This window comes from Acanthochromis polyacanthus, chromosome 13 (genome assembly GCF_021347895.1).
Source record: "Acanthochromis polyacanthus isolate Apoly-LR-REF ecotype Palm Island chromosome 13, KAUST_Apoly_ChrSc, whole genome shotgun sequence".
NCBI lineage: Eukaryota > Metazoa > Chordata > Actinopteri > Pomacentridae > Acanthochromis > Acanthochromis polyacanthus.
The window spans coordinates 26,899,089-27,043,267 of NC_067125.1; the positions used below are offsets into that span (position 1 = coordinate 26,899,089).

Below are 144,179 nucleotides of genomic sequence, written 5' to 3' on the forward strand. Positions count from 1 at the left end.
GAGACACTGATCCTGTGCATCAGTGGCTGCAGCAGCCGCCACGGCAACCGCTTCACCGCAATTACAATTACACTCTCACCAGGAACGTATACACACACACACACACACACACACACATACACACACACACACACACACACACACACACACACACACACACACACACACACACACACACACGATACTTGCAAGATACTGCATGCATGTATTTAATTATTATTCCATTTCAACATAGATCTTGAGAAAAAGCATATGTATTGCATAAAGGGTTTATATGAAAAGCAATCTTGTTGACACTTTAGTACAAGAAAAAAACATCAGCGTTGTTTCTGTTGAGCCTTTTGAATTGACAATGGTGTTTAATTGAAATATATTACGTGCATGCATAGCTGCAGAGCCTTGTCTGCAACAGAAAATGTTGTCGTATATGATTGTTATACAATTTCAACATGCATCTTGAGTACAAACGTGCATTGCTTCAATATTTGTTTCATTTTTGCAACTTTTATATGAGAAGCAACCTGTGAGATACTTTAGCACAAGAACAAACACATCAGAACTCTTTCTGTAGAGTCTTTAGAGTTAATAATGTTTAATAATAATATACTCCATGCACGCACAGCTACAGAGCCTTGTCTGCACCAGAAAATATCATTAATATACAATTCCATCATGTATCTTGAGTACAAACATATGTATTACATAAAAAATGCTTTCATTTGTGCAAATTTAGTATGAAAAGCAACCTGTGTGATACTTTAGCATAAGGTCAAGCACATAAGAGCTCTTTCTGTTGAGCCTTTTGAATTGACAATGTTGTTTAATAGCAGTATACTACATGCATGCATAGCTGCAGAGCCTTGTCTGCACCAGAAAATGTCACTGTATATGAATATTATACAATTTCAACATAAATCTTGAGTAAAAACACGTGCACTGCATGAAAATACTTCCATTTATGCAAATTTAATATGAAAAGCAACCTGTGTGACACTTTAGCACTAGAAAAAAACACATCAGAGCTCTTTCTGTCGAGTCTTTTGAGCACATGCTGTTCTCAGATGTACTCTGTCTCCACTTTGAAAGAGATTGTAGGTGAGGGACTTGACTTCCTGCATTGCTACACACACAATGGCAGCGGTAGTGTTTGTCACCACGGAAACCATTAGTTTCTTGGCAACATTCATATCATCTCTGGCTGGCTCCAAAATCGAAATATCTAATGACGGGATTCCAGCAGTCGACTGAAACAAGAATGTTTTCGAGCAAAGCGCCGCAAAAAGTCTTTGCCGGAGCTAAAACGACACACAGGTGAGAGTGGAAAATGATAACGAGGAACAGAAAAGTTTTTCTTCGTCTGAAGGGTCTGCAGCTGTGGACAAGCGTGTTATGCAAAACCAGGCAATAAAAATTAATGGCAAGCATCAGCGTCTTCTTTAATGTCAACCTGTTAAAGTAAAATAACGTTCCTGGCATGCAGCAGCAGCCACAAGTTGTTTACCCATATTAGTAATTCACCCACTCAGGCTGACCTCTGCGCCTCCCAAACTGATGCCTTTTTTAATTAGTCATTTGTAAGTAACTGCTCAGCCTGAGGAGAGTGAACCTCCCAACCACTAGATGCTGAGTGCATCAAGTCTCTACATATAAACATGCACAGCCTTGTCATCATTATTACTATCATTTATCTTTCAAATCTCTTTATTTGCATGTAACGTTACGACAGGTTCTCCCTTAAATACATCTTCCTGCTTATTTTTCTCCGTAGCGCCATCGCATTCCCTAAGGGTAAACCAATTTACATTCTTGTTTTGCTCTTCAGATCCATGCCAGTTTCCATGACAACATAGTTTCACTTTCTCATCCTCTCTGTCTCACTCTATCTGTCTCTCTCCCCTTCTCTCTCCCCCTCTCTCATTTCCCACTGCTCCTTTTCTTATGTTCTCCTGACCTTCCCTCCAATGTTTCATTTTCTTTCTCTCCAAACACCAGGGTCCAGATTCCTCCTCTCCTCTCATTTCCTCGCCTAATTGAGCTCATTCCTCTGCTTGCCATATACCAGCGGAGGATAATGGAGTCAGATAAAGCAGATCTCAGAGGATGGGGGATGAAATTCAGAGCATCTTCTCTTTTTTTCCCATTATAATATACAAACACAGCTATTAAATATCTGTGGGCTGCTCTGTTTGGCCTCAGAAATGATGGAATCAAAAGCAACGTGCAGCAGATTGTTCCTTCTAACAATGAGGAGAACAAGATGCCTCTTTTAAATATATTCCCTCATCTGTTAATTTACTCATTTAAACAAACATTTAAAAAATAAAAGCCATCCTGGATCCAGCCCGAGCTCATTTCCATTCTGATTTGGCATATAATGACAGAATGATGTGGAGCGCGCACATCTCCACCAAATGGCATAATTAAAAACCTCAAAGCTATTTAATCACTCGGTGATTAAAAATGTCTGCTGCCAACAGGTGTGATGGGGGCTTCTCAGGCTGATTAATGTCGGTACTTTCTGTTCTTGTCTGGGAAGGAGAAGGTCAAGAAGAAGGCAGTCGGTCCACCGGCACAACATGGACTGGTCTGCAGAGATCTGGTCACCTCTTTCTTCTGTGGTGATTACTTTCCACCCTGATCCACTGCAGATTTGTGCTTTAACCCTTTTCTTTGAAGCTCTTTTATATGCTTTCTGTCCTAATATTAAACTAGTTGTCTCATGAGAAAGTCTTTATTCCTGAGGTAAAGAAGCAACCACTGCAGGTTTGCGGTTTATTAAGTCTTTCCTCAGGGGCTATATGTGACCTAATATTCAGCCGGTTGTTTTAGTAGCTAAGTTAGAGAGGCAACCACTGCAGGTGAATCTGTACAAGTGTTTCCCATGTTCTCTTAATTATAGCAGATCTGGGAAGGTTTGGGTGCTTAATACTGTATTTTTGTCTAAGATACAAGACATTGTTGGGAAAAAAAACTCAATTTGGAAAAAAATGCCTTCAGGTTCAACTGAGGGAAACCACTTCTGCTACCCAGACCACTAGAGGGAGCATTTAATCTGAAAAAACAAAATAGAGCAGGTTGAACAGTGCAACAACTGGATGTTCACTCTGAGGAACTTTATAATGGTTGAAAAAAATATAACATGAGTTTAATTGTGCAGATTGATTGAAATCACAGTGGTTTATTTGGTGCAATTACAGGTATGGTTTTTTAAAACATCAAAAAACGCTTAATTGGCTCTTTAATTGGTTGGATTTAATTCCAGGCTGCAGACATCATCTAGATGTAAAAATAGTAATAATTAGTAATATTTTTTATTTAAAAAAACAGCCAAATGTTCACTCTGAGGAACTTCATAATGGTTAAACCAAATATAAAGTGAATTTAATTGTGCAGACTGGTTGAAATCACAGTTGTTTATTTAGTCCAGGATGGCTTCAATTGGAGATGTGATTTTAAAAACATTAAAAAATATATTTAGTTGGCTGTTCAATTGATTTACTGATGGAATGGCTAATTGACTTTGTCAGATGAGTCTGATGAATTAAATTCTCGGCTGCTGACATCATCTGGACATGATAATAATAATAATTAGTCATGATAATAAAGAAACAGAGCAGGTTTAACAGTGCAACAACAGGATGTTCACTCTGAGGAACTTCATAATAGTTAGAGAAAATATAAAGTGAGTTTAATTGTGCAGGCTGGTTGAAATCACATGTGTTTATTTAGTGCAGGATGACTTCAATTAGAGGTGTGATTTTGAAAACATTAAAAAAACACTTAATTGGCTGTTTAATTGATTTTTTTAATTGAATGGTTGAAGGATGGATGTAATGCCAGGCTGCTGACATCATCTGGACACAAAATTAGTCATTATTAACAATAACAACTATTTAAAAAAAACAGCTGGATGTTCACTCTTAGTAACTTTATAATGGTTAAAAAGAATATAACACGAGTTTGATTGTGCAGACTGGTTGAAATCACAATTGTTTATTGAGTGCAGGATGACTTCAATTAGAAATGTGATTTTTTGAAGACATTATAAACACTTAATTGGCTATTTAATTGATTTATTGATTGAATGTCTAGTGGATGGTTTTAGTTCCAGGCTGCTGACATCATCTGTACATAAAAATAGTCATTATTGTTAATAATAATTATAAAAAACAGCTGTATGTTCACTATTAGGGACTTTATAAAGGCTGAAAAGAATATAAAGTGAGTTTGATTGTGCAGATAGATTAAAATCAGTCATTGATTTGAAAAAGAAACATTTAAAAACACTTAATTGGCTGTTTAATTGATTTATTGATTACATGGCTGATGGATGGATTGAATTCCAGGCTGCTGACATCATCTGGATATAAAAATTGTCATTTTTATTCATAATGGTAATATTTTATAAAAACAGCCTGGATGTTCACTCTTAGGAACTTTAAAATCGTTAAAAATAATATAAAATGAGTTTAATTGTGCAGATTGATTGAATTCACAGTTACTGATTTAAAAAAAACATTAAAAAACACTTAATTGGCTGTTTCATTGATTTGTTGGTGGAATGTCTGATGGACGGATTTAAATTCTAGGCTGCTATTATGATCTGTGCATATTATTTTCACAATAATAAAAAAACTCCAGTCCAGAAGTCCAGTGTGACATATCGGCACAGTGACATACGGATGCCCGTGTGGCCACACTAATTATTGTCAGCGGCAGGGAGTGATATGGACTCGAAGAGAAACGCAGCGTCCTGCCCTTCTACATCTTGAATAGTGGGAGTCATGAACCGCTGCAAGGTGACGCGTCCTCTGATTTCAAGCGAAACTTCCACCTAGACACGCCGCGTTATTTACCACCATCTGAAGCTCCGTCAAGCTGCTTTTTTCCTCCTTTCTCTCTCTACCCCCTCTTTCATCAAAAAACGACGGGACCATCTTGCGCAGCGCTACGGGAGAGAGGAGCAAGCGGTGGCGGCGGGCAGGCGGGCGACAGGCGGCGGGCAGCGGCGGCCACTCCGGGGAATGTCGACTGGCCGTCAGTCCTGACATCGGCCTCTTCTGATCTCCGCCAAATGGGGTAGAGTACCAAACACTGTCACTGCCCGGGAGCCTGCTAGCTGTGCGCACATTTTCCGAGCTCGTAACTTTCCCTTCCTTCCCCCCTTTTCCTTTTGTGTATTTTCATCTCGTCTTTTAGGAAGTCTGCGGGTCTCTAGCGAGCCGATAACAAAGTTCAAATCCCATTAGCTAGCATCGGCTCGCTTGCAGATGTGTTGCTGCTACGGCGACGTCAGCTTACAAGCTAGCGGAGACATGAATTAGCATGCTAAAGTTAGCCCCGGCTGGCGCAGCAAGTCTCCGCTCATGAGCGGCAGCCGGGGGTTCACATCAGGGGCATGTGTCCTTAAATCCTCCTAACAAGAATGCGGTGCTTTTTTCCCCCTCCCCCACCTCCTCTCAACTTTCACGGTTTCGCGTTGGATCCAGATGTGTGCAATATCGATATTAGCCCGTCAGCTAGCTAATCTGACACACGGAGCCAAAGCAGCCGTTGGAATGTTTTTTGTGCTAAACAGCTAAACCGTGTTTCAGGAGGTGACTGCTGCGTAACGATACCTGTCACTGAAACACACACTCAGTGTGGGGCATGTGGACACCTGCCGCTGTTTCACTATTACTACCAACATTCCACTTTCACGTTTATTATTGCTCATCTAAGCGTGTTTATGCTCTTTTAACATAGTTGATTGTGTGTCCTGCTGTGATTCACTTGTGCTGCATCACCGATAATTGCACTTATTATGATTGTATAGATTATTTCTAGTTTGCAGCTTTGTGCAAACTGCTGTGGGATAATTGTTTCGGTTTTGTTCTTGCACCCTGCTACTTCAGCCTGTTGAATATGGTGTGATAATGCTGCACTTAAACACATGCACACACAGTTAGATTGCAGCTTTTTTCTGCTTTAGGTACACAGTCTTTGTGTGTGTGTGTGTGTGTGTGTGTGTGTGTGTGTGTGTGTGTGTGTGTGTGTGTGTGTGTGTGTGTGTGTGTGTGTGTGTGTGTGTGTGTGTGTGTGTGTGTCTACAATGTCCTGTTGAGCTATATATAGCACCTAACAGAGTTTGCAACTTGATCCGAATTGTCTTTCAGGGCTACAGTAACACTGTGTGTTCCTTTCCACTGGAAGCGAAATGTCTTTCTCAGCTCCGAGCATCTTTTGCTTTCCACACTTGTTTCGAAGGACAACCTACCTGTAGTCCTGTGTTTTGTCCTTTGGGATCCTTCCTATAAATGAGCCTTTTGTGGTTAATGATGGAAACTTTGTGCAGGACTGTTAATCTAGTATTTTCATTCCCTTCTGACCTCTTGAGAAACTCTGTAGACAATTTAGTAAGTAATTGTGCACTTTTGGACACAAAACAGGTCGCAGATGTGGTGATGAAACAGTTTTTCTGTCACAATAAAAACAAAACCGCAACACATATGCATGCACATGTTGATTAACATATCTCAGGCATGAATTTAAAGTCTGTTTTCTGCCTCTTTTGTGCTTTCCAGGCTTGTTTCGAAGGATAACCTACCTGTAGGCCTGTGTTTTGTCCTTTGGGATCCTTCCTGTTAATGAAGCCATAATGGTTAATGATAGAAACTTTGTTTAAGACTATTAATCTAGTGTGTCAGATACTATTATTTTCATTCACTTCTGACCTCTTGAGATATTTTAGAAAGTAACTGTACACATTTTCGTACACAAAACGGGTCACCGAAGTGGTGATGAAGCAGTTTTCCTGTCACAATACGAGCAGCTTAATGTAATCAGGCATGTATTGATTAACATGTCACAGGCGTGAATGAAAAGTCTGTTTTCTGCCTCTTTTTTTTTTGCTTTCCAGACTTGTTTCAATGCACAGCCTACCTGAAGGCTTCATTTACACCTTTGAATGCGTTTTGTCCTCTGGGACGCCCCTTTTAAATAAGGCTGTTGTGGTTAGTGATGGAAATTTTTTTGCAGGACTGTTAATCTAGTTTGTCAGACATTATTTTCATTCACTGCTCAGCTCTTATTTTAGTAAGCACTGAGCACTATTTTACGCACTTTTGTACGCAAAACAGGTCAGACAAGTGGTAATGAAGCAAAGTCCCTGTAACCATAGGAAGTTTAATGTATCTATAATTCACAGCACATACATGTATTGATTGTTATATTCCCGGCATGGATGAAAAGTCTATTTTCTGTCCCTTTTTCTGGTTTGCCAGACTTGTGTTGAGGGACAACCTACCTGTAGGCCTCTGTTTAGTACTTTGGGAACCTTCCTGAAAATGAGGCTGTTGTGGTTAGTGATAGAAACTTTGTGCAGGACTGTTAATCTAGTTTGTCAAATAATATTATGTTCATTCACTTCTGACCTCTTGACAAACTCTGTAGATATTTTAGCAAATAATTGTGCACTTTTGTACACAAAACAGGTCACAGAAGTGGCGGTGAAGCAGTTTTCCTGTCACAATAAGAATAAAACAGCAAAATATATGCGTGCATGTGCTGACTGATGTATCATCCACGTGAATTTTCTGCCTCTTATTTGCTTTCCAGACTTGTCTCAAAGGACAAGTTATCTGTCTACCTGTAGGCCTGTGTTTTGTCCTTTGGGACCCTTCCTGTAAATTAGGTTGTTGTGATTAATGATGGAAACTTTGTGCATTACTATTAATCTAGTATGTCAGATATTACTTTGATGCATTTTTCAGCTCTTGCAAAACTCAGTGGACATTTAAGTGATTGTGCACTCTTTTGTACACCAAATGGGTCACAGAAGTGGTGGTGAAGCAAGCTTCCTGTAACAATAGGAAGGTTAATGTATCTGTAATTGTTCAACCCAGCCAAATGTAAGCATGCACGTATTGATCAACATCTTCCAGGCATGAATGAAAAGTCTATTTTTGGCTTTTTTTGCTTTCCAAACGCCTACATGTAGGCTTCCTGTACTCAATGAAGTGTTTTGTCATTAGGAACCCTTCTTGTAAATGAGGTTGTTTGACTAATGATGGAAACTTTGTGCAAACCACTAATCTAGCATGTCAGATATTGTTATCTTCATACACTAGTCAGCTTTTGATGAACTTACTGGATATTTTAGTAAGTCATGGTGCGACTTCTGTACACAAAGCAGGTCACAGAAGTGGTGATGAAGCACTTTCCTTTAACAATAAGAAGGTTAATGAATCTGTAACTCTACAGCACAGCAAAATGCACGTATTGACTGTCTTATTCCAGATGTGAATGAAAGGTCTATTTTCTGCCTGTTCTTTCATTTGGTTTGATTTGAATGGAGAAGCGTGCTGCACACAGGCAGTCAAGAGCAAGCAGACACAGATTTGGTGAGCTGCTGACAAAGCGTTTCTTATCTGGCTAGGTGATCTGAGAACTTTGGGGTGAGTTACAGGGAGCACAGCTAAGGTGAGCTATAAAAGAATAATGTGATATTGAGAACGTTTCCACACGGCAGAATATACTAAGACACTTAAGCGCTGGACTCTATAGGGCAAAGGAAGGAAAAAAAGAGCCAGATCTCAGTGTGATCTCTGAACAGAAAGTATTTTTATAACATCTGCGTTCGGCTCGTATTAATGTCCCGGTGTGGTAGTTTCTGTGCCTCTCTCGGGTTCTTATCTTTTGCATGTTTTGCATACAGGCCTGTCGGTGGAAAGTTGTCTGTCTGCTTGTCGTGAAAACTTTCAAATGACCTGAGTGCATGTATCGCACCAGGTAAGCTCTGAGCAGCACATTCAGCCTCTTTTAAGTTTGGTTTGCTCGCTCAGGTGGGAACAATGCCATCTGAACTATGCACAACATAACCACAGTGAGACCTGTGACACCGTGAGCACGCAGGTCTTGATCCTTTTCCACACAATCCAGGGTGCTGCTTGCTGGAAGTCAGAATGTAATTTGAACCAACCTACAGGTTCAAATACTGTACTTCGTTTTGGAAAGCAGATGTTCACATCTGTTTTCTTCTTGTTGCTGCACTTATGCAGACAAAACCAACTTTAGTGGGTGGTTATATTAATTTATTTTCTAATGTCAGGTGTATCATGCATAGCTATGATGACAGAGAACAAAGTCTAGATAGTTTTTGACTAAGTTAGTATCTGATGGACTTTTATTTACAAGTTTGAAACATGCCAACTTTCCAGTTACAAAACCAGCTGTAGGTGTGATCAGAGGATCCACAACTGCTGAGCTCATGTTCTTCCTTCGTCATGAGTCCTGAACTTGAATTTAGCAATCTGTATAAATTAGCCAGCAGAGTCCAAACGTATGCAAACCCTTGGATGAGGCTCTGGAGGTAATTTCACCACTTTGATTCCAGTATTTGGGAGCGTGCTTGTTTAATCCAGGTGGACTTTCCTCTTCGAATTCTTTCATCTCTGTGCCATCCTGGGTTTCGGTCAAGTTGCATCACTTCCTGCAGCACAGGACATTCACCTCTCTGCTTCTCCCACTGACATCACCTGCTGTCCAGTTATAACCAGCTAAAAGTCATAGTGACATCTTATTTGAGGTTTCTCTCTTTCCTTCTGCATGGCCAATGCTAGTGTAGATTCTTTTAATTAAGATCTAGTTCTGCTTTGGTTTAAGTTTTGATCACTTTTTAGGGTTACGAATCGCAGCTTCAAGCCATTTGGAAAGTACGTAACTGCATGATGAACCATTTTATTCAGTGCATTCTTGAGCCATTTTAATTATGATAACCTTTGGCCTGTGGGAGAAAAAACATTGTCTCTAGTTGCACAAACTGGTCATCCTGCCCTCAGCAGACTGGGAGATGTGTGCTCAGCTTGACTCTAAATGGCTTCTGTCCATCAGTCTTCTGTTTTCCAGCTGCTTCTGTGCCGTAACGCCTGCCTTCTGTCTGCACTGAGACTGCAGTTTAGTCTTTTTTTCCTTGCTCCAGTTGGCTTTCATCCCAGAATGTGTTGGAAAGGATACAACCCTTGACCCTCTGTACAAAATGAGCCCAGTACTTCCCTGTCCCCAAGCTGAGGCAAAACCATGAGTTAGGAGCCTGCGGGCTTCATGCTGCTTAATTTCCAAACTGTTGTGGAGGTGTCTTTATCACTGTTTGTCTGGAATAGGCAGCAAATTTTGCGTCAAATGGTCAGAATTTCTCAGTAAAATCCCCTAGTTCAGATCATATATGACTCAGGCGTGTGCAACATCCTCCCTGACTGCTGCTTTTATAAATCAGCGGTGGCGCCAATGAATCGGTTAATCTTTCAGCTGAAATATCTTCCCCCTCCTCTGCTTAACTCGCCACTTTTTGTATGGCTCATAATGCTTTACCTTGGTGCAAAATGAAAGGTACAACTGAGGTCATCTCTGCTGCCGTCACTGTTCCTTCAAAAGACGGCAGTGCTACATGCAGAGGTTGGCTATTGAATGTCGAAACGCATAAAACAGAGGGAAGCAAAGAACTACACGAACATGTGATAAAAACAGTTGAAGGCAGCAGATGAATGGCATTTGTGCAGTAAATCGCTGAACACAAAGCTCCAACTTCTGAACTTACTGAATAAGGAAATGGAATTTGATTTCTGTTAATTCAAATCAAAATATTTAGAAGAAAGAAGAAAAAGCTGGAAAGTTACTCACTACTTTCACATCCTGCAGTCTGAATGAGGGGAAATATTGAATTTGAGTCAATACGTTAACCGACAAATTGTCTGAAGAGTTGGGCGAATTGTCATTAGAAAGTTAAACTATAATAACTAGCTGAATTTGTCTTCTTTCTTATACAATGCTACTGCTTCATCTATCTTGATTGGAATTTTTTGCATGCATTTCCATACATTTGTGTATATGTATCTACACATATGTAGGCTACAATCTAAAATTACAAGAATAATGTTCTTTTTTTATACATTTAGATGTTCATAAACATCTTTTATTCCTTCTGTCTGTGGCCTTTCCCATGTTGCAGGCCCTTCTCTCCTCACATCCCCTACTGGTTAGCCTATATTTACTCAGCCCTGTGACATGTTTTGTTGCCATAGCAACTGGCCACAACCCTCCCTGAGTGTGCAGATTTATTTATTTTTTCCTGTGGCCGTCACCTGTGTACTGTCCCACAATGCACTGCAGCTTACCCTCCAACAAGTACTATGAGCAGAGCGAGATTTGTCAGCACAGTGAATTGACCATTAATGATTCCCAAAAGTAAATGTGTTGATCTTTTTTTCCCCCTTTAAACATGGAAGCTTTCAGTTTTGTTGGAATGCCTGCTTACCTGGAAAGTCCTGTAGACCGGCACATTCCCATGACATCTGGCTACACGAAAACAAACTGTTGTAGAAAAAAAGAACAAGTGTGTGATTGAAGGAAATTGAGGGGGGAAGAAAACATTATGGCAAGGGCTATAAAAGAGCAAGAAATAGATATGGCTATATGACTGAATGTGGTCAATAATCTACGAACTGGGCTTTCCCGCCTGTTAGCAGAGCCACTAGAGTGCTCTGACCAAAAATGCCAAACACAGTGTGCTCGCGTTCTCATTTTTGCCTCCTTCAAGACCTTTGAACATGTTCCAGTTGTGTCTTTTTCAGGCCTACAGCCCCTGACAGCAAACAAATATAGTCCTCTCTCCGCCTTAAAGATATGAGTTTTGAATCCGCTGCCTCTGCGCAGAAAGACACCAGATCATTTCTCCATCATGGGTAGGACTTTGTCAGTTGATGATATAGAATTAGTTGCTCTGTTAGCAGATAGGGACGGTTAGTGCTTCTCAATTAGATCTCCTGCCAATGATTAAGGAGAGACACGCTAGGGGAAAAATATATATTTTAAGTTGGTTTTGAAGGATTGCAACAGAAGCGTGCAAAATGTAAAGCTTCATTTGCCACAGAAAGTCCGAAGGCTCTAATTTATTGGGTGCTGACACCAATAATCACTCAAAATGTACTGATGGCTGTCACTTGGAAGCAGTTTCACATTATTGGTCTCACTTGGTTTTCCTTTGAGTGAAAGTTGGCAGGGGCTCGACGGCTGATTCAACATCTTTAAACCTAGCGGAGCTCGCTTGTCATCGTCCTTGTTGATTTTTCTAAAGTTGCTCTGCTGGCAAATCAATTCCACTCCTACAACCCAACGGTAGCTGACGGAGGCATTTTGTGTTTGCCTTAAAATTCGACTGTGTTTTTCTCTTTCAGAAAGGCAATGCGGTGATTTTGATTTAGTCAAAAACAGCTCAGTGTAGGTTTCTCAACTGGAGTATTGATTGTGATGTGTTAGCATATTTATATGTTCAGACAAAAAAATGTTTTTTGTTTCTGAAGCCATAACAGACAACTTTAACTTTTCCCTGCTTGCCTTTTCCATGTAGTTTCAAAGACCAAATTTCTTTCCGTTTTCCTCAGAGCTAGTCTGAGTTAAACACTTGGTTGTATTAATAAGTATTCAGATTTTGTTACCTCCTAATCCAGTAGAAATAACACCAATTGACTGTCAGTTTTAAGCCCTCTTGATCTCTCACCTTCAAATGAGTTATCGTCCGACTGTCAGTCCGGTTTTTCTTAGGTTTCTTCGCCTCCCCTAACAACAATTTTTTTTTTTTTTTTTTTTTGCCAGGCAGTGTTTAATTGTTATTCCAGTTGTTGTGTGCGGGTTTTAATTTTTCTGGGAGATATCCTATCCAATGGGAGACAGAAAATTAGGCTTATCCGAAACTAGTCTGACTTACCGAATGTTGACTGTGGGTTTAAGTCGGCCATTTTTGTCTTTTATTCCACACGGCATTCTCCTCCCCTTTAATTATCTGTGCACTCATTGAAGAAGGAAAGTTGTTTAGCACCTTCTAAGACAAATGTGATTGTTTTAATCCTTTGAGGAACAACATGGATCAAGAGCTATCCATTGAATATGGTTGACTTTTGACCCATGTGGTGCATCGAAGGTACAAAGACATGTAAACCAGCCAGACCGTTTTATTTTATGCTATAGAAACTGGGCCACTAACTGGTGGACTGCAGTGCAAGTCTGGACTCAGACACCTGGACCTATAATAAATAAATTATAAGGGGATTTTAAATTAGACGGGATACTTCTACTTCAGCCCGCGCAGCTTTTCTAGAGTTTACACCGTTGGTTTAGCAGATCAGGAAACACACAGACCTCCTTGCTTGTGTTGTATCTGCTCTCAGATATGTCACTTTGGATAGAAGCGTCTCTGACTGGACCTCTGAATTCTAGTTGAATACCCCTGCTATAGAAGACAGACTACAGGTGGAGTGGGACCATTCTGCATCGCTGACACTATGGATTAATGGAGAACCAGTGTCAACAAAGATAGTTTCATTATTCTAAAGACATTGTGCAATCCGCATTTACTTCCTGATCATGAGTTTGAGCAACAACTTCTGTACTGCCACCTGAAGAAGTGAAGTTTTTGTGTAAGTAATAGGATTTGAACAAGAGAGAGTGACAGTACTCTTCTGTATTTTGTCCAATCTGAAATAACTCCTTCTGCCACCAGTTGGCCCATCTTAGCTTTGTTTTCTGTGTTGCTGCAGACAAACTGAGATTTCTTTCCTCAGTTCAGCTGCGTCCTTGAGCTGGAAGTCATCTGAAGAGGGTTGTTTTAGCTGTAATGAACTGCAACTGTACGTTCAATTGTTGCTGTTCTTGTAGTTTCAAAAGCAACCTGCCAAACAGGTGGCTAAGGACACAGACTTGTGTCAGACAGGTGGGAGAAGCGACACCATCCTTTTTTCTTTTTTTTTTTCTTTTTTTTTTTTTTTTTCCCTTTTTCTGTTTTGATTACACCATCGCGCTCGTTATCACAAGTGAAACTGCTCGTTCACACCGGTTTCAGTGTGGTCGTGTCTGTATCGCAGCTTCCCCTGCATTCCAAAACAAGAGGCTGTCTGGTGTGCGTTCCATTTGGTAAAAGTTCGAAGCCCACAGAGGCTCCAAAATTTGCAACATGTCTCGGAGGGAAAGTCAGTGGTGATAAAGGTGACAATTTTGGGCTTGTTTGAAACCCTTTGTGTGTGGACATGAAAGGAGCTGCTTCACAAGCCACATAAGCCACATATGTAACACGTGTTGAACATAAAAGCAGGCGAGCAAGACAACATGAAACGTCTTTTTTTTGTTTTTATTCTTCATTTACAGGTGTTGCATTTAACAAGCACTAAAACGTACATTTTGTTTGAATCTTTGAAGAAGCAAAAAGAAATCTCGTTGCAGCTCGCGACTGAAGTGTGTAGATTGGAAACACAACTCACTTTGAAAGCAAAATGTGTAATATTTTCTGCACAGAATGTCCAGGCGCTGTTGTTTTTAAAAACGTATATTTGTTGGAAAATGCACACGTGTAGTCGTTTGGGAGGATGAAGACTAGACATTCAGATGAAGTGCGGAAATGTTTTGAACCTATTGATGACAAGGTTGAGTGGAAACTGTGCCTTAGGTGGTGAGACCTCATTTGCAGAGAAACCATGAAAACAGCATTTCAGGAAAACAGTGGTAAACTTGCCTGAAAATATTGTGACTGGGTTGGACTAGGCCTTTAAAAACACATTATTATGGTTATGTTACAGTATTGGAAGCCTCTCATCTGACACTAGTCCACTAGATTTATGGAAGAAAAATCATTGAAATGTTCTGACAAGTGATTTGAGCATTCTTTGGTCGCAGTTAGACAATTTCTTAAAGGTGAATATATTAATTTTAAAGGTGGAAACACTTTTTTAAACATCAACGTTAGTTTAATTTATTAAATATTTATGTAAAACCCTATTGCACTCGATATGCTCTAAAATTAATCGAGGACTCTTGCAGTTTGAAATGAAATTGTGAGTTTTACAACATGGTTTTGATATTGTCCTCAAGATTTTTTATTTTTTTTAAATGAAATCAAATTTAGAAAATCCAAATAATTACAGCTCTTCAGTATTACACTTAAATATTTGTTTTATGGCATTATTCCATCATGTTGACGGGTAATTTAATTATTTGTACATATTAACCTTTACGTTATACACTAAAAAGTAAAGAAATGCATAAGATCTAATGGAAAATTAAAGCCAGAGATTGTATTTTAATTATAGGTTATTTTACAATATTAATCTGTCCCCTCAGCTGTGAGCTAGAATATTATTTAAAAATTTAATAAAGAAAAAATGCACATGATCCGATAGACAATTAAATCCAGTGACTGTATTTTAATTAGATATGACTGTATTTGACTGTTTTTTTTTACATTTTATTTAATTGTTTTATTTTACAATATGAATCTGTCACCTCAACTGCGAGCTAGAGTATTAGTTAAATTTATTATTTAATATTTTATTTTAAAAATTATGAAAGACTAAAATACATGTGGTCAAATGGAAAATTAAAGCCAGAGACTTTATTTTAAATATGGAAAATGACTGTATTTAGCTTTATTTTGTTTACTTAGTTTATTACAATATTTTTTACAACATTAATCTGGCTCCTAAACTGTGAGCTAGAATATTATTTAAATCTGTTATTTATTTAATAAAGAAAAAAATCCACTTGATGTAATGGAAACTTAAAGCCAGAGACTGTATTTTAAGTATAGATAATGACTGTATTTGACTCAGTTTTTATTTTAGTGTTTTTCATTATTTTGCAATGTTAATCTGGCACCTCAGTCGTGAGCTAGATTATTTGAATTTATAATTTATTTAATAATTTATTTAAAATTTGGTAATATTTATTGTAGTGTTTTTGTCTCTGGTGAGCCCAAAATGGATATTTTTAGTGACTGTGCTGTTAGATCTCCTTTATTTAGGTACAAAAAAAAGCTGCAGAATAATTCAGTTCGTCATGCAAGGAAAGATTTCCACTTAAATGAGCCCCTCCTGGATGATTTATTCTGTTAACAGTCATACATGTTGTGTTAGCCGTGGTCTTGTCCTGAGTTGGAAGGGTCCAACACATTTAACTCATTTTCCTTCTCTTAGGACGCATTTCAACTGGCGCCAAGTGCAAATGCAGTTTGTTAGGAACCTAATGTCAAAGAACGTCTCAGTTCTGTGTCGGTGTGTTGCTGTATGAGCTCCTGCGTCACAACACATTATTCATTCATCAGCACTGTTAAACACTTTGGCCTCCGTGTTTACTTGTGTCGATCCACAGACCAGCACTGTGGCATCTGTGTTTCAGACTTGGCTTCATACTTTGTTCTCTCTGCTGGCCCTGACTTCCCAGGGCTCTCTGCATCTATTAATACCACCTCTGTGTGACCCACTGGGACTAAATAGGAGCTCAGCCCTTTACCGTATGCATACACTCGCCTCCCGCGCACACATGCAAACACACACACACACACACACATAGCAGTTATAAATTCTGACCTGTACTGGCTGTACAGCTCCCCTGAGTTTCACACTGAAACTTGGAAATCAAGTCATTATAGCAGGAGATTTTGTTACAGTACGACGACCTTGGTTGACCAGCTGAACAAAATACACATAATACCAGCATTTTCCACACTGAAAGGAAATACCTTTGGCAAATTAATTTAAATATTATCTCAAACCTCTACCCTTAACCGAGAGCAGGGATGCATGTTTCCACTTGTCATCGTGGCTGTAAATGAACTGGGTCTATACGTGAAGATCATGTGTTGCGCATTTTAAAACTCATTGAATTATTTGCCTAATTTGTTTGGAGTGGTGACTGGACACATCTGGATAAGATCCAATTTCCAAATTCAATTTGTTTCTCAAACCATTTGCGGAAATGTCAAATGAGGAATTGGGAGTCCGGAACATTTTTTTCTTAACCACATTTGTTAATTGGAAAAAGACCTTTTCTTTTAATAAACGTGTGCCCAGCTGACACCCGCTTTAAGACCAGCAGCAACATGTTCTAACTCTAAAAGTCTTCTAATAAGACAGTAAAGCAAAACGGTGTACATTGAGGCTCGAACACAATAATTCCAGTCCTCGTTTTTGTCTTCGTTGTCTGTGCTGGCTCTCTGTCTGATTGGCACAGATCGATTTGTTTTGAGTGCGTGAAAATAAATGGCAGGGAAACAGTCAGTTGGATTGTTTCTTTGAGCTATTTATAAAAGCTTTTGTAACTCCCCACTGCAGAGAGGAATGCTCGTAATGGACGACATGTTGATTTATCCACAAGACAGATAAACTTTTATGAACCGAAAACACACTGTTGAGCAGATTTTGCAAATAAGGCACGACTGAGCTTCTGCTGCAAGTCAACAGAGAGATGAGAAAGCTAACAGTGACTGATGATGGATGTGACCACATTACAAAACTATTCGAACAGATTTAGGGAGTGTAGAGCTGTGATAGAGACACTGCAGAGTGTGGATCTATGTGCTACTATCAAAGTGTTAATGCACATAATCAACAAACGCAGTTCTGGATTATCATAGTTGATACCTTTTTGGTACATTACTTAATATATTATGGACACCATTATATATTGTCTGGCATGCATGTCTCTGTTAAATAGCCTAAGTTTTCCATATTTGCAAGTGTATATTTTAGGGATTGATCGATATGGGTTTTCTGGGGCAGATGACGATTATTGATGCTAAAGACAGGCCGATAACCTAACTTTGGAACCGATTTACATTCAGTTTAGTGTTTTAACAGCATGTGATAGCAGAGAACCTGTCATTCATAACTAGACTTCTTCATTAATAATGTGTCTATAGCTGAATATGTACGATAGAAATAGTGATTATATTATCTCCTCTGTTTATGTTGGATCAACTGAGGTTGATCCATCTGCTGTTCTCTGTTTTTGTATTCTTTCACTGTTCTGTCACTTTTATTTCCCACTAAGCTCCATATCTTAAAGCTTTATTAATTATTGTTTTCCAGATCCCATTTTAGATTGATCTGTGGTTGCCTTCCAACTTGGCAGTTAGCTGTTAGCATAGCATCAGCCACTGTGAGAGAAGCTAATGTCCTGGTTTGTGGCAACGGCTTGTTTCTTGTTCAGTTTTTGCTGGTTTAGAGACATTTGACTACAGACAGAGAGAGATGTCTGTAGCAGACCTGAAGTGGTCCATTTAATTTATCAATAATCGGCTAATAAAAATACAGATACCAATAATCGGAGAAGTGGCAAATATCAGCTATGATAATTGGCCAGGCCGATAATCGGTCTATTTCTAGTATAATTTAGTTTTGGAGGTTTTGCTAGAATGTATTTACATGCTTATTTTTCTCATTCTGTACATTACTGCAGCATCTCCTCTCACAGTCTGTTGGAAATGCTGAAGTTTTGCTGCTGTTTCTTTAAGGCCCACTATCATAAAAGCCTATTCTGTGCTAATTGGTCAGCTAACATTGTTTATGTACTGTAACCTTAGATCTCTGAGCATAGTGAGTATCTACTGTGGATAAAATGGCTGAAAAAGCTTCCTCTTTGTTTGAGAGCCAAATTAGCTGCTAGCAGGTCTTGTGTAAATGTGTTACATGATGACATACACTACTGGTCAAAAGTTTTAGAACACCCCAATTTTTCCATTTTTTAAAAATTTATTTGAAATTATGCATGTTAATGTGTCATTGTACTGTAAAATAGAAGCATAGAACAAATAATAAATTAAGTTTGAAAAAATCAATTCAGAAACCAAAATGTATTTTAAACTTTTGACTCATCAAAGTAGCCACCTTCGACAGACATAACAGCTGAACACGGTCGTGTCATTCTTTCCACAATGGAAATCAAATATTCTTCAGAAACTCTGTTGCAGAAGTTCCCAACAATGTGTGGAACTTGTAGGTTGCTCTACTTTCACTCTTCTATCCAGTTCATCCCAAACCAGCTCTATGAGTTAAAATCTGGAGACTGTGCTGGCCGCTCCATGTTTTCAAGCTTACCATCATATTCTTTTTTCCTAAGGTAGTTCTGGCATAGCTTGGACTTACGTTTTGGGTCATTGTCTTGCTCCAGGATGAAGCCCTGACTGACTAGGAACATACCAGAGGGTACTACATGGTGCTGCAGAATGCTGTGGTAGATGTTTTGGTTCAGGGTTCCTCTCACTCTGTACAAGTCACCAAGCCTGGATCCAGCAGAACAGCCCCAGACCATCACGCTTCCTCCTCCATGTTTGACAGTTGATGTCACACACTGAGTTACCATCCTTTCATCTACTCGACAGTGTACAAAAATCCTGCGTGACGAACCAACGATTTCAAATTTTGATTCATCAGTCCATAATCCCTTCTTCAGTCTTCAGTAGTCCATTGACGGTGTTTCATGGCCCAGACAAGCCTCTTTTTCTTATTCTGACGTCTTGGCAATGGCTTTCTTGCTCCAGCTCGACCAGTCAAACCTGCAACTTTAAGACTTCTCTTCACAGATGAAACTAAGACCACTATGAAGCTGTGCTTGAAGCAGTTGTCGTGTGAGCTGCCTATCGCCAAGCTGTTGACTCTCTTGTCAAAACTTGTCTTCTAATTCTGTTGTGGCTTTGGGTCTTCCAGACCTCTTCCTTTCAGAGTGCCTTTTGATGGTGAAGAAAACTGTATTCAGTGACACTTTGAGTTTCTTCGCAATTTCTCTGCAGGAAAGACCTACATTTTTAGGTGTTATGATGGTCTGTCTCTCTTCTACTATTGATTGCCTTTTTCTCACCATTTTTATAGCAACACACTACTTTCTCAGTACAATACTGTTCAAATAATGCTCTGGAGTTTATGGTGCCACAGTGTGTTCTAACACTAATTTTAAGCAGACAGAGGGGGTTGTAAGTAATCAAGAAAAGTTGGGACAAATTTGGTAGCACCAACTTTCAAGACTTGATCAATCTCCATTACTGCAGAGCAGCTTTAAGTTGCTAACCCATTTCTTGTTCCCTGAAAAAGGCCTTTGTGTATAATTCTGAAATGTACATTATTTTTCAGTTTTGGGTAACCTTACCTTTTTTTTAACCTCTGGCAGTTCACCACTTGCTTTTGTACCATTTCAAGCTATTCATTGGACTTGAACTACTTGAATTTCAAATAAAAAATGGTAAAATTGGGGCGTTCTAAAACGTTTGACCGGTAGTGTAGGTAAGTAACAGAGGAAAAGTCTAGATGTCAAACAAGGTGATTCAGACGGGTAAAAAGCAGCAATTTTTCACTGCTAACTGCACGTTTGCAGAGCTTTCACATGTACAAAAAGCAGCCACATAACACTGCCTGAAAGGGGAAGCCCCAAAAAGCATATTATGTGCTCTTTAACTATCCACACCTTGTTTTTCTTTTTGCTTTCTAAGACAATTACTTTTTTGTTGCAACCCAAGACACCAGCTGTTCAGATACATTATGATCCTCACAAACAGTAATTTTCTCTTGTGTGTCAGTTGAAGATTTTTTTTTTTTTTTTTTAGAAATCGACTCCACCTATGATAATTTAGCTAACTGCTCACTATTCTCCAAGCCGTTTCTTCAACAAATACTGCACAAAACCGGTTACTATGGAATATGCAGGCATGACAAAGAATTAACATCAGTGACATTCAAGTTAATTCAGTTATTCAGAGTTAATTTTAACAAGAAAGTGGGCTATCGGTGTAAACAAATGGCTGCCAGTTCACATATATTTCCTGCTGTGGGGATCAAACCCGTTTCCATCATTGAGTGTACACTAAATATTAGCATCACCTTATTATGATGCAGTATAGGTCCGCAGCACCATAAATTTCAGGCTCCAAAGTGACAATAAAGTTGAATCAGTTGTTCTTTAATACAGTTTCAACGAAAGCCAAATATTATAAACTCTGATTTATTGCAGATGGCTTTATTAGGCTGCATTAGTTGAATGTGGTGTGGTAGTTTTCAGAGCCATAGTACACTGGGATATTTGAATAGGGACAGTTCAAATAAGAGGCACTGCTCCAGTTGGTATCAGTCCACTTATTGTACATTTTATTTAAATAGCTGTTTAGACAGAATTATTTGTTGACATTCTCAGGTGACTCAGCAGAAGCATGAATGATAAGTGGAACTTCTAAGTTTCTAAGACAGTTTGGCTGTACAGAAATGGGTACAAGTAACAAATTGACACACAGTTCTTTTTTTTTTTTTGTTCCTTTTACATTTTTACTTAATGTGGGCTCATTTTTACTGCAATATTAAGTCCTGCACCTCTGTGGAAACAAGACAACGATGGCCTCGAAGTAGAGGGAACTCAAAAATGTCCTTAGTGCAGGATGCCAAAGTTATGATGATAAATCAAAGAAACCAAACACAAAAGTAGAATTCCTTTGATTATCCACTACTCTTCAAAAGTCTGGGGTCACTTAGTGATAAAAATGTACTTATTTCTGAAAGAAAATCATTTTTTTCAATGAAGATAACAGGAAATTCATCAAATACAATTTAGTGTTAATGTGGTAAATGACTATTGTAGCTGTAAACAGCTGATTTTTAATGGAATATCTCCATAGGGGTACAGAGGAACATTTCCAGCAACCATCACTCCTGTGTTCTAATGCTACATTGTGTTAGCTAATGGTGCTGAAAGGCTAATTGAGTTTTCATGGAAAACATTAAATTGCCTGGGTGACCCCAAATTTTTGAACAGTAGTGTATATTTTACCAAAACAATTGAGGGGAAAAAAAACCTGGATTCAACAGTGTTACCAATGCTGGAAAAACAGTGGTGACTCTACATACTGCAGATATTTTACTCCTTACATTTTTTTTATTTGTTTCCATAATTGTCTCGTGTCTGCTTTGTGTAAACACTGCCGGAAGTTAAGCTGAAAATACTCTTGAATTTTTTGTTGTGTGATTATGGGTCATGGCTGAATCACTAGTGGCTTAGTAGTAGTGCTAAGGAGTGCATGTGTTTTTGTTTTTTTTCCAGAATGTAGTTAGTGTAAATGATTCATTTCTGCCTCTTTTTTTTTTTAAAGTGAGACATATAGAGTAGACTCATTTTGATGAAATATACCAATTTTATGCTTAGATTTGGATAGTTTGCCCAATAGAACAACATGTCATCTGATGTTTTTTCCCAGTTCTTACAGTTTCTTGCTGTGATAAATGATGTGTTTCGGGCAACTTTTTTGAAAATAACGTTCGCTGAGGAGCCACCAGCAAGCCAACACTATGTTTCAGTGCAGTGATGCCCCTGAAATGACTGTACTGTTAATATTTTACTACATTTACTCTATGTGGCTCTGTTCCCCTGACATACTTTCTCTTGATGCTACTTGGGGAATTCTTCAGCTCTGCATGCTTACTCTCAATTTTCCAGCTTTTTTTTTTTTTTTTTAATAAATTTTTTTAATTTATTATTTTATTTGAATGGGACAGTGCATATTAATGAACATACAGCGATGTAAATATGCCAGATTTAGCTCAAGGCTAATTTCCATCTGTTGTCCCATGGGATAAAAGACATACCACCAAAACAAGAACATACTAGCAGCTTTTGACTGCTAGGTGAGCATGTTAAAGGGGAACTTCGTTTTTTTTCAACCTGGGGTCTGTTTTCATATGTCATTTCATACATGTGAGTGATGGAGAAATGAATTTTCGACATAGCTCCAGTATTTAGCCAGGCAGGCAGCTTAGCAGCTCAGCTAGCGAAAAGCATGGGGCAACTTGCCCCCCGCGTCAAAGTCCGCCCTAACGTGCTTTTTTCCCCACACTGACTGGCTCAGATAGTCTCAATGAGTGTCCCACAACATACTAGAGATGAGAAGTGAACGAAAACCTCCACATTACCTGGCGATGGCTCTTTGTTGTGGTCTGTATCCAAATCTCAGGACACTAGAAAGCAAATCTTGTTCCGAAATTGCACGAGAGGTCACGCCAAAACCAGTGTTTCGGTGCGAGCTATCGCAAGCCGGTCAGTGTGAGGGGAAAAAAAGCACGTTAGGGCGGACTTTGACGCGGGGGGGTGGGGGGCAAGTTGCCCCATACTTTTTGCTAGCTGAGTTGCTAAGCTGCCTGCCTGGCTAAATACTGGAGCTATGTCGAAAATTCATTTCTCCATCACTCACATGTATGAAATGACATGTGAAAACAGACCCCAGGTTGGAAAAAAAACGAAGTTCCCCTTTAAGTCTGGATAGTGCTGCACAAAAACAGCGAATGTTGTTGAGTTACGGGCAGTTTAATGATTTTAATACAGTTGGATGTTAATTTGGACTGAGATGCATGGATATACTTATCATGGGTTGTATATGGCAGCTAATTATTTCTGGTAATTGATGCACGCAATTTTTTAATTTTAGAGTACAGATTGCAAAGTCTTCCTCACAGATTTGACCTCAGGTAAAAGCAGGGCTCCATGTTGCCCTATTTAAAGCCCAGAACAGCTTTGTTTTCTTCTGTTCCTGTGCCAGGTTTGATGGGATCTGGATTTTACCAAGTTATCCAGACATCTCTGTGCTATGTATCTGCGTTGTATTGTTTTTCATTGGCATCTGTATGTGCAGTGGACTGATAGTGGGCTCTGGAGTCCTCTCAGTGACACTAAACAGACTTTCACTACATGTTTCTTCCTCTTGGGCTCTGATTTTACTTCGTCTTGGACTTAATTCAGCATCATCGAGCATCTCAACTGCTAATTTCTCAGTTTTGTGGCCAGATGCTGCGTCTTCTTACGTTCTGGATTCGTCCCGTGACTTTTTAAGAGGCTGCGCAGCTTTTATAACTTTCATTAAATCGTGTTGCTAAATACAGTTTTAATTTGGGTGTTCTGCCAACTTCATTAGAGCAGCAGACTTTCATAACAGGATGTGCATGAATCTATTTCTGAATTATTGGTGGCTGCTAAATCTGTTAGTGATAATACAGGATGATTCTTCCTCATTTATTACACTGAGCCAATAAATGCACTCCAGGCCTAAACAAATGTAGTCACACTTTATTCTGAATTATTTTTGGATTTTTATTAATTCTGCAGTGTACATTTGAATCTAAGAGTCAAATGCTAATGCATGTTCACAGTAATGTTTTTTTTTTTTTTTTTTTTTTTTTTTTTGAGTTTCTCAGTTTGAGAAATGATTTTTTTTAGTGTGTTTTCTCAGTAGTTGGTCAGCTGCTCCTCAGTTTGGGTGACGCCAGGGCCTTGATTAGTCAGTCTCTGTACACACCAGGTATGTGTGATCAATCACAGGAAGTGGTGCCCTTTACATAACATGCTATACTGGTGTTTGCACTTTTACAAACCGGGTCAGCTCGCTCCTTTGTTTGCAGAGTTAGACTTGGATCTTAAGCTATCATCCCATTATCTCTCCCCACTTGCTGGAGACTCAACTTCGGTATGAAATTCTTCAGAAATGGCCATGTCTGGTGTCACACGTTGGTCATGTCACCCTTCTTCCTGTCGATCTTATATTAAATGGAAGTAAAATTAGCCTTTTCGGCTTCCAGATAGAAATGTATGAGAGCGACATATTTTCTTGCCGCCGAGAAGCTGCTAAACCTCCTGAAGACGACTGCAGAAGAGTGTGTTTGATCAGGAAAGCTTCAGTCTGTCGAGCCAGATGGAGAAACGGAGCTTTGTCAACACGAACAGAAAAGCTAGACTGAAAATGAATGTTCAGACCTGCTTCTGCTTTGGCAGAAACCGACTTGGATGAGGTGGGAGGGAAACCAAGAACAACGCCTCTCTTAAGGGGTATTAACTTTGATTTTACAACCTTGATTTTTATTGTAAATTAATTGCCTGGCAGCCATGTTGATTTGATTTAACGCATCATTCAAATGTCACCATAATTAAGTGCTAATCATCTCTCAAGCTCAGCTGGTTTAATGTCTTGCTACGTTCATGTATTGAGGTCAGGATGTAATGAATGCAGATGACACCAATTAAGTTCGGCGTTGGAGCCCCAGGTGTGTCTGATTAGCTCGTTTTTTTTTTTTTTTTTTATGAACAAAACCTTGAGCTGATGGCAGAACACGCGAGTCCGATTTGTCTTGTTCAGTGTCACTACACTCCATAAAATCACAAATCAGGGCAGAAAACTAAGTGTAAACTTGAAAATAAATCATTAAAATTTAAGTGGCACAAATAGAAAACAAAAAATACTTGTGATAATGACTGACAAACCATCACAGATACATCAACAAAGTGATTTTAGCATTAACAGGCTTCAAAAATTACTTTATTTACTCCGCTTTAATTGTGTTCTTTTGTCTGTGAAGCACAAAACGAACAGAATTCCTTGACTTGAACAGTGAGACCTGCTTTGTTTGAGACCTGTGGCTGCACAACAGTTCAGTTAAACATTAATACACCAACTAAAAAATCTTAGTCATACCAGCTAGCTGTTCTTCCAGAAAATCAACAGAAATTTACTATGCATTCAAACAGCTGAGCCAGTGGAGGTAAAACTCTAGTTGTGATTTTCTTTTTTAACAGATGTTGCAAGTATTTGTTTGCAATAGATTTAAATCTTGTGAACAGATGTTGCATGTAGCTATTAATCAATGAGAATGGGCTTATCGCTGTTGAACCGTGTCTGACCCACGTACCGTATACTGATCAGTGGACAAACAGTAACAACCTCTTAATCTGCTCAAGTTAAATGACATTACCTCGCAGCCTTAATCTTACCATCTCTGTATATCCCACATAGAAGCTTTTGGGATTTGCTGATTGCATTGTCATATTTCGAGTAGAAATCAAATAGTTCTTCAGCCATGTATACTATATGATTGTTAAAAATAAAATTAGCAATTCTGTTGCAAAACGACCTTTCTTAAATTCTCTTCTTGGTCCGCTAACTGGAAAAAATATCCAATGTTGGCACACAGCTGCGGCTCTGCAAATAAGAAACAACAAATTGGCTCAGATGGATTTAGACGGTCCTGTGTGGATTCAGGTTTGTGCACGTTTGTACTCGTGCACAAGACGGGGAAAGAGGGAATGTAGATCCAGCAAATGCTAGCTATCCGAATATGCCAACTAGCCAACTATCAGCAACGACTGCGAAAAACTATTTGAAGCAAACTTTCGACATGTTCTAAAAGATTATTTTAAAAGTCAATGCAAATTAGGCTTTTGTTGCAAATAACCTGGACTGCATAGCGTCCTAAGAGGATGGCGCTATTGGCTACGTTACAGATGGCTGTAATAGAGTAGAAGAAGCTGGAAACTACTAAGTACAAGACACCAAACTTTGGCGATCCACAAGAGACAAATAGAGAAATCCTGAGGAACTGTTTTCAGTTGGTAAAGGTGTAATTAGTCTTTCACGTCAGCTGGTATTTTCATTTTTCATGCTGTCTGAAGTCAGACACCGAAACACCTGATCAGTTATGTGAGTAAAATGTTAGATTTATTCAGAAAAGGGATTTCCATCTCCCATCATGCAAATTTGAAAAGTAAAAACCACCTAAAATGACTGTAGAAAATTTTTGCTTTAAATTTTTTCTAATTTCACGGTTTCTGTTAGCTTTCTCTGAGATGGCACATTTAAAATTGTTGCAAAAATACTGCTACAGACTCCACTTTTAAGGACAAACGGCTGTAATTTTCATTCGTCGATGTGTTACCACTAAACGGAAACTAAAATCCAGTAAACAAAAAGTCATGCAGCCTGAACAACACAAGCTGAAGTCATGCTGGTAATGCTCCTTGCGACTGATTGTTTAAACATGGACTGCATGCATGTGGCAAGAAGTGGGGATAATAGTAGTGTGAGGCTGAATATGTTTACAAAATGTTCTAGTGAGACAGAAGATTTACTTTAACGCCCCTTTAATTTTTTGTGCCTGCTCTTACAGTAAAAACTGGACTCAAGATTTTTTAGGCTTTTTCTTTGTTACCTTGATTCCACTTGTTATCTCTGTGGCAGACATGACAGAGCCTCTGCTTGATATTCACTCGACTTGTATTCATTTTAGATAGGCCTATCTGTTCCTAAGTGCCCACTCGAAGGTCAGCATCTCACCATATGATTAGCCTGCCTTCCCTTTGTGTTGCACAAAGCGAGTGAGTCACACTTTGTCAACAGGAGCGACGTCTGACTGTCCCTGTTTGAGTTAATGAGTGATGAAGTCCTCAGCCGGTGAACAACGCACCTCTCTGTGCCGAGCCGAGCCGCTGCTAGTTAATGACTAATTACGGCGTTGTGTTTGCCATTACCTGTCAAGGTGAGCGAGCCGTACATATGGTTCTGCTGGAGCGGGACAGCTGACCCGACTGACGCGTGCAGCGCCGGGATTGTGTCATCGACCAGAAACGGGAAAATAGTGGAAATGTTTACACGAGATCTGCATTATGTCAGCCACATATCTGGGCTCACTGTTTGTTTTGAACAGGCCGCGATAGCTGTTTTGACCAGCTATTGTTCAGCAGCAACAGGTGTGGAAGGGTCTTGTCGAGACTTGAAAAACACTGAAGAACTGCTCGGTGCTTTGCGCGCGGCAGCTTTTATGGGATAGACTCAAGGAAAACATGTGTACAAGTAGTTTTCATGCTGGATACAAATTCTTTCTACGGCGGGAAGCACACCCCAGTAGCAAAGGTTAAAATCAGAAGCTGGAGGTTATGGACACAGGCAGGTGGTGGTGTCAAAAGGGCGTCAGCTTGCAGCCACGGATCTGAACTGAGAGTTAAGCCTCATGCGCTGGGTAATGTCCTCCACTTTTCAGCTCACTTTAAGGCTGTTATTACGCGTGCACTTTTCCAGTAAAACTAGAAGCTGAGACCTGAGGGGAGGGGGGGGGAGACCTTGTATTCTAGGATCTGAAATAGATTAAAAACAAATTCAGATGAACCTTTTAGGTTTGCTCGTGTGTCTAAATGGCCCTAAAGTCAAATCTGTCAAAAGCAGATCACGTGCGTCGAATGTGAAACAGAGAGTGAGTCTGAGTGAGAGGGAGGTTTTGCTGCAGACAGCACTGTAGGACGTGTGGCGGAGTTTTTGCGGTTTGCAAAGTGTTTGGCAGGGGGAGGGACCTTACACGCTGCTGAGCTGCTTCTGAGTTTCAGCTCCCTCCCCCGGCTCAAACTCGGCTTTACTTTCTTCCCCTTAAAGTGACAGTTATCATGCACACTTTGGCCCTGCTGTCTTATCAGTCTTGTAGCTCCTTCTTCCTTCTTTTCCGTCCTGATGTTGACCCTCGGGCTGAGGACACTTACTCTAACAGATAGCACAGGGTGTAAAGGTTGCCATCTGCCTCTGCTGATGATATTACTGTCTGATTGTTCCCCAGGTCTCTGTGTGGTCAGTGAAGCATCATGGAGAACAGCATGGCAGTATGTCAACTGAGCGTCTAGGTGAGATGAGGTGAGTGAACAGACTAAAAAGCTTTTCTTTAAAGGCCTAAACCACAACCAGACTGTGTAGTGTGCACTGTGAAGTAGAAGCTTTCAGATTAACCCTCTAAACCCCAAGCTGTTCCTTCTGCATTTTTAGTCACTGTGGGGTCATTTTGCACTGTAATATAAAGTCCTGCACCTCTAATGTAACAACACAACCATGACTCGAAGTAGACAAAACTCAGAAATGTATTTAGTGCAGTCTGACAGAGTTATGCCTTAAGTCATAAAAATGTAAACAAACACTGAATTTCTTTATTTATTTTATTAAAAATGAAAAAAATGTATTTAACAAAAAGTGTCCATATGTGTTACCAATACTGGAAAGAAAATAATGACTCTAAATATTATAGATATTTTACTACAATATTTAAGATTTCATTTTGTTTCCATATACACAGCCTGCAGTTCAGCCCAAATTTTCTGAAAAGTCTTTGAATTTTTGTCATGTGACTGTGTGTGGGAGCTGAGAAATTAATAGCTTCCTGGTTGCACTGGTGATGGCAGAATTATTTAGATTTTTTTTTACTGAAGGTGGTGTTTTTTTTGTGGCACTCTGTGATTAAAATGCCACATTTTTAAGCTTAGATTTGGCTTTCCTGACAAGATCAAAAGTCACACAAGTAGTTCAAGGACTGTTGCAAAGTGGGGGGAAAAAAGTGCTTGTCTCTGATAAATGGTATAATTCACACGTCTTTCACATCTGCCAGAAGGTTTTGGGGTTCAGAGGGTTAATTGTTTTACATTTCCTAGCTGCTCCTTGTGCATGCTGTGTAGAGATTTATCTGAATCAGAGTTTGGATTTTTTTTTCTCTCCATCAGTGTCGCCTGTAAGCAATGTGAGCTCTGCTGACTAACAGGCCCAGAAATTCTCCGTACCAGACCTCCGCTTCAATCACCAGCCATTCAAATGCACCCAGACAATAAACTGGCCAATCATGGCAAGCAGGTCAGCAGCGACGGCCGATCCCAGATACCCGGCGTGAACCAGCAGCAGCAGCAGCAGGGAGCTGCCGCCCACTTGGGTTCAAAGGGGGTCGGTGCTGGGAGCCATGGAGTCAAAACCAACCAGATTTCCCTCGGCAACCCCGGGCTGAAGGCCGTCAGCCAATCAGTGAGCAGCGTCGGGGGGATGCTGAAAACCAAATCCAAACGGGAGCGGAGTGTCTCCATAGATTCTGGTGAATCAAGAAATGCCATTCCTCCAGTCCTGGAGGCAGATGCCAAAGGAGGTACAGTATACAAGAAACCATGGCAGCAACTGGGACATTCAGGCAGCGTGGTTCTGTTCTAACTATGCAGAAGTTCACTTCCTTTAGCTTCCTATCAGCCAAATCTTTACCCGAAATACCAGATTACACGCATTCACCTCCTCCACAGCAGGAAGTGAATGTAAGGACTGAGAGGACTTGTTTTCTCTTTTACTGAAATGCCCTGACCTTTCACTGAAGCATCAGAATTTCCCCCTGGCTTTTGATTGTTTGTGCCATGGCTGCACGGCGGTGACGTGTCTCAGATGAAAAAAACAAGGTTTTCTGTGGCTGCTCAGTGGGAGAGACTTGTCACAAGGTCGTGAAAATTTAGCAAGCCCAGAGAGGTTGTTATTGTAGCAGGAGATGATGAGTTTTTGTGAGTGTTTGGGTAAATATTTGCGTCCGCGTGATTCGGCACAAAGTGTCTGATTTGCATTTTGTTTTGCTGTTGCTTATTTAAGTGTTCATACGAAGGTTTGGCTGCAGATGACATTAATGTGTTTTGTGAAACTCATCTGGGCTTCCTGTACATGACTTGAACCTTCTCTTTAAACACACACGTACACAGTCATGTTTCCATCACTTCAGAGGACATTACATTGACTAATTTCCTGGAGACTTCCCCAAAACTACTCACCGAGCTTTAACCCTAATCTTAAACCTCATCTTCACCTTTGAAGTTGATCATTTCCATTGTGGGGGTTTCGCCTTTTGTCCCCAAAACTGAGGCGAGTTCCCACTATGTGACTGTATTAACAGATGTATGTCCTCACAACATCAGTAATACACCCCGAGGCAGAGGTGTGGTTCCAACACAAAGAGCAGCAGAGGCTGAAAGAAATGAAAGATCATTTGAAAGCAAAGCTCTCCTGGCTCCCTCTACACACCACAAATGCTCCTCCTGTCTCTCTCTTTTCTGTCTCCTTCACTGTGATTATTCTGCATGTTGAAGAACTAAACTGCGTAGCTCCTCTTTATGTGAAATCACCCTGCCACCAAACCTTGAAACCTGTAAAGATTCAGTGAAAAAAAAAAAAAAAAAAAAACTGAGCTAGCTCTCTTAGATAAACCAGTAACTGCTGGTAACAAAAACAAGAGGTCAGCTCTTTCATGCTGCCTCTCTCTGACAAGGCAGCAGTCCTCCCTCTGCTGTCCTTTTCTCTATATTGTCATAGCAACTTCCCTCCATACTTTACGTTAGCAGGCTTTTGAGCTCGTCTTTTGTGCTTATTGAAAGGCAGTTTTAATCCACAAATCAGAAAGATTTTGACTAACAAACCTGAAACATTGTGACTAATGCGCTGTAGAGCTGCTCTAAATATATGACGGTAATCTTCTCTTGTGTCACCATTTAGAGTTTAAATGCACTGTTGTATTAGGTTGGATGTAACAATGTACTCTTGGCCAGTAGCTGCCTGTGACCACAAAATCATATTGGTGACTTGTGACAAAGTTCTACTAAACAAAACATTCAAGATATATGTGGGAAATTTTTACAAACAGTACAGCATGAAAGTAGATAGATGGACACAACTGCAGTGTTTAGAATTTACCTATAAAGTGTTGTATTTTTATACATTCTATTGCCTTATTGTGTCATTATCCACCATTACTCATTTAGAATCAGATTGTGGAGGCAGCTTTAGCAGAGCAAAGGGACTCCCAAGGTTTTCCCAGTTCAGAGAGGATATACAATCGTCCCATTTTGGTCACCTGCCTCGGTAGACGTTCCCGTACCGTCCTGGTCAGATGCCATCTCATCTGATTCCTTCTCTAGTTTTCAAAACTGTTGCACAGACAAAAAGAAAACATTTAGTTGTTTGTTGCTGCTTTTTTATGCCTGCATAGGACATTTTTCTACAAAAACAGGAGCATTTCTGCAGAGATGTTCAAGAATGTGTGGATGAGTCTGTGGTTCACCTTATAAGCTTCAGTGTGTGCGTGAAAATACTGATCCATATAGAAGTCTATAATGACTACTAATATAGTACACTTTACAGACATGATTGCATGATTACCTTTTTTATTTAAGACTATTTGGTTATTGATTTGAAGTGAGTTACTTTTGTCGATGAAGTTGGGATCCTGTATCTTTCAGTGGACTACACTGGAAGAGACAGAATATTAGTTTTGGAAAATACAGAGGAGGATTTATGCCGTTATGGGTTAATGATTAAAACAGAATAGCATCTGTAATACCTTTTAAAAGAACAGTAGTCTGACAGTTGTTATCCAAGTATTGATGTGTGTTTGTGTGTTGTTCTCCAGAGGGTGTGATGCGCAGTAAGCGGCGTTGTGTTCTGGAGAAGAAACAGCCATATAGTGGAGATGAATGGTGCTCTGGACCTGACACAGAGGAGGACGAAGACAAGCCGCACACTGCAGCCCACCGTAAGTCCATCTGCCTCAACACTGGGGACAACATGCAGCCTTTAGCTGGTGTCCAACAATAGTGTTATTGTGACCACAGCAGCGAATGAATTCCGGGCAGAAATCCCCTACCGTGTCTCAGTTTTATTTGCTCTGAATGCAACAGGTTGAGGCCATAAATTATCAATAGCTGTGTCAGATCCTGCACTCGCACACACTGAAAGGAAGATGTCAGCTTGGAATGCTATACTATCCCTTTCACTGATTTGACTTTACATGTGTTTTAGCTCCATCTAGTGTTCAGATGTTGTAGCTAAAGGAATGCACTGGTATTGCTTTGAAAATCCAAGCTGCCACTGGAGAAAGTAAACCGATGCACTGCTGTCTCTTTTCAGGGGAGCGAGGGCTGGCAGGTCCTATCCAGGGAATCTCCGATCGCCTGTCTGCTGGACCTATGTCTGAACCAGTGGGCCCGGTTATGGGATGTGGAGTGGGTCCAGGGATAAAACCAGAGCCACCTCAGCCTTCACAGCAAGTGGTGTATGTTTTCACAACCAGCCTAGCCAACAGGTGAGAAATATTTGCAGTCATCAAACATCACATCATAAATAGAGATGATGTTGTTACTATTATTAAGATTATATGCTTGAAACCACAGTGAACAATTAAGTTTGTGTTATGTCTTTATTTGACAGTGCTGCAGAGGCTGTAATGAAAGGGCAGACTGATTCCATCCTCCTCTTTCACCAGCAAAATGTTCCACACTCCAAGTTGGAGCAGGTTAGACATTCAAATTGAAGATCTCAATTGTTTGTATAACCACAGGAGAGTAAAAGTGTTTTTGCCACTGTGAAAACCACAGGTGCAAATCATGTGGCATGGTTGACTTGTTTAACTATTTTTATCTCAGGTAGCTCTTTGTTCCTTTTTCTATTTGTCACTTGTTAAACCTCTGTGAATATACTGTTTGACAAATAGGCTTTATACCATATAATTTTTTATAACAACTTGAACGCCAGTTTAAATAATGATGAAATGAATGAGCAGTAATGCAATTCAAGGTGAAATAATGGCATTTTAATAGCTTTTCCTACTTTTTTCCTGCTACAGGGCCACCCATCAGGGAAGCTTCCTAACCTGCCTGAGAAGGTAAACTCCAGCAGCTCTCCACCCACTGGCACCCCTAAATCTCAAAGTGGAACTCCACGTCCGGCTTCTGCAGGAGTTGGGGGTCCGCTGCATCCTGCAGGCACGCCATCATCAGCAGGACACTCTGATAATGAATCCTCTCAGACCAGACCTGGCGGAGCTTCCAGCAATAACAGCATCGTCCCCTGCAGGTCAGATGGAGGGAGCACAGCCACGCCTGCAGGCCCAGAACCAGGGTCTGGAGATGGGGAAGGTGCGGGCAGCATGCCTCTTCCTGTTGCTACTGTTTCTCCCTCTGGAAGTCCCTCCATCCTCTCTGCACACCTACAGAGTGATACAATCCAGAGGAGTGGCCCAGGGAACACAGATGGCCTTTCCAAAGAACAGCTGGAACACAGGGAGCGCTCTTTACAAACGCTCAGAGACATTGAGAGGCTGCTTCTGCGCAGCGGAGCTGGTGGAGGTCCTGCAGACCCAGGAGGCTCCAACAACAGCGCTCCCAATAACTCATCCAATCTAAATAATAGCAACAATACTGATAGGAGTGGTATTCTGGAGGACAGTGATAATGGTACTAATAACTCTGGAAATTGCAGTAGTGGTAATTTGTTATCATCTGCTTTGGCCCCAATGGGAGGGATGAAGAAGTATGAAGAACCCCTCCAGTCTATGATTTCCCAAACACAATCGCTTGGTGGACCTGCCCTGGACAGCCCTCAAATGGACTCTCACCATAACCTACCGCAACACCCCCATCACCAGCTGTCTCCACCTGGGGACGACATGGTTCAGTTACTGGGACCAGAAGGGCTGACCCCAGAGCAGATGGCCTGGAGGAAACTTCAAGAAGAATATTACCAGGAGAAGAGGCGGCAGCAGGAAATACAGCCGCCTACACATCCCCAGCACTTTAGAATGATGTCTGAGATGGGCATGCATGGAGGCCCCATGATGATGAGAGGACCCCCTCCTCCCTACCACAGCAAGCCTGGAGACCAGCAGTGGGGTCCTTCCAATATGATGGCTGGAGGAATGGGTGGAAATGCACGAATGATGGACATGCACCAAGAAGGACCCCGTGGCCCAAGGTTCATGGGGCCGATGCAGAGAGGGCAGCCTGGGGGAGGGGGTTTTCCTGGTAGTCCAGGGCCGGTTTTATCAATGGAAAGCCTAGGACCTCAAAGGCCCACCCGCCCAGGTATGATTTGGTTAGATGATATGCCCAACAACATCAGTGGTGGAGGTCCTTTTCATGGCTGCTACCCTGGTGGACCTCCTCAACACTTGCAAGGTGACCCAGAGCATTTGTTGACACGTGAGGAAATGTTTCGCATCATAGAGAAACGGCACATGCAGGGTGTTTCCAGGTTTGAACTTGACAGATTAGCTAAACAGCAGCAACAAGGAAACCTTGGCTCAAGAATTATGGAAAATCTAGGAGGTCCAGACTTTCCCAATTTAGGAATGGGCCGGGGTCCGCCCAACGTTCGAGGTGATCCTATGGACTTTCCTGCTTCACGGGAGATCATGGGTTCTCCTGGAGGGGGTCCTCAGATGAGAGACTTGGTGGATTCTCCTCTGGGGGGCAACCTCCCAATGAACATGAACCCACAGATGAATGTTCAGCAGCAGATGATGTTGTCCCAGAAGCTCCGAGGGGGTCATTCAGGAGGGGGACCTTTAGGTGAGATGTTTGGCGCTGGAGAGATTTCACGAATCAGGGCTTCACAGAATGGAAGAGGAGGAAATAAGGGAATGGTGCCAGGACCTGATGGCCACTTCCAGTTTTCCAATCAAGGTCCCTTCTCTGGAGGGCAGGTGGAAGGACCCTACCTTCAACAACCTGGTCCTGAGATGTTTGGGCCTGACCAGCAAGGTCCTAATCAAATGGGAGGTACATCACGGCTTAGTCATATGCCGATGAGCGGAGGCCTTAGGGGAGCAGACCTCGGTCCGCGGCACCCCTCTGACCTGTCAGTCAATGTGAACCCCCTGACCTCTCCTTCAGTGCCTCCTCCTCATCAGCTCAAGTCTCCATCCCTCAACCAAGAGCCATCTCCTCTTCTACCTTCCCCTTCGGCTCCAGGACTTAAGTCCCCGTCACAGATGTCCTCTGCTGGGCATCACCCTCCTCTTCCCCCTGCATCTGGTGCTGGAACTCCTTCCTCTTCTTCCATGAAGTCTCCCCAGGTAATGGGGTCTTCCAACCTTGGATTGCACTCTCCGTCTGCATCTCCTGGACGACTCAAGTCCCCGGCCATGGCTGTGGGCTCTCCAGGGTGGACGTCTCCGAAAACAGCTCTTCCAAGTCCAGGTGGTCCAACCGGTGGGAAGGTAGTGGGCAACGGAGGAAGTAGCTCCACTGAGACAGGTACACCCCAATCCAAGACATCAGATATTCCAGTACTGGCATCTCTGATCATTATTGCTGTTATTTTTTATGTGACATTAATATTTTTTTAATCTTCTTTGCAGGCCAATCACTTCCTCCCAGGAGTTCCAACTCTACCCCCATTAGCCAGCCAGGCTCAATGAATCCTAGTATGCCATTTACTTCCTCTCCCGATGCCCCACCATCTCAGAATCCTTTATCTCTGATCATGTCTCAGATGTCCAAGTATGCCATGCCCAGCTCTACTCCTCTCTACCATGATGCAATCAAAACAATCGCCACTTCCGACGATGAGATGCTGCCAGATCGGCCTCTTCTATCTGGTGTCAGCATTGGAGGTATGGAAATAATCGCATATAATGAAACGGGCAGAAACATTTCTATAGAGCTGATACAGAGAGGAAGCAGCTGAATAGCACTGGTTTATTCTGTCATTTGAAAATATTGCCAAGCTGTTAGACAAACACTGAATTAATGAAGTGTAATAATTAGAACTGCATGATTTTGGAAAAAACTCACATTGCAATTGGTTTTCCGCAACATATACTGCAACATAGAAAAATACTGGAATTTTCACCAGATGACTTGAATAACTGGGAAAAATATGCATCTTTTGGGAATAATAAGTTAGATTTTGTAGATGAGATCATTGGCATAGAAGTTTAAAGCTAATTTGAAAGCCTGAAAATTGCTATTCATTGTAAAGATTTTTGTTGAATTTTTTCGTTATGTGAACATTTTGAAACTTTTATCATATATTGTAACGCTGCCACAAGCATTTGAAATATTTGTTTTGCTTGACATGGCGTTCAGATCTGGCTTTGAACTCACCATACAGAGCTTTGTGGTATTGATTTAAGGTCATGTAAGGACACAGCAGACAGAGTAGCTGTTTCTGGCCAATATCATCCTTTCTACAAGTAAAATATTTCCGTACAACTAAGACTGCTACAAATATAGTTGTAGCATGATGTGTTTATGCTGGTTGTCATGACATCACACTGTGCACAACTCAGTCCTCTATGCTGAAATAATAGCCGCAGCTACAGCATTAATCCTGTTTATAAGAAACACCTTCTGTCCGCTTTAACCCTCACTGTGTGTTTTGTAACAGATCTCCAATAAATACTTCATATGTGTTATAGGTTGAGTACAATATATTTTTTTAAATGTTTACAGTATGATTTTTCTTTTTCTCAACACATCTGCCTTGTTTTGTCACTAGGAAACATGGGGAATCCCCAGGCATCACAGATCATGGTCTCCCAGGGATCCATCGGGCCCCACAGTGATCCACAAAGCCCGATGGGTATTGTAAGCCAAGGTCAGCAGCACCTGTCCCATGACGCCTCGGGACCTGTGCTTTCTTCCCCAAACCAAATGGCCATGACTGCCATGAATTCTGCCATGATGGGAGGAGGAGCACCTGACGGCATGGGGCCCTGCAACGTTTCACCAATATCTCAGAACCAGATGGCGGGTTTTCCTCGCATGCAGCCGCCGTCACACGGGCCCATGCACTCGCCTATTGGAGGAATGTCACAGAATTTCTCTCAGTCCAATGAGGATATTCTGCCACATCAGCAGCTGCACCTGCTCAGCAAAGGCCATCCTCACCAACGTCCCTCTCACCCATCAGACTCATTTGCCTCTCTTCCTATGGGAGATGGGCCGGATCTGAGTGAAGTCATACGACCCAGTCACACAGGGATCCCGGAGTTTGATCTCTCCCGCATCATTCCTTCTGATAAGCCCAGTAGCACTCTTCAGTACTTCCCGAAGAGTGAGCCACATCAGAATCCACACTCGGGGCCACCATCCCAGCAGCCTACTCCACAGCAGCTGCTCAAACAGCTGTCTTCTTCTGGCCCTCCGCACAGCAGCGGCCCTTCATCCAACCCCCATTTAGCGAGCCTACAGAACATGATGGCCGAACAGCAGCTGCCACCTCACCCCTCACACGGTGGAATACGCCAAAGCATGGGCATTCCTCAGGGGGGCTCCAGGGGTATGGTGTCTGGTGGAGGCATGGGCCCCATGTGCGGCCCTGGACACATGATGGGAAGGACAGGACTGGTGTCCCAGCAGCAACTCCAGCAACAGCAAGTCATGATGGCCAACAGCCTCCTCCACCATCCTTCCAACCCATACCCCGGCATGATGCCCTCCCAGCAGCACCCACACAATCTGATGGCACAGCAGAATATCATGATGATGCAGGCTAAACAGCGAAGCATGTCGATTCCAGGGGAACCTTTCGGACCCCAGGGCCCTCTAATGTCCCCTCAGGGTCCCATGATGGGCCCTCCACACCCACAGTCTGGTATGATGGGCCCACAGTCTCTCAGACAGCGGGGAATGTCTCTGGACAGTCCCATTGGCTATGGCCCCGGCGGTATGGCCAATATGCCATTCTGATCCAGCTCAATAAACTGTAAAAAAAAAAAAAACAAACAAAAAAAAAACACGTGTTCACTAGGTTACCTTCCCATTGTGTCCAAATTTTTTCATTACTGTTATTCTTGTAGTTGTTTGAAAAGAGTAATCAATTAAACAAAAAAAGAAAAAAAATCAAATCAGCGCTAATCTTCAAATTGGGGATTAGAACTGATTAAAATGAAATATTTAAAAGCACTGTAACACTGTTCAATAACAAATTTGAAGCCATTTTCTAAAAATACTGTAAAATGTGTATATTTCAAAAAATGTGTGTATTTGTTGTGGGAACAGAGTGGCGGTCAGGAGAGGAGTGCCTCAAATTTCTATTTGTTTTAATATCATTGATTTATTTTCTCCAACTACCAAACTGTTGTGCAAAGGAATTATATAAATATATATATAATATATACTTGCTGTACATAAGATGCAATTTGTGATTGTTTGCAGTTGTTCTGTATAACTGTGTTTTAATAGGAGTCTAAAAATAGAATAATAACAATCTCTGACATGGTTTCGGTGATTTATTGTCTGTTACTGTTATTTGATAACACGGACAAGGAGACGCAGTTGGTGTGTAATATATGAAATCTTTATTGAGTTCAGTCAGCAGTAGCTACAATACAAGCAAAAAACAGACTTTGGCCAACGATTTTTTTTTTCTCTTGACTTGGTGAATAAAACATTTTAAATGCAGACAAAGAAGCAATGGGTACTATATTAACACGATGCTTGATAAAGTTAGAACTTTTTACATCAGTACAAGTAGAAAACAGTTTCAGTTGTAGACGGTGCTGTTGGTCGTCACGCCGTCAGAAACAGACGGTCGGCTGTGACCCTGAGCTCTGATGAAAGGCAGACAAATGCGGCTGCAGCCCAGTCTGCAAAGCAAGTGTAGCAGCTCGTTGCGAAACCGAACCCCGACAAAGGCGTACAAGAAAGGGTTCAGGCAGCAGTGTGAGATACCCAGACAACGTGTCACAAAAAGGACCGGTGGAAGTGAGGTGAAAAAGTCACAGCTGACAAGCCTAAGAACCTCAAAGTCTACCAAGGTTTGCACCAGTGAGCTGATGTTGTATGGCAGCCAACAGACGCAAAACACAATCGTGACGAGTAGAGCCAGTCGAATGGCTCCTTTCTTGGCTTGGCTTTTCTGACTCTTGCACAAAGTGATTATGAGGGCTGTGTAGCAGTAGCTCATGGAAGCCAGAGGCACAAAAAAGCACACGAGATGGAAAAATCTGTTGGTCACAACCCAGTCATGTCCGCTTACACCGTAGCGATGATAATAGCAGGAGAGCTGAGAGGAGTTTATGTCTGCTCGTGCCACAGAAAGAAACACAGCATTCGGTGCTGATAAACCCAAGCAGAGAAACCAAAGCACAGTGCATGTCAGGTGCACAACTCTGGGACGCCGACTTTGCATACTCCGGATGGCGTGAACAATGGCCAAATACCGATCAAATCCAATGCAAGCTAGAAGTAAACTCCCACAGAGGGTGCTCAGATTCGTTAACACACCCGAGAGCATGCAGAAAAACCCCCCGAACACCCAGCCGGTGATGCTCTGGACTACTTCAAAAGGCAGCATGAACAGGAGCATGAGGTCAGCCAGGGCGAGGTGCAGCAGGTAGATCTCTGTGATGCGCAGCTGACGCCAGCGGGACAGGAGGATAGTTATCATCAGGCCGTTCCCCGTCACGCCCAGCAGGAAGATCACGCTGTAGAGGACAGCCGGGAACACGGCGTAGAAGCCCTGCAGGCTGAGCTCCTCCTCGGCACAGATGGTGTCGTACTCATCAATGTAGTCAGTTAAGTTCCCAGCATCTTCGCTAAAATCCTTTAAAAAAATAGAGATTATTTTTTTTAAATACATGAACTAGTGCTATTAAATAACACACCACTGCAGTGATAAGCAATTTTGGCCTCATTTTAATAGTCTTTTCTCATAATGAAGCTAAATCTGAATTGCTGCAGAAGTGTGCATGCCGTGCCTGACCCTGCAGTTTTCTCATGCAAATTGTTGGGCAGGAAACCCTGTATAGGACAGATTGCTTTCACTTCCTCTTTATGTTAACTCGGGGATATTTTTGGGGCAAATAAAGTAATACTTCCTACTTTGGCTAATAATAAATTAAAAGTATAATGAATCTATCTATCTAAACCTGTTTTGTCACTGTAAATGTGGTCTAACTGGTAAAAAGAAAAGAACAAAAATTGTCAAAATGGTATTTTCAGTCACATAATAGCCTATCCGTACGGGAAAAAATGTGATGTTAACAAATATATTCATAATCTTATGACACTGAATGCAGCATTTTATTGTAAAGCAATGTTATAAGAATGAATGTAACTTCTAAAAAAATGTTTTTGCATTTGATCGGAGTAAATCTTTTTATAATCACAACACTCCGTTATTCTAAAAAGAAAAACATCACAGTTTAACAGTTACTTTAAACTAATCATTGCTGTTCTTTCATCACAATATTGGAACATTTTATAATGTAATTTCCACTACAGTTATCAAGTGATTACATTTTATTCCCCTGACAAGCAATGAAGAGCAACAGACTGATGAAGTAATTGTGATTTTGAAGTAGAAATGATCCGATATAACTGCATTGTTTCTTTAAATTATATTTTTCTGCATCAGTGTGACCATGAGCATCTATCATATAGGAGATATTGAAGTTAATTTCTTTCTTGCTGGTGTCCCTGGTGAGTTAACAGGAAAAAAAAACAGTCTACACCTTGTGTAACTAACCCACATCTGGTGCATTTTCATGGTTCAGTAATTCAAGATTCTATGAGAAATTTGTGAATTTCCCCTCTTAACTTTGCAAGAAGTTATTTTTGAAAAAAAAAATCCTGCAGCTCAGTTTTAATGATAGGAGACAGCTAGACGTTGCTTATAACCGTAAAATATCTTTAAAATGCTGCTGACGATTATTGTTAAAGCATCATCCTACACGTACGTGCAGTTCGGTCTCGCACAAGATGTCAAGATGTGGTTAAAGGATATTTAAGAACAAACAAAGCAGCAGTAAGACCTAACATATTGCAGATTTTATAGTTGTAGAAATTGTAAATACACAAGTCCTGCATGTGAATATCTAAAATAACATTTAGCGCAGAATTTCTCCCTGTAAAAATGCTGCAAAAGCCAACACCTCTACTGAACATCTACAGAAATTTAACATCAGCTTGTTTGATTTTTAATTATGTCTTACCTCAAATACTGTGTAAGTCTTTGGTAAAGCCATAATGGGTGACTCGCATGAATGTATGTCTTGTGCTCCTGCAGTGAAGTGTGTGTGTACTTCCTTTAAGTGTTGGGGCAGGAAGAACGAATGCCAAAACACGATCACAGCTTTTTGCTTGGCTTTCTGTAATTAACATACAAGCGCAGTAATGCAAGATGTGGCACCCTGTCATTACAATTACACTGAGCAGATCAGATCTATTTCGGTGTTTTTGGTGACACCTTTTGTGAATGCAACATCCAGATATCCTGCAACATTCACTGCCATCAGTTCTGTTGTGATTGTCATATTTAATTAATTACATATTTGAGTTACAGCGGCCAGTCCTGCAAGTCTAATCTGTTGCTTGTTAGTTCTCCAGACGAATTTTGGCAGGAAAATGCCACTGATGGGCCTTTAAACAAAGCCCAGAATGTCAGAAAATGCTTTGTTATTGTTAATTTTATGTATAAACCAACATGGAACATTAATATGGAGGTTATTTAAGTGTAGCATAAAGCAAAAAAAAATAATAAAAATTTTTGAAAATATAGTAAGAAATACAGCTTACCACATCCATCTTGGAGTTGTGCTGCACTTGTGGATTCGCCAAGCAATTTTATTTATCGGCTTTTCATTTAATTTCAGGAGCAGAAAAAAGAAATGGCATGCACAGCTGCAGGACGTGGAAATAGACAGAAAGCAGATGGCAGGATGCCTCTCCACACAAGTAATCAAAGTCAGAGTGGTAACTTAAAGCGATCAGCCATGCAAAATGACTTCTTGTGGTGTTTACTTGGTTAGAGATGCTGTTAAAGCAAAGAAGTGCTGCACCTGTAGTGAAAATTAGTAAAAAGCCTGGACTGATGGTCTAATGTCTTTCATTTATTGTGATTGCAGGTCAGAAACCAACTTCAAGTTTTGCATGACAGAACTAAAAAGAAAATCAAACAGAAGTATCACATTAGCTTGCTTTACAAATACCACAGTGTTTCTTTTAAACCGTAAAGTTGAGAAAACACAATTACCGCTACTTCTTGTCACTTTTAACTGGAGCTAATCTTCTTATAACATCTTACTCTAAAGTTTATCTCAAAATCTGCGTCACGTTTTTCTTGTTCATCTCTCCGTGATTCTCCCATCATGGATGATTTAACCCTCTATGGTACAGCGTTGCCATATGGCAACAACCCCATTTTAAGCTTTCTACACACAGATAATACATCCCCAGTTATGATGCAATGCATTAAAAAGAAGTGGGGTTCTAAGTTAACCAATAGCAGTGTTTAAATTTGTCACATGACTTTCTGGAGGCCAGTTTGAACCCTTTTCTGCAGACATTATTGACGGGAGGAGCCTCACCATTTGACTCCTAAAAATTCACCAAAAAAAGTGTTTTTTCGAAGTTTTTCAACAGGGAAAAAAATATTCACTCAATAATAGGTGAGTTAAGTTCATTATTATGTAGTTTCTTGCACTGTGCTTGATCAATAAATAATAGAAAGTGTTAAAAATGTGTACGTTGCCATATGGCAACACCGTACCATTATGGATTGCTAGCCTGGTATGTTGATAACATTTTGTATTTAGTTATACACCTACTTTGCAATTGCACTGGTGTACACTGATCTTCTATAGTCTATAAACTATAATAATGCACTTTGTGAGTCCTTTCCACATTGCATATGATGATATTTGACACATCTTTCTTCCATTTACAGCATGAATGCAATTTTTTTTTATGGTAAATCACGGAAAAAAGCTGAACTAGCCCTCCCACTAGATGATAGTGAAGATGACAAAGGATTCAGTGACGAGAAAAATGAGCTGCTGGAAACACAGTAGAGTGAGAGTGATGAAGACAGTGAGACGGATGAAGACTATGAGCCAGAGAATGAGGACAGTGGAGACAGTGAGGGCAGAGACAGTGAAAGTGAAGTGACAGGTATTACCAGTAAGAGAGTTTAAAATGTATATGGCAATCATGTTCCAGCCTCCATTTATGTATTGCATTAAACTATTAGTTTAGTTAGCCACTGTGGATTGTTTATACTATAACATGAGTTTTAAAATAAATGTTATATACAATTTCAAGCAAAACTCTCTTGTTTTCATTACTTTCCATTATGGTACGGTGTTGCCATATGGCAACGAACCCTAAAAACTACTAAAAAAATTTTTTTTTTGAAAATGTCTCTTAATTATGTTTACTTGATCTGTTTTAGGACAAAAAAACACCCCAAACATTTTTTTACCAACTGGGATCATAGTGCGTACCATAGAGGGTTAATTCTCAGCTCGCAACGTGCGGTCAGCAACCTTTCAAAATAAAACTTCCTTTATCACAGGAAGTGACAACATACAACACAAGAGCGTACATTTCAAAAATAAAACTCGACAATGAATTTGGGTCTTTTACAACGAGTTAACTTAAAACACATAATTTATTAACTTGAAATTACCTTTAATAGAACACATTTCAGCTTTTATTTTTTGCATTCCACTTAAACTTAGAGGGCTTTTAGTAGCAAAACTCATTTTTGACCAAACACAGATGCACCTATTTATTGAGATTTCTATCCCAAAGAAATATCCTATTCACGATTGCAGCAACCTCATACAATAAAGTCTTTAGGTAGTATTTTGTCGTGTCCCTCCCTTTGAAGCTACCAGATGTTATTTATGTGGTTCCTTCTACAATTCTACAATTTCATTCAGCAAATGCTTTTACCCAAAGAGACTTACCTACATCTGAGAGCAGATACAACACAAGCAAGGATCTAATCAGGAGAAAACGACCTGGATCAGTGCCATTAAACAAGGACTTGAACAAAATAAAGGCTACTGTTGGCTCACAGGCTGCAGATACACAACACACATACCAAACCTATTCCTTTAACAGTTTGCTCTCTAATCTAACTTCTCATTTCAGCACTCTTTAAGGGCGAACACCACTTTTCCAAAGAGAACAACACCTCTTACTCTACATAATAAATTTAAAAGTTCACCCTTGCAATACTATTTTATGTTTTTTCTTATAGTCCATCTGAATATTGGCTATTTTGTCCAAAGTTAAAAGAAACACTGCACACACTACAGAAAGAATAGACTGTACATTTAGTGCTAATTACTTTCAAAATACGGGGGGTGCAATATTTAGAACATGCTCATTTGTCCCCACCACAATAAACAAAAACATGACAGCAGCAAAGGACTCACTCACTGCTTGAATTTTGGATTTTTCTTTACATTAATATACAGTTTCACTGTAAAATAATGCAGAACATGCCAAAGTTAGTGCATTAAAATGCACCAGAATGCAGGAAATTTAGTGTTTGATGCACCACATTTATTGTGGAAACACCCCCAGACCCACCAATGTTCAAAATAAATCTACCCCAGTGGCTATGACTATGAACAGCTGTGCTTTTATGACAGATGTTCACTATAAACACTGCAGGAGTTCAGCAGCACAGTTCAATACAAAGCCACAGCCATGGATACAACTACTAGCACAATCATTTAAAGTAGTTGCACAGCTTCTAAACTCATGACATGTTGGCTGACGCTCAGTAAATCTCTGTAACTACAGTAACTTAATGACACAACAGTCCAAACATGTCACCCAGTTACAGGAGTCACGTCAGATTGAGTTACACACAACAAGGGCGGTGCAAATTATTAACAAAAGCTCCGTACATGCAGCCGCGTGGATATTTTTTAGCAACAGAAGACGTTTAACCGCATAATTCTGACTGGACTCCTTAAAGGTAGACGGTTGATTTGAAATGGAATCAGCTGATTAGCTGATGGGGGCGGGTTCAAATACGAGTGGAAGCCATCTTGAACGGCTGCTTGACAAGACTCTTTCGTAGTCAGCTAGAAATCGAATTCATCTTACGGACACCGCAAACGGAACCGGTTATTTCAGTTATTCAAGGTAAACGCGGGCACATCCAAGCCGTCTCCGTTCGCAGATAGCTCGCTGCGTCATATTCAACTGCGTCGCGGTGACTTTTTTACAACCGAGTTCACCGCTGGCGTTATTTCGCCATCGTTAGCCAGTTGATGTTACCATGCTAGCAGAGCGAGCGCGACAATGTCTTTTCGGCAGCGTTAGCCGATACTAGTTGACGGTGGATAACTGGCGTCAGTCTGGTTTTCAGGCCAAAGTTAGATATGGTCAAATAATAATCGCACTAAGATTGTAGAACAGAGGTATGTTTGAATTCAGAGTAGTAACGTTTATTGGCGAAACCGCTCACCGTTAACTTTAGCCTGTGTGCTAGTTAGTCGTGTCGGTGGCTAGCAAAAAAGCAATTAGCCTCACTCCCCTTCGAGGCTAGTTAGTTGGATTACACGGACAGAAAATGCTCCTGCAAATTCAGATATGTAGCCATTTATCCATTAGACTTCTCAGACGGTCTAGATTAATTAATAAATGTACCCTTAATCTTCTAATGCTCTTCACTCTACGTGTATCGACGCTGTTTTCCAGTTGTTAGCAAGCTACACAACATTAACAGTCACCGCTATGTCTGCTAACTTTTGACGTTAGGCCAGTCACCTGCTGTTACTGCTGTTGACCAGTTAGCTACTGACTTCACAACCCTCACTGACCCTAAGTACAGCAGATATTCTTAGCGTAATTGTATTTTAATCTTATTTTTCGTCTGATGTGATTTCTAACTCTGTGTCTCGTATGTTTCAGGTTTGGACAGACCTGAGAAAGGACACAGCGGCTCAGTTAAGCTAACAAGATGGCTAACTGAACAGTTGGCCAAAACTTGAAAGCTCGCTAAACCCTCCTGATGTATATTTTTCCAGATAATATTGGCAAATTAAACCTATGCTAAGCCCTAATTTAATCCCCATGCTTAGAAGTCTTATAAAAGTTGAAAAGAGATACTTGTTTCTTGACACTTGATGTCCCAATAACAACGCTGTTGTGGAAGAAAAAGATTTAAAAATTACATCTTGTTGATTATTGAGGTTTCAAGAGGCAAGGGCAAGCTGAAATTCTGAAGTGGTCCCAGCAGAGTGGACTCACTTCATCTGCAGACTGTTAAAGGTTTCATTGCTGTTGGGACATAAACGTTAAGATACGTAAACATGAGCACCGCCAGGACAGAGAACCCAGTGATTTTGGGCTTGTCCAACCAGAATGGACAGATCAGAGGCTCCGTGAAACCTGCTGGAGCACCAGGTGGAGGTGGAGGAGGCCCTCAACAGCAACAGTTCAACCAGATGAAAGGCACAATCAACAATGGTAATTCCCAGCCAGCCCCCACAACAAACGCTGTCATCAAGTAAGTTATCTCATACTGGAAATACAAGAATTTAGGCACATTCTTTTCTGCATTTTGTTGAGTTATTACGATCGATTATTTATGCCCCTTTACCCTTCACAGACCTGGAGATGACTGGAAGAAAAATCTGAAATTACCCCCAAAGGACATGAGAATGAAAACTTCGGTTGGTACAAGATAGTTGACATTTTATTGCTTTGAAAGTAGAAATGATGGATACCCATTTCTTTGAGAGTCCCATTTTCATGTCTTCCAGTCTTTTTTTTTTTTTTTTTTTTTCTCCTTCCTTTTTCACTAAAGGATGTTCAAACGGTTCTCAATAAATCAATGTTGCCCTAAGAAGTACTGCTGGTCTTCCATCCAAACAATTCTTTTTAGTTTTTTTTTTTTTTTCAGTGACATTGAATACAATTTAGCAATGTCTTTATATCATTTTCACTTGCTGCTAATTTATTGTGATATTGTTCTGTGATGATTACAGGATGTGACTGCAACTAAAGGCAACGAGTTTGAAGATTATTGCCTAAAGAGGGAGCTTCTCATGGGAATCTTTGAGATGGGCTGGGAAAAGCCATCTCCAATACAGGTACTTTCAGACACGACTCTGATTTGATCTTTCCACAGCTTAAAGTGTGTTTGCCCTTCCGGAAGTGCATGCTCTGATAATTATAGAGTTTGGTGCATTAGAAGAATCCCAGTATCTGTTCCAGTTGTTTGACTCATTGCAATAAGCTCTTTAAAGCCTTTTACTTTATTAAAGTCATACCAAAGCTCAATTTTAAAGTTGTCAGTGCATCAGTTTGCTGAAAAAATGGTGTAACTTCGGTCATGAAATGTCTGTAATATCTCTTAATGCAGTATGCTGTTTTCATGCCAAAGGTTTTTGGTTCATGTCTCTTATTTCAGTATAAAGTTTAAGTTTAAACCTGACAATGAGGCTTTTTTAAAAGGTTATGCAATTAAAACTGGACAGTTGGAATGGATTTGGTCAGACTCTGGAGATACAGCAAATAAGACAGTGAGCCTTTGCACTTGAAGTTAAACTATTTTTAGCCACGGTAGGGGAATGGCTTGTGGGCATCTGGCAGTGTTTGTTGCTTTGTGGCTCCACCTCATTGGTCCAGATGGAAATATCATGACAAGTATTAGTTGTCATGAATTTTTGTACTGACACTCATGCTCCATGGAGGATGAATGAGAATGAAATATCTCTAGTGGATGGTTGACACATAATGTTATTGGTTCCCAGGCTGTGTGTTCTGACTTGGCCCCCTCACTTTTTATGTGGAACAACCATGAATTTGCCATTTTTGTTTTTAATGAAAGTGTCAACAATTATTAGAAGAATTATCAGAAATTTGGTACAGACATTCTTGATGGTGGAGACCATGATCATTGTGGTGACACCTGACATTGCCTTTAGCTCCATCACTGGTTCAAAGTCAAATTTTTGTGAAATTTGACATCCTATTTCTGACTACGCACTTGCAAAGCTGAGTTGCACTTCGTCTTCAGTGCAAAGTAGCACACTGTAAAATGAGTCTGTGAATATGATGAACATTAAACCTGCGAAAAATGTAAGTACAGGCATTATCATTGTGAGCTTGTTAGCATGCTAATGGTAACAGGAGACAAGTCTGAGTCAAATGTAACCATTTAGGACATGGCTGCTGATTTCACGTAGCATTACAGGTTTACATGCTTCATTGGGAAACCTAAGAATCACACTGTTAGATTAAATAACTCCCAGGTAAAGTTAAATTTCACTCTGTTAATGTTAACACTTGTTCTGAAGGAAAGATATGAAAGAGGCTACATTGACGTGTTCAGATAAAACCCCCCCCCCCCCCGACTATGGATTTGACCTACATCACTAAGCAGTCTGAATGACCTATTGGTGGGTAAATGAACTGGGACTTTTAGTATTTTACTTCACCAAACCGCAGTATTGAATGTTAACCATATTTTGCTACAATAGACATAATTTGCTGCTGACTGTTCTTGGCTCTAAAAAGCAGTGTTGTGTATTAATTGTTTATTCGTCTACTTTGTTCTCAGGAGGAAAGCATTCCCATTGCACTGTCAGGAAGGGATATTTTGGCCAGAGCCAAGAACGGCACGGGAAAGAGTGGAGCCTACCTCATTCCCTTACTTGAACGCATTGACCTGAAGAAGGATTGCATACAAGGTGAGGAAGCTTGTTTTCACCATGCACTCCCAGTAAACGTCAGAAAATTGGTACTTACCCAGTCTGAAAGTCATTCATCCTCAGTATTGGACAAAAGAAAATGGAAAGGACCAAAAATGTCAGAAAAAAAAAAAAAAGCTAAACTTTTGCATATCTTAGTCGTATGAAGATGTTGCTTGTTGTATATGGATCTAAACAGCTAACGATGCAAATGGCATAAAGTTAACTGTTTTTATAATGTAATTTTTAAACCATTAATGTAACAATTTCAGGTTGTACTGTCTCGAATATGAATATTTGATAGATTTCTAATAGTAATTATCACATTTATCGATTCATCAGGGTGACATGAGACAAATTGCAGTTTTAAAAAGAAATGTATTTTACATTGATGGTTAGCAGAGTTTTGTTGGCCGTAAATGAACAAGGATGACAACAAAAAACAGCAGCGCGCACTCTATAAAGAGGCCTGGATGCTGTGTTGCTGGTAGGGATGGGAATTTCGACTAATTTCCGAACCGACTAGTCGCTAATTTTATTGGCGACTAGTTGGTTCGGAAAACTTGCAATTTAACCCTTTAAGTGCCAAAGTCGCAATATTGCCACAAGCAACATTGCTGAACATAACAAGCCATAGCTTCAAATATACTGCCTTGTGTGCCTCATGTACTGTACACCAGGAGATGGCAGACATCTGGAACTTCAATCTGAGCATCAGTTGTAGGGGTGTTTTCATTCGAAGTTTTGGAGTTTACAGAGTTTGAAAACCGAGGAGACGAGACTCTCCGTCGGAGCGTATCAGAGCGCAAGATGGCACATTTTAGAGCGAGAAAACTCACCGTACCGAGAGGTATGCTCAACGCTGACAAAGTACTTTGTCAAGTAATGGCTTACTCATATTCTGAAGAGGAATATTCACCCTCTGATGAAGATGTTCAGTCGTCCACTGAGACAGAAAGTGCCGCTGCGTCTGTGCATAACGGCAGCGGGTCGGTGCGCCATGACAGTCCGTGAGCAGCACATACTGGAGCCGATGCTTTGCTTCGGGATGGCAGGAAGGGACGTGGTGGGTGTAGCTGGAGTGGTCAAAACACCGCTAATGATGAGGGGGATAGCGGGGGTTGAAAAAAAGAGACAAGCATATGCTACTGGCAGGATCAACCAGGTAGTCCAGACGGGACGAGCGTGCGGCGCACGGCCGAGCGTAGAGCTGCATGGCGGCGCCCGGTCAGGGTGGGGGGGCACACTAGCGTTTAACAGACTAGTAAAATACTAATGTTTAATAAATGAGTCGGCGGTTAAACGATTAAACGACTAGTCAGCACATCCCTAGTTGCTGGTGCAGGCAACACAAGGCTTGCGACATCCTCTACAAACTTTAACCATTAAACTTTCAAACTGCACTGAGAGAGCATATGGCACAGCTACTCAGGGACTCCTGTAGTGCCTGATAAGCAGCTTCTCTTCCCACAAGCTTTCTGCGTCAGGAGTGGTGCATTGGTGAGGGATAAAGCCAAGATGTTTGGTTAGGAGGATTTTCCTTTCGCCAAATTTGAATCAGAAATTCTTCTCTAAAACAAAAAGTGCTACCAATAAATCATAATCAGTATTATTTGTTTTTAAATTATCCAAGGAGTAGGTCTCCTGTTCCTGATTGACTGTTGTCTGAGCTATGCACTGTGCTCCACTCTGACCTAGATAACTTGTCTCATAATTTTGTCTTAACCTGATTATAGATATCTCATGACAAAGGAATTTTAAAACATTTCGAGGACAATTCATGTTATGTTTCAGCACAAAACCAAAGCAGTGGCATCAACTCTATCACTGGTGCTACTACCTGAGACTGAAATTTTGGCCATAAGCCTACATTATCATCTGCGGTGTACCTTTTGTTGTCAGTGCATGTTGAATCTTAATAAAAGCACAACACTAATCAAGTGTCTTGGTAACATTATGTGAAGCTAAAGTGCTGTCTGTATGTGAACTGAGTGACATAACCATTCATGATGGTTTGTGAAAGCTTTCTTCATGTCTTCTCTGTAAGATTAAGAGGGTTTATGTTTAATCCTTTTTATTACAAGGTGTATTTTTAAACAAGTGCCTCTGTTTTTCCAGCTTTGGTCATAGTGCCCACCAGAGAACTGGCTCTGCAAGTAAGCCAAATATGTATCCAGGTCAGCAAACACATGGGTGGAGTGAAGGTAATGGCAACCACAGGTGGAACCAATCTCCGTGACGACATCATGAGACTCGATGAAACGGGTAACCTTCATAATTTAAACAAATTGTTCTCATCTGGTTGAGATGTTGTGGATTTTCTTCACTTAATGATGTCTTCATACATGCCTAAAGTGATGTATAAATGACTTAAATACTTATGGAGATACTTAAGCTCCTATTTTGAACTAATCAGTTTGGTGAGGCAGTGGATGCGTCTGGGTAGTTTTTCTGAATAAATGTACTTTCATAAAATTATTCAATATGCTAAGACCTAATGGTAAGCATTAGGTGATGTTTAGGGATGTATCATTATCTATGAGATAACATGTTTTAAAAAGTACTGTGTGCTGACTAAAGGCCGATTTGTTTTGAAGTCGGTGTTGAGTCTGCTCTGCTGCCCTCTGTGGACATCTGCATACAGCTTGTAATTTGAGACAATGCGGGCGGTCCAGACAAATGTGCCATTGGAGTAAAGGCTTACTTTAGCAGATAGGACAATATCCAAGATCTGGGTATATCAATAGAATATACCCAGATCGCTGGTACATCTCTAGTAATGTCCTGAGTGTTGTGGTGTCATTATTTAGTAATGAAAGAAAAGCTGATTTAGTTATAGTTAATTAAAAAAAAAAACACCTACCTTGTTGTATAAAAACATGAAAATATCAAATAAAGGATATGTGATTTTCAAGATTGTTTACAGACATATTTTGAAACCCAGGCACCTGGATATATGTATGTCGGCGTGCCGTATGCATAATTTCTGGTGTGTGGAAAGTCCCTGTCTAGTCATGCAAATAGTTAATGCGGATTATGAAACAAATGTATGTATTAAGCTGATGCCTGCATTGCAAAAACGCAATGTAGGGGACTTTTGTTTCTCTTGTTCAAGGCTTGATTATTGACTCCAGCATCTGTCTTTTTTGCATTGTGAAACTCCACAGTCAGATGTGTTGTGGAAACCTGCTAATTTATGCCAGTGGTGTTTTGTTTTGTTTTTTTTTTCTTCTTTCTAATGTCTTGTGGTTTTACAGCTGAACTATTTAGCAGTCGGTTAATGTGAATGATTGAAGTATGCCAGGCTGAGCAAATGCTGCCAAATATGAATATATTTCCCCAAAGTAGTGGATACAGCATTCTCTACCATAAAGGCCTCTGTGACTGACTATTGCTAATATAATACACATATTTCTTTACAATTATAATGCTACACTGGAAGGTATACATTTGAAATCTTCAGCTAAGTGATAACGCTGCCAGTATTTTATGAAAATAGTGTATCTTGTATTTTGTTGTTTTTACAGTACATGTGGTCATTGCTACTCCTGGAAGGATTTTAGACCTCATCAAAAAAGGAGTGGCCAAAGTCAATCAAGTGCAGATGATTGTTCTGGATGAAGTGAGTTAAATGGTTAATTTTTCATTATTTTTGACCTTAATGCTTTTTCTAAACAAACCAATATGACTTAAAGTTAAACAGCTTGAAATAACTAAATGTCTTCCCCCCCCCCCCCCACCCCCACCCCCACCCCCCCACCCCCCAACTTGTCCTTGTGCTCAAAAGGCTGACAAACTCCTGTCTCAGGACTTTGTGGTCATGATGGAGGAGATACTGGGCTTCCTGCCCAAACAGAGGCAGATTTTGCTTTATTCTGCAACCTTCCCTCTCAGCGTGCAGAAGTTTATGGTACATTTTTCTGACATTAAGTACCAACTTGTTGTCATTTCCTATGTTTTTCAACAGATTTACCTTTTTATAACCTGTAGCCTAGCCTGAACATAACAATCCCTGTGTTGTTTTTTTTTTTGTTCCCCCCACATAATAGAATGCGCACCTGCAGAAGCCCTATGAGATCAACCTAATGGAGGAGCTTACACTGAAGGGTGTGACTCAGTATTATGCTTATGTAACTGAAAGGCAAAAAGTCCATTGCCTTAACACCTTGTTTTCCAGGGTAAGTGGTGCCTTTCTGCATTTTATGATCCTGTTTAATTGACTTTCTTCTGTTGTGTCATAAAGGGAGTACTGTAAAAAGCCTGCTTGTTTGCCAGCCACAAATATCCTGTTCACTGGAGCGTGTTTTTACCAGTCCTGTGGAATGTATTTGGTGTAGCGTGGGACTTTATAAGTCAATTTCACCTGGATTTACCACTGTTTGTTTTGTTTTTACAGCTCCAGATCAACCAGTCTATAATCTTCTGCAACTCCTCTCAGAGAGTGGAGCTCCTTGCCAAGAAGATCTCCCAGCTTGGCTATTCGTGTTTCTACATTCATGCCAAGATGAGACAGGTCAGCTTAAAGTACTGCCTAAGGGATAAAATAGACCAAAATACACATGTGGCAAATGATGCATAAAAAAACAGCTGCCAGTTTTACTTTTGGTGTGCATTTAAATGGTACATTGTTTTGATATGAATGTCCTTCTACCTAATGTGCTTTCTGGAGTGTGTTTAAGCAACAGCTTTTGGACTGTGCCTTGTTATATTTCATCTGCTTCTACATGTTGCCTTGAAGAGATAAAATGACACCTGACAGCCGAGTTTTGACGCTTAGCTTTTATCATACATGTAACATGCACCTCCAGGCTAACTTTTTCTGCTGGTGTGCTCTGCTGCATGTAAAAAAAAATAGGGATACAAATTCAAAATTCACAACTTGAACTGACAACACAACATATCCATCTAAACTGTATTATTGACAAATGCTTTGGTAATAAATAGCCAGTTTAGAGAAATGCCACTTTGATTTAGGTTTTACAGCTGTGGAAAGCACCATGTTATGAGCTTTATGTGACATATTGCTGTGTTCTCGTCATCTAAATTCACTTTTCTCTCTTCTGCTGTCAGGAACATCGCAACCGTGTGTTCCATGACTTCAGAAATGGCTTGTGCCGGAATCTTGTCTGCACTGGTAAGTGATAAATGCACGTACATGTACTGAAGGATTTTACCAGCTGTTGTGAAATAAACTACAAGCTGTTGTGAGACTACTAGCATGCCACTGACACTCCAAACGTATCCAATCAAATTATATGTATACATTTTTAAAGTGTTTGAGTTGCCTGAGATGTGTTTGGCTAAACTTGCTAATCTTTTTTGGTTTCTTAAGCATAAACATGTCTGTGGAAGCACAAACAGTTACAGTTGGTTTTGATAGATGATAGAAGTGTGAGGTGAAATGAAAGTGAAAATTCCAGTGTAGATGTGACTCACTCTACTGGTGTGTTCATGTCACGGTGGTGACATCCTGAATTACTGCTTTTTCTGTTTGTTGTTGTAATATGTTTGAGTTCTTTCTTTTTTTTCTTTTCTCTTCTAGACCTCTTCACAAGAGGAATTGACATTCAAGCTGTGAATGTTGTGATCAATTTTGATTTTCCCAAGCTGGGAGAAACGTACCTTCATCGCATTGGTAGATCTGGTAAGGGCCATTTGTTTTTTTTTTTTTTTTTCTGTCTCTCAAACCGAAATGTAATTTAGGTTGTTGTTGTTAAAATGGTCCGCTAATTATTTAAACCTCTCTCCTTAATTTCTAGGCCGCTTTGGACACCTGGGTCTCGCCATCAACCTCATCACATACGATGATCGCTTCAACCTGAAAGGGATCGAGGAGCAGCTTGGGACAGAGATCAAGCCCATCCCTGGCATCATTGACAAGAGCCTATATGTGGCAGAGTACCACAGCGAGAGCGGTGAAGAAGTCAAGCCATAAGCCAGTGAGTACATAGCCCTCATCGAGGATAGCTAACAGACCTAACTATATTATTGTATTTCCATTTTCTGTTCTATTGACATTTATAAATAAACTGAATAGCAAGCATTAACTCTTACTGTGTCAGTGCTCTGCTTCTTGGCTTCCTGGGCTCCTGGTGTAGCTTACTGGCACAACTAAATGAAACTCAGCCATTACTACTTTCGGTACATTATACCAGGACTGTTTGTCTCCTGCTGTGCTAAGTAACATTTTGAGAAAGAAACATGGCAAAAATAATCTACAGTGAATCAAATCTGTTGTTTAAAAGCAGTTCATTTCAATGTGCTGTGACCAGACTGCACTTTTATTCCCAATACAGACAAGTCTCCTAAAAATAACCTTCTCCCCAATCACATACCTTTTTAATATTAAGAATCCGTTATTACCAAGTCTCCTCTAGTGCATGTGTTTACTTAAATAATAATGCAACAAATGCACTTGCAGTTGTACAGTGGTGTTAGTGGGATTTCTTACAGCTGTAAAGACAGAGGTGTGCAAAAACCATACAAACCTGACACACAGGTTTTATTTTGGCATGCTGTCAAGCTCCTCTCTAAAGTAACACTGTTGACAGTATATGATCATATTCCTTTACAATGCCACTTGAACATCTAAACAGTGGTCACTATGCATGTAAAATGAGACCTGTGGCTCTTGTACAGTGCTCTTTGCTACCAAAGATGGAGGAGGGGAACAGACTTAGCATCTGTCTTGTAGGGCTGCAACTATTACTTTCATTGTGAGTTAAGCTCTGTTACTTTCTTTGGTCTGTGTGGGGTGGGGGTGGGGGGATGCTGACAATGTCTGTTTCCCAAAGCCCTAGGGTCTTCTTTTATCCACAACTCAGATTTGGTTTACCATCACACAAGGGGAAAAATATTCAAATTTAAGAAGCTCGACTTGAATTTTCAGTTTTTTCCTCAGAAAAACTGTACAAACTAATAAATTATCAAAATAGTTGCTGATTAATAGACAGCTAGTTGAATTTCCATGTGCCTGTGTTAATTGCAGATGTGTGTGTAGGAAAGAGAGCAGCAGAGGTGCGTGCAGCTAATTGGTATGCCGTTATTTGATTTGAAGGTAATTGTCTGAGCAGTCCGAGCCCAGACTGCTCTTTAATTTCCGCAACACGCATGCTTTGGGTCACTGAAGATCATTAATTTAGCAGAAGAGGTGATTAATGGTTCAGTTTTACAGGTACGTGTGTACATATCCCTTAAAAGCATTCCTGCCTCAGCCGTAAAAAGGTGACAAAGTCCCACCAATTAAAAGCTGAATTTATGCTTTGGTTGGTAGCAGCGTGTTCACAGGGTCACCTCGATCTGACAAAGACTACCGGAGTTTTTGGGAGCGACGCTGCATTATCAAAATGATACAGTGCAGTGCAACCCTGCAGCGCTTCAGAACACCAAGGCGTTGATCATTTCCTGCAGCTGAATTTGTATAACCAGTGTGTTACCTTTTAGATATACAACCCTAAAAAATAGCACCTAACTATGTACTAACATAAAGTCGAGTCTAATTTTCATCATGTGCGTGTAGCCCAAAATTTGTCAGCAAAACTGCACAGATGGCAGTAGGGACAGATAGGGTTTATTTTAAATACCCAGATTTTATTGATATTTCTCGAGTATCATTTGAAATGTAGGTGTGATAACAATAAGACTTGCTAATTAAATACCATCTGGTCTAATCTAATTTTCTTTTCTTTCTCTACAGATCAGTCCATCCTTCACTCCCCTTTGTATCCATTTTCATCCCCCACCATCTTGAATTTTTTTTTTTTTTTTAATGTACAGTTTCTGTCTGTCCTTTTTTGGATGCCACCATTAGGAATGTGTGTATTTTGATGGACGCGTTTTGGAAGAACTCATCCGCCTTCTTACAAGGCCCTGTGCTGCACTACCACACCCTGAAGACATAAGCACTGGGAGGAAAGCATGGGACCAAGTCGAAAAATGATATCCATGCACGTTGTGATGATTCATATCCACCGTTGACACAAAGCCAGCACCAACAGACCCAGATACGACACCCTCCATTCTCCACGTTTTATTTTGGAAGTTTTAACCAATTTGTATCAAGTGCCTTAACAAGCAGTTCAACTCGTTCTAAAGTAATAACCCGTCATTATCCGTCATCTCGCTCACTTCATACCATGCATTCATGTTCACCTAATTGAAAATTTGTTACACTAATTTAACGTCTGACCAAATAGGTGAATTCATTACTGTTTTTCGGTTGGGTCATCCATTTGCGAGTAATGGAGATAATTTGGAGGGAGGCTGGTCTGAATCATCTTTTTGCTGGCTTACCTGAACTTGAATCTGGCTGGTGAATGAGGACAAACTTGGATTTCCATGGACAGAGATGCTGGATTTTTTTCCAAGAGACAGCCAGACTGTCCAGTTGCTTGAGAAGAAGCTCGTGCTTCTGAGAGACCCAGACCCTTTCCTCTGTCTTCAGCTTCAGAACACTAAAAATTAATAAGCAGCCTTGCAACACCATGAGTCATGAGGATTCCTGTTTCGGTGGAGTTTATTCGGAGAGAATGCTTTTGTTTTTCTTTTCTTGTCCTGTGTTTCACCTTCCTATGGATGGCCATACTTCTGCGAGTCGTGCAGCCGACATGTGGGGCGCACCTTACACCTTGTGTATATACCTTCATTTTAAGATTGTTTTAAACAAGTTCTAAAGGCTGGCTGACAAACTGAAAAGCCGCCCGCCCCTTCTCTCTTGTTAGCACTGGAGACAGTTTTCCTTAACTGCCAGTTTGTTTGATCTGCAATATTGGCCTGTGAATTTATTTATAATTTTAGAAGTTGCAGAATTTATTAGAACCTAAAACATTTAAATGACCTTGTTCATGGAATGTTTTGGGAGACAGTTATCCCTGATAATCTTTTAGCCCCCTCCAAATTTAATGAGTGCAATTCTTCAAAGATGCACTTAAAGAGAGTTTAAATTGTTGCCCTGCTTCTCCTGTTACCAGTGTTAACAAGTGCTGAGTGTAGACAGCTGGCTTTCTTAAGCTTGTGCATTTGAGTAATGAATTATTTGTTGTCATCAGCCTTGACTTGTGAAACAGACTCTTGAGACATTCTATGATCTCCAGTTATAGTGAGTGCTGGTGTTGGAAGAGAAAATAATAATCTATCACGTAGTAGTACTACTTGCTGCAGTGCAGCTGAATTGGCAGATAATTTGTTTTTGGGGGAGGTATTAGCTGTTACGTTGATGTATGCCCTGTTGAAGCACAGCTACTTGACTTCCTAATGCCGGGGGGAGCTGTTGTTTTAGTTTCCTCCTTTTAAAGAATGTTGGCCAAACGCAACAAAACATCTGACCTAACATGTAGCAGGAGTTCACTCTCTGTGCTTTGCAACTTAGCTGGTTTTTGTGCACACAGCTAACAAAAGAAGCTTCATTTAAAAAAACAAACAACCTGAGCAGGTTGAGGCTGCACTTAAACACAGAGAGGTGGATTCAGGCAAACACAGACTGCACTGCTTTTTGTACACTCTTGATGCCCAAATAGAAGAGAAGTGTATGGTGGTGCAGAACATTAAAGTATTGGCACAGAGGGGGAACGGGCATGAAGGATTATAAGATTACTATTAGTCGGACTGCTTGTTTAAAAAAAAAAAAAAAAACTCAAGCATCTCAGCCTGCTGAGTTTTTGGCTTATTTCTCTGCCCTTTATTGCTTTATTTTTGGGGGGTGGATTACAGTTTTGCATTTCAGTGCAACATGACAGCCTTTACTTTACATTAAGGTCCTATCTGTGTTCAGCCAGAACCTTCGTGTAAATGAGGTTCCCTTTATTATGGTGAGATGCTTTCTTCAATGTTCTTATCAATGAGAAGTATTGTTCATTTAATTTAAGCTCATTTCTAAAGATTAGCATGACAATGATGATGACTTGCCATGTATTTCTCATTGGTTAGGACTCAGATCCCTGTTCAGACTTCTGTTCTTGTCCCAGAAATATATATCCCTATATAATTTGACAATTGGGCTTCTATTTGGGGGAGGGGGGTGCTGTATTTATTAGAAAAAAGGTCAAATTTAGTATCAGTTGAGTGAACAGCGATCTGAATATGCAGGCACTTGGCAGCTGTCTGTTTCTTGTCGGCTCACTGGCGGTAATCGCTGCAGCAAATGCTTTCAGGGCTAAAATCTGTGATCTTTAAAGATTCAGCGTACGGCTACTTTCCGATGGGTTTGCGTTTACTGCCAGTGGCTGCCATGTTGAGAACCTTTAAGACTGAGACAAGAGCATCTTGCACCAGATCTGGTGACTAATTGGGTCGTTTTCGTTACTAAATTGTCTCATTCTTTAAGGTGTTTAAATTTGTGGGTGGGTAAATTAGTGCACTTTGCTGCCCTGATGCACACGTTCATCCTCTTGATAGTCGCAACACATTTAAGAAGACACAGCTTTCGTGTAAAATTTGGCCGTCCCTTTATCTGTCAAGAGAATGTGACGAGTCCTTTTTAGGATTTCTTTCAAAACTGATGCATCAGTATAATAACGCGGGGAGGGGCCTGTGGGCACTTCAGCAGGATTATATGATCTAAAGATCCAAAGTTTTGGTAATGGGGGTATTAAAAAGTTTGAAAGAGTTGCCCTTAGATCTTGCTTTTTTGTTATCGAAATGACATGTTCAAGTGGAGTACACCTTTCTTAAAATGTGTCTAAATTTAAAACCTGAGTTCATAATTATTTTTCTTTTATTTTGAATTTCAAATTTGGTTACTCAATTGGCAATTTTTTCAGTGACGTTAATTTTACAACAGTTGAGATATAATGAATATTATTGGATACTGGATTGGAGTAAGTTTTGTTCAATAAAGGTCACTGAAATTTAATGAGTCTGAAGTTTTTTTTCCTCCAGTTGTTTAACGGGGCTTTCAAAGCTAGGTGTCAGTATGTTGCTGCGGCTCTGCTCAGACCTCAGGTTGTCTCCATATAAATCCAGCCACAGTTCGTCCTCTGGTGTCACTTCAGTTCACGGCTCAACATGTATAACTTGATGGTAATTTGCTTCTCAACGGTGACTCTCTTTGCCTGTGTAAAGAGTGCGCTTCCTCCACCTTGTGACAGGTAAGACAAATGACTCTGGTGTTCTTGCTTAAAAGGTTTTTGTATATACATGAGTCTGCATTTAGACTTTCTGTTCTTCCTGTCCGGATGATTCTGTAAGAAATTTCTTAAGAATGTCTCCAAGCGGCATGAGCAATCCTAAATCTTTAAGCATCTCCTTTCTAATTTAAAATTTACCTTTTAAATCATTGAGCAGTTAAGTTTAAACCGCTGCAGTGATCACAATCTAAAACACTGAAGAAGTTCTTTTAGTAAATGGCTCCTCATGTTTTTAGCTGTTGAAGTTCAGATGCGTCCTTTGCCCTTGTTGCGCAAATGTTCCTAAAATAGCATGAGCTTCCTGCTGATGTTCAGCCCAGTCAGCTGAGCCTGGTGTTAAATTGACCTCCTGCACCCATGTTTCTCTTGATTGGGTTTGTTTTATTGAGTTGTCGGCAAACCTTTGCTCTCTGCCGCTCGTTTATAGTGGCATTGATATGATTTATTGCTGGATTTATTTGGGTGCATCATACTTGAACTGATAAGCCTTTTATATCCGTTAATAATTCACAACTCTTCATTTCAGTGAGATCTACTGCACCGGGCCCATCCTGCATCAGATGCAAACGGCTAAACTGTTCGATGACGACAAGTATTTTGTTGACATGAAGCTGAGGGCTGCTCCTGGTAAATTGCACTCACTGAATCATGTCATTCTAGACTTCAACATGTTTGAAAAGTATATCTTCTCTTTTGCAATATTCTGCTCCACATTCAGCTTTTTCTCAACAGAAGCTAGGTATTTAGCTAGCAGTTACTGCTGACCAAGAGGACAAACTCACTGATGGGGGGGGGGGGATTAAAAAGAATTTCTTATCCTCATAATGAATTGGTGAGACGAGACTTTCAAACAAGGCTGACAATGTTATGAAAAACAGAAGAAAAGATGTAGTTTTGCTCTAGCAATCTTTTAGAAAACTGTTTCATGTGATTGACTGTTTTCTTCTTCTACCAGCTAAAAAGCTTATGCTAACAGGGTTGTTGTGGGACCACCATGCTTCATTGGTGTCCGCCAAACGTAGCACCCAGTGTGATGGATAAAGAACTCCATTTTGCCTTTTATTTTGAAGTGAACGTTATGTACAACTGTTATTTGCATCATATGACAAATATTTTGTTGGTCTGCAACATATTCTCCTTATCAGAACAGAGAACCTGTAATTAAAAAAAAAAAAAAATCCTGTCAGTCTAATTTTTACTTGTAATATTTATTGCATGCATAATATTTAAAATATGTTGATTAAATATATTTTTTTCCACAATTATAAGAGACATCAATGAAAACAAATAATACCAAAAGATGGAGATTTAAGTTTCACTTTAACTTTTGTTTGAGATTCACTTTGGTCATCTTTGGGGTCGGACAAAAGAAAAATGGCGTTTTAGGGGGAACTCCAGACTTATTTGGGGTTTTTTATTCACATTCTTTGTTTTTTTTTTTTTTTTAGATTTGATTTCAAGACAAGTAAATTTACAGAATTGCATGTTTTAGGATTTTGTACATGGATTATTTGAAATTTGATGGGTGGGACGTATGTCTTCCAATGCTGAAATGACCCTCAGATCTTTCATTGAGTCCACTGCTTCAGATGCTCCTGTCTCTTTTCCTGCAGATGTTGTGCTGGCGGCCTTCCACAACCTTTCAAGTAAATTCCCAAACAACAACGTCCCACCTGACGACCTGCGGGAGTTCCTCAATGAGCACTTTGACAAACCGGGGACAGAGTTTGAGACGTGGACGCCGCCTGACTGGCGTGACAAGTGAGATCCAGCTGTTAGGTCTCAGGTGGTACTAAGGTTTTAAATTGAGTCCGTTTAATGTGAACTGAATTTAATTTGCAGGCCGAAGTTCCTGGGAGGAATAGCAGACGAGCAGCTACGCAAGTGGGCAGGAGAGATTCACAGTCTGTGGAAGTCACTCGGCAGAAAGGTGATGAGTAGTCGATCGATGCGGAATAAGCTTTTGAGTATTTTTTTAAAAAAAATTGTAATTTCAACCAAATTGCTAAAAAATATTCTTTCATCAGTTGGGTTTTAAGAAATCTTGATGCACACTTGTCAGTAATCATAAAAATAATTCAAATTTAGACACAACTACAACAGTTTCAGCAAGTTTCTTTCCTAATGATGTTTTTCCTCATGCCTAAGATGTATTTAACAGTCGCATATCCATATTTTTTGGCCCATTGTCTGGAAAAACACCCTCAAAGTGTTCAGCTTCCACCACTGTGTTTGATGGTGTTCTTGAGGGTTGAAAGCTTCTCTGCTGTTCCTTCAAAGTAAAGCCACATCAATGTGTCCAAACAGCTCACTTTTTACGTCATGTGACCGCAGAATTAAGCACAAAACACTTTGTTCTTTGTCTACGTGAGCTTTTAAAGACTTCGGTTCTTGGAGAAGTGGAGTCGTCTTGGTAGACATCAATGGAAATCAGTCCGGTGTCTGCTGGAGTCTTGGTACCAGCCCTGTTGAGATTCTTCAGGTTGGCCTTTGAGGTGATCCTTGGATTCTGCTGTTCTTGCCAGTACAGGGGCCACGTCTGGCTTCCTAACGGGCCTAATGAGATTTTTCACACTGTGGAACTCCTTGTACTTTTACCACTGTGACCACTGACACTTGAAAACACTTGGATATGACTTTATAGTCTTTCCCTGCCTTGTGAGCAGCCACAATGTGCAACTTTCTCTGCATTATAAACCCTACTAGCAAGCTGTCAATGCTTTTAGAAATGACTTTCAGTTGACTATGCAGTTATTGGCGAACTACTGCACCAGATGCTTTTAGTCTATAGTGAATTAAAATGCCGTAGAAGCTACATTTTCTCAGAAATGTGAGAATCTCAAGAGGTGTGAATAACTGTGGACATGATACAACACGGTGTCTGTCACTATTTTTGCCATTTCTAGAGAAGAAACAGATTTGTCAAACAAAAATAAGACAAAACTTTAGTGATCCATCACTGGGGAAATCTACAAGTAACAACAATTGGATGCAAATAAGGCAGGACAAAGATTACAAAAAGAATGGGGCTAAAAGTGAAGAACTAATAAAGAGCCTCAAAGAATATAACAAGGCATGAGGAACTTGTATCTGGAAATATGACATAATTTACATATGGATAAGTACATATAACAATTATTTTATATATGGATAAGTGCATATATGACACCATTTACATATATATGGATAAGTGAAACTATGACATGGTGAGTATGCATATGGAAAAGTACATATATGACATAACCAGATGTAAATTTATCATATCATGGCTGCACTTATCCTCATTTATATTCATTATGTACATATATGACATAATTGATTTACATGTGGATGAGTACATGTATGACAATGAATTTACACGTGAATGAGTACATGTGCACGACCAGTCAACAGTTTGGACACACTTTTTCATTTATTTCAGTGAGAAAGTATTTCTAAACTTTTGACTGGTAGTGTATGATGTGATGATACACATGTATATAATTACATGTATGATATATTGAATTTACGTATGGAGTATGACTTAATGAATTTGCATGTGTCCAGGTGTTTCATGGAGGATGATTTATCCACATTTCTGTTACTGGAAAAAGGAAAAGCCCAGTGTTACTATGATATTATTACACGTGAAGAGCTGTGAGAGAACAATGTTAAGTTATTGACTGATCTGGAAGAGCTGCAGCAAGAGAGAACACGGTTTTAAGTTTGGTTATATGGGAGCAAAAATTCCTTATAAATCTGAATTTGGCATGGCTTTGACTATTTTGGACTTAAAGTTGAAGCTGGTTCCTCCTCCAGATGCAAACTGCTGTCAAAGATCAGCCGGAGCTCTACTCACTGATCTACATCCCGAACCCAGTGGTGGTGCCGGGGGGTCGCTTCAGGGAGGTCTACTACTGGTGAGTGAACGACGAAGCCTTTCACTCAGCTTTCTGTCACCGGGTCAGAGCGAGGGCTGATCTCAGCCAGACCCAGTCGGGGGGTCTCTGCTCAGATCCCGATTCGGCCCGGCGTTCAGACAGTGACGTGAGCCGCTTTGTGCCTGACAGGGACTCCTACTGGGTCATCAATGGGCTTCTGCTGTCGGAGATGACAGACACGGCCTTGGGGATGATTCAGAACTTCCTCTACCTCGTCGACAGGTGAGACTTTCACCGCTCCTTTCATCTCTCACAGCACTTAAAAAGCTCCAGTGCAGGTAGTTTAGCATGCTCATTTTGAATAATGACTCATTTAGCAACCAGAGTTTTTCACTTTGGAAAAGGAGCTCTTGGGAGAATTTCAAGTTTCGTGGAGTAAAATTTTTATTTTTTTTCCTTCTCTCACCCTCTTAAAGATATGGCTTCATTCCAAATGGTGGGCGGATTTACTATAAAAACCGCAGCCAGCCTCCATTCCTCACTCTAATGGTGGAGAGCTACTATCAAACAACCGGGAATAAAGACTTCCTCAGGTGATATTTAGGCTGGAGCTGACGTCCTGCCAGACACATTATTTGTCAGCCGCCTCCTGTTCCTTCCAGAATAGAAAAAAAAAAGGGGCACATTAAACATCAAAACCTTTCTGTGCATCCCATGTTTTGTTCTTTTAACCATAATTAATGAGAATGTGACACCTTCACACTTGTGTGTATTATATTAATGAATATAAGAAGCGTTGTGAATTAGAACTTGCTGTCTGTGCTCATGTGCCTGGTTTAGAGCAGCTTTACCGGTTCTGGAGAAGGAGTACCGGTTCTGGATGACGAATCGCTCCGTGGCTATACGACTAAATGGGATGATGCATATGCTGAACCGGTATCACGTGGAGGCCGACTTGCCGAGGTGTGTTTCAATGAAATGCACTGAGCAATAAAAGCAAAAAAGAAGATATATATGCATTGTGAAGTGTGTTTTCACCTTCACTAATCATACATTTCTTTATTTCAAGGCCTGAATCCTACACAGATGATCTGGAATTAGCTGAAGGACTGACCGATGGTAATGAATAAATCCCTGTTTATGAGCATTATACACACTACCAGTCAAAAGTTTGGACACGCCTTCTCATTAAATGGTTTTTCTTTATTTTTACTGCTTTCTACATTGTAGATACATACTGAAGACATCACAACTATGAAGCAAGATGTATGGAATTATGGAGCAAACAATTGTTGAATAATTTGGCCGTTTTATTTAACAAGATAACGCTGAGGTGCTCGATCCTTCACTTCATAATTAACCGCTCAGTATAAAGAATGAAACATGTTCCCATTTGATTCATGCAAAACAAATTTGCTCTGAAAATACCTCAAACATTCTGTAATGAATACTTACAGATAGACAAAACATTCACTTTTATCACAAAGAGAAGCTGTTTGACATGAAACTGGTCTAAATACTGTTAAAATGTTGAATTTTTCTGCCACCATTTCTGATGCTATCTGCCTTTTTTTAAATATATATATATATATATATATGCAAGTCTGTTTAATTACTGACAAATATTCAAGGTCACAAAGGTATTTTCTCCCCCTTTGACGATTATTTGAAAAGTGAAGCTCAAATGGCTCAACATCAGGCTGGTTGTTTTAGTTTTTCCACATCTAGTTGAGAAGCAAGACACACATGAATAAGTAATACATGTTAGATGCTGATTTGTCGTGGCTCAGCATGTAATTTTTATTTTCTTGCCCTCAGAGCTTAAACAGCAGCTGTGGATGAATCTGAAGGCAGGCGCGGAGTCTGGTTGGGACTTTACTTCCCGCTGGTTCATAGACGGTGACGGCCACAACAACGGCACCCTCAAAGAGACTCTCACCAGCCAGATCCTGCCCGTTGACCTCAACGCTCTGCTGTGCCGCAATGAGAAAACTCTCGCTTCGTTTCACCGGCTGCTGGGTGAGAACGGGAGCAGCCTCTGACCTTGAAGCCAGCTCCGGCACCCACATGGGGGTTTCAGCTGCTAACCAGCGTTACGTAACGGTGATGTGCTGCTTCCTGACAGGTGACGATGACTCAGCCGCTCGCTACGACCAGGCTGCAGCCCGCAGACTGGAGGCGGTGGAGCGGGTGCTGTGGGATGCTGAGAGGGGAGCCTGGTTTGACTACAACCTGGTGACGTTCTCCAGACACTCCGAGTTTCACCCCTCCAACCTGGCGCCGGTTTGGGCTCAGTGCTATTCTCGGCCTGAGATGGGAGAGCAGGCGGTGCAGTATCTGAGGGTTGGTGGATACTCAGACCTTCATTGTGCTTTGCTTTGTTCGGTTTCTGGGTGGTTTTGTTCGCTTTTGTTGCATTTTTACTCACCGTGGGCTCATTTTTGACTGCAATCAAAGCCCTCCACTTTTGCCAAAAAAACACAACCATAGCTAGAAGTGGAAAGAACTCAAAATGTTGACTATTGAAACATCCCAAATGCCCGCAAGTGTTGCCGATACTCTGATAAAACAGGGGCTCCACATGCTTTAGAGGCAACTTGAATAGGCTGATGTATATTTTTGCCAACTCTACAATCCATCACATTACTGTGCTCCAGAGAGATATTTCACCATTTTTGCACCATCTTTTAGGAACTTTCTGCTCTCTTTTGTATGTTGTTTTTAATAAGATAAGAAAAGATATCCCACTGTGGGCAAATTTGCGGTGGCACAGGAGCAAAAATAGCGCTAACATATAGGGAATGTAGTACAAAAATGAACCCAAATGAACCAAAACATACAGTATTGGCTGTAGAAATAACACTGCACATGGCGGCGGTGTTGCACAGATTCTTTCATAAATACAAATGCTGACAGAAGTGTTGGCATTGCACAGATTGTATGACAGTAGAAAACTACTTATGTAGCGTTAAAAACTAGTTTATGTAGAAAAACTAGATATTGCACAGGGTTCTTTTCAGCCGTGTTGCATTGATTTTATTCGCTTATTTTCCCCTCAGTCCCTCTTGAAATCAGCTGCCTGCTGTGTGTAAACACTGCCTGAAGTTCATCTGAAACGTCACAGAATCAGTGGCTTCTTAGGTGCACTATGGGGCACATAGTTTTTTTCTGATGCAAACTGTTTATTTTGGGGGAATTTTTAAGTAAGACATGTAAAGAGGATGATGATGTGGCAGCATTGTATTTATCTTACAAACTGGAGGATTGTAACAACACTCTTTTCTAACTCCAGCAACAAAGCAAAAATGTAATGCGAGGAACACATAAAAGAAAATGACCCTCTTTCACATAAATGTACAGTTATTTTTAGCTCAACGAAAACAGTATAATTACTAACTAGTGTCTTTGTATTGTTGATTCAGACTAAAGAAATATGTGGGAAATATTGATCCACTCATACCGTTTAAGGTCAAGCCAAGAATATTGATTTATAAATCAAGATCTTAATGAAATGTCACAATTTTAATCTTAGATTTGGTTATCGTGGCAGACATGATACATTCATAGAAAGTGAAAGTCCGATAATTACGTTCATTTTTGCAGTTCCTGGCTCTGATAAATGGTGTAATTTTTGCGATTTTATTAAAAAGAAAACATCCCTTCGGACTATGTCGGCATGTTTTAAGGGTTCCGAATAGATAGTGGTCGATTCATTTGCATATTTTTCCCATTTACCTCGAGTTGTATTCATTCACATCAGAACCAGACTTCAGTTATATCACACTTTTTATGCAAATGTTATGTAACACAAAGAGCTTTATTGTAATCAAACAGTTCCCCCAACATCACTGAATGAATGAAGGTCTCAAAAACACGGGGACTGAAGAAATGAAGTATGACACGTCAGAAAAAGTTAACTACAGTAAAAAAAAAAAAACTATAAATATGAGTAATATAGTTGCGTAAATGGTATAATAGAAGCCAAAATTCATAAAAATAGAATAAGAAAACTTTTAAAATCTTTGAGCAGGTTTTTGTGATTGGTGTCAACTTGTCACAAAAGTGTGCCCCAAAATAATACCCCAGGGACTCTCACAGATCGCAATATAGAACAAAATGGGGTTAGAATGAAGATAACATTAAATTCAACAGAAATACAGTCTAGACAATGTTCATGTGGTAAATGACTATTCTAGCTGGAAACAGCTGGTTTTTAATGGAATATCTCCATAGAGGTACAGAGGAACATTTCCACAAACCATCACTCTTGTGTTCTAATGCTACATTGTGTTAGCTAATGGTGCTGAAAGGCTAACTGATGATTAGAAAACCCTTGTGCAGTTATGTTAGCACATGAATAAAATTCTGGGTTTTCATGAAAAACGTGAAATTGCTTTTGAAAACCTTTGAATGGTAGTGTATATCATTAAGTTATAATATTGACATCCATTGAAAAGGCTGATTGCAGCTGGTAGGAAGGACTTCCTGCTGCGTTCAGGGACTATTTCCTCAGAAGAAAGTAGTTTCAAGGTATCCAATAGCTCACATGTTGCATACAAGGTAGATAGATAAAGGAATAATGTACAAAAGAGTACGCAATTGACACGCAAATTGTGCTGGTCGAAGAGATGGCATGACATGTCTAAAGGCTAGTATTTAAATGTGCAGAGAAATTGTTTCTATTTACAGCAAGGTGCAAATTTTTGGTATTTACAACAAAAATAGAGTATTATGTGAGTACAGAATGCAAGAGGTCAGTCAGAAGTCCTGTATTTATGGTGTTTGTGTGAAAGGTCCCTTTATCATCTCTTTATCCAGATAAGGTCGTGTGAACACGGATGATTAGACGTCAAACACTGTCATAAAACTCCGCATCTGCACACAGCTGCCAAGCGTGACCGGTCTCCACTGCAGCTCCTCTCCTAACAGCTGAGGCTTTAAACACTTTGCCCAAGTGCTTCTTGTCAGCCGCTGAGGGAGGAGAGCCCGCTGGTTTGATTTCCAGCCCTGAGCTTGCACTCTGTTCAGAACGTTGCGGGTTGATGCTCGGTGGCTCCAGCAGATGGCAGACAAACACTTCGGAGGTTTCACCCATGCTTTTTTTTTCTTTGCTGTTTCATGTCTGTGCAGGGGAGTGGTGCTCTCGAGTTCCCCAACGGAGTACCGACGTCACTGAAGGAGTCTGGGCAGCAGTGGGACTATCCGAACGCCTTTGCTCCTTTACAGCACATGCTCATCGACGGTAGGCAGCAGGATTTTGATGTGCCACCATGAGAATGTGCTACAAAAACCTCATTTGATGATGCAGCATTTGCTTAAAATAATCCTACATTATATAATTCCTTAAAATGCACAGCAAAATCAATCTAGTGAGCGCCTCCTACGTGGTTTGTACCGGTTTTGAGCTCAGTGAAAATGAAATGATACAGTGACCAGCACTGACTAGTGATTGAGCTCAACTCCTGACCTTCAGCTGATCGAACATCCTCATCTTAAGGTCTCCCAAGCTGCTCATCTGCAGCTTTTTGATGGTATTGCACAAGCTTTCCTCAGCAGATGAAGTCGCCCACTTGTCAGTAGATTGCCTATGTTCTGAACACGTTAATGGCCCCGTGCTGACCTTGAGTGCAGATTTTATGGTTTAATTTGGCCTCTGTTTACATCCACATCAGACGCGCCGTGTAAGAACTGCTCACCTTCGGTTCCCATGTTTGTTTTTCGCCCAGATCTTCCTTGGTAACGCCCTCGTGGGCCTGCATAGCAACTATATTCATCTTTTTCCCTCTTGCTTCAGGGGTTTTACGCCTTCAGTTTGGTCTTCATGAAGTGAGATACAAACTCAAATTTAGTCTTTGTGTTTAGCATTATTTCTGCGTTTCCAGTCACTGTTTCATGTAAAATCCATTGTGCTGGAGTCCAGAATCAACATAATGAAGCAGAATCGTGTTTTATATTTAGTTCATTGATCTGAATCTTGTTGTATTGCAGGTTTATCCAAACTGCCTTCGAAGGACGCCCAACAACTGGCATTTGATTTGGCCCAGCGTTGGATCAAGACAAACTGGTTGGCCTACATTAAGTATGAAGCCATGTTTGAAAAGGTGAGTCTTTCAAGGCTTTCGGCACTTCAGAGCTCGCGATGCGCTTTGATAACAGAGCCGCCTCAGAATGTGTAATTTCTGCCTCCTCCTGACAGTACGATGTGAATGGAGATGGCAAACCTGGTGGTGGAGGAGAGTACGAAGTTCAGGTATTTTCCACTTTCATGTGGTGATAATGCTCATGTGCTTACAGTCACACAAGTCTTCCTATTTTTATGCACAGCTCTGGAAAGTGTTTTTTTTTTTTTTCCTTAACACATTTGCATGCTCTCAACGCTTTGATGAGCAACATGGGTCAAAAGTGACCCACATCCAATGGAAAATGGGGATCTCCTGACCCACACTGCGCATCAAAGTGTTACCACTGTGTCACTCCTCTTCTTTTCTTTTAACAGAAGTTTTTTTTATTGTCATTTGTAATTCTTTGACTGGATCTCGCTGCTATGCTAACATGCCCAGCGCCCTCACGCTCTGCTGTATTGCTCTTTCTGTAGCTGGGGTTTGGTTGGACCAACGGCGTCGTCCTGCAGCTCCTGGACCAGTATGGAGCGACCCTCACATCAGGAGGCCGACATGTGTCTTCTGGCTTCCTGCTGCCGCTGGTCATCGCAGCCACGCTGGCGTTGCAGTGACTCAGAGGTGTCAGAAGAGCCCAGCTGGAGGTTGGATTTCATTCTTCCCAGGTTCACTCCCCCTGCATCACCTCTGAGCGGACTTTAAACCAACACAAACTGACATCACCAGTGAGACCACAGCGTGCATATTTTAACTCCTCTAAAGCCGAATACGATCAGGATCCGTCTTATTTTCAGGAGAAGCTGGATAAGATTCACCAGGATTACTTTGATGAATATTTTAGTATTTATCGTCAGAGATAAATGATCCCTGGCTTTATGAGAGGATGCAGATCATTTAAGCATTTCTGGACTCCTCTGACTAATGCAGGCTGCTGGTGCTCGCTGCTCCTTACATCACCACATTAACTTGTCCCAGATATTGAACTGACATTATAAACAGTTATTCACCTAATTCAATTATAAAGTTTATTGCTGCAGTGTGGCTGAACTCCCACGGAGCTCCTCCATTTGCATGCAGATCTGAAGTCGGAATGTAAATGAGCTTGTGTGAGAAGTAAAATGTGAAGCATTAAGTATATTTAGAACACAGTGGTCTTTATTATGTGTAATGTGTTACATATCTGGGGTTTCACTGAATTTCTACGAGTCCGTCGAGAAACATTTGTTGACTGAGGCGATACATCACATGTTCAATACGGTGTTAAAGTGTAGCTTAACGTGCTAATTTCAATAAGCGAATGCTAACTGAGGGTGGAAGTAAATTTTCCTACATTCCTCTCTGCTAGCTGTGCGTTAGCGATCTCCAACCTTTATTGCACCACAGACCGGATTCAAGAAAGACAATTTTCTATGGACTGGCCATCGTGCACATAACAAACAAGAAAAACACTCAGTGAGCGCAGTACTCCACCAAGGCTGCTCAGTCAGATCATTTCTGCAATTGAAATTGTTCAAAAAGGATCTTTCTGCATGGAGTTTGCATGTTCTCCCTGTGCATGCGTGGGTTTTCTCCGAGCACTCCGGCTTCCTCCCGCAGTCCAAAAATATGCTGAGGTTAACTGATTACTCTAAATTACCCGTAGGTGTGAATGTGATTGTTTGTCTGTATATGTAGCCCTGTGACAGACTGGTGACCTGTCCAGGGTGTCCCCTGCCTTCGCCGCAAGTCAGCTGGGATAGGCTTCAGCACCCCCCACGACCCTAATGAGGATCAAGCGGTGTGTAGATGATGGATGAATGGAAATCTTTCAAAAAAAATGACCTTGCACTGAGCACAGGCATGTGTACGTTATGGACGGATACCGAATCATGTGACCTAAATATGTAGCGGGCAGTGGGAATTGATTGGACTCAAATACCCGCACAATTTCAATCAGTTGTTCCTTGTATCATTTCTGATGGATAAGTCTGCAGCGGTCGATTTGTAGTAGGATTCTGTAATCATCAGCAGGCAGCTGACGTAGTGTTCACTTGTTGTCATAGTTACAGTGATGCCCTGCCAGTATCTCACAATGATACAGAAATCTTTTACCAAATCCGTGGATGCAGACTATAAGCCGCATCACTGTCAAAATCTAATCAATAGGTCCCTGTCATTTCTGACCTTCCCCGAAAATTTAATCCAAGTCCGTTGGTCTGTTTTTCAACAATGTTGCGAACAAACGTACGCCGATCATCACATAACTCTGCCGAGGCTCGACTTCCTTGACGGAGTAATAAAGTGTAAAATAAAATGTACTAAATTGAAAAATGTACTTTAAACAATACAAATAACTTATGATTTTAGTAATGGAAAATACTAAATCTAATATCTACCAGGAGATCTGCACCAAAAACAGTTCCTGGACTCAGTTTTGTACCAAATTTTCCTGAAACCTTTGCGCAGCTTTTTGAGATATCATAAAGCATACAGTTCTTGTTTATTAATGTATGATTGTACAAAACTGTAGAGCAGAATAACAGTTGCATCGTAATTTAATGATATAATTCTGTTTGCAGACATTTGTACGCTGATTGTCACAAAACTCTGCAGTGTTACTTGGCGGTGTAATAATTGTTTGGGTTTCTTTGTTTTTTTTTTAAAGAGTCCTAAACAAATAAAATTACTTGTTGCTAAATATTTACTTACTTTTTCTTCTGTCAACATCAAGTCCCGACTTCTTTTAAAAGAAGCTCCAGAGATGTTTATTTTTTGTTAATTTTGGCAGATTGATGGCTTCATTTAACATCAAGTGCAGGAAACAAGCACAGACAGAAGTGACAGGAAGATGAGAAGAGCTAGTCATTTTTCAAAATAAAACACCCTGCAGACACTGCTGGAAATAAAATATAAAGCAAACTGTTTTTATTCTTATTGTGCGGCCGGTGGTTGGGGACCACTGCATGTTAAAATGACCTTTGTTCCTTTTGAAGATGCACAATACAAGTGAAAATGTTTTCTGAAATGTTGAATTTCGCAACCTTTGACACAAGAGCGGCCGCATACAGTTAAACCTTTCTGGCAATAAGAGTTTAGTTTGATGTTTAAACAAGTCAATCCGATAAGTCAGATGGCTTCGAAGCTCTAAGAATGCATCATAAACATTCAGAGAAATGTGTCAATAGTTTCAAAAGAAACAAAGATGTTTTAAAATTTTTTTTTGGACCTTTCTGTTTGTTCCAAGAAAAGCTCGGTCTGCCTTTGCCATTTCTGCTTACATCTGTGGCGACATGCTGGTCAAGCATGAAATTAAGTCCATATAGATATTCAAATGGTTGTCAAGAAAAAGTAATGAGAAATTTGCCTTTTTTAAAGAAGAAATTGCATCCTCCTTGGCTGTGCAGATACCAAGCCCAAGCAGGGATTTCGCCGCATCTCTCTCCTTAGCATGAGTGAGCACAGCAGATTGACTGTGCAATTTAAATAGGCAAAAGGCCAATAGGCGCAGCAGGCCGTGTAACCCCAAAGATCACACTCTGGTAATGTGCTATTGTGGGTCTCCATCTACAAGGCATATCGCTGGCGTTAAGTCTTTTTTTCCTTCTTTTTCAACTTGCGTGCAGAACTGTGACACCCATACAGCAGCAGCCATGTGTGTTCTGGAGATGTTCGAGCAGCGGGGCAGCAGTCATTGTGTCGCCGGGCCTCGCTGACGGCAGCAACTCAAGTAGAACCTTCTCCGTTTGATAACTCGCACATTACCATGCTGTTTTAGCAGAAATGCGTCGTGCTCGGTTAATGAGATCGAGCCGCAAAGTGTGGAGGGAGTCGTCCGGCAGTTAAGTGGCAATGAGGCCGACACTCGCCGGTGTGTTGGCGTGCGCACGTGCGTGTGCATTTAATTACACAAATCTGAGGACATTATTCTAAGAAGCACATTGGATGGGCGGTACATGAATTGTAAAGCAGCGGTGACAACTGCATTACATGTTGTTGTGGAAGTAAAGGTCAGGCTGTCTTGTCCTCACCAGTCATGCAGTAACTACCGCTGCATACAAAACAGCATCCGCACACAAACTGCAGAAATTTCGCATTTTTGTATCCGTCGTCTAAAGATTTTTGTTCACACAGAACTGACCTGATGTTTTTACAGGGAAGAGGAGGCAGGAGTCTTTAAAATTCTACCTGAATGTTCATAAATCTTCTCCACTGCAGGTACCTCTGGTCACAGATGTTAAAAAATACTGACACCGAGGCACTCCCTCATTTCCATAATGAGAATAAGATGCTGGATGATATGCAGAAATGTGTGAAATCATCAAACCGCTGCAGAATGTGTGTGTGAGAGAGAGGGAGAAAAGTCAGCATGGACAACAATGGAGGTGGATTTCTATCTGAATGTGTGTGTGTGGCTTTAGACGGAGGCTTCATTACTGCTACCTGGCTCAGCCTTCACTGGCCCCTGCAGCACACATCACAAAGACTGCTCATTATCCACCGAGTCCTCGCGGTGCCGGTGCCGAGTCCCGCTCTGAGCTGCAGAACCCGGCCAGGATAATCCCCCACTCCGGCTGCCCACAGCCTGGCAATCTGTGGAGGAAGTCTGGTCGTCTGATACCAAATCAGAGAGTCGGTCGTGGCTCCTCAGCTGCCGCTCATTCCCATTCAATACGCTCTGATCAATAACTCATTGAGGGATCATGGCTGTGTTTCTGTGCAGCGTATTTTCCCTAATTATGACTGTGGCCTCCACAAAAAAAAATGGTTTGGCTCCGACTTAGTGGCTAAACTGTTTGGAGATTAAGCCAACTCCTTGACCTCTAAACTGGAAGGATTGGCTAACTGGAGGCATTATAGGGATAGATATGAGATAGCTTAGTGATATCGATCCGGCACTGTCCGGAGATATCAGACTTTTTTATAATCGATAACTCTTGAAGGAATCGTTCCAGTAGAATTTCTGCTGCTTAAGAGATTTGAAAAATCCAATCTAATGGAAGGAAGAGCTACCGGCAAGGGAGGGTTTAATATTGTCTCAGCTGATCTGCAACCTTGAACTTGAAACCGAGAAGAATCTCTCGGCAAACGAAAGCTTTGCACAAAGTAATTCACCTTGATTATACATTTTACAAGTTTTATTGTGAAGGTCCTTGTTGGCTCATGCATTTCTCTCTGATACTAGAAGTGTATCTGCTGATATTTTCTGGTTTGTATACCTTATCATGAACCTTGATATGTTTTATGTTAAGCTTGTTGTCACTTTGACATCATCAAAGAGCTGCTTTGTTCAAATTCTATTCAACTGACCAAAGTGCATTTGAAGTTGATGTTTAAAGTTCATGTACAGGAAATTCTCTGGAGTCCCCTAGAGGTCACACTGAGAATTTTTTTGAGGACTAGTTTTACATTCTTTCACCGTACGAACCTTCCCAGCAAGCAGAGAACGTTCCCAGAACATTGGCTAACATTACTTACAAGTTGTAAGAAGTTCAAAGAACCTTTCATAATTCAATTTCCAACAATGTTTCTATAAAGTTACGCAATTATTTTAATGTCAACATTCAGAGGACGTTGTCACAAACACATTACATTATATTCTGATAACAAACGGATGTCTTCAAACTAACATTCAAAAAATATTTTTCAGATGTTATCAAAGCCTCAGATGATTTTTATCAAACGTTCCTACAACATAATTTATTAACAAAGGTAGAACTTTCTTCCCGCAATGTTCTGCGATACATTAAAAGCAGAACATTTTGCGTTTTTGTTCAGGGAACTCAATACAGAGCAGGGGTGTCAAACACACATGACTTTGGAAAGTATTTTTCTTAAATTTTATGTTGGTCAGAATGTTTTTAAAAAAAAATATTTCATTAAATGTGAACATTTTCAGAATGCACTTTTTTTGCAGTAAAACAAAGGGAAGAATTAGAAGTTATTTATAATAAATTACTATGCTCTCATTTTACTGGTCCGGCCCACTGGAGATCAAATTGGGCTGAATGTGGCCCCTGAACTGAAATGAGTCTGACACCCCTGGTACAGAGCGTTCTTTTAAAACACCATAAAGGAAGAACCAACATTTGGATGTTACTGACACCTCAGATGACAGAAAATTCTTTGTAAGATGTAGTTGTTATGAAGCATAATGGACAACATTACATTCTTCTAAACAAGGAGGAACGTTTTCAAGCCAACGCTTTATAATCTGGTACCTTAAAGTTTGGGCGTTTTCCTTCTTTGTTAAAAGAACAAATTTACAGTAGAACAATCTTTTAGGAGACCTTCACACAGTAATGACAAATGAAGGATGTTCTCAATGAAACAAGTAGAAAAAATGTTCAAGATGTTATCAAGACCTCAGATGATGTATGAAGACGCTCCTCTAAAGTGTTTTAGTAACAGAGGTGGAACATTCTTCCTGTTCCTTCTGTGATACATTAAAGGCAGAATATTTTTTGCCTTTTTGTTGAGGGAACTCAACATGGAACATTCTTCTATAAAACACTTGAAGGAAAAACCAACATTCAAAAAACATTTTCAGAAACAACGAAAACTTCCTGCTGCAAACTTTAAGAGAACTTTGCAGAACATTGTTGGAATAAAATTAGTATTCATCTGGGTTTATTGTGTTGGTTTTAACACGCTGCCAGTTGTTTGGAACCAACCTGCAGACGGTACGGAGAGGAGGGATGGCGTGACCCTGCGTGAGATGCACTTATTGCTCATTATTCATTTTTAAATATGGTTCTCCGACAGCATCCAGCTGCTGGTTGTGAGCACAGCTGCGGCTCGATATATGGTTGCTGCTCGGACTTCAGCTGCCGCTCTGGATGTGTCCAGCTGTTCCTGTTTGAACCTGCAGTGTTTCTGAGACAGATGCGTTTCTTTGTTTATTTAGGAGTTCAGGAATACAGCAGCTTTGGTTTTTCTGTTACAACCAGTAAACATGCAACTGTCACAGCTGAGGGTGCAGTCAAACTGTATTAGACTAATATTATACAGTATCATAAACACTGCAATCCTCTGCTCATCACTTTTCTGTAATATCTGCAGAGTACTTTCAGTGAGGTATAACTGGACCAGACCATCAACTCAGAAGGAAATTTGCAAAGTATTGCAAGGTAACCGAGGTCAAAAACCTCTCACTGTGATCCTTGCAGGGCTCTGATTAGTTTCTGAATATATCATATGTGTCGGATTATGTGAAAGGACTGTGAATTATGTGGGACTGAAGTGTGGAATTAGATTATTTTTCATCACTTTCATGTTCAGGTGGGTCAGAAAGGTCAGAACTAATGACTGGAGCCAGACTTAGTTAATTAGTGTAGCTAATTTAGTCCACAGTCACAGAGCAACAAAAAATATTCACTTTCTACAGCGTGCTTTTGTCAGATCACATGTAAACTGCACTGTTAAAAATATCCGTAGAAATTACAGTAAAAAAACTGTAAAATAGCAACAGTAAAAGACTGTAAAATCCAAAATAGTATATGCCCGTAATTGTTACACTGAATAACCGTAAATCAAGAAACTGTATATAACTATAATTTGTACGGTTCTAACATGTAGAAATAACATAGTTTTACTGTGAAAATACAAGATATTGATAAAATTAACGGGAAAATCCAGTAATATTACAAGCAAGTAATTACTGTAAATTTAACAGTATAATTCTGTTTAAATTACAGATTTTGCTGAAGTGTACTTTCAAATTTACGGTATGAAACCGTTAATGATCAAGCAAAAACATACCTTCATTTATACAGAAAAAGGATGTAAAAAATATGGTATATATTTGTTAAGAATATCACAGTTAAAAGGAAATCTGTATAATTTATGGTGAAATACCAGCAGCTGTGGTTGTCAGTAGATTACCGCAAATTATACAGATTTTTTTCCAGGACCGTAATGACTTTTACATTGCCAGCAACCACAGTTGTCGACATTTTACCGTAAATTATACAGAAATTTTTTACTTTACCGTAATGACTTTTACATTGTCACTGTAGTTTTTACGGTGCTGGCTACCAGAGCTGCTGGTATTTTACTGTAAATTATACAGAATTTTTTTTGGTGTACCGTAATGTCTTTTACATTGTCACTGTATTTTTAACGGTGAACTACTGGCAACCACAGCTGCCAGTATTTTACCGTAAATTATACAGATTTTTTAACAGTGTGATGATTAAAACAAATCCAGGTCTGTTTGTATGCAGAGGTTTCAAAGCGGAGCATCATGCTTATTTTATTACAATTTTGCATGCCGATTAATTTTTTTTTTTTTTTTAAAAGCCCTCTCATTTATTTAGATTTTCTGTGATTTGGAAAAACTCGGAACAGGACTTCTAAACTGTCTATTACAAAGAATATTCATGCCTCAATGTAAAATTGTTTAAGCTTATGTTGAAATAATGCATCCTAAGCTATTAAAACTGGTGGTGTCCTTGTGGGTCAAAATTGACCTGTTTTAAAATTTAAAAATGTGGGAACAAAAAAAAAAAAACGTTTTCACAGTGAAACTTCTGATGTCCACATTTTCAACATTTTTTGAAAATCTTTGAACATTTTTTTGGTGGAAAAAATAAATGTTAAAAATGTTTCTTAAAAACATTCACATAAAATCCACCAAAATCCAGCGAATTTTGCTGGATTTTGGTTGATTTTTTTTTTTGTGAATGTTCTTAAAGAAAATATTACAAGTTTTACTGATATATATTTAGATATTTTTAGGATTTTTTTGGAAGATTTTTACTCATTTTCTGAAAATTTTTACAAGAATTTTCTTGCCAAATTTGGGAGATTTTAAAAAAAATAAATAGAACTTTTAAGGGAAACTTTTTAGGAATTATTGGAATTTTCTTCTTGAACGTTTTGCAAATTTTCAGAAATTTGGGGGATTTTTTTCAGACAAAGACATAATATTTTTTGGGTGCCCATAAGTGAAGACAACAGGACGGTTAAAAAAAAACCTGCTATGTGTTTATTCAGCAGCGTGTGGGTGTGGTTTGATCACATTTAATTGACAGCAGCAGCAAACAACTGTCAGCATGTTGAATCAGATGTTGTTGAACTGATTCTCGTGTTCCTGAGCTTCACTCGCTTCAAATGAGTGAGAAAATCACAGTTGAAACACAAAAACGTGTGAAATGCATAAGAGTGACGCCTTTAAAATATGCAGACATGGTTTAGTATCATTGAGAATTTAGCGCCGTAAAGTGATGAATAAAAGGGCTTAACAAACCTAAAACTGTTCCCATGTTTGTGTTACTCATCTCAGACGGATGGACCCACATATTAATTAATTTTATTTTATATTTATTGTTCCTCCTTCAGTCCAAAACATGTTGGACTGCTGTCCAAATGTGCCACAGTGAGGTGGTAGAGCTCTGCGCTGGACTGGACGGCGTGCCTTGTTTACCCCACCATGCCATTTTGTTCTGGTGGGCGTACAATCAATACGGACACCACAAAAGCCAAATCAGTATTTGCAGTCTTGCACAGTGTCCTCACCAGCCAGTGGAAGGTTTTTACTTGGTGCTTTACATGGGTAAAGAAAAGAACTAATCACACACTGAGTTGGTCTTTTGAAGGCGCTTTTGCTGTGCACTGTGAGCCAAGAGAAGCTTTTTCCACCGTCCCTATTTTTCCATCATCCAGCTGAGTGGGGTGTCTGTATGATTACTGGCTCAGATCAATAGTCTGCTGTTGGTGAGGACTTGAATTGTTAGATTTGGGCTGCACACTCGTCGCTCTTCTGTGCGAGGGAGATGCTTTTGTTTTGTCGGAGTAATTGAGAGTGATCACGCGTTTTGTGCATGGCACAGAGAGAGGTCATCACACGTCTGCAGCATACTTGTTTTCTTTTTTTTGTTGTTGTTGTTGTACTGAGACATGAAAGCAACGTTGGGCTAACTGAGCTTGCGTGATGGCAGAACGTAGTGTGTGAGCGAGCGGCGCCAGGCCATTCGTGCACACAGACACTGCGTTGGTAGCTCCATCACGGGATGCAAACGAGTCAGTCAAACAGCCAAGCGGGGGAGGCCGAGCCTGGAGAGGAGGGTGAGCCAGAATCAGGAGGGAAGGGAAAGGCGAGGGAGTGAAGGAGAGCACATGAGGAGTCCTGCTTATTACAGCTGCACAGATGGTGCGGCAGATGAGATGGGAGGGATAGATGGATGGATAAGGAGTGAGGAAAGGGAAAGAGGAATGGCAGGAGAGCACGTGCTTGACAGTGTACATAAGGCTCTCCTGATTGGAGAAGTTCCAAGGGAAACACTTAAATATTTATTGTTCTGTGGCTGGTTGGAAACTTTTTTTCTTCCCACCTCCCATTCGTCAGCAAGAAAAATGGCTGAGGTGCCTCCTGTGAAATATTAATTCCATCGCAGAGAATGCTAAAGGTAGGAAAGACGGAGCGGCACATGGCTGCGAGATCCTGAGGGAAAGAACACGAGGTTCGCAACTCGGCAGACGAGAAAAGGGTCGGAGAAGTGAGGACACGTGGTGAGAAGTGGAGGAAGAGAAGGGAGGAAATTAAATTATCAGGAGGAGGATTCAGTGGGACTCATGAGTCTGCAACTGCAAGGGAGAAATATTTGAATAGCCCAGATTTTGTGCTTTGCAAGCTATTATTGCAGGCATAGTCAATATTCATTCTGTCTGTCTCCCAGTGATAAATGCAGAAGTAAGGGGAGGAAAAGGACGTTTCATGCTTGCATTTAGGAAAAAAATAAAACGGCAACCTACACCGGCTTTGCAGCTCTCCTCTCCAGTCATTTATTTTTCTAAGATTTTTTAACATTCAAATGCGCAACCCTGCAGAGTTGAGATAATAAATTACATTTCAATCAGGAAGGGAAAGGAGAGTGTTATTACGGGGCGATGTGTGATTGCGGTTTTGACATTAGTACGCAGACATAAATATATGCTTTTCAGTGATTAGACCCTGTTGAGAATTCATGATCTCATCCCACTGTAATCTACACACTAGGGGTTAAAATAAACTCACCTTCTCAGAGTGAGGCTGCTTCCTGCCTCTCTACTCCTTTATTTTAGTTTTCCTTTGATGTAACAGTGAGCATACATGGTAGTCAGTAGTTTTAAACATGCAGATAATTGTTTATTTAAATGATGTTTCCAAATGCAAATACATGGCGGAAATGATAGATCTTATTTGTATGTTTGTTGGATTTTCACTGATATTTTGCATCTAAACTGTATCAGCTCCCAATTACTGCATTGTTTCTACGCTGACTAGTAGAGTGTCTCCTCCTAGAAATAATCAAAGCAAATACTCCATAAATACTGAAAATAGAGGCCCCAAAGCAGAGACTCAAGGCAACAAAAGTGAATACACCTGTAATCGCTGACTCATAATGCAGAAAACCAGTGAATGGTTTAAAAAATGAGTAAAACTGTGACTTCCAGTCAGTTAACTGCATGAACTTGGTTTAAAAATGAGCTAGGAACACCAGAACTTTATAAAAATTGGATCTACAGGTTGTGTATCTGCACATCTGCATCATGGCTCCATGTGGGAAATGATTACCAGAGGAAATGATCATCTGATTGTGTTCAAAAATAAGAAGGGATGCTGAAAGAAACCTGCTGAAACCACAGTTGCAGCATTAATCAGGAGGTATAGAATGATATAGTATTATTATAGCATATTAGGAAATCTGATTAGTTCCACTAATTAGGGCTGAAATCCTCTTAAAATGTGTTTTCACAATCTAGTGCTGGAAAACAGAAGGCAGGTATGTTACCACAGGGATTATTAATTATTAAAAGCACAAAGAGGGCTGATAATATTAGGAGCACTTTCTTTGGTCGGGTTAGGTCAAGATAAATTCATCAGCTCTGATAAGGTGTAGCATATTTGCTGAGAACCTGCTTAGGGCTTCCACTGTGAATGCAGAGTCCTGACAGTGGAGCACAGAGGTGAGATGGTGATGATGTGGGGTTGTATGAGTGCAGAAGGTGTTTGGGGACACGATGTTCACAGTCAGCACCATAAATGTCAGCGGATTTCCTAAAATACGGGCCGACAAGATGACTCCCAGTCTGCAGAAGCTTCCCAGAAGAGGAATAATTCAGCATGAAAACGATCCAAAGCACACCGCCAAAATCACACACGAGTTTGTGAAGAAGAACAAAGTGAAAACTATCATCTGGACAAATATGTCGCCTGAACCAAATCCAATAAAACACCTTTGGGGGAGTTTTTAAAGAGAAAAGTAGAGAAACAGAACCCCTCCAGCAAAGAGCAGCTGAAAGAAAAAATCATCTGAGGAAAGGCAGAATGTTTCTCCAGTTCCTAGAGTGGGGTCTGTATTTTTAACGCAGTAAACGGTTAGTTTTTAATTTTACTGAAGAGCAAAAACCCTGCTGCTCAACGTAGAAGTAATGCAATTACTGAGGGGTGATGGGATTTTTAATCATTTGACATTTAAGTGATACTACACAGAGCGTCACTCACTCCTCCTCTATACTGTAATTGCAAAGAACATCACATCTCTCCTGTAGAGGGTTGAACAGTTTAACATCTGCCTCCTGTCATTTTGGCAACATTTTCAAACAAAACTGTAAAGTTTAAGCCTGACAGGCAAAATCTGCTTGTCAACGTTCATTTTTTTGATGCAGATATTTCATTTTAAAGCCTTTATTCGTCGTGCATCCCTGGTGTGAGCTCAATGTGTAGAGTTCCATATCAGGCAGAAGTTCATATTCATGCTCCCACTGACTTTGTTCATATCATTTTATAGTTGTTTTAGCCGCTTGTACTTTTGCTAAATGAGTAATACCAACTATACCATGGGAGACGTTTATATATTTTAGACTCGTAATAGTATTTATCTGCTAATAAAACTTTCCCCTCCTGTGATTTTGGACAAAAACAATGACATGATTATTAAAGCCCTCTATAACAGAAGTCCAACCATCCCACTATTTCAAAGTGTATTAATTAACAGAAGACAAACATTTCAGTGACAGATCTGTGGTTGCCGCAATATAGAAACTAGAATCGACAAATCGTCAGGGGCTAATCACTAAGCTATATTTATGAAGTGTTGTGAGACAGAAATGCCCATTCTTTGCATTCCTTTGACTCCTCCAGAGTAACCTTTTGACCATGTAGCTTTCATGGCCTCACAATTTGATTAGTGCCTGGGAGAACCACATCAAAATGTGAGGTTTGAATTGACGAAGTGCATAAATAATGCTTCACAGATGAAGCAAAAAGAAAAAGAACATGTCTACATACTCAATAATTCACACATTTCTTTACTTATGAGTATTTTATGCATTTTAATGAACAAAAAAATGGAAAACCAATATGTTTACTCTTCAAGGAATTATATTAATGCATCTTCTTTTCATACATATAAAACTGACTTAACTAGAAGAAGAGTACTGAAACATAAGATTTACCGCTGAATAAATTCATTGTCATTAATGCATTTCTTATCACTCTGGAGTCAAGTCTATGAATTATTTAAACCCGAGTCTTGTATGAAAATCACTTGACCTCTTGGTGAAGCGTTTCATGTTCACCGTTAGTTTCTAAAGTTGCTGCGATTGTAGGAAAACTTCGACTCAAGTGATGCAGTTGAAGGTTGTGCAGACAGACACAGTTTTGAGTGGCAGCCTAATTAATGTTTACACGCTCCAGCTACAACCTGAAAATGAGATCAGATCGGAATTAATTCATCCTCAAATGTTGTCAGTGTTGATTAAATATGTATTTACTTGTTGAAATAACAGCAGCGTGATTACTTCGACACTTACCGAAGATCTCGAGTCACAACTAAGCGCTCGTTTTTTTTTATCGGCATTAATACTGATAACATTCTAATTGGGAAATTCTGAAATTGACATGATGCCACTGGCTGATATTTTGATGAACGATTCTGCAAAAACATAACGACTAAGCCAATTGCAATTGCTCTCATCAGTTTGAGTCCATACAGAGTTCTTTCACCCACAAAAAATTTAAAAACCATGGCAGCTACATCTGTAAAGAATAATTTCCCATTCACTATACTTAAACCAGATATGCTGTATGAGTAATCCACACATTGTTTCAAGATTTCATCCATTGGAAATGATACGACTGAGCAGCCTTGGCGAAGAACTGCGGAAGTACTGCGGTCTCTGAGTTACTGGCTCAAGATCTTTATTACGTCATTGGCTTTGTTACATTTAAAATGGCCAAAATTATGTTATTTGCAGGAATTACTTTATTGGTCGTCATTACGTTATTGGTGGCTTCAACATATTTATCACCTTGCCGTGAGCACGGGCATGTGTTCTGCATATGTTTGCTACGTACGGATACGATCATTATTTTTGAAAGAAAACAAGTTTTTTTTTCAGTGAAGATGACATTAAATGAATGACAAATCCAGTCTAGACATTGTTAATGTGGTAAATGATTATTGTAGCTGGAAACGACTGATTTTTAATGGAATATCTACATAGGGGTACAGAGGAACATTTCCAGCAACCATCACTCCTGTGTTCTAATGCTACATTGTGTTAGCTAATGGTGCTGAAAGGCTCATTGATGATTAGAAAACCCTTGTGCTATTATGCTAGCACCTGAATAAAAGTGTGAGTTTTCAAGGCAAACATGAAATCGTCTGGGTGACCCCAAACTTTTGAACGGTAGTGAATCTTCCAGTATGAACATTTCGTCGTGTGAACACAGTGATGACCCTCCTGGTAGCGCCGCTCTTCATCTGAGCTCCTACTCCTGATGAACGCAGGAGGAGGTCGGTGTGAGTCACATAACTGCAGCCCAGAAACAGCAGAGAAGAGAAACATCTTTAAAAGCTGGACCCCAGAGCCAGTTGACAGTGGATTGAACAAAACCTCGTGGGTCGAGAGGGAATTAACGAGAACACAAAGAAACAACAGAGTAGAGTAACTGCATGGAATTTATGTATGTAAGCATGAAGAGGCATGCATAATGCGAGTGGTTTTGGTTTGAGCTCCTGCCATCTGATTTACTATTCCTACGCGCCCGAACCTGCAGAATGGCAGTGTGCAAGTACAGCTGATTGCTCGGCTCTTTGTATTACAACGAAATGAATCAGTGTGCATTACAAGACAGGTGATTTATATTCCAGTCAAGGTAAGCAAAACACAGTGTCTGCTCCAGTTCTTGTGTACCTGTTTATGAACAAGCTGGGTTTCTGTGCTCAAGTGCAGCTCGTGTCATCCTCTAATTAACATGCACACTTTGGGAAAATCTGTATTTAATGAGGAGGCGAATTCTTTCTCTCCCTGGCAGGGAGGCACCCAGAAAGTTTTCAAAGAGGTGGCACCCACAAAAATTTCAGGAATCTTATTATGCCATTGTAACAACTGAAAATAATGCCAGTATGAGAGTTAAGAAATCACATGTTGCCATGAAATGCTTTATTATTTTACAGGTAATGCTACTAATTATTTGGTATTCACAGACTGTTGCAGCACCAGTTATCATGCTGTTTACTGTGGTGAGCAAAGTTGAAAATATCTCTGGCAATTTACAGCCAATTATTATAAAACAATATGAGTTTTGATTGTTACTGTGTTGCTTGTTGCCATATTTCTGTAGTTACTTCAAGAATAAAATGGACAGAATAGAAGTTTTTTTTTTTGCCATTTGCATGCTTTGGTACATTACAGTACAGGTATTTTGGAATTCTTGTGCATTTCTCAAAATCAACTTTGTATAAAAATACATTAAAAAAGCATCAACAAAATAGAAGCTATATAAAAATATGATTCACATGATAAAAAACACTATTAAAATACTAAATAAAAAACTAGGTATTGCACATATTAATGATATTACACTTGATGGTTTGACTCTTATTATCATATTGCACAAGGATTCATTCCTTCTTGTATATGCAAGAGGTCATGTTGTATACAATGCATTTATATGCATATTAATGCCAATGCTGCAAATACCTTGCAGGCAAGCAGGAAAAACTCCCTAATAAAGAAAACCCCTGTTATGAAATCAACATTTAATATGAACAAATGAGATTTTTACAGTAAAAACAATAATATCCAACCTTGACAGAGCTCAGAATTCAATTTTATAATAAATTATTTAATTCTAGTGAACAAATTTGTATAAAGAAATGTCTAAAAGAAATGTCCAATTAACGTTAGAAACTATATAGCTGATCTGCAGTAAATTAACTTGACCTATGAGATCTGGGGTGAACAGTGAGATTCTAGGGGTGGGTATAGCCCCCTCTGGTCCCCCTTTGGAAACGCCTCTGCTCTCCAGAAAGACAACAGAAAAAAGTGCTACGTCTTCTTCTTTCGTGTCTCTCATTAGAAATGCACAACATCTGACTATTCACAAAGGTCAAGTCCGGACCATCTCCGTCCACTGGAGGCCAAGCAGCAGGAAACCTCTTTTGACAAAACCGTGTGTGAATCATGTAAGCAGCAAATCCGGCAAAAACACCCTTCAGGAGGGGATTTCATATTAAGAAAAATATTGAAACCTCACAGCTTTTATTGTGTCTGTCATGTATCCTAAATGAAAACTTGCAGGCTCTTATGACACATTACAACCCAGCATGCTATTCAGTGCTGCACCTTGGGGAATTTTTATCTCTTTTTTTTTTGCTTTGACTACGAGGAAATAGCCCACAGCTCCTTTCATCCGAGTTAATATCTGATATCACAACTCTGATAGATATATATTTTAAAAAAGCCCCTTTCTTATCAGATGTCACCTTTACTCTTTGCTTCTGAGAGGCAGCTAGGAGGAGGTGCATGAAAATGAATTTTAATGATTGAGCGGCTCACGACGACAGAGGAATTCTTTATTAGCGTTGCAGGGCAAGAATTTCTCTCCCGGTGTGGGCTCGAGAATCAGCGAGAACGGCCTCCCAGGTGTTGCTCCACCAGATGGGCTTTGGGATGCGATGATAATATATTCCCCAAGCGTTTGGCTCTGCCTTTGAAAAATGCTGGTGCTGGGAGAAGATGGCCTCGCGCTGTTTGAAAGGCGAGCCGCGGGGGGACAGATGCTCTGATATTCCAGCAGGAGTGTAGCTGCGGGGCCTCGTGGTTGTTCTCTGCCCGGCGGGGGGAAGTTCGTTTGAGTCACGCCTACGCAGCTCAGCGGGGGGAACCGAGAAAATGGCAGGCGATGCTTCTCGGGTCACATTGCTGGATTTACCAATGAGAGCAAAAAAAAAAAAGGGAAGATCTGATCAGAGAGTAATTTACGATGTCAGGGAATCTTCCTCTGCTGTCAAATACATCATAAAGAGAAGCACTTTTTTTTTGACCTTTTGACCCACACAGAACAACACTGAAGAGCAGATTTGTGTTGATTAATTAGCTTGCCATTCCTGACACACTGCTAGTGAATCTCTAATTGCTTAGAAAAAGCAAAATTCCCAATAAATAGTGTCAATAATTCATGTTGTAATATAATAAGCGCACCGACCAGCTTGGGGAAAACCGCCCATCCAGAGAGAGATTTTCTCACATCCCATCATTACAGGGAGATGAAAGCGATTTCAAAGCTTCTTTTCTTGTAATCGTTACATCACATCAGTCCGAGTTCATCCCTTTGTTTCTTCTGAAGTATCAAGTTACATTTGCTTTACGTCGGAATAGACGAGCTAATAAGCGACGGATATTGCGGCCGCGACAAGCGTCTGATCAGGGAGCGCAAATTTAGTCCACTTAAGGATTTCCACAATCGGCTGTCATTAAATGAGTTGGACAGCTTCTCTGGGCCTGTAAGTCTTCGTCTCGGAGGAAGATGACTAATTGCGGTTATGGACTTGCTTACACTAGAATATGAGCCTCTGAGAGAGACAATTTACTGAAGCAGAGTGTTGACAGAATAATGTAAGCACCTCATGGAAAATTACTAAAGTGTGAAATCAAACTGGCACCAAGGTGGCCAATATTAGCTTAAGTAGGAATTATCAACATGTATTAGCTACGGACAGCGTTTGGCAGTCAGGATGGGGATATGTGAAGTTTCAAAGCTGTTCTTTATTTAAAACTAAGATTGTAAAAGCATGAGGTCTTTTAAAAATCACCAATATTACACTGTTTATCAGAGCTAGAAACTTTTAAAACTGAAATATCCTAATTTGTTGAACTTTTCTATGGTCCTTGAATTACTCATCTGTAATCACATTAAGGTTAAAAATTGTGATATTTCAGCGATATTACCTTATTTTCCCAGTCTTATTGAGATTACAAATTTCTTTTACAAGGGAGACCTGGCCAAGGTAGCAGCCATACAAGATTTAAAGGTTATATAAAACAGATACATAATACACAAATAAACAATAAACAGTAAAGTAATAAAAGAGATTGACAGCTATTCAAGGCATCTCAAGAAAAACACTGACATCCCTCCTTCACTGTATTCCTTATGATGCTCCTAAACTCATTAATGGATGTGAATGTTTCTAATTATGGTGCTTGATAGGAGTTCATGTTTCATTAAAAAATCTATCTAAATAAACATTTTGCACCAGGCAATATATCGTTTTCATCATAAGTAAGCCAGCTGCAACCAACAGTCATGTGACAAACATTTAGAAACTTCTCGGCTGAACTGCAGGCTGTGTCTACACAAAGTATGAAAACAAATTAAAAATGTAAGTAGTAAAATTTATATAGTAGAGTCCAGCATTATACCATCTGAGGACAATCGTTATATATGTTGGTTCAAGGTTTTGTTAGGATCTTGCTCTGTTCCCTGCCTTTCTTCCCCCTTTCTTCTTCTTTTTCCTCCTTTCTTGTTTCCTGATCTGTTTCGGTTTTGTCCTGCCCTGCCTTTTTGGTTCCCTGTCTGTCACCTCTCCCTCATGTCTCTCTCTCTCCCTGCCACTCGTCCTCCTGCTCTACCTGCACTCTGCCTGCTGATTACCCCAATGACTGTCAGCTGCAGCAATCAGTAAACTCAGCTCACCTGTCCACAAGCTCTCCTCACTATTTAAACCCTGCTCAGTCACTCAGTCTCTGTTGGATCATAGGAGCTGTTTCCCCATTAAACCTGCCACCTCTGGACTGCTGCATGGACTCTTCTGCTTCCCCCCCTCCTAGGCTCAGTTGCTCTTGTGGGGAATATTCATTTTACATATCTATTAAACTATCATGTTTTTATTGCTTTCTGCTTATTACTTATAATCATTTTAATTACTCTTTTGCTTATCAATTACAGTCATCATTTTATTACTTTTTTACTTATCACTTATAGTCATCATTTTAATTACTTTTTACTTATTGCTTATGATCATCATTTTATCACTTTTACTTACAATCATCATATTAATCACTTTTGCTTATTACTCATGATCATCATGTTATTACTTTTATTCATTACTTACAATCATCATTTAATTACTCTTTTACTTATTACTTATATTCATCATTAACCTTCGTTGATCATATTATGTGTGCTTGCAACTTGTATTAACCCTATAATAAAATGTAATAAAGTGCTTATGAATGCATGTTTGAGTTCTAGCTCATAACCTGGAAAAGTGTTGATCTAAGCAGGTTGTGCAAGTTTCAACATCTAACTTAAAGGAAAGTGTGTTTAAGGTAAATGCTTGATGCTCCACTTGACTAAAGGCTTGTGGCTACAACTGACCTTTCAAAGAGCTGAGGGGAAAACTCTCCCCCTCGCTTCAAAACTAACAAACTGAAATAAGAATAGCATCTAGGATGGCAGTTTAGTGTGGACAGGTGACAGTTTTAAAATTAAAAATAAAGAACATCCGTTAAAACTATGCAATACCTGGAAGAAAGAGGGGGGTCTGTGGTTACAGAGATGTGCAACTTGTCACGTACTCACAGAGGACAGAGAGAGGGCACAAGGTTCAAACAACAGCTAGATGTTTAAACAAGAATAAAAGTTAAAGTGTTAAACCATAAAACAATATTGGGGAATTAAGATTAAAATATAATGTTCATAAGAAAAATATTTAAAAGAAAATGTAATCAACAGTGTCTTAAATTAACAGTAAATTGGGGACAGGCATAGAAATCTTACATTAACCTATGAGGATCCTAGATTAAAATAGGGATAAAATCAGATTAATCTGCCTTATACAAATAATTAAATTATTGATATTGTTGTACTATTATTAAATATACATTTAATAAGCTGAATTAATAAAACTCAAAGCTCAGCATAAATTGAGCAAGAAGCTCAGACCTGTTGTCTGCAGAAAGCTGAGTTGTAGTCTGTGTAAAGCTCACAGGAAGTCACACCTCAGGCAGGCACATACACACACATGCAAAGTACTCTCAATACAGGGTGAAGACGGCTGTGGTTGGACGAAGACTGAAGACATCCGGCAGTGTGAACCAATCAGAAGACAACAGCTTCTTAGTTAAAAACTCATGTAATAGTTTAGAATTCGCTCTTTGTTGTGAACAGCTGCATGCAGAGGAATATTGTTTTAGTTTTAAGTCAGATCTGATGTCAGCTAGATCAACATGGAGTCTGCATGCATGCATTTCTGTACTATCCAATGCGTTTTTACTAAATATTCTTAAATGAATATTTTGACTCTGAGTCATCCTTGTCTCCGAGTGTTTTTTCCTCATTAACAGTACCAAAGAATCCGCTCTGACACTCTCCTGTCTGTTTTTGGGTTTTCCCCAGCCTGTTTCCCCCTCTCGGTTGTCAGTTCCCCCGTAGTGCAAGTACCTCTCCATTGCTCTGTTTAGTATTTGTAGACTTCCATTTCTTATTCTTAGTTCTGGTTTATAGAGTTAGAGTAGTTTGGTTTTGTTCTGCTCCCTCTAGTTCAGTGCTTAGTTTATGTATTGGTTTAGCTATTTGATTTATTAAAGGTCTTTTATTTATTCTCTTTGCTGCGAGTTATGTGTCTGCGCTTGGGTTCTCTTGCATAAAATGCATACAAAGTGTTAGCATAGCACATTTAAAGCTGGGGTAGGCAGTGTTTTTTTTTTTGCATCAACAATTCTACAATAGCAATTTAGAATATTGAAATTAAAGTAGTTTGAGAGGACACTAAATATTTCAGGATTTAGAATATCTAACTGGTGATGAGAGGCTTTTGCCGATTACAGTTTTTTTTTAAGCGTGAGCATCGTTTCTATTGGCTGTTTACCAAATGAAGATGTACATGGCTGTTCTGATTTTAACAAAAGACAATCCTGCAGGAAAAATGGCTACTGTAGCACTAGCATCAACTGCTCACAGTGCAGAGCAACCCAAAATGTAATGTGGACTATCAAAAAACGGACTCGGATACTCTTTCAGTGATGTGGAAAATTTGCATATACAACCTTTAATTAACCCTCCTGTTGTCTTCAAATACAGGCACCAAAAATATTGTTTCCTTGTCTGAAAAAAATCCAAAAATCCCCCAAATTTCTGAAAATTTGCAAAACCTTCAGGAAGAAAACTCCAATAATTCCTTAGAAATTGTCCTTAAAAGTTTTACTTAAAAAAAACCCCCAAATTTGGCAAGAGAATTCTTGTAAATATTTTCAAAATGAGAAAATCTTCCAAAAATCAGTAAAAATATCTAAAGTGATTACATGTCGGTAAAACCTCTAATATTTTCTTTAAGAACAAATTCCAGTGAATTTTTTTGGATTTTGGTTGACTTTTTTTGTTGAATATTAAAGAAACATTTAAAAAAAACTTTCCCCAAAATACGGGTCGATTTGACCTGCAGGACGACATGAGGGTTAAGTTTACCTCAAATGATGAACCAAAAAACAATACCTACAAGCAATCTATAAGGTGTGGGTAAAACTCATCCTATAAATCTAGAAATGCCGACTCCAAGTTTGACAAAAGAAACCAAGCTGCATCAGTACAGCCAAGGTAAAAACCTCTCAAAACATAAGCTGCATTTAACAATAGGAGTGTCGACAGCTCGGTATTCAGAGAACTGAACCAACCCATACACTATTTATAGCAGTGTTTCCAGTGGTGATTTAAATGATTTCTTCTTTCCTTTGACGCCGGCAACTCGTGGCCAAACACTGGTCAACACTGGTGCTCAAAGTGCATCACCCCTTAAATTTTTAATTGTGGTCCGACTAACCTCGGCGTACGGCAGCTTTCCTCAGGTTCACATGTGTAGGTGGTGATGTAATCTTGGATCAGCTGTTACTTTAGCTTCCGGGTTCTGCAAGAGTTGCAGTCTTCTGCTGCTCAGAAGGTGAACTTTTAATTTTGCTTTCCATTTAAAGTGAAGCAGCTTGAGGGTTTCTGATAACATTTCAGCTGTAAATGTTTACCAAAACTGTTGTAAAAAGATTGAAAACACTCATTTTGGGATATTTGGAGAGCACCTGCCAAGCTACTGTATTACTAAATGCTGTATATCTGTGATGCTAACCCTGAATGTAACATATCGTGGTGGGGAAAGGCTTGGAAATGTGAAATTCCTCTGGGGTGGCACTTTCTTTGAACACCAATATGTGTTGTAAGCCCTCCTGAAATTGGAAGAGCTGCTATTGTTCCACTGAGTTCAAGGTGAAAGCCAGCCGATTACGATCACACTCGTTTCATTTCCAGGAGCAAATAGAGGCAGCTCCCAGAGAAGACACATCCCTGTCCTATTCCTTTTCCTGGCTGTGCTGAATTGTGGAGAGGCCTTGGATACAACCACTGAGTTTATCACTCTTAATGAGAGACTCTGCAGTAGGCCACACTCCATTACCCATGAGCCAGATGATAAATCACATCGCCTTCCATGACTCCGTGACCCCGAGGGATGTTTAATTAATCAGAGGCTGGACATTTCCACCATTAGTCGAAAGAACAGCGGCCAGGGCTGCCCTGGACACAGTCTCACTCCCACACATCATTATTTGGCTATCTTTCCAGCTACCTCACCTCACCTTGAAGCCAGGTGCGAATGTGCCGAATCAGAACAGAGACAGAGAAAGATAGGGACATCTTCACGACCACATGGGGGCTGTTACCAAGACTAACTGCTATTCGAATGTGAAGGAGTGATGCTGCAGATGTTTCCAAAGTGGGATCCAGGGACCCCCAGGAGGGACCCTGGAGGGGATGTAGGAGGTTTCGGGCAAAATTAGGAAGTCAAGTCAATCCAGTGAAAATCATTGCAATTAGAGCCAAGTATCGGAAAAGAGTATCCCAATGAGATTTCATCCTCACGACTGTTATTTCCACATTAATGGTGACGAAAGGTAATTCGATACTGAATCAGCAACAACGATCCAGCAAGCTCTGTGGCTAAAAGTTAACAAGAATCTGTCACCAAATGCGTTTTTCAATTTGAATCATTCACAGAACTATACTGATAAATGTTTGTTTCATTAATCGTTTAGTGCTAAAAAATTGAGCAAAGGTCATCACAACTTCCCAGAGTGCTTGTTATGCCCACCAAAATCCACATGATTTCAGTGTAAAAGAGAGAACTACATAAGCACTGGGTGTCACACTACAGCATCAGCATGGCAAACATCTAATAGAACAGAATATATGGGTACATCGGCCATAACTATCGCCTACTGTCACTTTTATGTACAGTCAGAAAAGTGTAGAAGAGCCAGAAAAAACACAATCCAGCCGCAACACTCCTAACTGTTGATTTACGGAAGTGAGCCTATCCTCCACAATCAAAGTTACAGTTAACTAGAATTTATTTAATTGGTAGCATTAGTGTTAAAGTATTTGAAATGGCCTTTTCATATTATTTTGAAGTTGTTTTGTTTTTATAATTGCCATGAGTTTTTAATTTGGCAAGTTTACAGAAGAGGATGCTTGAATTTCTGACCTCAAGGTGAAGGAAAAAAACAAGTTAACACACCAAATTTCATTAAGTTACCTCAATTTGAACTTAGTTTTAAATCAACTAATGCAGAAATTTGAGTTTAAATCACACATGAAATTGCGCTAATGCAATTACAGGTGTTATTATGTCAACTTAACCCATCAAAATAATGTTTGTAACTTAAAAGGTTAATGTAAATTAGTAAAGTAGAAGTTTTATCTTGCGATCATGCATGTATTTAAGGGGTGAGAATTTGTGCATGCTAGTGTAGCCGTCAACTAAAGTAATGTTATCTGCACTTTGCCTGCCACCTCTTTGCTCTATGATGTCTGTTCGGCTGCACTCAGTGTGTGTTTGTGAGTCCGTGACACACAGTGGAGGAGACACAACAAATTAAAGAAACACACGTACTGACAGTGAAACACACAGAGGGAAGTCATTGTAAACACATGGCAAAGTTAAGGAGGTGAGCAGCAAAACAAAGACTCTCACATTGAACTAAAATGAAAAAGTGTACAAAAATAAAGTAAATAGCATGTATAAATACAATACTTGGTTTACCTTTTAAGATTCTTTGGTTATTTAGGGCACCAGCTAAACAATCTATAATGCACTTTTGCTTTTACAATGCAGTGCAGGAGGCCCCTTTAGGTCCATTTATGAATGTGGGGAGGGTCAACAATTTCAGTGGGAGGGACTCACGTGCACAAACCTTCACTTGCATGCATGCATGCATTTACAGCTAATCTGGCTACAAAAACAAAAAATTTATGGGAACACTTTATTCACTGATATACCCAGTGTAATTTTAGTAGATAAAATCAGACTATGCTTAAACATAGTCTGATTTTATCTACTTTTTAAATTGATGTTCACTGTGATGTATTCTAAAGCTCAATTAAGTTTCATGAGACAACGGTTGATTTTCTAGCTGTACAGAATTAAAGAGAATACATGAATTATATATGAAACACTACAGAATGGTTTGCAGAAACACTAACACACAATTTAAGTTATCAGTAGTAACTGGGCTAATATCTATTTAAAAAAAACAAGTTCTATTCTACCTGGTTACTACTACAGTCTGTCTGGCCATGTTTTTAATGTTTGTTTTTTTTTAACCACTGCAGCAACACACTCAGTTCTGCTGCTTTGAACAAAACCCCGTCTTGTCCTGAATCTTGACTGTTGTTCGTTCTCCTCCTGAGTGCTTTGAGATGCTGGATAGGTTTATAATAAAGTTGTCCTTGGTTTGGCCGATGGCTGTAACAAGCAGAGCTTCACAGCTGTCTGGCAGATGAAGGTCTATTCACTTTTGATGCATTTTCACTGAATACAGAACGCGACTTGGTGACACAGGAAAATATTCCTTCGAACGATTGTCAGGATTTTTTCTCCACACTTTGCTTCGCCCGAATCAAAACATCACTCTCTGTTGCACGCAGATTTTTGATGTGCCGAGCTTCAACACGGCCCTAAAAATTCATCAGTGACATATTTTCCTCTGTCTGCCCAGAGACCCTTCATGAGCCTGCCTTTCTCTATTCCCCTCCCTGTACTGTACATGTGTCTGTACCAAACACGGGCTTGTATTCCCATGAATCATGAACACTCTATGATTTGACATTGATTGGGGGAAATGGCTGCATGCATATTCCTCCTTCCCATTTATATTGCGGGAAGCAGATTTGTGGACGGAGTGCTTAGAGGAGTCGGGCATGCATCTGGCCTTTTGAATTCGGCTGTGAATGTTTGAACTCGCCTATTATTTAAATTTAAATGTAAATTCTGCTTTGAAAGGTCACAAGAAATGACTGAAGTGTGCGAGCTGCAGGCTGACAATCGCTGCCGCATTTCAAATGGGGCTCCATTAAAAGCTAAGTTACAAGCTCGCGTCGCTTCTGATATCAGATGAGGGTGACAAGGACATTTTTCTGCAGAGCTGCACTTCTGCTAAAGTGTTTCCAAAAATCTCACAAGCACACTTTTGAATAAGTGGTGATCCATTCAGCTGTTCAAATATTAATTTCTCTGTCATTCAGAAATTAACTGGAAAGGGTTGTGACCAGAGATTTATTTGGCTGCCGGCTGTGGATGAAGTACGATTTGCGGCCTCTGTGGGGCAGTGTGAGCTTGCTGTGCCCCATCTCAGGCATCTCAAGTTTAGCCAGCTCTGCACCGACGGCCCTCCTGGCTCCTCTGGTTGTCTCATCTGCTCTCTGCATGCTGAGCATCTTCCAATCTGGCCGCGAGCGATGGGGAGACTGGTGCTCTCGGTGTCAGCTCTCCTCAGGATTGTCAGAAGTCCTCTGTCAAATCCCCCTACCGGCTGGCCCGGCAGGCTCCGAGGAAATTAACCAGGAGGAGAGAAGTGGGGAGAGGCGACGCTCTTTCTGCTCCAACAGCATTACTCTTTCAGAAAAGACACATTCCACGATCTCTGCCAGTGGTCATTTCATTTGGGGGAATGAGAGGGACAGGTGAGGAGCACAGAAAAGTAAAATGGACTTCTCTCTTTTGTGGCTCTCTGGCAACGGACCAGCAACTCGCTTTAGTTCTTAGTCTTATTTCCTCGCTGCACTTTCCTCCGAGTGGCTGAACTTGAACCTTCCATGACTCATCCTGTTCAAATATATGAACATTCACATCAGGCAAAGAAATTAACATTTTTTGCTCACAGGCCAAAACAGCTTTCAGATTCCCAAAATCAAAAGCAAAAGTTGACCTTTTGGATTAAAAATAACCTCCAACCCGGCGCTGGGTACCTTCCAAAGAGGCTGTGAGGTAAATAAACTTCAGCCAATGCCAGACTTCATAATCATTTGCCTTGAGTTTGTCTCATGCTCTGATGAAAAGCGAAAAACAACCTGCTGACTGTGACTTTAAATGGATCTTGTGAGAGATAGAGATTAAAGAAAATACAGTTTTCACATTTGGCTCAGATACTTTAGTTCAATGCGCTTCTGAACTGCAAATGTTTGCAGGATGGAATGTCGACGCAGCTGCTGTTTAAAAAAAAACAACTTGTGAAATTAAAGCGAATGTGAAGAGCAACTCAGCAGCGGCATCACTTCCAAAGAAAGACATATTGTTAATGTAGCACACTATGATTCTCATCATACCTTCCCGGAAACCCGCTGTTTGCAATTACATAAGAGAAAGATGCAAGCTGTCTGACTAAAAAAAACAAACAAATAAAACTGTTCCACGCATCTGACGCACAACAGAAAAAGCATACAAACCAGTTGATGTTAGGTGGCCGTACTTTTATTATCTCTCATTTATTAGACCATTAGAGGTGATGTGCTGACCAATGAAGAATAGCAAAGTTTGCAGTTGGAGTATCTCACTTTTTCAGCTGGTTGATTCACTTCTTTATGCAAAAACAGACATTTTTTAGCGGCTTTGTGTGAAAAGAGTAAACGGTATAACAGCTGCCAGTTTACTAGGCACCCCTACTTATTGACACAACATTCATGTAATAGATCCATCTTAATGAAGGTTATAATGCTTAGTATTTTGTTGAAACTTACGGCCCTAACTAGTCCCGATTTCAAATAAAAATTGCAATTTCAAACACTGGAATCGGCAAACTGCAAAGACTGTAATTCAGGATATTTAGTTGTAATTCAATTCTGTTTAATTCAAGCAGATACAAACTTTCAGGTTTTGTTTTTGCTGACGATTGATCAGTGTATTCCATGCATACTATGCAGTTCAGGTTGCTTGTTGTGGTTTGACTGACATAAAGCCATATCTCTTTATTTACCAGTCACAGCTTCCCAAACAGTTTCCCAATTAATATTTATGTATAAAACATACTAGCTGCCAGTTTATTAAGTACACCTGGTTAATAATGCAACATTCCTGTAATAGATCCACCTCAATGAAGATTATTCTGCTCAGTTTTTGTTGGAAACTACAATTCAAACCAGCCCGGAGTTCGAATAAAAGCTAAATTTTCAAACAATGGAATTAGCAGATTGCAAAAGCTGTAATTTAGGACATTACAGTGGAACTAATTTCTATTTAATTCAAGCAGATGCGGGTTTTGTTTATAATGCCCATTTATCAAGTGTTGTAGTTCAACTGGCACAAGCCCAATCTCATTTTTTTTTACCAGTCACAGCTCACACCTTTTTGGCTAGTTAATTCATTACTTTATCAAACTGTTTCCCAATTAATAATTATGTATACAACATACTAGTTACCAGTTTATTAAGTACACCTAACTACAATACATCACTCCTGCAATAAATCCAACTTCCATGAAGGTTGTAACGTTCAATTTTTGTTGATAATTAAGACTCAAACTAGTTCCGATTTCAAATGTAAATAAAAAACCAACTTTGGAATTGGCATTGGAATTGGCAAATTGAAAAAGCTGTAACTCAGGATGTTACGCTGCAATGCCTTTCTATTTAATTCAAGCAGATTTGGGCTTTGTTGATGCCGCCCATTCCTGCAATAGAAACACCTTAATAAAGGTCATAACGCTCAGTTTTTGTTGAAAACTAAGCCTCAAACTAGCCCTGATTTCAAATAAAAATTACATTTTGAAACGATGGAATTAGCAAATTGCAAAAAGCTGTAATTTTGGATATTTAGCTGTAATTCAATTCTGTGTATTTCAAACAGATGGAAACTTTCAAGTTTTATTTTTATTGCCAGTTTCTTACTGCATGTTGTGGTTTACATGACATAAGCCAAATGTCATTATTTATATGTCACAGTTTGTGCATTTTTAGCTGGTTAATTCACTACTTTATACAAAACTGGCTCCCAAATAGGTCTACACTATATTCAGCATACTAGTTGCCAATTTATTAGCTACATCTAGCTACTGAAACAACACTCCTTCACAAAGGTTATAGAGCTCAGTTTTTGCTGCAAGTTTAGGTCCAAACTAACCGTCAACAATGAACTGATTTCAAATTAAAGCTGCAATTTGAAACGATTCACAAATTGCAAAGGCTGCAAGTTAGGATATAATGCTGTAGTTCAGTCGTATTTAATCCAAGCAGGCCACAATTTTCAGGCTTTGTTTTTGCTGGCCGTTGATCAAAGTATAATGTATGATTCAGGCTGCAAGTTGTGATTCAACAGCCACAGGTCGTACATTTTTCAAAGTTCAAACTGTTTTGTGAGCATTTTTACAAATTCATGCCATCCTCTTTGTGCAACAGGTATGATTTTAATGGTCTCTCATGTGTGTTTACTCACTGTGCTCCTGCAACCTTGAAAAACATGCAGAGCAATTTTAATTGTGACTTGTTTTTATCCTTAGGGCAGTTTACACCTCTAGCTGTTGTTGTTTCAGCTCATTCATTTCTTTTTAAAATTTAAAATGCTCTAATTACACTTAATAGTTTTATCATTGTACAAACTTTGCCTTTTAATATTCTTATGGTCGTTATCCAGATTTCTTATTTATGCACCTACACTTTTTACTTTCTCATTTGGTTTTATTGTGCAAGTTTCAGTGAAGGGTGAATGAGTAAATGCTTCTTCACATTTTTTAAATGACTTAATATTGAACTGAAGCTCATCAAATCTCAATATCTGAGAGAAAAATCCCAGTTGCCAACAGCTATTGCCCAATTCATGACAAAGACAAAAGTCATGGCCTCGAGGGTCAATGTTTTTTGTGCGTTCAGTACACGAGGTGCTGCTCTGCACCGATTCATCAGACTTGGAGGACTGCCTCTGAGAGGCTCCATTCTTTCTAACCTGTAGCTTTGGGCTAAATCAGGGGTGTCAAGATCCGTTCCTGGAGGGCCACTATCCTCCATGTTTTAGATGTTTCCCTCTTCCAACACACCTGATTCAAATGATCAGGCTCGTTATCAGGCTTCTGCTGAGCTTGATGATAAGCTGATCATTTGAATCAGGTGTGTTGGAAGAGGGAAACATCTAAAACATGGAGGATAGTGGCCCTCCAGGAACTGAGTTTGACACCCCTGGGCTAAATGCTGCCGCAGGTGTAATGTTTTCCTTGTTTATCATTTTACTGTTAACATTTGCTAATTAGCATCTTGTGTCAGTGTCATTTTCCTAATTTGGTAAATTAGGAAATTCTGCACCAAACATGACAGAACACCATTTAACAGGGGCATTTGAGTCTGAATTAAAAAATGTGGACAACATGGTTTTTGTTTCCTGTGGTCCCAAAAACTCAAGAAATCCCCAAAACAAAAAGAAATAAATGAAGTAAAATGAACTCTTTTAAGACATACAACCACATTTTGTGCTGAAAAGGATAAAACATTTGCATTATTTCACTCAAACGTATGCTGTCACAAGAGGGAAACGGTTACAAGTTCTGCTTCCTGCCCTTCAGTCACCGCTGCAGCGAAAAAGGAAATATTTATATCTACCTGAACTTCCTGTTAGTCACCAACAAATCAGCCATTTATAAACCTGCCTGGCAATATTTTCTATAACACCAAAAGACAAAAAAGATAGTGTTTGTCAGAAAAACGACGAGAAAACATTGTACTCTATGTATAATGTCTTTCATGGAATTTGCAAATAAAATGATAACTTTAAATAAACATAAAAAACTGCCATGTTACAGTTTCTACTGTTTTTATAGCGCAACAGCAAAAATCTGATTCTTTACCTTGATTTCTGAAGGTTAAAGGCATAGTTTTAAAAAGGCCAACAGAAGTAAGCTGCTGAACAGACATAGTTTGGCAAATGTAAGAATATTTTTTACTTTGAACAATGTCTGATGAAAAACATGCAACTTTTCCCACCATATTCTAATAATTTGAGATGTCCATGGAGTCATTGCGATATTTCATTCCTAACTGAAACAGACTAACATTGCCATAGCATTAGCATGGCTATAGATAGCCCCAACAACTCACATACATGAACTTTAATGCTGCATCGACCAAAACATACAGTACGCAGAATCACAAACACTATGAGGTCTCAGACGAAGGAGATAATCCAAATGAACACAATAGTCAAAAATAATGAAATTATGTTTCAGTGCGTTCCTGCCCAGCTGGATGTATTATCAGATGTGACTGCACAGGGGGTAAAAAGCCTTTGACAGAGTTTCTCTTAAAGATAATTACAGTGACAGCGTAAGATCTACGATAATAAGCCTTTTAACCAAACGCAGTTTAACAAAAGCAGCTGCTAATGCATTTGTACAGGACATTTGCTTGCTTGGAAAATAGGGGGGGAGAATTTCAATGTGCAGATAAAAGTGAATCATGGCCTGCCAGTGTGTTTTCCACCAGAGCCCCCCTGCGACTCCGCAATGAATTCCGAATAAAGGTTTGTCCGTAAGCTTCCTAACGTGCTGCTCTTATTTCCAGCTGTTAGGAAGTTTTATTTCAGCGAATATAATGAAGAGGAATTTTGATGAGGAAGATGAGGAGCGAGATGGAGGAGAAATGGGCTTGATCTTGAAGCAGTGCAAAGGGCGCCGGAGCCTCCGAGGGCCTCCGATTCTGAAAAAGTGCTTGTAGCCTCAGGGGATGATGCTCCGGCTTCTTCTTTGTCTCGCTCGCCGCATGCCTTCATCTAGCCCCCTGCTACTCAAGATCAATTATGATTGACAAGTGCTCTGGTTCAGAACCTGTTTAAGTTGCTTGATCTGGATATCAGCCTCAACACACACTTGTCACTCTTATATCTCGTTGTTAGCCCAATCTGACTTTGTGTAAAGTGCTTTAAGAGGTCCGTTTTTCACTTGAAATCTCAACAGTGCCTTGTACAATTCAAATGATGCTCCTGTTTTAGCATCACTTCTTTTTTTATTTTGGGATTTTCCCTTCAGGAATCATCTGCTTCCATCTAACCCTATCCTCTGCATCCTCTTCTCTCACACCAACTAACTTCATCACCAACTAACTATATCCATAAACCTACTCTTCGGTCTTCCTCTAGGTCTCCTACTGATATATTCACACGATGCACTTTGTAAAGCAGTGTGTTACTTTGTGTTGAAAGATGCTCTATAAATAAATAAAGCTATTTTCAAACCCCGTCTCAAACCCCACCTGATCAAACAAGCTGACTCAATCCAAATTTCATCTCATTAAAAAACTTCTGTTTTGTTCATAAACTTGTTCAGTTTGCTTATTTTAAACTTTTTACATCCTTAAGTTTTATATTGTTGATGTGTTTTAACTTTGTGGACGTCGTCCTTGGGTGTTTTGAAAGGCGCCAATAAATAAAATGTATTATTACTCTGCCAGGGAATGGGGAGGAGTGATGAGATGATTGGCATTGATTTGTCTGTCTGTTAGCAACATTATCAAAAACGAACTAACAGATTTGGATGTAATTTTCAGAGAAGGTCAGAAATGACAAAAAGACCACCTGATTAGATTAAGGCAGTGAAGCAGCTTATATTCAGGACATATGGATTTGTAAAAGATTTCTGTACCATTGCAACATAGCGGCACAGTTTCATTGTCATAGTATAGCATGTCATCCAAAATGTCACGAAACATCACAGTTTAGTATGTCGTCCAAAATGTCATAAAAAAGTCATAGTTTAGTATGTTGCCTCAAAATGGAAAAAAAATGTCATAGTTTAGTATGTTGTCCGAAAATGGACAAAAAAACGTCAAATTTTAGTATGTCATTCGACAATGGAAAAAAAACGTCTGAGATTAGTATGTGATCCGAAAATGGACAAAAAACTTCATTGTTATCCGAAAATCGACAAAAATGTCATAGTTTAGGATGTCGTCTGAAAATGAACAAAAAACGTCATAGTTTAGTATGTCGTCCGAAAATGGGAGAAAAACGTCATAGTTTACCATGTCATTGGTAAACGGACCAAAAATTACATTTTTTGTCCAAAAATGGACAAAAATGTCATAGCTGAGTATGTCGTCCTAAAATGGACAATAAACGTCATAGTTTGGTATGTCGTCCGAAATAGGACAATAAATATCATAGTTTAGTATGTCGTCCGAAAATGGATAAAAAAAGTCATAGTTTAGTATGTCGTCTGACAATGGACAAAAACATGTCATAGTTTAGTATGCTGTCTTAAAATGGACAAAAAACATCATAGTTTAGTATGTCGTCCAAAAATGGACAAAAACGTCATAGTTTGGTATGTCGTCCGAAATAGGACAATAAATATCATAGTTTAGTATGTTGTCCGAAAATGGACAAAAAAGGTCATAGTTTAGTATGTCGTCTGACAATGGACAAAAACATGTCATAGTTTAGTATGCTGTCTTAAAATGGACAAAAAACATCATAGTTTAGTATGTCGTCCAAAAATGGACAAAAAACGTCATAGTTTGGTATGTCGTCCGAAATAGGACAATAAATATCATAGTTTAGTATGTCGTCCGAAAATGGATAAAAAAAGTCATAGTTTAGTATGTCGTCTGACAATGGACAAAAACATGTCATAGTTTAGTATGCTGTCTTAAAATGGACAAAAAACATCATAGTTTAGTATGTCGTCCAAAAATGGACAAAAAACATCATAGTTTGGTATGTCGTCCGAAATAGACAAAAAACATCATAGTTTAGTATGTTGTCCGAAAATGGACAAAAAACGTCAAATTTTAGTATGTCGTTCGACAATGGAAAAAAAAACGTCTGAGATTAGTATGTGATCCGAAAATGGACAAAAAACTTCATTGTTATCCGAAAATTGACAAAAATGTCATAGTTTAGGATGTCGTCTGAAAATGAACAAAAAACGTCATAGTTTAGTATGTCGTCCGAAAATGGGAGAAAAACGTCATAGTTTACCATGTCATTGGTAAATGGACCAAAAATGACATTTTTTGTCCAAAAATGGACAAAAATGTCATAGTTGAGTATGTCATCCTAAAATGGACAATAAACGTCATAGTTTGGTATGTCATCCGAAATAGGACAATAAATATCATAGTTTAGTATGTCGTCCGAAAATGGATAAAAAAAGTCATAGTTTAGTATGTCGTCTGACAATGGACAAAAACATGTCATAGTTTAGTATGCTGTCTTAAAATGGACAAAAAACATCATAGTTTAGTATGTCGTCCAAAAATGAACAAAAAAGTCATAGTTTGGTATGTCGTCCGAAATAGGACAATAAATATCATAGTTTAGTATGTCGTCCGAAAATGGAAAAAAAATGTCATAGTTTAGTATGTTGTCCGAAAATGGACAAAAAACCAACAAATTTTAGTATGTCATTCGACAATGGAAAAAAACGTCTGAGATTAGTATGTGATCCGAAAATGGACAAAAAACTTCATTGTTATCCGAAAATCGACAAAAATGTAATAGTTTAGGATGTCGTCTGAAAATGAACAAAAAACGTCATAGTTTAGTATGTCGTCCGAAAATGGGAGAAAAACGTCATAGTTTACCATGTCATTGGTAAATGGACCAAAAATGACATTTTTTGTCCAAAAATGGACAAAAATGTCATAGTTGAGTATGTCATCCTAAAATGGACAATAAACGTCATAGTTTGGTATGTCATCCGAAATAGGACAATAAATATCATAGTTTAGTATGTCGTCCGAAAATGGATAAAAAAAGTCATAGTTTAGTATGTCGTCTGACAATGGACAAAAACATGTCATAGTTTAGTATGCTGTCTTAAAATGGACAAAAAACATCATAGTTTAGTATGTCGTCCAAAAATGAACAAAAAAGTCATAGTTTGGTATGTCGTCCGAAATAGGACAATAAATATCATAGTTTAGTATGTCGTCCGAAAATGGAAAAAAAAATGTCATAGTTTAGTATGTTGTCCGAAAATGGACAAAAAACCAACAAATTTTAGTATGTCATTCGACAATGGAAAAAAAACGTCTGAGATTAGTATGTGATCCGAAAATGGACAAAAACTTCATTGTTATCCGAAAATCGACAAAAATGTAATAGTTTAGGATGTCGTCTGAAAATGAACAAAAAACGTCATAGTTTAGTATGTCGTCCGAAAATGGGAGAAAAACGTCATAGTTTACCATGTCATTGGTAAACGGACCAAAAATTACATTTTTTGTCCAAAAATGGACAAAATGTCATAGCTGAGTATGTCGTCCTAAAATGGACAATAAACGTCATAGTTTGGTATGTCATCCGAAATAGGACAATAAATATCATAGTTTAGTATGTCGTCCGAAAATGGATAAAAAAAGTCATAGTTTAGTATGTCGTCTGACAATGGACAAAAACATGTCATAGTTTAGTATGTTGTCTTAAAATGGACAAAAAACATCATAGTTTAGTATGTCGTCCAAAAATGGACAAAAAACGTCATAGTTTGGTATGTCGTCCGAAATAGGACAATAAATATCATAGTTTAGTATGTCGTCCGAAAATGGACAAAAAAGGTCATAGTTTAGTATGTCGTCTGACAATGGACAAAAACATGTCATAGTTTAGTATGCTGTCTTAAAATGGACAAAAAACATCATAGTTTAGTATGTCGTCCAAAAATGGGCAAAAAACGTCATAGTTTGGTATGTCGTCCGAAATAGGACAATAAATATCATAGTTTAGTATGTCGTCCGAAAATGGATAAAAAAAGTCATAGTTTAGTATGTCATCTGACAATGGACAAAAACATGTCATAGTTTAGTATGCTGTCTTAAAATGGACAAAAAACATCATAGTTTAGTATGTCGTCCAAAAATGGACAAAAAACATCATAGTTTTGTATGTCGTCCGAAATAGACAAAAAACATCATAGTTTAGTATGTTGTTCGACAATGGACAAAAACATGTCATAGTTTAGTATGTTGTCCGAAAATGGACAAAAAACGTCAAATTTTAGTATGTCGTTCGACAATGGAAAAAAAACGTCTGAGATTAGTATGTGATCCGAAAATGGACAAAAACTTCATTGTTATCCGAAAATCGACAAAATGTCATAGTTTAGGATGTCGTCTGAAAATGAACAAAAAACGTCATAGTTTAGTATGTCGTCCGAAAATGGGAGAAAAACGTCATAGTTTACCATGTCATTGGTAAATGGACCAAAAATGACATTTTTTGTCCAAAAATGGACAAAAATGTCATAGTTGAGTATGTCATCCTAAAATGGACAATAAACGTCATAGTTTGGTATGTCATCCGAAATAGGACAATAAATATCATAGTTTAGTATGTCGTCCGAAAATGGATAAAAAAAGTCATAGTTTAGTATGTCGTCTGACAATGGACAAAAACATGTCATAGTTTAGTATGCTGTCTTAAAATGGACAAAAAACATCATAGTTTAGTATGTCGTCCAAAAATGAACAAAAAAGTCATAGTTTGGTATGTCGTCCGAAATAGGACAATAAATATCATAGTTTAGTATGTCGTCCGAAAATGGATAAAAAAAGTCATAGTTTAGTATGTCATCTGACAACGGACAAAAACATGTCATAGTTTAGTATGCTGTCTTAAAATGGACAAAAAACATCATAGTTTAGTATGTCGTCCAAAAATGGACAAAAAAACGTCATAGTTTGGTATGTCGTCCGAAATAGGACAATAAATATCATAGTTTAGTATGTCGTCCAAAAATGGATAAAAAAAGTCATAGTTTAGTATGTCGTCTGACAATGGACAAAAACATGTCATAGTTTAGTATGCTGTCTTAAAATGGACAAAAAACATCATAGTTTAGTATGTCGTCCAAAAATGGACAAAAAAGTCAGTTTGGTATGTCGTCCGAAATAGACAAAAAACATCATAGTTTAGTATGTCGTCCGACAATGGACAAAAACACGTCATAGTTTAGTATGTTGTCTCAAAATGGATAAAAAACGTCATAGCTTAGTATGCTGTCGGAAAATGGACAACAAATGTAATTTTTTGTCTGAAACTTGCCAAAAACGTCATACTTTAGTATGCCGTCCGAAAATAGACAAAAAAATCATAGTTTAGTATGTCATCCGACAATGGACAAAAACACGTCATAGTTCAGTATGTCATCTCAAAATGGATAAAAAATGTCATAGCTTAGCATGTCGTCGGAAAATGGACAACAAACGTAATTTTTTGTCTGAAACTTGCTTTGATTACTTTATGAGGTTTTTCTTTTCTGCAACAAAAAATGTTTCAGATGCTGCAGTATTATTTTTAGGCTAACTCAAATATTTCGCTGGCCGAAAACTAGTTAGACTACTTAATAATTCTGCACAAAGTAATCTTAACCCCAGTTACAGTAACATTTCATTATTTGGTGGAGAAACAATTTAAACTTTACAAACACATATTAAGAAATGCTACAGTTGTCCAAAAATGGAGAAAAAATGTCATCGTTCAGTATGTCGTCCAAAAATGGACAAAAAACATCATAGTTTAGCATGTCATCCGAAAATGGACAAAAAACGTCATTTGTTGCCCGAAAATGGACAAAAACATCATAGTTTAGTGTGTCGTCCGAAAATGAACAAAAACACGTAATTTTTGTCCAAAAATGGAGAAAAACATCATAGTTCAGGATGTTGTCCGAAAATGGACAAAAAACATCATTGCAGTTCCTTCCATCGACGTACCAGCTAACCACAGAGCTCATCAGTTACGCTGGTCAACCTGGTTCAGGATGGCACAGAAAATGTTGAAAAATTACAGTTTAGGATGTCATTGGAAAATGGACAAAAAACATCATTTTTTGTCCGAAAATGGACAAAAACATCATAGTTTAGTATGTCATCCAAAAATGGACAAAAAATGTCATAGTTTAGTATGTCGTCCAAAATGGACAAAAAACGTCATTGGTTGTCCAAAAATGGACAGAAACATCATAGTTTAGTATGTCATCCAAAAATGGACAAAAAATGTCATAGTTACCTCCGCCAAGGAGGTTATGTGACACCTGGCATTTGTGTCTGTCTGTCTGTCTGTCTGTTAGCAGGATAACTCAAAAATGCCTGGGCAGATTCAGATGAAATTTTGAGAGGATGTAGACTATGGTAAGAGGAAGAGCTGATTTAATTTTGGTGGCAATCCGGAAAGGATCCCGGATCACTTTGAATTTTTTAGCATGTTTTAGTATGTGGTCCAAAATATGACAAAAACATCATAGGTTAGTATGTCGTCCAACAAATTGGAGCAAGATGTCCAGATAGCTCAACTGGTTAAGAAGGTGATTCCTAAACAGAACTGTGTCAGAGATGCAGGTTCGATTCCAGCTCATGATCCTTTATTGCATGGGTTTCCTGTTTTCCTCTCTATCCTTGGTGGAGGTCTGCACTCTCTGAGTGCTTTTGTAGTTTAGGATGTCGTCTGAAAATGGACAAAAAACATCAGTTTTTGTCCGAAAATGGACAAAAACGTCATCATTTAGTATGTCTTCCGAAAATGGACAAATAAAAACGTCATTTGTTGTCCGAAAATGGACAGAAACATCATAGTTTAGTATGTCATCCAAAAATGGACAAAAAATGTCATAGTTACCTCCGCCAAGGAGGTTATGTGACACTCGGCGTTTGTGTGTCTGTCTGTCTGTTAGCAAGATAACTCAAAAACGCCTGGGCAGATTCAGATGAAATTTTGAGGGGATGTAGACTATAGTAAGAGGAAGAGCTGATTTAATTTTGGTGGCAATCTGGAAAGGATCCCGGAACACTTTGAATTTTTTAGTATGTTTTAGTATGTGGTCCAAAATATGACAAAAACATCATAGGTTAGTATGTCGTCCAACAAATTGGAGCAAGGTGTCCAGATAGCTCAACTGGTTAAGAAGGTGATTCCGAAACAGAACTGTGTCAGAGATGCAGGGTTGATTCCAATTCATGATCCTTTATTGCATGGGTTTCCTGTTTTCCTCTCTATCCTTGGTGGAGGTCTGCATTCTCTGAGTGCTTTTCTAGTTTAGTATGTCTTCCGAAAATGAACAAAAAATGTCATAGTTTAGTATGTCGTCCAAAAATGGACAAAGACCGTCATTTTTTGTCCGAAAATGGACAAAAACATCATAGTTTAGTATGTCATCCAAAAATGGACAAAAAATGTCATAGTTTAGTATGTTGTCCGAAAATGGACAAAAAACATCATTTTTTTGTCTGAAAATGGATAAAAACGTCATACTTTAGCATGTCGTCCAAAAAATGTCCTTTTTGTCCGAAAATGGACAAAAACATCATAGTTTAGTATGTCATCCAAAAATGGACAAAAAATGTCATAGTTACCTCTGCCAAGGAGGTTATGTGACACTCGGCATTTGTGTGTCTGTCTGTCTGTCTGTCTGTTAGCAAGATAACTCAAAAATGCCTGGGCAGATTCAGATGAAATTTTGAGGGGATGTAGACTATGGTAAGAGGAAGAGCTGATTTAATTTTGGTGGCAATCTGGAAAGGATCTCGGATCACTTTGAATTTTTTAGTATGTTTTAGTATGTGGTCCAAAATATGACAAAAACATCATAGGTTAGTATGTCGTCCAACAAATTGGAGCAAGGTGTCCAGATAGTTCAACTGGTTAAGAAGGTGATTCCTAAACAGAACTGTGTCAGAGATGCAGGTTCGATTCCAGCTCATGATCCTTTACTGCATGGGTTTCCTGTTTTCCTCTCTGTCCTTGGTGGAGGTCTGCACTCTCTGAGTGCTTTTGTAGTTAAGTATGTCGTCCGAAAATGGACAAAAAACGTCATTTGTTGTCCGAAAATGGACAGAAACATCATAGTTTAGTATGTCATCCAAAAATGGACAAAAAGTGTCATAGTTACCTCCGCCAAGGAGGTTATGTGACACCTGGCATTTGTGTCTGTCTGTCTGTCTGTTAGCAAGATAACTCAAAAATACCTGGGCAGATTCAGATGAAATTTTGAGAGGATGTAGACTATGGTAAGAGGAAGAGCTGATTTAATTTTGGTGGCAATCCGGAAAGGATCCCGGATCACTTTGAATTTTTTAGCATGTTTTAGTATGTGGTCCAAAATATGACAAAAACATCATAGGTTAGTATGTCGTCCAACAAATTGGAGCAAGGTGTCCAGATAGCTCAACTGGTTAAGAAGGTGATTCCTAAACCTAAACAGAACTGTGTCAGAGATGCAGGTTCAATTCCAGCTCATGATCCTTTACTGCATGGGTTTCCTGTTTTCCTCTCTATCCTTGGTGGAGGTCTGCACACTCTCAGTGCTTTTCTAGTTTAGTATGTCTTCCAAAAATGAACAAAAAATGTCATAGTTTAGTATGTCGTCCAAAAATGGACAAAGACCGTCATTTGTTGTCCGAAAATGGACAAAAACATCATAGTTTAGTATGTCATCCAAAAATGGACAAAAAATGTCATAGTTACCTCTGCCAAGGAGGTTATGTGACACTCGGCATTTGTGTGTCTGTCTGTCTGTCTGTCTGTTAGCAAGATAACTCAAAAACGCCTGGGCAGATTCAGATGAAATTTTGAGGGGATGTAGACTATGGTAAGAGGAAGAGCTGATTTAATTTTGGTGGCAATCTGGAAAGGATCTTGGATCACTTTGAATTTTTTAGTATGTTTTAGTATGTGGTCCAAAATATGACAAAAACATCATAGGTTAGTATGTCGTCCAACAAATTGGAGCAAGGTGACCAGATAGCTCAACTGGTTAAGAAGGTGATTCCGAAACAGAACTGTGTCAAAGACGCAGGTTCGATTCCAGCTCACGATCCTTTACTGCATGGGTTTCCTGTTTTCCTCTCTGTCCTTGGTGGAGGTCTGCACTCTCTGAGTGCTTTTGTAGTTAAGGATGTCGTCCGAAAATGGACAAAAAATGTCCTTTCTGTCCGAAAATGGACAAAAAAGTCATAGTTTAGTATGTTGTCTGAAAATGAAGAAAAATGTCATAGCTCAGTATGTCATCCGAAAATGAACAAAAAACAACATAGAGCAGTATATCGTTCGAAAATTGACAACAAACATCATTTTTTGACTGAAAACGGACAAAAATTATCATAGTTTAATACATTGTTTGAAAATGGACAGAAACACATTATGGATAATTATGTCGTCAGAAGATGGACAAAAAACATCAGTTTTTGTCCGAAAATGGACAAAAAGGTCATCGTTTAGTATGTCTTCTGAAAATGGACAAAAAACGGAATAGTTTAGTATGTCGTCCAAAAATGAATATGAAGCATCGTAGTTTAGTACGTCGTTCGGAAATGGACAAAAACGTCATTTTTTGTCTGAAAATGTAAAAAAGGCCATAGTTTAGTATGTCGTCTAACATTGGACAAAAAAACCGTCAAATTTTAATATGTTGTCCGAAAATGGACAACAAACATAATTTTTTTTCCGAAAATGGACAAAAATGTCATAGCTTAGCATGTCGTCCGAAAATGGACAAAAAAAGTCATAGTTTAGTATGTCGTCCGAAAATGGACAAAAAAAGGAATTTTTTGTCAGAAAATGGACAAAAACATCATAGTTAACATGTCGTCCGACAATGGACAAAAACACGTCACAGTTTAATATATCGTCTCAAAATGGTTAAAAAAAAGGTCATAGGTTAGTATGTCATTGGAAAATGGACAACAAACGTCATTTTTTGTCTGAAACTTGCCAAAAACGTCATAGTTTAGTATGTTGTCCGAAAATGGAGAAAAATGTCATCGTTCAGTATGTCGTCCGAAAATGGTTTAAAAACATCATAGTTTAGTATGTCGTCGGAAAATGGACAAAAATGTTATTTGTTGTTCAAAAATCTACAAAAACGTCATAGTTTAGTGTGTCGTCTCACAATGGACAAAAAACGTCACAGTTTAGCATGTCATCTGAAAATATACAAAAAAAGTCATTTGTTGTCCGAAAATGGACAAAAACGTCATAGTTCAGGATGTCGTCCGAAAATGGACAATAAACCTCATACTTTAGTATGCCGTCTGAAAATGGAAAAAAAATATACTTTAGGATGTCATTGGAAAATGGACAAAAAACGTCATCTTTTTGTCTGGGAATGGACAAAAATATCATAGTTTAGTATGTCATCTGAAAATGGACAAAGCATGTCATAGTTTAGTATGTCGTCCGAAAATGGACAAAAAATGTTACTTTTTGTCCGAAAATGGACAAAAAAGTCATAGTTTAGCATGTTGTCCGAAAATGGACAAAAAAACGTCATAGTTTAGTATGTCATCCGAAAATGGACAAAAAAACATCATAGATTAGTATGTCGTTTGAAAATGGACAAAAAACATCATTTTTTGACCAAAAATGGACAAAAATATCATAGTTTAGTATGTCGTCCGAAAATGGACAACAAAACATCAGTTTTTGTCCGAAAATGGACAAAAACATCATCTTTTAGTATGTCGTCCGAAAAAGGACAACAAATGTCATAGTTTATTATGTCGTCCAAAAATGAATATAAAGCATCAAAGTTTAGGACGTCGTCCGAAAATGGACAAAAACGTCATAGTTTAGTATGTTTTCCGAAAATGGACAAAAAACATCATTTTTTGTCTAAAAATGTAAAAAAAAAAGGCCATAGTTTAGTATGTCGTCCGACATTGGACAAAAAAAAAGTCAAATTTTAATATGTCGTCTGAAAATGGACAACAAACATCATTTTTTTTCCCGAAAATGGACAAAAACGTCATAGTTTAGTATGTTGTCCGAAAATGGAGAAAAATGTCATCGTTCAGTATGTCGTCCGAAAATGGTTTAAAAACATCATAGTTTAGTATGTCGTCAGAAAATGGACAAAAATGTTATTTGTTGTTCAAAAATCTACAAAAACGTCATAGTTTAGTGTGTCGTCTCACAATGGACAAAAAACGTCACAGTTTAGCATGTCATCTGAAAATATACAAAAAAAGTCATTTGTTGTCCGAAAATGGACAAAAACGTCATAGTTCAGGATGTCGTCCGAAAATGGACAATAAACCTCATACTTTAGTATGCCGTCTGAAAATGGAAAAAAAAATATACTTTAGGATGTCATTGGAAAATGGACAAAAAACGTCATCTTTTTGTCTGGGAATGGACAAAAATATCATAGTTTAGTATGTCATCTGAAAATGGACAAAACATGTCATAGTTTAGTATGTCGTCCGAAAATGGACAAAAAATGTTACTTTTTGTCCGAAAATGGACAAAAAAGTCATAGTTTAGCATGTTGTCCGAAAATGGACAAAAAAACGTCATAGTTTAGTATGTCATCCGAAAATGGACAAAAACGTCATTTTTTTTCTGAAAATGTTAAAAAGGCCATAGTTTAGTATGTCGTCCGACATTGGACAAAAAAAACGTCAAATTTTAATATGTCGTCCGAAAATGGACAACAAACATAATTTTTTTTCCGAAAATGGACAAAAATATCATAGTTTAGCATTTCGTCCAAAAATGGACAAAAAAAGTCATAGTTTAGTATGTCGTCCGAAAATGGACAAAAAAAGGAATTTTTTGTCAGAAAATGGACAAAAACATCATAGTTAACATGTCGTCCGACAATGGACAAAAACACTTCACAGTTTAATATATCGTCTCAAAATGGTTAAAAAAAAAGGTCATAGGTTAGTATGTCATTGGAAAATGGACAACAAACGTCATTTTTTGTCTGAAACTTGCCAAAAACGTCATAGTTTAGTATGTTGTCCGAAAATGGAGAAAAATGTCATCGTTCAGTATGTCGTCCGAAAATGGTTTAAAAACATCATAGTTTAGTATGTCGTCGGAAAATGGACAAAAATGTTATTTGTTGTTCAAAAATCTACAAAAACGTCATAGTTTAGTGTGTCGTCTCACAATGGACAAAAAACGTCACAGTTTAGCATGTCATCTGAAAATATACAAAAAAAGTCATTTGTTGTCCGAAAATGGACAAAAACGTCATAGTTCAGGATGTCGTCCGAAAATGGACAATAAACCTCATACTTTAGTATGCCGTCTGAAAATGGAAAAAAATATACTTTAGGATGTCATTGGAAAATGGACAAAAAACGTCATCTTTTTGTCTGGGAATGGACAAAAATATCATAGTTTAGTATGTCATCTGAAAATGGACAAAACATGTCATAGTTTAGTATGTCGTCCGAAAATGGACAAAAAATGTTACTTTTTGTCCGAAAATGGACAAAAAAGTCATAGTTTAGCATGTTGTCCGAAAATGGACAAAAAAACGTCATAGTTTAGTATGTCATCCGAAAATGGACAAAAAAACATCATAGATTAGTATGTCGTTTGAAAATGGACAAAAAACATCATTTTTTGACCAAAAATGGACAAAAATATCATAGTTTAGTATGTCGTCTGAAAATGGACAAAAAAACATCAGTTTTTGTCCGAAAATGGACAAAAACATCATCTTTTAGTATGTCGTCCGAAAAAGGACAACAAATGTCATAGTTTATTATGTCGTCCAAAAATGAATATAAAGCATCATAGTTTAGGACGTCGTCCGAAAATGGACAAAAACGTCATAGTTTAGTATGTTTTCCGAAAATGGACAAAAAACATCATTTTTTGTCTAAAAATGTAAAAAAAAAAGGCCATAGTTTAGTATGTCGTCCGACATTGGACAAAAAAAAGTCAAATTTTAATATGTCGTCTGAAAATGGACAACAAACATCATTTTTTTTCCCGAAAATGGACAAAAACGTCATAGTTTGTTATGTCGTCCGAAAATGGACAATAAAAGTCATAGTTTAGTATGTCGTTCAAAAATCGACAAAAAACGTCATAGTTTAGCATGTCGTCCGAAAATGGAAAAAGAAAACGTCATCGTTTAGTATGTTGTCCAAAAATGTATAAAAAACGTTATACTTTTCCAAAAATCACTAAAACGGCTTATTTTAATATGTCGCCCAAAAATCACTAAAATGCAGCAGTTTAGTATGCTCTTCCAAATGCCACTAAAACATCATACTTCAGTTTATCGAAACATTTTAGTGAGCTGAGCAGCCGTTCCGTAGTACTGCATTCTCTCAGTGCTTTTCTTGAATTGTTGATGTGTTTTAACTTTGTACAGCATCCTTGGGTTTTTTGAAAGGCACCTACAAATAAAATGTATTATTACTCTGCCAAGGAACGCGGTGGAGTTATGTGATCATCGGTGTTGGTTTGTCTGTCTGTTTGTAGCATTACTCAAAAACGGACCAACAGATTTGGATCAAATTTTCAGGGAAGGTCAGAAATAACACAAGGACCAATTGATAAGATTTTGACAGTGATGCAGTTCATAGTCTGGATCCACGGATTTGTTAAAGATTAAATGGTTCGTCTTTTCAGCATGTTCTCCGCTGTCATGAAGCTAACTGTCAGGGGAAGATCGCCTGCAGAAAGAAACAAAACAAGCACATAAACCAATTCCCGGTGGGCTGGTCTGATGTTTGGGCCACGAGGGCCGGTGTTCAGTCATGGCACTGGGTTGATCATTATGCTGCTGCCGCTGTTCCTGGGCCGCCTCCATTGGCAGCTCTTTTTTTTTTTTTTTTTTTTTTGCAGACACACCGTGACGTAACACGTCCGTGCACACGGTCAGAGGTGTTTGGAAGATGGAAAACAGGAAGAGCAAGGGTGGTGCGGAGAAGGCCAGAATTAAAAACAGGAAAGCTCTGGAGACAGACGCAGCTGAATGTGCAGAAATTGGAAACTTTTTCACTAAAGCTCGTGGTTTGAAATGACAAATGAGCCCAAGGAAATGGATACAGACTTTGTTGAACTTTAGAAACCACCGTTCAAGTTAACTATCAAATCAATTAATTGTGTGTCATTGTGGCATCAAACATAACATTATATAATTTAAATAAAAGTATGATGCTGGGAAACTTTGTCCTGTATCCCCTCAGAGTCAAAAGAAAGATCCAGCACCAAGCAACAACCAAGAGCCACAAGCCCAGAGTGGGAGGTAGGATTGTTCATTGAGTGAATATTACTAGAAAGAACATAATGAAGAGTCTGGTGTAGACCTGCTGTATATGAGAAGTGCCCTGAGATGCAAGATGATTCAGCTCTACATTAATGAAACTCACCTGACGGTTTTGTAAAAAGGAAAGATTTGTGCTGAGAATTTTGACCATTTTAAAAATGTGATTTAGTGTCAGAGGCAGAGCCAGTAGTGATGAGGGGATTACTGCTGTCAGTATGAAGGAACAGGTGAGCTGTTGGAACAGAGTGAACAAGTAAGCATTAGTTCCAATACTTTCTTTGCCCAAACGATAGCAGTGATCCATTTTATTTTTTATCATTAAAAGATAGAAAATATGGAGTCCCAGGAGTGCCGAATCAAAATATTAATAAATAAATAAATAAATGTGGAAATAAATGTGGAAAAATAAAGAGAAATAAATAAAATTGGAAATATAAAGAGAAATAAATAAATAAATAAATGTGGAAATATAAAGAGAAATAAATTAATTAATTAAAAAGGAAAATTTTGTCTTTGCTTTTACCTTTTCTGTTTTTCCTTTTATTTATTTATTTCTCTTTATATTTCCACATTTACTTATTTACTTATTTATTTCTCTTTATATTTCCATATTTATTTATTTCTCTTTATATTTCCTCAGTCCACCAAGAAAAGGAAAAATGCAAATCAGTTTACTCTGGGCGGGGATTCTGAACACAGGATTCCTGCCTGACACCAGCTCCAAGCACGGCTGAAGTGAAGCCATGTCACCGATGAGCTTCGGCTTATTCTGCCACTGATAAGAAAATAAACATTAATTTACCGAATTAGCAGCGTCCTTTCAGGGTCTGATGGCAGAATCAGCCGAAGCGCCACGGTGACACGACTTCACTTCAGCCGTGCTCGGAGCTGGCGTCAGGAAAGAAGCCTGTGTGTAGGTAAGATGATTAATGCGCAAAAAAGAAGAATTAGTATCTGAGTAAGTAGTTCAGGGGGCTAAGAAGAGAGACTACCAAGTGGAAGGTCACAGGATCAAGACACACCACCAACATTTTTCTTTGTCTTAAGTTTTTCAAAAAATTTTAAGAAGGGTCTGATCTTGAACCAGTAACCTGTAGCTTCATAGGCAAACCCTTAACTCACTGAGCTACAGATCAGAAAAAGAAATAAACTCGTCATCCCTTTGACATCGTAGTTTCCAAGTGACCACATGGGCAGAGTCTGGGTGGAGTCAGGGCAGAGAGTAGGTGGGGAGGTGGGTGGCAGCCTCCCCCCTCTACTCCCCCACCTCACCCCCACCACCCCCCTCTACTCCCCCACCGCCCACCACACCTTCCTCCACCCAACGAGTTTTTCGAAAATCCGAATCTCGGCGGGTTTCTCCAGTTTCTGAAGTTTCCACCAGGTCGGAGGCAGAACAAGTTGTCACGAAGAGGTGTTGAAGTCGGCGAGGATGGAGTGACTTTTTACTATGACGAGAAGAGTGGGTCTTTAACCAGCATCCCTAAAATCCACGGAGTCGCTTCAGAGAAATGAAGGAAGGTCAACTTCTGTCAGGCTCCATCCAGATGTTCAATTTCATATCTTTACTTTGAGATTTTTAGCACCGCTAACCTTTAGTATCACACTTTATTATCATTTATTAGGACTTTAATGGAATCCACCAGCAGATTCAATTTTTGTTGAGAAACTTTATTCTTGCCGTCGTGGGACTGCAGTATTTAAAACTGTTCCTTCTATTTGACCTCATGTTTATTAGTTTTAGTGGAGAAAGTTATTTTAGCTGTTGATTAGTCTCTTAAAAACCAAATAATAAATTGGATTAGTCAAGAGGTTTAAATTTCTTATTTTGTCATATTTTAAATATGACAAAAAATATAAAAATAAAGCATCTTGAGACAATTTGACCTGTAATTGGCGTTATATAAATAAAGTTGAATTTAAATTGTATGTATCCTGTAATGTTGGAGTAATTCAGCCATATACGTTGGAAAACACATTTTCTTTGCCCATTAATCTGTTGATTGTTTTCTTCAGTAATTCATTTCTTGTTTTGGTTCATAAAATGTCAAACCCAAATATATTCAGTTTACTGTCATTAAAACCAAAACGATTTACATTCATGATGCAGGAATCAGACAGTTTTTTACTTTTTTTTATCTTGGTTTAGTCAGAAAGATACACTATATTGCCAAAAGTATTTGCTCACCTGCCTTGACTCGCATATGAAGATAAGTGACATCCCATTCCTCATCCATAGGGTTCAGTATGACGTTGGTCCACCCTTTGCAGCTATAACAGCTTCAGCTCTTTTGGGAAAGCTGTCCACAAGGTTTAGGAGTGTGTTTGTGGGAATTTTTGACCATTCTTCCAGAAGCTCATTTGTGAGGTCACACACTGATGTTGGACCAGAAGGCCTGGCTCTCAGTCTGCGCTCTAATTCATCCCAGAGGTGTTCTATCAGGTCGAGGTCTGGACTCTGTGCAGGCCAGTCAAGTTCATCCACACCAGACTCTGTCATCCATGTCTTTATGGACCTTGCTTTGTACACTGGTGCACAGTCATGTTGGAAGAGGAAGGGGCCAGCTCCAAACTGCTCCCACAAAGTTGGGAGCATGGAATTGTCCAAAATGTCTTGGTATGCTGAAGCATTCAGAGTTCCTTTCACTGGAACTAAGGGGCCAAGTCCAGCTCCTTAAAACAACCCCACACCATAATCCCCCCTCCACCGAATTTTACACTTGGCACAATGCAGTCCGACAAGTATGGTTCTCCTGGCAACCGCCAAACCCAGACTGGTCTATCAGATTGCCAGATGGAGAAGCACGATTGGTCACTCCAGAGAAGGCGTCTCCACTGCTCTCGAGTCCAGTGGCGGCGTGTTTTACACCACTGCATCCCACGCTTTGCATTGCACTTGGTGATGTATGGCTTGGAAGCAGCTGCTCGGCCATGGAAACCCATTCCATGAAGCTCTCTGCTGAAGCACTGCTCTTGAGCTAATCTGAAGGCCGCATGAAGTTTGAAGGTCTGTAGCCATTGACTCTGCAGAAAGTTGGCCACCTCTTGGCACTATGCGCTTCAGCATCCGCTGACCCCGCTCTGTCAGTTCACGTGGCCGACCACTTGGTGGCTGAGTTGCTGTCGTTCCCACACACTTCCACTTTCTTATAATACAGCTGACAGTTGACTGTAATATTTAGGAGCGAGGAAATGTCACCACTGGATTTGTTGCACAGGTGGCATCCTATCACAGTTCCACGCTGGAATTCACTGAGAGCAACCCATTCTTTCACAAATGTTTGTAAAAGCAGTCTGCATGCCCATGTGGTTGATTTTTACACACCTGTGGCCATGGAAGTGATTGTAACACCTGATTCTGATTATTTGGATAGGTTAGCGAATACTTTAGGCAATATAGTGTAGTTGATAATGTGTGAACTGTTGCAGCTTGAGAGCCGTGGAAAGTTTTAATCTTTGGGGCCGAGTGTCAAAAACCATTTAGAAACCAACAACTAAACACTCAAGGTTTTGAACATCATTAAAGGGAAATCCAACTTTTGCATGACAATGTCTAATTACAGGACATTTATTTCCAACATAAATGTGTGATATTCATCCTCTGGAGCTTCTCTTCACATCATCTTCCACCTGGACTGGTTTGGTCGGGAGCAACCATTTGAAAAACTACACTTTAACATCAATGAATGATGCTGAAGTTTAATCTCTACATAAATGAGACTGAGTCTGGATGTGCTGCTCTGTCATTAACTCCTAAGATTACAGAAAGTTCAAACAAAAGAGGACAGTTCAGATAAGACTTGGGAATCAGCTTATTTGGAACAAACATCTCAGACTTTCTGAGCTTCAGCACCTCTAGCAAGATATTTGAACAACAAGCAACTCAAGAGATTCAGAAGTTGGAGAGAGTTAGCTTTAGCTAAGCCAAAGAACATGTGGGATGCTAACCTAGCAAACATTTCAGACTTTTCTCTGTGAATTCTGAGAAATAATTTCCTATTTAATGACAGAGCTACACATCTGAACTCAGTCTCATTAAAACAGACTCCAATTCAGTGTCATCCATCCATATTAAAGTGCACTTACCCAAAATGTTTGTTGCATGAGCTCCAACAAAACCTGTCCAGGTAGAAGGCCACTTTGACAAACAGGAAGTGGAAGATTCCAAGCAGATTTATAGAAGGGGGAAACCGGACTGTACTAAGTGCGGTCGAGTATAGAGGGGTGTTTTGTGGGTTTTTAAGGCTGATAATGATTATTAGTGAGACATTTGGAGGAGATATTCATTTGCAGTAAATGACAGTATTTAAAAATCTTGGAGTTGATGGGGTTTTTTCATACCAAAGGTTATACTATGATGTTTTCTAAGAGACATACTATGCTACTCTGTTTTTATTTTATTTTATTTAGCCTTTATTTATACAGGTAATCTCATTAAGACACTGAGTGTCATTCTCAAGAGAGACCTGTCCTTAAATAACATTACAAGACAACACTGAGTCACTGACAAACAACACTAAGGGACCTATACTAGACAAAAACAATACAATATAACACTGAGTTCCAGACAAACGGGGTCATGACAAAACACAAAATAGACATTAAAATGGATGTGCAAAGCGCCGAGCAATGAAGTTGTAATGTAAAAACACTCAGAAAAAGAACAAGTCCTAAAAGATGATTTTTCCATTGTGTTTAAAAGACGTTTGAAGTTCTCCAGAAGAATCAAATGGGACAGCTTCAGACTCTGCTGAAGTGAGTTCCCTGAGCTGCTGCACTCTTCCTCTGTTGTTTTCTGGATTGTACTCAGCTCCATGCCTTCGTCCACCCGGCCTACGTTGACTCGTCCCGCCTGCCGTCTCTGGAGCTGAAGCTGGATTGGTTCAGACCAAAGTACCATCCAATCACGATGCCAGCTGCCTCTCAATAGGCTCCTTCATCTGGCAGCACTTCTTCTGAGGGGAAGCTGAGCTTCAGCAGAACTTTGGAGATGTGTTCCAGTGGTTGGTGGATGTGTGGGGAGATAGAGAGAGACCTAGGCTGAAGCCCCCCTAAAATAGGCCTAATGACGCCACTGATGCAGGAGTTTGTAAATTGATGAAGATATCACTTTGCAGAAGTTCGATGTGTCTCCATAACTTCGGTACTTGTACAAATAATACATACAAAACAAAAACAAGCATAGTTACAACTCTGATTCTGCTGTTTCTTGTGGCATGAAATTAACATATTATCGCTCAGATGTGTTAATATTTATGCAATCATATGTTAATGTCACTGCAATCATTGCATAGATATGTTAATATGTGTGCAGTAGATATTAACATATCTATGCAATGATGACTCCATGAGTAATTCAAACATGGAAATGGACACACAGCCATATGCAGATTTGTAAATATGATTAGACTTGGTGTAATTGATGTTTTACTTTTCTTGCCGACACTTTGTTGCGCAGACAAACAGCTCATCTTTATAGATGTTAGTTTGCTGCATGAATACTTGGAGAGAGAGTTAAATAAAATATTCTGACAGCTACTTGATGGTTTGCCATGAAAGTTGGTGCAGGTATTCAGGTTCCCAAGAGAATAATTAAAAAATGATTTTGATGATTTTTCATCCAGCGACTCAGCAAATGACCAAAAACCTGCAAATTAGTGATGTTTCAATCAGAGTTAACCTTGCTTTGTGTTTAAAAAGCAACTGTGATGATGCTAACAGGCTAAAGCTAATGTATGATGAATGTGGAGGAGAAAGCAACACATTAGCATCGCCATGTTTATAGCTGATCAAAACACTGCAGCCTCACTGAGAAAAGATTCTGACCAACACGACAGCTTTTAAGTTTAAAATTAAGCCTCACACAAACACACAATAAGCACTACATACAGCGTCCCTGACTAATCTTTTTCTACGCCACAACAACTGTTTCTGAAGCATTTCTGCAGACGTAGAAGACTTCCTTTCTTTTAGAAGTTGCGTTGTCTTCTCTTAAATTTTCAATTTAAATGACACACGCCTTTTCCCTTCGGTCTGCAGATCCGCTCACTGCTGACTCTTCCTAACTATGATTATGTTATTCAGTTTAAAGTAATTCCAAATTACCTTTTGTCAAAGAAGCTGTTAAGCTCCAACTAATGTATTACACGCTGAATTGCTTACACGAGTTCATTGTTCTCGTCTGTAAACAAACTCTGTCCTCCACATACGCACCACATATTGACCATTACACAATTTAAGTCCCTCTGAACTGATCACTGTGAAATTAACTGCGATAACTGCCACTAATGCGACTTTCGGAAGCCCCTGTGACTGGCTCTCTGTCCGTACGCTTCATTATTTCCCCTTGAATGTGTGCTCATGTTACTGGAAGGGATTTCGTGGGGAAATAAGCCTGAGAACTCCCCAAATTAGGCCAAACAAAAGCACAAAGCTCTCCGTCGGGGGATACAGTTTAAAGTGCTGACAGTTTTGTTCTTGCTGGAATAAGACTCATCATGAACCGTTTCAAAGAGAAAATCCCACCCAAAGCTTAGCAATTAGGGTGTTTCTTGAGGATCTGCTTACTTTTTGACATGAAATTCAGGAATTCGAAGAATACTGACAGAAGTCTTCACACGTTGGTGCAGGAATTTCTATTTATTCAGCTTCACAATAAGCATCAGCCTATTCAGCGATGGTTAATAGTCATATTTTTTATAATACCCATGAATCCATCAAGTTTAAGCTGTTGTGTTGATGTGAAAAAAAATAAAAATCTTATCAGTACAGTTGCAACTGGACCCATGATGTGAGACTCAGAAAGGACAGTGTATTTGTAAATACTAATATCAATATTTCCCATAATCTTAGTGGCGCTGTGAGTTTGAATTGAGGGCTGCCTGATTGGTTTTCATTTTTAACAACGGCTGTGGAGAGGCAATTTAATTTCTTCTCCTCCCTGCCTCCTGGGAGACTATATTTTTCTTTCTGCTTTCCTCTCCAAAAAATGTCAACATGACTTTGTCAGCACTAAGCACATTCTCTGCTGTGACAGATATCACCTGACCCCAATTTATGAAAGGCACAGAGGAGACACACTCCTGCAGCACAATATGAATATATTATCATCCTGAAACGTCCCGTATTCAGCGTTGGAGAATTATATTGACGGATGTGGTGGAAATCCAAACAGCTTTCACTTAAATAAGACAAAGACACTCTATTTGGATGCAAGAGGGGCAGTTGTCCGTCAAAGCTGGTCATGGAAACCGTGATGCGACTGGATCAAAAAGGTGCAACAAAAATGCATAAATCAATTAGTCGGAAGGAGAGAAAAGCCTTTATTTTCAGACAAATGAACAGCAAGAATCCATCTCCTCGCTGACACTCCCAGTATAGAGTTTCTGTCTCTTCCTTTTCAACAGTCAGCCTTGAGTTCAAATGCAGCCTCCTTCGTAGTGCATTGTCATTATAGCGGCAGTATTAGCTATGTATGGATGGATCTCTGCCTTTCTCGGCTAAGCAAGGCAAACAGCGCTTACAGAGCAACCATTTTCCTTCCTCTAATGGTGTTTTCTGCCACTCAGAGAGAAGTGGCTGGGTAATGCGTATTGAATTTGCCTCTCAACAACAGCCATAAAAAGCAGACAACAGCGAGTCGTGGACTGAAACCTCGACCGGGCAAATCCATACGTTACATAAACACACAGTGCACATGAAGCTGCAAAGAAACGTCTGCAAAAAGTTGGACTGCGTGCGGATATGCATGAGCGCAAACACGCACATGCAAATCGCATTCAAAAGACATCTGCCATCATGTGACCACGAGGCATTCAGATGCTACCCTCCAATGAATATAAAGTATAAACACTCCTCCAAATTCTCCACCCCTGGCCTCTATTTCATGCCATTATCTTGGCATAATAAACACATTAGCTTCTCCCTACCCAATTCCTGCTCCTAAGATGAATCTTCCCCCACTATATAAAATAATTTGCCAACATTATATGTGCCAATGAATAATTCATGAGGGGTTCATGGAGAGTTTCAGACCCGGCTGAGTCCTGGAGGAGGCAGCGCTGACAGACAACTGGGTTCTACAGTTGGATCGCCACTCAGGGAAGAAAGAGGAGGATTTACTGAAAAAAAATTCTTTAAAAATGATATACAGTCCCCTATATTCAGTCTGAAGGCCACTTATTCACCGAGGGCCGTTCAAATGAAGATGCAGTATCATTTGATCTATTGAATTGTCATAATTGGTTCAAGTGAAGCGATTTGGAAGCTGCTCGGTCTGGACTTTTGTTTCCAGGATCCTATAAATAGACTGGACCTGCTAAACTTTTGCAAAACAAAAAAAAAAGAAAAAAAGAGACATTTCTATTATTATGATGAAAAATACAAATGAAACAGGAGCTTGATGAACTTTCTCTTCAAACTTGCTCGACAAATCTGGAAGTACTCTGTCATTATTTTCCAACAAATCAAACAAATGCTCCATGAAAAACTCCCAAGCAGGTTTTTATCTGCAAACTCCCAAAGTTCAGATGTCAACAGGCAAATTAATCACTTGGTCAGATTTGGAGGAAATATTGTCTTCATTGTTGAAGCCCTTTTTTTGTATTGTTAGACTGCTAGTAGACATTTAAGAAACCAAGTACAAACCCAGGTAGTTTTTTGCCTATAAGTTTGATAATGAACTCAGAAGTTTCACATTTTTTATTAGAAATAAATGGACTCAATGGCAGAAATGTCTCTGCACTGTGTGACATGGCTGTGTAATGGACTAGTGTGACATGTTTTGATAATTCTGACAATATCAAACTTGTGACTTAAATATGACACCTGCATAAAAACAACAATATTAAAACGATGTGACAGAAAAACTCTAGAACATCAGCAAAAGTGATGTAGTAAGTGATGAGAGAAAATGAAACTTATTGTTTTTATTATTGATATAAAAAATTTGTGCATTTTAATCCAGTTTTGACATTTGCAGGAATTAAAGTTGCCTAAATAGATTGTGTTTGCCCCTAAATCCATGTTATCCTCTTTTACAAGTAGCACCTATCAAATCACATTAATAACATTATTGCAATAATGCATCTTTAATGGAACAATGTGGACCGTATATCGTTTTTGAGCGAGCCTGTTCCCCTTCATTTTCCAGTTTCAACACAACTGTCTCAGTAGAAACCTAGAACATGCCTTCAGATCTCATATATTGACTGAAGTCATCTTTGTTTAGATGTCAAACTTTCAGGTATTTAGCTATATTTATTTTTCATGCTTAATATAATTGTTAGTTAATGTGCTGTTAAGTGTTTTGTTCTTTGTTCTCTTTCTCAAATATGCAGGTTTGTTTTTGTTAAATTAATATTATTATTATTATATTATTATAATTATTATATTGTAAAATCATAGTGTTAATATTCAGTAATCTGATTTACCCTGTAAATCATGGAATTAGTTAGATTTCGCAACAAGATAACAATTACAAAACATTTAATACACATAATAAGCAGATGTCGGCACTCTGCAGAGCACATTTGCCAAGAATAGAAATTCTTATTGACAGAAATGTACATACCAAGGTTGCAATTAATGAATTTAATATTGCATTTATATTATACTAACTTTGATGTGTCTTATTTATATATTTCTGCTTGAATTAGTGATTTCAGACTTTTTCCCTCAATAACAACCATTATTTTTATTATAGTTCTTCTTCTTGTAAGCGTAGGTAAATTGCTCAGTGAAAACCTACAAACCTATAATTAAACTTGATTCTAGCTTTCACTGTATCCATCAAAATATGGTGTATTGATAGTGTATGAGTGTACGCACATGATAACTATCTAAATATCAACAATCTTTGCCCAGAATTGCAGAATTCTTCTTTAATTTTTTATTCTAAAGAGTGTGTGTGAATGGATTTTACGGCGTTTTCTAGGTATTGTAGTTGTATCACTTCATCTTGTCTTACTATATTTATTGACTTTGTTCTGCACTGAAACACCAAGAGAAATTCCTTGTGTGCATGAGTTTGCTTGACAATAAAAAACGGTCCTGATTATATGGTGGTATTAAAGGATGTTGGAGTCGCTCATGACTCACTGCACTGAAAAGGATTCATTTTTAAGTTTACAACAACCAGATGTCAGAACAACAAGGACAAAACACTTGAGTGTGCAGGCAGGGCAGGCTCAGATAAGACTTTACACAAATCCCAATTTATTAAACATTCATCCCGTCTGAGCACGTTCCATCTGCTGCACACTGCTCGTTCTTATTGAGGACTGATTGAATAAATGTCTTCTTTAACCAGGTGTTGCAATAACATGTGTCTGCTTTATAAGTCTGAGGACTGCTCGCTAGCAAAAACTGGAAACCAGAGGAAGAAACTCTACAATAAAACTCATGCACAAAAAGGATTCATGCACAAATATCCTTTATCAGTTTAGCATTTGTAAAATTCAAATGTAGTGAACCACCACTGTATAATCTGCACAGCATCTATATTCATATTTTAATGTGTGTTGGACAAAAAATAATTCTAATTTATACAAAGAATTAACTCTCACACAATTTATCATATCAGAAACTGTAAAAAAAAAAAGAAAAAAAAAAAAGAAAGAATTGTTGGGATTCCAACTTTCAATTGGTCTTTTAATTACAGCATGGTCCCAAATCTAAGCTTAGAATCAAGATGATTCACCAAAATCGCTTTATTCTATATCCCATTTTGAGCATTCTAGCTGTGTTCTACTGCACAGAAGACATTTTCATTTTCTGAATTCACTGTACTTCCAGCCAGATTTTTTCTGTTTCCATAAAGGTGCAGGACTTTACATTGGAGTGAAAAATGAGCCCACTGTGAGCAAAAATGCATCAGGAGCAAAAAATAGCTAGAAATCCATATGAAAATGTCATTATTCCAAAAAAAAAAAAAAGTCTGTCTATGTATGTAGCAATTTGTAATGTCAAACACAGTGTACAGGGACTCTGTTTGATCATCTCAGGCTGCTTTGTACATATTTCCTCCTGTTCCAGGTGTGTTTTTATACTCAGAAGGCCAATTTTAGGCTCTAATTTTATGATAAGGTTTTCACAGAATGAACCCATTTCCTATCCACAAAGAGAAGGTGATATCATATTAAGAGATTCTGTGTTTCTTGAGAAAAATGCCTGTAGTATGTTCTTTTGTCTTACAATACATCTGTGAAGCAATAAACTCTAGATTCAAAATGTTGCTATGTTGCGGTCGCCTATTATTTAAGCATGGCAGCACCACATACAGTGTAAATGATTGTACTGCAGCAGATAATGACATACTTTGGCCAGTAACTGTATTTTAATGTCATGCAGCATCATGTATGATGGTGGCAGCATCATGATGTGAGGCACAGTGGTGGCAGCATGATGATGTGAGGTACGGTGGTGGCAGCATCATGATGTGAGGCACGGTGGTGGCAGCATCATGATGTGAGGCACGGTGGTGGCAGCATGATGATGTGAGGCACGGTGGTGGCAGCATCATGATGTGAGGCACGGTGGTGGCAGCATGATGATGTGAGGCACGGTGGTGGCAGCATCATGATGTGAGGCACGGTGGTGGCAGCATCAGGATGTGAGGCACGGTGGTGGCAGCATCATGATGTGATGCACGGTGGTGGCAGCGGTGGTGGCAGCATCAGGATGTGAGGCACGGTGGTGGCAGCATCAGGATGTGAGGCACGGTGGTGGCAGCATCATGATGTGATGCACGGTGGTGGCAGCATCAGGATGTGAGGCACGGTGGTGACAGCATCATGATATAGGGATGCTTCTTGGCTGCAGGTCCTGGAAGGCTTTTAAAAGTCGAGGGTTAAAAAAAAATGGAGTCTTGGGGAAAATTATGATCTGAGAAAAAAGCTGGACTTAAAACTCATGGTCCACCAGACCACTGACTTATGCAACTGTCAATTAATGTCAGAAAGGGGTCCTTCGATTGATTGAAATGATTAATATGTAGTGGTATCACAACTCCTAAAATTGGGTTTTTGGCTTTGTTGTCTCACAAGTCAAACAATATATTTCTCCCTCATCATATATAGTCTCAGAAATAAAAATCAAATGTGCAACACATCCTACAAATGTGTTGTAGTCACGTGTGTTTTTAGGATTTATTGTGCTCATAGTGCATAAGAATAGATATAAATGTTTGCATTATGAATGAACAGAGGACATAATTGTGGTAAATATGAAATCGCTGCTAGAGCTTCGTTCTGTGTTTGTATTCAGATTCAACAACAACAATTATTTAAAAAAAGTTGAGGCCTCACTGATGTATGAATCCATGAAAGATTCAGTGTCAAAACCTCATTCATATGTCATTACAGGCAACACACATGCAGCGAGTCACATGAGAAATCTCAGATAACAGTAGCAACACTCAGTGAGTCAGACTGAGAGAGAACAGCTGAACCGGCTGAAGATTCAGACTTAAATTGCTCACTTTGCTCTGTGCAAGTCTTCAAAGAGCAACCTTAACTCCCTCCACATTCACTGATTCGCCGTTTCTGCCACAGTAGCACAATAATTCTCAGGTCAGCCTCTTGTCTTGGTCCTTTATGCCAGTGTGTAACTGTGCCGTCCTCATTATTATCACCACAGAATCCGACGCTGACTTTTTGAGCGATCTATTGTGGGCTGAGTTTACACAAAATGGTTAAAAACAAACAATAAAGTCGAGTTGGAAACAACAACTGAGAGAAAAATAGAGGTAAAGAAAACATTTGTAAGTCAAAAGGCAGCCCCCTTAGTCATCCTAGCTCTGACTTGTTATTAACAAGTACGGGGTTTGGCTTGGTTTTGTTTGACACAGAAGCTGGAAATGCTGTGTGGTGCTTGTCAACACTATTATTTTTCACACATTGCAAAAAAAAAAAAACAACAACTTTTAAACTTATAGCAGCACAGCGGGCCTCCATATGTCATTCTCTGCACCGCTACACTCACTAATGTTAGTCTTTTCGGCGAGACATTTTGAGATTTCCGGAAAAATCAGCAACTTTTTTTTGAGGAACTGCTTGATTCTAGTATTTAATACAAATCAAGTAAGTCTGCAAAACACTGTTATCAAAAAAGAGGGTTAGGCAAAACTTCTGTGTCCTAATGATGTGACAAAACTATCAGGAAAAAGGCTGCAATTTCATTATAAGATATTTTGATGTGGAGGAGACATCAGTGATTAAGGAGGACAGCATGTGATAAGCGGTAATGGGCTGTCAGAGTATTATCTGGTGTCAGGAAAAGGTGATGTAGGAGTAGGAAGGAGCAGCAGACGACAGGAAACAGAAGGAGGACAGTATCATATGGAAGGAAAGTGCTGCTGACAGATCCATCTTTCCCTGAAGCCAATAATGTTGTAAAATAGATTTACAGCCATAAACCAGACGGAAAGAAAGAGCAGAAATCACTTTTAATAACCGAGCTGAGGCTCCACTATGCTCGGGGATGTTCTCACTAATTTTCCTGAGGAGGAAATGGAGTTAAGCAGAGCAAAGAGTCTATTTGTCTAAAAGTGACAACACTGAAATAAATGCAGACTTTTCTTTTATTTATCTCAACATTTTATTGCTCATGTTTGATCATGTTTATCAAAATTTAACAATCTGGAGCCTGAGATACAGTACTGTATATGAGCTAGCTTGTCCATTAATGTCAAAGTCAACCTCTGGTAAATGTTGGTCTATTTGGTATGTTTTTATGATGTTTCTTTGCAAAACATTTTATATATCTGCACAGATTTGTGTCATTAGTTTCCAGCTAAATAAAAGATTTAGGCTTATAAAAAATAATGAAGTGAAGTATGGTGGCAGCATCATGACGTGAAGCATGGCGGTGCAGGAAACCAAATTATTTGTTTGTATTTTGACTAAACTCAGATATTTTCATGTATTTTATGGTTTCCAGCTATTTATTGTTTTTATTCATTTTTTAAATAATGTTTTAAAAATGATTAATTATTGTAATTATTATGTTTTTATGACCATTAATCTTTAATTCAGCTGGAAACTAATGACACACATCTGTGTGATTACATTCATTATTTTGTTAAAAAAAAAAAACACAGCATGAAAACATACCAAACAGACTAATGTTTACAACCCATGTAGGCCGTTACTCATGATCAAACAAGAGCAAGAAACTGGTTTATGTGACCATGGAGACTCTGATGAATCTTTAATTGCATGAAAAAGCAGTTATAATGACTTCAAAAACAAATGAAAGTATAGTATATAAGTATATTAAGAAAGACAATGGAAATTAATACAGTGACTGAAAAAAACAAACTTTAAATATGTGAAAATGGAACTTCAGTGGGAATGTCTTGAGTAATATTGAAAGTGCAGGTGTAAAATTGGTAAAATGGACCCTGTTCTAGATTTAGTGCCTTTTTCTAGTATTCAAGGAACAAAGATCAGAGCGTTCCTGTGCCCCCCCCCCCGCCCCCGCCCCCCCCCCGCCCCCGGTTTCTGCTAACAAGCATTTTATTTCGACTAAACAAGAAAAGCAAACACAGAGTTATCAGTGTATGAACTATGGGGGAGCAGCAGCAGCTGGGCTCCTCTAAATAAGACATAAGCTCCACTGGAAACTTTATTTGTGAACTTTTGTGAGGTCTCTGTAACACTGACAATCTGCTCTTCTTGCCAAACATTTACACTTTAGATTTCTGTATCTTCATGATCATGACTCATGTAAAAGTAGGCCGTTACTGATGAATGATTCATGAACGAGGGTGATTCATCGCTAATTCACTTTCATGAAGTCCCCGTCATGCATACTGTTCTGGCGGCCACTTGCAGTATCATAAACCTCACTCACTTTAATTGAAAGATCAGAAAAAAGCAAAGTTTTCTCGATGTCAGCTGCCGTAAAATCAAACAACTAACTCTCCAATGTGATGAAAGCAGCTATGGTTGCTTATTATTAGGTTTTCTCTTATTATTCATAATTAATTAAAAGCCAACTCAAGTGCTTTATAAATGTTGTATCTGTTGTTTCTGACCACAAAAAGTGAAAAAAAAAAAAGATTTCCCCAACAAGCCATGGTGTAAATTGTACACTGACAGTTAAAATTGCTTTCATACTTGCATGACAAAAGTTTTCTCTTATGAAGAAAACAAAGCTGTTGATAGCAGACAGTATAGAATATAACATAATAAAACAGAATTCCTTTATTTTCATTCCACAGAGTACAAAGAAATTAAGCAGCAATCCTATCACACAATTAGAAAAGCACAAATATGAAATATAACTTCTTGTAGAAAAAAATAGCATGTGTAAGTGTATCTATGAAAACAGCAGGATGGTATATTCTTTTAAAGATGGCTTATTTGGTATATTAGAAACTATAGAAACGGTATTGTAACTGATGCTCTGGATGTTGCACTTTGATAAACATGTTAAAAGTTGTGCAAAAACTACATAACAGGTGCAGCTGTATGTAAATGTGTAGTTTTAGGAAATAAATACATTAAAAAAAATATTAAAAATCACCCGGTGAGATAGTTTTCTTACAATATCTTTGTAATTAAAAGTTTCTGTCATTTCATTTTCTAGCTATTATTCAAAGACATGCTTTTGATATCATTCCATTTGAGTTTTTAAATCATCTATTATACTTTAGAAGAAATCATAATGTTTATGTTACTACCCCAAGCTGTTTATCACTATTAATATCATACAAGAAGTGATGCACAAAATTGGAGGGATGGAGAGCAGCAACAGCTGGAGGAAAAGAGTGGAAAAATGTCAACAAAATGAATGCTGACATTATTCCATAGCTATGCTGTGTAATATTCCTCTTTTTTCAATTATCAAAATGTTCAAAATCTGTCATAAAGTGAAAAATAAACCTATGTCAAACATGAAATCATTCGTGTGTGGACAAAAATAATATACAAGCAATAAACCAAATGATTCTTCACCAAAATGACAAAAATGGAATAAAAACACAATAATTCTTATGGATCAATATGTAATTGAGGGACTTTTGAAGTTTATGGGATATATCTTGCATACATTTTTATTAAAAGTCAAAAAAATCTAATGTTTTTTTATGTTCATTATGATCAAGTCTTTACAAATTTCATAAATATTTATTATGGAAACAATCACTGGATATCACTAAAATGTCAACTAAATAGCTGTCCGAAGTCCACCTTAAAATTAGATAAGCAATAATAAAATTAGATAATTTAATAATTGTTATGGTTGTGTTATTTTTATTAAATTCACCCAATCATGACAGATTTTTCTTTTTTGGCAACATGTCAAATTTTATATGGAAAATAACAAATTGTATCTGTGTCTGAGAAATCACTTTCAACTAAGCTACCCATTACAAAAACACCTCTGAAGGAAGTGTGTTAATTCCAGATCACATGACCTGCTCCACATGATGTCATTTCCTCCTGAAGGAAAGACTGGAAAGACTCCAAGGCTTTCTAAGTTAATTAATATAGTGTGTGAGTCAAGTGTGGATTTATCACATGTCAACAGGTTTACTACAATATCTTTATAAACAACTTCCAATTCTAATTTTATTCATTTGTATATATATAATATTTACAAGAATCTTTCTCTAAAAATTCCATGTGATGTTTGGTTATAGGCGGACATGTTGATTTCAGGCTTGAAAACATCAAAATTGTCAGCTTTGATACCTGTCGACTATGGTACAAAAAACACAATATATTGACCCTTATATAAGTCATCTTTGACCCACTTATGGAAGAGTGTAGAGTCCAATCACTCATGCATCTAAGGGTTAAACTCCTTCACTTGTTGTAGCTACAAGGTCCAAACCCGAACCAGCTCTTCACCAGTAGGTTTCTTGTCTTCAGATCGGAATTTATGGTCTGCCGTTCCAGTTTCCACTCATCTGCAAACCATCAACAACACATGCTGAAGGTAATAATCCAGAGAGACCAAAAACAACTTCATCAGCACAAAGCAGAGATAAAATCCAGAGGTCACTGCACCGGACTGGGTCGACACCTTGCTTATACCTGCACATTCTGTACATTAAATTACAAACAGAATCAGTGTGAAAGTACAACAAATGGAAATCAAATGACTTAATGAAGGCAAGGTGCTGACTCAGGGTTCCTAAGTGCTAGATGGCTCATAGCAATGAAAGTGATGCCTCATTTAATCTCGTGGCATCCCCACAAATCACCCCAAAACACATGACCATGAGCTTCATGGCTACTCTAAATAATGGTACTAATAAACTTTATTTCTATGGCACCTTTTAAAATCTAAGTTTGAAGGTTCTTTGCAACTATTAAATATTAGTAAAGATAGTAAGACATTGAAAAAAAAGACAATCATAGAACTTTTAAAAAAGCCACTAGAGGATATTCTACGAATGCCGGTCTGTACAGGTGTTTATTTTTGTAGGTTTTATGAACTGTAGCACTAACTGATGCGGAACTTGTTCCAGTGTCGGGGCTAAACCAGTAAAAGCACGGTCCTCCTTTGTTTTTACCCTGGACTGTGGAGCTTCCACCAGCAGCTGATAAGTGCCAAATAAGGCTTTAAAAGTTCTGCGATGTAGAGTTAAGCCAGGGCATGTAGAGATTTAAAAGCAATCAACAGAATCTTAAATTGGAATCTCTAACAACTGTAATAAGCCAAGGACCCTGTAACTCAGCCAGAACCTGTCAAGTGTTTGTGAGTAACAGTGCTGCTGTGTTATAAATCGACTGTAAACGGGCAAATGCTGCATCATTAAAGCAAGAAAAAAGTGAGTTACAGTCTTCAAGGGGGTAAAAAAAATAAAAAGTAGGGATGTCGATATGGAAAATGGTCTGCACTCATATAACACCTTTCTACCCTAGTGGAACTCAAAGGTGTTTTCCTGGGAGCAACTTCAGGTTCAGTGTCTTGCTCAAGGACACTTGGGGATTGAACTGCTAACCTTGCAATTAGAGAACAACCAGGAATAACTTATTTGACTATGTTTTTGGATGCATTCATTTGACTGTGCCAATATTTAGATTTGTAGGTGGAAGGATTGAACCCAAGTCCTAATGTGCTGATTCAAGCTGAGGTCAACTCCCAAGTTTTTTGGCTGTGAGCTTCATTGTCAGTGGTCCAAGATGTGCAATGACGCTGCTAGGAATATGAACAGGACAAGTAACCAGAAGTTTAGTCTTATCTGTGTTCAGCTGAAGGAAATTAGAAGCCACTTAGACATTTTTGGCAAAAAGGCAGCACTCAAAAGAATTGAAATTGTCATGATTTTCAGGACAAGACGTGTCATTCCACAGCAACAAGATTCAAGATTCAAGAATCAATTCAAAAAGTTCATGCCTGACCATCTCATATTCATCACATTTTTTTCCTGAGCATTTGTATGTTAATATGTAAAATGTGTAAGATCTAGAATCGTAGGTAACATCAGTTTCTGTGTTAAAAATTCTAAAAGATGATGGGTTCATGTCAATTTTTGCATGTTTTCTTTCCTCTAATCCATATAGCAATGTCTGAAGTGCCATACCTTGAAAAACAATGTAGCTAAAGTCCTAACATTATGAGGATAACCTCAGTGAACTGAGGTGGAATGACTCACATACATTTGGAAGTCAGCAGCATAACTGTAGTGAAACACAAGGGTGAAATGGTGAATAACATGGTCATTAAACAACAGATGCAATCTAAACAAAATGGGGCTGATTACTGAGCCCTGTGGGATCCCACATGTGCACCATTCAAGCACAAAAGCTTGTAAAGTCTGTTTTTGACCCATGCACTGTCTTAATACTCTGATTTGTTGGATCTAGATCTCCAAAGTGTTACGAGTTCAAGGGAGCTCAGGCGCAGGAAATGAACGGATGGGGTTTTTAAAATGAGAGTGAGGTTTATTTTCTCTAACAGAACTGAGACGACAAACCACAACAGGAGGTTTAGTGAGAACAGAGCTTAGCCGCACTACAAAAACATGAGCAGCGACAACTAGAGGCTAGGAGTGCTTAATTCCAAAAACACAGAATCTCTGACTCGTAATGGGTATTTTCCACGTGAGAAAGGATGATAAACACAAAGGTACATAACCTAGAGCAAAGCAAATGCAAAACACACTATTACTGTAACAGCATCCCAAAAAGACTCAAGAAGCAAGGCTTCTCTAAATGAGAGTCAAAGGTTCAATACTACCATTTACTTAACTGTAGCCTAGACGAAAAATCGGGTTTTCTCGGTTACAAAAACAAGGGACGAACTGTGATGCTCAGACTGGGTTCCTGCGAGAATGGAGGAGCGTGTTGCAGCTGACTCGCGATCCGGGTGGTAGATGGTGTGAAGCGACCACAGGTGAGTTGAGGGGACACCAGGAGACTGGATCTGAACGGATGGCGATTCTCGACTTGACCATGGACTGAGAGGTAAGGTGGTGGTTCTGGACACAACGCAAGCAGGAGCAGCTGGACCGGGAACTGACGTAGAAGAACGGAGATGGGAGCTAGTACACATGCACAAACAAATGGCTGAGGCTGGAGTGCAGGCTTGAATGTATTACAGGCTGTGTTACAATCCGGCACTAAAGGGTGGGTCACGTCTGCTTATATTGTAGAGGGAGAGGATCTGATTGGTAACTCCCAGCTGCTCCTGCACCAGCTAATGATGAATGCGGATGAAGGACACCTGTTGCCGCTGTGGCCTGCAGGACGAACCTAGAAAGGGAGGGAGGTGGAGAGACAGAGAGAGACAGGGAGGGGAGGGGCACTAACCGGGCCTGGCTGCAGCCGGCCTGACACAAAATAGAGAAAGAACCATTAAATGTGCAGCAACTTCGTTATTCTTCCTCAAACCTAGGTAATCAAATTAATCAATGTTCAGGCACTCAGCAAAATTTGCTAAAATAGTCTGTATACTGCTTTCGTATGTTCTTTCAGGCTGTTAACTTTATGTGATCGTAACCTGACATTCAACATAGCGCTTGGAGCTATAAACAAATCCACGCTTTGTAGCTCTGACAATAAGTGCAACCTGTTCAAAGAGAATAAATCTCAGCAGTGCAGAAGCAGATTAAGCCTTCTGGCTGCAAACATGACAGCGAAGCAGGAGGTTGTGAAGTTGAGGAGATGAAGGAACTAGTCCAGATCCAAATAAAGCAACATCTAGAATCCCTGCAGTTGTTTAAATAAGGTATAATCACTGTTATGTGTTTTTACTTTGAGCCAAGTGGTGCTAACGCGGGCTAATTCCTGCTCTGTTTGATCAAAGTCGGCGAGGTACAGGAGGCATCCCATATGGCTTAAAGCGAGAATGAGTTTGAGCTGTGGAATCCAAATGTGGTGAAGCTATAAGACTGGTTGCTAACAGTATCTGTGAGGCTTTACAGTTCCAGTTTATTTTCTTCTCTGTTCTATCTTCTGTCAGCACCGTGGAGTTTATCTACACTTGTTTGGTACAGTATATCTTTATTTACACTCTAGAGTACTTTGTAAGTTTTGTTTCAAGCCGTTTGACACCAAAAGTAAAGTGTGCACTTCTTTCACTCACCTGCCTCGCAACTATATTTCAGCCTTTTGTCTAAAAGTTCCCTAATTAACACAACTCCAGCTTGCCGCTCTCCTCTGCTGTCCATCTGTATAGTCAGTCTGCTGCAGACACTCATAAATTTGTCAAAACATGAATAAATATCCCCATTTCTGGCTGAGCCTCCGAGCTTTGATGAAAGCAAGAGCTTGACATAGAAGCAGAAATATTTTGTCATATTTTGGCTAAATGATGAGTGTTTGGAACATAGTGAGCGTACAGATGGAACCGAGAAGTGGATTATTAGTGGCTTTTGGAGTTTTTAAATGGACATTTTAATATGTCCCTTCTTTTTAACCAGGAAAACCTGCCACCACTGGATACTATTGTAACTGGCTAAAATGCCATTTCATTTTAATCGAGTAATTTGTGTCCTGTGTCGACACGCACCACATGGAGTTTTTGTGAGTTGCCATGGGAATCGGGGGGGGGGGAAATATAAAAGGTCATCTCAGGGTGTGATGATTACACGTTTGCCTCTTACCACTGAGCTGCTTGGACATCCCCGTGTTTTTTATTATGTCTTTCAGGTAAAGCAGAGCAGCAGCAGGCCAAAGCTTTGTGTGCAGGAACGGAAGCAGAAAAGAAACATTAGCGGCCGTTTGAACGAACAATCACGACTTGAGAGATCGCATCTTTATTGTCAAGTGGCTGAAAGCGTTCACTCGTTTTCAAGCATTCATGAGGAACGTCTTTTTCCTCCAAAAAATTCTATGATATTTGGCACTACTGTGTATGTATATTCTTTATTTTTCTTTTCCAGATGTGTCAATATTTATCTATCTATTTTTTTTTACGTAATTATTTTATTACTTCGCCAAGGAGGGAGAGCCTCGGTGGATGTATGTGACAAACGGCGTACGTCTGTCTGTTAGTAACATCACCTAAAAACGGACTAACGGATTTGGATGAAATTTTCAGGGAAGGTCAAAACTGACACAAGGACCAACTGATTAAATTTTGGCACTGATGTGGCTTACTGTCTGGATCCACAGATTTGTTGACGATTTCTGTATCATTGAGAGATAGCAGCATGGCGTCACGCTACGTCAGCTGTCTGCTGACAATCACATGATTGCGATCCTACTAAAAATGGACCCCTATGGACTAGTCGGGACTTATCTGCCGGAAATCATACAATGACTGAGCAGCCAGTACTGCACTCTCTGAGTGCTTTTCTTGCTTCTTGTTGCACATTGAGTTGCCCTTGTGTATGAAATGTGCCTCACAAATACAGCTGCCTTGCATTGCCTTGCCTATTCTCTTTTCCTTACACCAACAGCCAAAACCAAATTCCTTGTTGTACACATATAAATACATACTTGGCCATTAGAGCTGCTTTGTACACTGCCTTTATTATACCTTTATATCTTTATTTTTAGCCTTATTGTATCTTCTGTAATTATTGTCCTGTTTTTTTTATGCCTGTATCTATCTGCTGTAACATGTAAAGTTCACTAATGAGTGATAAGCCAAGTTTATCTCAACTTATCTTCAATTAAAAACTTAATGGAACGACAGGACCAATCCTGAAGGGTGAACTACGAAGCCAGTCAGACTTTTACCAGAAATCTCCAATCAATGATACTGAGTATTTCAACGGTGGTTATGGATTTTATTTGTTAACCAGGTTTTCTTCACCAGTGTGTGACCATCCCTGTATAAAATAAAACATCTGATGCATCATTCGACTCTTCTTCCGCACAATCTGGACTGATTGTGTGCCACTCACTTCAATCAAAAGGAGCAGGTTGTTCTAATGGAAAGATATGAGGAATATGTAGAAAAAATAGCTGTTACTGTAAATGATTCAAGAGAAAGGCTGGTAGAAAGCTGTTAAAGGTGTCAGGTAATAATATTATTTCACCACTCAGTGCACTGTTAATGCAGCTGCTTCTTTCTAATGTGACAGCTGCACATTAGACCTCTTTAAACTTTAAATTTCATTCATTTAAACATGATCCTCAAGATGTGCATTTAGATCTAACACTGTCCCTTAACAAAGGATACATGGAAATTGTTTTAGTTTTTGTCAAATTAAAGTGGAATTAAGCTACTGATAGAGCATTCTCTGTGTTAAATATAAATAGACAACATTTACATGTATCTATGTGCCATCAGCTGCAACACCAAGATCAAGTACAAATGTGCATTTTCTAAGTGCATTTTCAATGCATGTATGTTTCCATGGCAATGTGACGCATATTGTTTGCCTTAAGCACCACAGTTTGATGTAGTGGTATGGCTCATATAACACATTCGGAAAGAAATGGTGAAAGGGAGGCACTTCTTACAGCCGATTTAAATACAAAACCCTGACCGCAGCCTTGAGCAGGTTAGATGTGCAGCATCAGTTGCCATGGTGATCTAGCAGGTTAAAGGAGCCGCTTTCACGACATTGTTAGCACGCTAATCTGTCAACCCTGTTTCATAGTGCAGCAATCTGAATGCTTGCAACATATATGAACAGGATCAGAATATTGGCAAGTAGATTTTTACATACAAGGAATCTGATTTGGTGTTTTAGCGCTTTAGTAAATAAAAACATACAGATTAGAAAAGTGCTGCCGCTCAGCAGGCAGCGAGTGTTACAAGACGAATTAGCAGCAAGTGCAATCAGGGGATTATGAGTCACAAAGGAAAGTTCAGTAAAGACAGAAACACACAGGCTGCTGTACACCAATTTAAAGAAAAGTGTGTGTGTTTGTGCTGCGAACAAAACCCTGACAAACACGAGCAATGTAAGGTCCATGAAGAAATTGCCAGGGTCAAACTACCTTACCCTCTGAGCCACTGTGACTATTCCAACATGAATTATTTCCCACAATAAGCTCCGTGTAGCAGGTTTTTACTGGTATCCATGCAACCCTTGTAAAACCTATTAACATGAACAAGGAGCAGGAAACAACTGAGCCAGCAGATGCACACATTCAGTCTGCTGAAGGCTTTTAAAAAAAAAAAAAAGACTTGAAGGAGGAAAATAATAAAAGAAAATAAAACCTTGAGTTTATCTGAGTAAGCTTGTTCTGTGTCCCAGTGGGAATTGAACAGGGATTACAAACATATTAGTGTAGAACGTCTGCTGGACATCACTGACTGTATTCTGTGCCGTTTTTTGATCTGTTGTTCTGCACTCCAGAGGAACGTTAAACTGATTGCATATAAAAGGATGAAGCCTCACGAACAGCATTTGTTGCTTTAAAAACACAAGCTGTGATCATTTTTTATACAAAGACTGCGGTGTCATTGTTAATATTTACTGAACAGGAATAGATTTTTTTTTGTAGATTTTCTTTTCCTCAAAGCTGCATGAGCTTGTTTTGAAACCGTATTCAGTTGTGTTTAGAAATTCATCCCTCATGTCTTTTCATTACCTCCAGGACCTTCACCTGCAGATGCACCCGGACTTGTTTTGATTCCTGTGTTCAGTGCACAGTAGAGGCAGAGGTGAGCTCCGAGTCAGAGATCACACTCAGATATAACTCCACTTAACCTCCCTCTTCTTTCACTTTCCTGTCCAGACGCCTACAGTGCAGAATGCACAGCTTACAAGTAATCTAGAACATTGCTTTTCACGTGGTCAGGGACGATTTGTCAAGGCTTCTGCAAAAATTATTTTTAAAAAAACGATGAATAACTTGTGAAACTGTCGGGTCAGTCCATGTCAAATCATGAAATTTATCATTTCACAAAGGTTCTGTTCAAATGGCTCTGATTTGCCTGAATTTGTATGGAATAAAATATGGGAATCTATGAAGTCTAGTTTAAAATATATGTAGAGAGAAATAAACATTTTTTTTGCACATATTGAAAACTGAAGCTCTGCTTGAATGACAATATCTCAGGAACGATTAAAGATAAAAGCCTGAAATTTTAGAATATGCACCTGGACAAGGAAATCATATTATTTCTGATGAATTATTAGTGAGTTGAAATATGGACAAAATTGAACCCGTTATGAAAACAATGATGGAAAATGGCATGACGAAAAATAACGGTTTTTATACTTGATAGTTCATGAGATGTTGTTCGAACAAAAAACGTACTGAAAGTGGGCGATTTTACAAAAAAATCTATGTGGAAAAGCATCTTATATGTCAAGCTAGAAGTAAGCTAAAGTTCATGCTGAAGTATATCATATTCAGGGTTTATTATAAAATAGTTTCAAGCAGAAGGTCCCTGATGATTTGAGATGGAACAACACCACATCAACTCATTTATAAATCTAAGCACAACTTTTACTATTCCTGTTGTTATTATCTGTGCAGGAAAACTCTGCTGTGCTAGTTTACTTACTCCCTCATGCAAGTTTTGATTCAATTGTGACATGCTGTAATTAGACAATAGTGTACCAGAAACAGACTCACTTAAATGTATGAGATGCCAATTTCACAAAACCATGAAAATACAGTTTGGTTGCAAGAACAAACCCCAGATCGGTGCCCTCTCTGGATCACAAATACAGTCTGTCATGTTCCTTGATCTTCTATCCAGTCTCCACAAAATTACCCTCCTCTACAGCCAAACTGCATTCTCAATTCTGTTTTGACAGGATTGAAATGAGTGTCATTTGTGAGTTGTGTAGCTTAAAAGGCAAACAGTGTCTTGAGGAGGTGCGATTGGAAGCTAAAACCAGCAGTTTTCACCCAGGAGACCAGAGTTTGCACCTCATGATGGATGAAACACTATTAGTTTTAGAAATGACATTTTTGTTTTCGCTCATTTACTTTCAGTTTTCACTCATTTCCTAGTTTGGTTTAGGCACCAAAACTAAGTGGTTAGATTCAGGACAATATCACATTTTATATGTTACAAGCTGGGTTAACCAAAATTACAGGAAAACAGTCATAGTTTGGGTTTCACCGTTCACTACTTTTCTGTGTCATCAGGGTGACAAGTCTCACCCCGTCCAATATATAATAGGTTGGATGGAAGGATCATTCATTTGATCCTTAATTATTTCTATGTATGTGTACATTTTAATGTGCATTCCATTGTTGTGTTAACATTAAAGTTGTCCCCTGTCTGCCTAATTAGAGTAAGGTGGCTAAATTCAATTCTTCTGGTTCTTGTAAGCGGGTTTATAAAAGTGATCAACGATTACCAAGACTGACTGAAATAAAACATTTGATTGTGATGCATTTTTCACTTTGATCGCCGGCCCGATGTTAACATGCAATGGCCAAGTTGCAAACTATCTGGAAAGAATTTATAAATACACAATTGTCATTAAGTACATGACTGAATCAGTCAAACTGAGAAAATTTGATAATATCTACATATCTTGAGTTTGGCGTTGCACTGATACTGGCTAATGAAGCCAAAACTAAAGCGCTATCTGACAATGCAACACTCAGAGCACACGAATAAATCCAAAGACTAATAGGTCAATAGCTAATTTGGCAAGAGTTTGACAAAAAATGACAGAAGGCGTCTTAATTGTCGCCTCAGAGGTTTGCAAAATGCAAGAAAGTGCAAGATGAACTCGTCCTACAAGCTGTAGTTATATTGTTAAAGGTTATAGTGTAATAAGCAAAAAAAAATAGTTCCTCTTTGAAATGACACAACAAAGAGGAGATTCAGTGTCAGCAGCTGGATTATGTTGCTGTAAACTACTTTCAATTCAGCTGGACGAATCAACAGATGCAGCTAATGCATTAAATCCAGGTCGGTATCCAGGAGGGCGGAAAATGCTGGACGATTTTCACTTCTGCAAATGAGTGTCTGGAAGAACATCAGGTGAGGAATTATTCAAACCGCTGAATGCATTCATAACGGGAGCCAGACTGAGCTGTGAAGAATGTGTGTCTGTGAGTGTAGGCGGCAATAACAGGCCACTAGAGTGTAGTTATTGCAAGGAATAAAGGCTGTCAACCCAAATGTTGCCACTTTATAGTAGCTTTCCTTGCAGAATATTTGAATCTGAAAGGTATGGAACTGGAGCTTTACAGTGATTTGAATGCAGCAGTGAGCCGTCAACCAAGACAGCTCACTAATTTAAGGAAAGTTATGATCGTCGCAAATGCAAAGAGTGAGGGAAATTGAGCAGGAGGAGGTCATTTTGACAAATATCTCCACGTCCATTGTTCGACAACCCCCTGATTTGTAGTGATTCAACAGGGAACGGTTGCTGAAAAACAACAGTAAAACAAGATTAAAAGTTCCCCGAGTGCGACAAACAACTTCAAAATAAAGTTCAGCGCCCGTGAACGGCAGAACAGGCGGTCCGCGGCCCTCCCTGATGAAATATAAGTGCCACAGATAGTCCCCCTGGCATCGCCGATGTGCATTAGAGGAGGCACCATCAACAGCGAATCCACAGACTGAAAATAGCTGTGGATCAAGAGGAGCAATCAGCGGGCTACATGTTGCGTGCAGACAAGCGGGGGGCTGATTACCTCCAGTTGGTTTGCCCTGGAAAACTGACGCCAAATCAATTCTTCAAGGTGCACCTTTGACAAACATGCTGTGATGGTTTTACCAATTGGGGGGGAATTCATGGAGCCCTGTCCTTCTAAAGTACAAGTGTTCTGGCACCCAATTCAATCTGATAACTCTGAACAGGACAGCTGTTTGTGCACAGACTCCGATAATCTCATGCTTTGTTTCAGGATTCTTTGTCTCATGTTTCAATTATGCAGCAAAAATTAAAGCGAAATAATGGTCTTATGATTAACTAAGCAGGGAAATTAACAGCTTATATGCAACAGGATATACATAAATCACAGCAGATTAAAATTATTACTATTGAATCTCACATTCGTGTTCAACTAAACCATTTGATTGTCTGGTAAATGTGCTGATTTATTCAGTGTAAATGAAATGTATATTCAGCCTAAAAAGGGTGAAGAAGCAGAAGTTCTCCCTCATTAAACATCTGCTTCACTCTTCTTCACGCTGCATAATGTTTTTTTTTTCTTTTCCTCATATATTGCGTAAACTGTTTCCCAAAATTCAACCTGACTTGATGGTATCTTTGGAAACTTTTGGGATTTTCGCTGCAAGGCATGAAATGAAAATCTTTGGTTTTAGCTGCACAGCTTGAGTTGGTTTCAGTGGAAACTCTGCAGGGTCCTGCAGAGGTTAAGAAGTCAAGTAGCTGAGCGAGTAAACAGCGAGACCACTGACCCTTTATCGACCGCGGCCGTTATCCAGCAGTATTCAAACCAAAAACAGCTTGTTCTCCAACAGATCACTGATGGTTGGTTATCATGCATGGTAGCGTGCCTGGTGTTGTTTTTACCTTGTGAGTCTTGTGAGTGTGTCATCAGTGTGCTCTGGTAGGTGTTTAAATGCCTGTCTGAAGACATTTTGTCAACACAGTAACCTCAGAACTGTGCAAGATGCAGTCACAAACCTTTACAGGTGTGAACTGAGATCAAAGCAAAGGCTGATTGTGAAGATATTTGTGGTCTGACCACGTAAAAACAACACAAATGGGGCATTTATCCGAGCTCTAATCTGAGGTCCAGTTAACTTGTGATTTCTGAAGCTAGTGACTTAGATCAATTTATCCTCAGCAGCAGAGGTGAATCTTGATCTTCCTTTCCTGGGGCAGTCCTCGTGTGAGCCAGTTTGGTCGTAGGGCTTGATGGTTTTTGCGACTGCACTTGAGGACACGATCAAAGTTTTTGCAATTTTCCAGACTGATTGGCCTTCAGCACTTAAAGTAATGACGGGCTGTTGTTTCTCTTTACTTAGCTGATTGGTTCTTGCCATAATATGGATTCTAACAGTTGTCAGATAGGGCTGTCAACTGTGTACCAACCAGACTTCTGCACAACACAACTGATGGACCCAACCCCATTAAAAAGGCAAGAAATTCCACATATTAACCTTGACAGGTAAAGTGAAAACCATTTCAGATGACTACCTCATGAAGCTCATCTAAGTAATGCCAAGAGTGAACAAAGCAAAAATCAATGCAAAGGATGGCTATTTTGAGAACTCTAAAATATAAAACATGCTCTGACTTCTTTTGCTTTTTTGTTTACTACATAATCCCATGTGTTCATTCTTGTTTTGATGCATTCAGTGAGAATATACAATGTAAATAGTCATGAAAATAAAGAAAAGCCATTAAATGAGAAGGCGTGTCCAAACTTTTGACTGGTAGCGTATGTCACAGTCTGTTTCAAAATAAGATTACGTTCCTTTCAAAACCTGAATGAGAGCACTGATCGGTTGTATAGTAATATTACTTACTGGAAACAGGCTAGCACAAGTTTGCATCAACATTGTAAGACAGTTTCTAGTTTCCTTTAACTGAAACCGAAGGGATTTTAAGGGTCCCAAATGATTGATTTCAAACCT

General features: G+C 39.2%; 4 protein-coding genes across 5 annotated transcripts; 3 read left to right on the forward strand and 1 right to left on the reverse strand.

The window, feature by feature from the left end:
* Nucleotides 1-4,677: 4,677 nt before the first annotated feature.
* Nucleotides 4,678-38,402, forward strand: bcl9l (bcl9 like). Its single transcript, XM_022202771.2, has 9 exons — nucleotides 4,678-5,079; nucleotides 28,188-28,261; nucleotides 29,116-29,525; nucleotides 31,815-31,937; nucleotides 32,312-32,486; nucleotides 32,612-32,696; nucleotides 33,027-35,436; nucleotides 35,541-35,795; nucleotides 36,683-38,402. The coding sequence occupies exons 3-9, from the start codon at nucleotides 29,204-29,206 to the stop codon at nucleotides 37,873-37,875; spliced, it is 4,563 nt and encodes a 1,520-aa protein (XP_022058463.2). The 5' UTR covers nucleotides 4,678-5,079; nucleotides 28,188-28,261; nucleotides 29,116-29,203; the 3' UTR covers nucleotides 37,876-38,402.
* A 61-nt stretch (nucleotides 38,403-38,463) lies between these two features.
* LOC110956975 (C-X-C chemokine receptor type 5) lies at nucleotides 38,464-42,948 on the reverse strand. Of its 2 annotated transcripts, none has more exons than XM_051957692.1 (2): nucleotides 41,707-42,948; nucleotides 38,464-39,733 (listed from the first exon to the last, which is right to left on the reverse strand). In XM_051957692.1, the coding sequence occupies exons 1-2, from the start codon at nucleotides 41,713-41,715 to the stop codon at nucleotides 38,672-38,674; spliced, it is 1,071 nt and encodes a 356-aa protein (XP_051813652.1). In that variant the 5' UTR covers nucleotides 41,716-42,948; the 3' UTR covers nucleotides 38,464-38,671. The 2 variants fall into 2 exon arrangements, with proteins under 2 accessions (XP_051813652.1, XP_051813651.1); XM_051957691.1 differs by having other exon boundaries at nucleotides 41,124-42,948.
* A 1,984-nt stretch (nucleotides 42,949-44,932) lies between these two features.
* Nucleotides 44,933-59,481, forward strand: ddx6 (DEAD (Asp-Glu-Ala-Asp) box helicase 6). Its single transcript, XM_022202770.2, has 14 exons — nucleotides 44,933-45,075; nucleotides 45,847-46,444; nucleotides 46,547-46,610; nucleotides 46,926-47,030; nucleotides 48,503-48,632; nucleotides 50,751-50,897; nucleotides 52,160-52,254; nucleotides 52,420-52,542; nucleotides 52,682-52,810; nucleotides 53,029-53,145; nucleotides 53,703-53,766; nucleotides 54,175-54,276; nucleotides 54,392-54,571; nucleotides 56,329-59,481. Exons 2-13 carry the CDS (start codon nucleotides 46,248-46,250, stop codon nucleotides 54,565-54,567), a joined length of 1,449 nt encoding a protein of 482 aa, XP_022058462.1. The 5' UTR covers nucleotides 44,933-45,075; nucleotides 45,847-46,247; the 3' UTR covers nucleotides 54,568-54,571; nucleotides 56,329-59,481.
* Nucleotides 59,482-59,586: 105 nt separating this feature from the next.
* treh (trehalase (brush-border membrane glycoprotein)) lies at nucleotides 59,587-70,871 on the forward strand. Its single transcript, XM_022202769.2, has 15 exons — nucleotides 59,587-59,716; nucleotides 60,282-60,382; nucleotides 61,369-61,516; nucleotides 61,598-61,685; nucleotides 63,554-63,654; nucleotides 63,805-63,897; nucleotides 64,092-64,208; nucleotides 64,456-64,578; nucleotides 64,685-64,734; nucleotides 65,434-65,634; nucleotides 65,741-65,958; nucleotides 68,746-68,857; nucleotides 69,604-69,716; nucleotides 69,812-69,865; nucleotides 70,211-70,871. Exons 1-15 carry the CDS (start codon nucleotides 59,634-59,636, stop codon nucleotides 70,346-70,348), a joined length of 1,740 nt encoding a protein of 579 aa, XP_022058461.2. The 5' UTR covers nucleotides 59,587-59,633; the 3' UTR covers nucleotides 70,349-70,871.
* Nucleotides 70,872-144,179: the final 73,308 nt, after the last annotated feature.

Coding starts and splice junctions, on each gene's coding strand:
- bcl9l (XM_022202771.2), top strand. CDS start 29,204: ATGCACCCAGACAATAAACTGGCCAATCATGGCAAGCAGGTCAGCAGC. Junction 32,487..32,611: donor ACAACCAGCCTAGCCAACAG/GTGAGAAATATT, acceptor TTTATTTGACAG/TGCTGCAGAGGCTGTAATGA. Junction 32,697..33,026: donor CACACTCCAAGTTGGAGCAG/GTTAGACATTCA, acceptor TTCCTGCTACAG/GGCCACCCATCAGGGAAGCT.
- LOC110956975 (XM_051957691.1), bottom strand. CDS start 41,156: ATGGCTTTACCAAAGACTTACACAGTATTTGAG. Junction 39,734..41,123: donor AGACTTACACAGTATTTGAG/GTAAGACATAAT, acceptor ATTTTTTTAAAG/GATTTTAGCGAAGATGCTGG.
- ddx6 (XM_022202770.2), top strand. CDS start 46,248: ATGAGCACCGCCAGGACAGAGAACCCAGTGATTTTGGGCTTGTCCAAC. Junction 52,255..52,419: donor AGATGATTGTTCTGGATGAA/GTGAGTTAAATG, acceptor TGTGCTCAAAAG/GCTGACAAACTCCTGTCTCA. Junction 52,543..52,681: donor TCAGCGTGCAGAAGTTTATG/GTACATTTTTCT, acceptor CCCACATAATAG/AATGCGCACCTGCAGAAGCC.
- treh (XM_022202769.2), top strand. CDS start 59,634: ATGTATAACTTGATGGTAATTTGCTTCTCAACGGTGACTCTCTTTGCC. Junction 59,717..60,281: donor CTTCCTCCACCTTGTGACAG/GTAAGACAAATG, acceptor TCTTCATTTCAG/TGAGATCTACTGCACCGGGC. Junction 64,579..64,684: donor GTGGAGGCCGACTTGCCGAG/GTGTGTTTCAAT, acceptor CTTTATTTCAAG/GCCTGAATCCTACACAGATG.